The 144,179-nt window shown below is 40.6% G+C and overlaps 1 protein-coding gene across 1 annotated transcript; it reads left to right on the top strand.

The window, feature by feature from the left end:
* Positions 1-39,214: 39,214 nt before the first annotated feature.
* Positions 39,215-91,147, top strand: LOC124544960 (probable E3 ubiquitin-protein ligase ATL44). The gene is made up of 3 exons (XM_047123710.1): positions 39,215-39,499; positions 40,604-40,769; positions 90,693-91,147. Exons 1-3 carry the CDS (start codon positions 39,372-39,374, stop codon positions 90,726-90,728), a joined length of 330 nt encoding a protein of 109 aa, XP_046979666.1. The 5' UTR covers positions 39,215-39,371; the 3' UTR covers positions 90,729-91,147.
* Positions 91,148-144,179: the final 53,032 nt, after the last annotated feature.

Genomic DNA, 144,179 nt, shown 5'->3' on the forward strand with positions numbered 1-144,179 from the left:
CCAAGAAGTTTCTCCAGAGAAACGCGACCTAGCAGCTGAATTAGCGGAAAGTTCTGCTGCCCAAGGCAACTGATTCAAAACCCTTCTACTTGTAATTGATAAAAAACAGGACTGCAATTTTTAGTTGACAGGGGGCTGATGTTTCTGTAATTCCATCTAACTCAAAGGTTAGTGTAAAATCACCACATATATTGTATGCTGATAATGGTACCAGAATTCCTACATTCAGAATTGAGCATCATAACATCGATCTAGGACTGCAATGTCAGCTTCAGTGGCCATGTATTGTTGCAAAAATCAGTAAAGCTATAATGGGAGCAGATCGTTTGAATAAAGTGGAATTATTAGTAGATGTCCATAATAAGAGATTAACCAAGCTCAGTTCTGATGGCAAAGTTATGTCAGTCTTAGAGAAAAATGTTGTAAGTACCATGAGTCAAAAACACAAAATTTTCAGACCTATTGCTGTAGTATCAAGATATAGCTAAACCTAATTTGGCACTGGCCAAAATTTAACCTGATGTCAAATGCTATGTTACCACAGAAGCCACACCTGTTTTCTACGACAAGACACTTAGACCCACAGCACAAGGGAGTGGCCAAACAAGAATCAGAATTCACATTAGACAATGACATTATTATGCCACCTAAATCACTATGAGCTAGTCATCTTCAAATTTCTGTGTGGAAATTACAGATAGTGAAATGAAAGAACAGTTCCTCACCATTATCCTGTAACTCTAATAGAAGATTTCTGCTGTATTCTGCAAGACAAAAACGTATTTTCTAAAACTGACCTGTGTAAGACCTATTATCAAATACCCATTGCTGAAAAAGGTGAGAATAAGCCAGGTATAATCACCCCATTTGGACTGTATGAATTTAATGTAATGGGTTTTGACCTGCAGAATACACTTTCAATATTCCAGCGAGTCATTAATAAGGTTCTGTTTGGATTGGATTTTGTGTTTCCTTATCCTGACGACATTTTAAATGCCTCGTCCAGTAATGAAGAACACTGAGCACACCACAAACTAATCCTAGAGTGATTGTGTAATTACAGACTTGGAATCAACTTCTCAAACTCAACATTGGGAGTAAATGAAACAGAATTCCTGGGTTACTGTGTAACAGCAGAAGGCCATGTCAGATACCGAGAAAGTGCAAGCAATTTTGGAGTACAAGTTACCTGACAGACTTCATGAGCCCTATAAGTTTCTTGGTATTTTCAACTACTATCATCAGTATCTTAAAGATGCAGCATAAACTCAAACTTTACTGCATGACTACCTTAATGGATCAAAAAGGAATGATAACATACAAATTCAGTGCATTGAGGAACTGAGGAAAAATCAGAGAAATGTAAACATGATATTGAAAAATGTTGCATTATTGGCTTTTCCGAACTCGGAGTTACACATATTGCTATGCACAGATGCATCAGATGTTGTTATTGGTTCTGTATTGCAACAACTAGAAAAGGAAAACTGGAAATTAGCTGCATTCTTTTGACAGAAACTGAGTCATTCGCAGAAGGTTTACAATATCTACCACCTAGAACTGTTCGGAATATACCTTTCGATTAAAAATGTTTAAATATTTACTGTAAGGGAGGGACTTCATAATTTTCATCGACTATAAGCCATTCACCAAATGAAACTATATGATTCCAGAGACATTTTCAAGTCTCAAATATCTATGATGTATATAGGCAGACTGAAATGACGAATGAAAGTTTGTTCCAAAGCCACAATTCGAACCCAGGTCTCCTTGGTTGGTTGGATTGGAGAAGGGGCCAAAATACAAGGTCATCTGTCCCTCTGACCTTGGAATAACTAAAACCAATAAAACCTCACACTATAAGAGGGAACTATAATTACCATAAAATTACAAACGATTGACAGAGAAGGAAGGAAGAAGATAGAAGAAGAGAGGAGGGAAAGAAAGTGATGAATAACAGGAGCATGAAGGAAGAACCACAGGTAGACAAGATAGACACTGAAGATAAAATAAAACCTATAAGGAAAGGAGTGAGAAGTCAGAGGGTGGGGGGTGAACCACCAAGCCCAGTTGAAGTCAGTCCAATTGGGGCGAAGGCGGGAGCAAGACAGCCTGCCATCCCCTCTGTCCACCGATAAGGTTGAAGGTCCCACCCTTAAATAAAGCGATAAAAACCCCCATCATGAAAAAACCTTAAAACGAGATCAGCCACAGAGGCATTGTCAGCTAACACCAGGGGTAGCAAATCAGGAAATCTAAGAGTTTATCACAGGGTGGTTAAGTTGGCACAGTCCAGTTAGAGGTGAACCACAGTCAACATTGATCCACAATGATAGCGGGTGGGGGGGGGGGGGGTCCTCACGACAGAGGAGATAACTGTGAGTCAGCCAAGTACGGCCGATGCGGAGCTGGCAAAGTACGACAGAGGCCTTACAGGAGGCCCATAGGGAGGACCTCCACATAGTTGTAGAATCCTTTATCGCCCTGAGCTTATTCAGCGAAGAAAGAGTGTGCCATTCTGCATTCCAAATTCCCAAAACCTGACGACATAATGCCGAGCGAAGGTCTATTTCCGGAATGCCTATAACAAGAGATGGCCTGTTAGTAGCCAGTTTAGCCAGTCGATTGGCAAGTTCATTGCCAGGGATCCCAACAGGGCGTGGGATCCAAATGAAAACCACTGAGCATCCACACTGAGGGAAGGACTGGCTGATAGCTTGCAAACTGATCAAGGAGTCACTACAGATAGTGAAGGACAGTCCTGAGCAGAAGCAGACATGTTCCAGTGTGCACAAGAGGGCACAAATTCTGCAGTAAAAACACTACAGTCATCTGGCAGGGAATGAAGTTCCATGCATCTTGCTTAGGTGTAAGCATAACAAGTGTGACCAGCAACCATGGAGCCATCAGTATAAATCACTTCTGAACCCTGGAATGTACCGAGGAGACATTAGAATTGGTGGTGAAGGGCCTCCAGAGGGACAGAATCCTTTGAATTGTTGGAGAGATTAAGATAGAGCTGTGGCCAAGAGACGAACCAAGAAGGCTAATCATGGGGCTACTCTGGAAGGCACCAGTCGCAGGTTGTACCCCACAATGGTGGATGGGGTCTAGTATCTGCAATGTCGAAGGTGACGCCGAACCATAGACAGAAGTCATGTAGTCTAAACGAGACTGGATCAGCACTTTGTACAATTTCGGTAGAACAGAGCGATCTGCATCCCAGGTGGTACTGCACAGACATCTAAGAACATTGAGATGTAACCACCATATCTTCTACAGCTGGCGAAGATGAGGGAGCCATGTCAACTGAACATCGAAGACCAGACCCAAGAAGCGATAGGATGTCCACCATCTCGAGGGATTGGCCATCGAGGAACAGGTAAAGATGGGGATGGACCGTAGGGTGACGGCAGAAATGGATGATACACGACTTGGCCACTGAAAACTGAAGACCATGGGAGAGAGCCCAAGATTGCGCCTGGTAGATTGTCCCCTGTAGACGGCGTTCTGAAGCGCCCATGACAGAGGAATCAATTTAGATAAAAAAATCGTCAGCATGCAAAGAGAGGGACCCCAGCTGCCGCCACCAGTCCATTAATGGCTACTAGAAAGAGAGGGACGCTCAGCACGGAACCCTGTGGAACCCCATTTTCTTACCGATGGGAAGTGCTGTAGGAGGAGCCAACTTGGACCCAGAAAAAGCGACAAGAACGAAACGGGCAGAGGGCCACGAAGGCCCCATTTGTGAAGTATGGTGAGGATGTGGTGGCGCCAGGTGCTGTAGTAGGCTTTATGCAGGTCAAAGAAGACTGCAATGAGGTATTGTTGGTGGGCAAAAGCCGACAGAATAGCAGACTCCAGGTGGGTCAAGTTATCCACCATAGAGTGGTCACAGCAAAAACCACCTTGAGTTGATGATGAAAGGTCGCGTGATTCAAGGATCCAAACCAGCTGCCGACTCATCAGGCATTCAAGGAACTTGCAGAGAGTGTTGGTAAGGCTAATTGGACGGTAGCTATCCAACTGAAGAGGTTCATTCCCAGGCTTCAACACCAGAATAACAATGCTTTCCTGCCACTGGGTAGGAAATACCCCCTCACTCCACAGACAGTTGAAAAGGGGCAGTATACAATAGTGGCCAGCCACCGATAACTGTTGGAGTGTTTGGTTATGTATCCGATCTGGTCCAGGAGCCGTGTCGGGACAAAGGACGAGGGCGCTGGCGAATTCCTACTCGCTAAATGGAGAATTATAAAGCTCCAAGCAGCAAGAAACGAAAGACAAAGGCAGCAGTTCCGAGCGCTCTTTCACGAGGAAGAATGTGGGAAGATACTGAGACGATGAAGAAGCTTGGGCAAAATGTTGAGCGAAATGCTCTGCAACAATGTCCGGATGGGTAAGGACAACACCACGCACAGAAATTCCTGCAGCGCCAGTGGGAGGACGATGGCCAAAAATTCACCTGAGTTTCGCCCAAATTTGTGAAGAGGGGGTGTGCAGTCCTATGGCAGCCACATATCGTTCCCAGCAAATCCATTTCTGAAATTTGATTAGGTAATGGGACTGGGCGCGGAATCGTTTAAATTCCAGGAAAGCAGTAGAAGGGTGCAGCTTGAAGCACGGCGGCGGTCTTTTATGGCCTCAGCAATTTCTGGGGACTCGAGGAAGAAGGGACGGCTGAAACAGCTGTGGAAAAAATGGTGGCAGTCAAAGTCTGTGTATACTCATAAATACTGCTGTGTGGTATACGGGATTTCAAATATAATATGTGAAATGATGTTGGTGAGGTGGCCCTCAACCATGTACCCTCAGACTGAGAGTTGAAATTTTAAAAGTTTTGGCGGGTTTCGTTGTCTAGGGGCTGGGATACGTAGTTGCTGCACTACAAGCCAAATACTGCTGAGACCTCAGTTTACAATATTAATACGAGGGCTATCCACAAAGTTCATTACATTTTGGAACTAAAAATAAATAAAGTATTGGAATTTTTTTATTATATACAGATGAAAGCCACACCTAAATACTACTTTTCTACATAGTGGCCATTTAAATTAAGGCACTTATCGTAGCGATGGAAGAGCTTGGAAATTCTTTCGTCGTAAAACTCGGCCGCCTGCGCCTTCAACCACGTGGTTACCTCTTCTTGAAGCTGTGCGTCGTCATCAAAATGCTGCATAGCCAACCACTTCTTCATTGCTGGGAATAAGTGGAAGTCACTCGGTGCCAGGTCGGGACTGTACGGCGGATGGGGAAACAACTCCCCTTAAAAGATTCGAGAACTTCACGAGTGGCATTTGCCGTGTGTGCCCGGGCGTTGTCATGAATCAGCAAGATTTTTGAGCCCGACTTTCCCCTGCGCTTCTTTTGTATTGCTCTTCTGAGGTTGTGCAGAGTTTGGCAATACCTTTGAGAGTTTATTGTAGTGCCTCTTTCCCGTAAATCCACAAAAATCACACCTTTTTTGTCCCAAAAGACAGTCGCCATGACCTTCCTTGCCGACATTGTCTGCATGCATTTCTTGGGTTTTGGGGGGGAATTTGTGTGCCCCCACTGCATTGACTGCAATTTTGTCTCGCTGTTCACATGCTTAACCCATGTTTCGTCACCATTAACGATGCGATCGAGTAATGACTCGCCATCTTTCTCGTAAGCGTACAAAACGTTAATGCTGCAGCCATTCGCTTATTTTTGTGAATCTCTGTCAAGATTTTTGGTATCCATCTTGCACAAAACTTGTGGTAACCAAGCTTTTCGGTAATGATTTCGTGCAACAAACTTCGCGAAATTTGTGGAAAACTCATAGAGAGTTCCGTTATTGTGAAATTACGGTTTTCACGGACTGCGGCGTCGACTTTTTCGACAAGTTCGGCAGTCACTATGCTGGGTCTTCCACTTCGCTCTTCGTCGTGAACGTTAGTTCGGCCATTTTTAAATTTTATGACCCATTGACGCACTCCACCTTCAGTGATTATGTTGTCCCCATACACTTCACAAAGCTGCCGATAGATTTCTATCGGTGTACAGTTTTTTGCAGAAACCTTATTACAGCACGCACTTCACACTTTGCGGCATTTTCAATTAACGCTGACATTTCAAACTGTCACAGTAACTCAACGGAGCACAGCACGAACCTCTCACCAGCACGGCAGGATGCCGACTGAGTGGCGGAATGCCATGACATCAAGATGGCCGCGCTAGCCCCGCCCCTAACGGACACAAACGAAAACGTAATGTACTTTGTGGATAGCCCTCGTATACACATGGATCGAATGGTCAAAGATTCCCATCACCTGGCAATTGCGAATGTAACGTAGAAATTTATAAATGAAAGATTGCAATTAAATAAAATCTGCAGGTACTATCTTAATGACTTTAAATGATGAGTACGATAGTAGAAGTACTTTTGACAATGTGGTATATTTCTGCAAAACACTTATTGATGTCGATGGTCCAGCAATTCAATAAAATATAAGTTGAATAACAGGGAAACAATAGATTCCTACTACACATAATTAGTTATGAACAACAACATAGCTCGTGAGATATTCACTTCTAAACGCACACTACATCTTCACTGTAGAAGCCACGGAAATCTCACTAGTACACAAATCAGCACCACGAAATATTTCTATCCGCCACAGCCACGCGCAAACCGCTCCACACTATCCAAGTCCCTCTTCCACGACTGTGTGTCCATCGCGTCCTGTCCCACACCCTCCATGTCTTTTGCCTTACTCCCTCTATGCTGTGCCATACCTCATACCACACTGCCCAGAACTTACCTCCATTCACTTTGGTAGTCGCCTCCTTTAGTAACGAGCGCTGTGATTGGCGATAGCGCTCCTGTCATGTCTCCAAGCCAACGCACACTCCCAAACATTTTGAAACACATGATAAATACTGGATTTATATTTAAATAACTTGAAATTAAATAAATATTCTTATGGCTGGACCATAATCACGCACTAACACACATTATTAGATGAATAAACAAATTAAATAAAAATATATCAAAGGAATAGAATAAAAGGTAGGCCAGTAGCCTAATGTCTGTGATTTCTAAAACACAGTAAATATTTAACCAATTTCTTCATGAATAGAATCAATAGATATATCGGATATAAACAAAGACATAGATGAATAAATATATTTATAAGCATGCTGCTACCGTTTTTTCGTGTCACTGTGAAGTACTTATGGCCTGATGCGATTAGTAGTAATCAGCCACTTTGACCTCCAATAACTCATGTACTATTCAAGTTACATGCCTGTAATTCATACCAATTCAGCTTTACACTAATAGCTTTCTAAAGACACCTAGACTGACGAAATATGATGAACCATTTAGATTTTGGAAATTCGTTGCTGGGTGTTATTTGTATAATTTAGTCACTTACTAAACTTTAAACTAATAATGCAAATAATGCAAATAATGGTAATGTACATATTCCTTTTTGAGGTAGAATCGTTCATCTGGCTACTATTAATTTCTATACGAACTGTGAAATGTCTGCCATGATGTTTTCACAAAGTCCGCCATCTTTAGAACTCCCGGCATGTCTCCTTCATCAACACAGCATCACCATGGAAAACCCAGCCACGCTGTCACTGGACCCCGCTAATGTCTGGCACCTTGTGGCTGCCGACGAGCCGCGGCCCACCGAGAGGCCCCAGCGCAGCCACACCAACTCTAAACTTAAGCACCCCAATCAGCTTTAGAGAAGGCCCACCTGGGAAGATGACAGAGTGAGATACACTGAAGGAAGGTCAAAACAATTGGGTAATGATCGCTGTCACATACGTCATCATAGACACCCCACTGAATGGAGGGAAGAAGGCTGGGACTGCAGATCGAGAGGTCAATGGCAGAGAAAGTGCCATGTGCCACACTAAATTGTGTGGGAATAATGGTGTTTAGTAGACAGAGGTCAAGCACTGCAGAACAACTTCAACTGTCCTGCCCAGGGCAGTAGTCGTGTAACTATCCTAAAGAGGGTTGTGGGCATTAAAGTCCCCTAGAAGCTGGAAGGGAGAAGGGAGTTGTTCAAGAAAGGTGGTTAGGGCAAGGGATGTTGGCGGCCTGTCAAGCGGGAGGTAGACATTACAAATTGTGATTGGAGTGGCCAGATGGACCCTGACAGCAATTGCTTCCAAAGTGGTATGGAGGGGAACCCATTTACTAACAATGTCCTTGCAGACCATGATGCAGGCACCACCAGAAGCCCACAAGGGGCCAAGTCGGTTATGACAGAAAGTGTGGAACCCACAAAGGGTGGGTGAGTAAGAATTGACAAAATGGGTCTCCTGGAGAGCAATGCAAGCAGTAGAGTAGGAGGAAAGAAGGGGCTGAAACTCCGGGAGGTGACACAAATATCAATTACAATTCCACTGGAGGATTCTCAAGCTGGAGTCCAAATGGGAAGCGAACAGACCGGAGCTGGTCACGCCACTGAGTCGCCATCTGACACCGATAAGGATGGGGTAATGTACATATACACTACTGGCCATTAAAATTGCTACACCAAGCAGAAATGCAGATGATAAACGGGTATTCATTGGACAAATATATTATACTAGAACTGACAAGTGATTACATTTTCACTCAATTTGGGTGCATAGATCCTGAGAAATCAGTACCCAGAACAACCACATCTGGCTGTAATAATGACGTTGATACGCCTGGGCATTGAGTCAAACAGAGATTGGACGGCGTGTACAGGTACAGCTGCCCGTGCAGCTTCAACACGATACTACAGTTCATCAAGAGTAGTGACTGGCATATTGTGACAAGCCAGTTGCTCGACCACCATTGACCATACGTTTTCAGTTGGTGAGAGATCTGTAGAATGTGCTGGCCAGGGCAGCAGTCGAATATTTTCTGTATCCAGAAAGGCCCGTACAGGACCTGCAAAATGCGGTCGTGCATTATCCTGCTGAAATGTAGGGTTTCACAGGGATCGAATGAAGGGTAGAGCCACGGGTCGTATCACATCTGAAATATAACGTCCACTGTTCAAAGTGCTGTCAATGCAAACAAGAGGTGACCGAGACGTGTAACCAATAGCACCCCATACTATCATGCCAAGTGACACGCCAGTATCTCGGTGACAAATACACGCTTCCAATGTGCGTTCACCGCGATGTCGCCAAACACGGATGCGACCATCATGATGCTGTAAACATAACCTGGATTCATCCAAAAAAATGGCGTTTTTCCATTCGTGCACCCAGATTCGTCATTGAGTACACCATTGCAGGCACTCCTGTCTATGATGCAGTGTCAAGGGTAACCGCAGCCATGGTCTCCGAGCTGATAGTCCATGCTGCTGCATACGTCGTCGAACTGTTCGTGCAGATGGTTGTTGTCTTGCAAACGCCCGCGTCTCTTGACTCAGGGATCGAGACGTGGCTGCACGATCTGTCACAGCCATGTGGATAAGATGCCTGTCATCTCGACTGCTAGTGATATGAGGCCGTTGGAATCCAGCACGGCGTTCTGTATTACCCTCCTGAACTCACCAGTTCCATATTCTGCTAACAGTCATTGGATCTTGACAAACGCGAGCAGCAGTGTCGCGATACGATAATCCGCAATCGCGATAGGCTACAATCCGACCTTTATCAAAGTCGGAAACGTGACGGTATGCATTGCTCCTCCTCACACGAGGCATCACAACAACGTTTAACCAGACAACGCCGGTCAACTGCTGTTTGTGTATGAGAAATCAGTTGGGAACTTTCCTCGTGTCAGTACGTTGTAGGTGTCGCCACAGGCGCCAAACTTGTGCGAATGCTCTGAAAAGCTAATCATTTACATATCACAGCATCTTCTTCCTGTCGGTTAAAATTCGCGTCTGTAGCACTTCGTCTTCGTGTTGTAGCAATTTTAATGGCCAGTAATGTATGTGGGGTCAGACTATGTTGGTTTAGTGGCTTGAGGAGGGGAAGGCGGCATCCCAGGGGGTACCGGAGGGTCCTTGCACTTGTTCTTGTGTTTCTGCTTCTTCTCTTGTGAAGGAAGAGAAGGGAAGACTGCAGCGAGGTCAAACACAGAATTACATCTGGCAATCGTGGTGCCCACCAGCCACAGATCACGTGGCCAATGTGGAGCTGAAGATCTTCTTTCAGGGGGGTGCTGGGAAGAGGAGTCCCAGGAGGGAGCTGCAGCACTGGCAGCTGCCAAAGAAGGGGAGCGTTTCTCTGGAGCGGGAGGGGGAGTAGAACCCGAGGGGAGGGGGGGTATGAGTACTGTTGGGGGGTAGGAAGGGAAGTGGGAGAGGGAGGGTAAGGAGGAAGGTGTGGGGTGGGGCTGGGAAGGGGAGGGGGTAGAAGGGGGAATGGATGTAAGTGAAGCAAAAGTAAAAGTTATAAGCATGGGATGGAGCCAGTCATACTTTCAACAAGCCTCGGTATAGGTAAGTTGATCTAAGGTGTTGTACTCTTGAATCTGTCACTCTTTTACATACATCAGGCATGCTGACAAGCGTGAAGGATGCTGCATATTACAATTTATGCACACTGGCAGGGGAGTACAGGCACTCCCCTCATAGAGGGGGCGCCCAGAGTCACCGCAGAGGGGATCATGGATACAGTGGGAAGACATGGGTCCAAACCGTAAGCATTTAAAGCATCTCATTGGTGATGGAATGTAAGATTTTTCATCACACTGATACACCATCACCTTGACCTTCTCTGAGAGGGTATCCCCCTAGAAGGCCAGGATAAAGGCGCCTGTATTGGTGCGATTGTTTTTAGGGCCTCGTTGCACACAGTGGATAAATCGAAATGCTCGCCGCTTGAGGTTTGCACGGAGCTCCTCGTCAGTTTGGAAATGAAGATCCCGGTGGAGAATGATGCCCTGTACCAACTTCAAAGATTTGTGGGGTGCGATGTAGACTGGGATGTCACCGAGATAGTCACAAGCATGCAGGACTTCAGACTGGGCAGCGGAAGATGTCTTTATGAGCAAAGGACTGGACCACATTTTACTCGAGGATTCCACTTCGACATACTTATCTTCAATCGTCTCCACGAAAAACAAAGGCTTGGTCATGGTAAAACTTTCGCCATCTATCCTGGTACAAACCAGGAACCGAGGGAAAGGTTTCCTCTTACCCGGCGAGCTTGACCCTCTTCCCAGTGTATGGCCGAGCGGTTCTAGGCGCTTCAGTTTGGAACTGCGTGACCGCTCCAGTCGCAGGTTCGAATCCTGCCTCGGGGAATGGATGTGTGTGATGTCCTTAGGTTAGTTAGGTTTAAGTTGTGCTAAGTTCTAGGGGACTGATAACCTCAGATGGTAAGTCCCATAGTGCTCAGAGCCATTTGAACCTCTTCCCAGTGGGTGGCAAGGGAGGGGAAGGCTGAAGGATCAGAAGAAGGAGTGTCATGACTTCTATCACTCTTCGAGATGGCCACAGAATGGCCAGGATGTTGACCTGTTGTCGCTGCATGTGCAAGGTGTCCACCCTAGTACCACCCACGATGGGCTCGCTCTGTGGGCTCCACCCAGCCACAGCAAGAGTGGTCCTGCACAGCGGCCATTGCTTGGAGATCTGATGCCCCAAAGTGATGAGCATCAACTCCTAGGCATACACGAGACGTTAACAGCTCAGGTACTAGCAGTGTGATCCTTGTGTTTTCATGGGGCTCAGCCAAGTGGGTACTTAACAGCCCCACCACACGGACTGTCTACTGTGCTGGTGACCTAGCAGGAAGGGGGCCAGGGTGCATGGGGAAAAGGGAGGGGAGGGGAAGAGTAGCCTCCAAAATGGAAACTAGAGTGGGAGTTCGTCTCCAAATGGCTCACACTGAACGGAAAACGTTGGAAATGGAAGTCAAACATCAAGGGGACCAAAAACGCTGAAAATGAGATGGAAACAGCAAACTAAACAATAGCACATACCAAAAACAAAGCTGGGAGGATAGCCAGGTCGATATAAAGAAGTCCACCAAGAGGGAAGGGGGGGAGGGCAGAGAGAAAGGAGCAAGGACAGGGAAGGAGATGAACAGGAACGGTAATGCAGTCTGGTAAAAGGAAGGATACTGCAATAGCTTGGGGCCCTGTGCGCGCCACACACGTGTCCACAAAAGGAACTGTGGGCCCCCTGGGGATCCCAGGTCTCCTGCTCATTAGGCAGATGCGCCAATCACTAAGTCACCTTGGTACAGCGGCTGTGCACAACTGCAGGAACTACCCTAGCATACCTCTCTCCTCAATCCAAATTTCCATTCGTGCTTCGGTTCACTTGGCATTCTTCCTGGACATGAAAAACTTGCAAAGGCTCTCCAACTATACTGGAACAGCATCTCACATATTCTATTAAGAAAAGCAGTGAGATAACTGCAATACATTTCAGAGTTTTCTTCTGATTTTCCTCATGTCAGCTTATAAAGTAACAATAATGGACTATGATGAAATCACCAAGAGCTAGCTGCATGATTAAAAATCATAGCAACCCTAAACAGGGAACAACTCCTTAAACTTCAAGTCATACCAACTTCCATTAGGAAAAACATTGTCCTGTGACATGTCAACTGCAAATATCAGACTTTATATTGCTCAAGCTTTTCGTTGTCAAATATTTCTCCATTTTCATTTTTTAGCTCGCCCTGGCATGAGGATTACAGTGAAACTGCTAATTAGTACAGTTATTTGAACAAACATAAAAAATAATGTGTGACATTGGTCTAAACCCTGTGTATTCGTCACACAAAATCGCAGTTCGAAAAATTTGTACAATCTGACAACCATTTCAGTGTTGTACACATTGACCTCATGAGATCTTTGCCTCCTTCTAATGGTATGCTGTGTTGCTTGACTTGTACTGACCATTTTATATCCTGGATGGAAGTCATACCACTCAAAGATATAACAGCTGAAAACGTAGCAAAGGCCTTCTACCAGCACTACACTGTGAGATTCAGCATTCTGTCATGGATTATCACTGACCAAGGCACACAGTTTAGATCGCTATTGTTTGATAATTTGGGAGCAGTATGTAGAGTGAAAATTCAACACAGCCTCAGTGAAATGGCAAGGCTGAATGACTACAGAGAACTTTGAAGTTTATAATCATGGTCTTATAACTGCCATTACGTAATATTTGCGGCAGTTCCCAAAAGATGCTTGTCGATATTTAGTCTAATTTTAAATCACCAAGAACACACGCCACTTTGGCTGCTTAAGACTTCTTTATTGACTTCTGCTTAGCAGCCACCTCAAAATCATCACATCTTTGCTACCACAGAATAAACAAAAAATATAAAATTTTAAAGATATTACATCATGTTATCAGCAATGAACTATAACTATTAACGGTCTTGGCAACTTCATAAAATATAAAAATTCCATTTAGATTCATCACTGTTGCCTTTACTCTACTCCCCCACCAGTAACATGGTTACGAATTAATACATGGTAATGAAGGAATTTTCTTTAAAAAAAAAGGCACATCCTTAACATAAAACAATAAAAAAACATATTGGAATGAAAAAAGATATGATGCAAAATAATTACAAAAACTTTTTACAATGTCTGGTATGATATTTGATTAATTCTCCATAGAGACAACTGCTCTAAGAATCGAAGTGGGAACCTTACAATCCGTCCTGACTTAGAAAGTCTGATATTTGGAGATGGTTCCTCTGTGGGATGTTGTGGTCCAGTGTCCTTGGAAAAGTTTGGAAGTTCCTTCTCTGATTCCCATTTTTCTTGCAGGAGAGAAGCTGGTTCAAGTCTGTCCACTGACACTTTTATGTGTTTGCACTTCCTTTTAATAGTGAAATATTTTTCATGTCTTGAAATGACAGGAAAGGGACCATCATATGTAGGTTCTAATGGTTTTCTAACCCTGTCACATCTCAGGAAGACATGGGAACAGGTTTGCAGATCTTTTAGAACAAATACTAATCTTGCTTTGCTTTGTGCAAGCCTACTAGGTTTCAGATGAAGCATTTGATTTAGCAAATTAGATGCAAATGAATCAAGGTCAATCTTTGTAGTGGGCTCTTCAACAAATTCACCAGGAAGTCTTATAGTTTTTCCATATACCATCTTTGCAATGGAATGGTTTGATGTTTCTCGCACTGCAGTGCGCAACACTAATAGAACAGTAGGCAGAGTTTCTGTCCAATTATAACTGTTATGGGCCTTGATTGCAGACTTCAGAGTTCTATGTAGTCGCTCATTTTACCATTGCATTGAGGATGACATTGCATTGTGTACTGAATGTTCATTCCACATACTATGCCCAAAGTATTAAAGAACTGCGATCTAAACTGTGTTCTTTGGTCAGTGATTACCTGTGATGGTACATCAAATCTTGCAATCCATTGCTGGTAGAAGGCTGTTGCCACTTTTTCAGCTGAAATATCTTGAAGTGGTATGACTTCCATCGAGGATGTGAAACGGTCAATACAGGTTAAACAATACGTCATGCCATTAGAAGGAGGAAAAGGTCCGATTAGGTCAATGTGTACAACACTGAAACGTTCATCAGATTCTTCAAACTTCTCTAGTGGTGATTTTGTGTGGCGAGTGACCTTGGTTTTCTGACAACTGACACAGGATTTAGTCCACTGTCGCATATCACTCTTGATGCTTGAGCAAATGGCTTTGCTAATCAACAGTTTCACTGTTGTCTTTATGCCAGGATGAGCTACACCATGAAAATGAAGAAATATTTGAGCTGCTCAGGGGAACAAAATGGTAAGCGCCAAAATCACAGTTTCGGGATACAGTGCATTTAAAGTTTCCGTTGATCTGCAAATCTGAATAATTTTTTTTGAACAGTACTTTTATTATTCTGTAGTGATTCTAACATCTATCTTCTACTATACAGACATAAATGAAACTCAGAAATGACCAAAACAAATGAAATATACAAAAATTATTACATTACCATACACCATTAACAACACATAGTGATAGAACATTACATATTAAACTTTACAGTAAGTCTTCAACACTTTACTGAAACTGCAAGATCATTCATCACTCTCATTACTAATGTCTTTTTCATCCAAAACTGTTGGCTTTAGTGACAGGATAAATCCATGGTGGACAGGAGGTATGTAATTTATGAGAGACAGGACGTCAGCAACTTTCTTCTTTTCAATAAGCCTTTGCCCATTGTATTTAAGTCGAAGCATAGGTACTGGTCCTTGTCTTCCACGTTTCCTGAAGCTTATTTCATGCCAAATGTCATGACAAAATATCTCGCTGATGAATAAAGATGATGGATATTCGGAGGTCACCTTCCACCTACATACTTTCCTTAGGTTGACATCTTGACTATCAACTGTCTTCTTTCTGAAGACAAACGCATCTTTAGAGTATTGTATTTGATAGAAATCCTCTCTTTTCATATTATATACAAGCAATGGATTCTTCTTAGCCGACTTCTTGATGCTCTCGCACCACTGTTTTGGACTGTACACATCTTGTACTTGTCGGCGAATGTAATTTCAATTGTCGCGAAATCTCTATCGGACGGCAAAATTTTGTGCCCGCTCACGGGGAAGTGGTGTTCAATAACACGAAATCTGCCAGTTGAAATTAGATATTTCCAAAACAGTACCATTTTCGAGTTCTTATTTTGGCCACAGCAGCACCTTTTCCGAGGCGACGTCTTTGTCTGTTCCTGAATGGTTTCTGCAGGAGCAATACACTGTTTGTTGTTTTGGGCAATATGATCTGATTCGCTATTAACCTGTATAACAAGGAAAACTACTTTTACCGTTACCATTATTATTATTACATGTAACAATATAAATGAAAAATGTGCTTTCACACACCACTTAGCCACAAAAATGTAGCCATTCTAAAATAACCTCAAAATTAACGTACTTCAGGAACATAATGGTATGTACATGCACTTACCATTATGTTCGTGAAACGTACGAAAGACAGTATATTTACAAAATAACATACCTCTGAGTCATCTGAATCGTTAGGAATGTATTCTGGATCCCTCTCGAAGATATTAGTATCATTGGAAGTATATTTCTCGTCTTCTGCCATGTTCACTGTTGCCATAATGTTTTTACTTAACGCCATTCTCTCTGTCGCTTACCATTATGTTTCCGCAACATACGGACAGTGGCGCTTACCATTAAGCTCGGCCCTGACGTCTGTTGAGTGAATTTGGAACTACTAGTAAGTTTGCTGCATTGTGCATCCCACAGGTGGTGTCATTAGACATCTACCGCAAAATACACAGCGATGGCGCTTACCATTGTGTTCCCCCGAGCAGCTCAGTTGATAACGACAAGGTTGAGGAATATAATGTCTGATATTTGCAGTGGATGTGTCACATCACAATGTTTTCCCTGATGGAAGTTGATATGACTTGAAGTTTAAGGAGTTGTTCCCTGTTCAGAGTTGCTGTAGTTCTTGATCTTGTTGCTGGTTTTTGGCAATTTCATCATAGTCCAGTATTACTACTTCATCAACTCTGGATAGGGCATCTGCAACAATATTGTCATGGCCACTGACATGACTAATATCGGTAGAAAATTGTGAAATGTAGTGCAACTGTCTCATCTGTCGAGGAGATGCCTTATCATTGTTTTGCTTGAAAGCAAATGTGAGTGGTTTATGATCAGTGAAAATTATGAAGTCTCTTCCTTCCAGTAAATGCTTAAACTTTTTTACAGAAAGGTAAATTCCCAATAATTCTCGGTCATAGGTACTGTAACCCTTCTGTGATTTACTCAGTTTCTGTGAAAAGAATGCAACAGGTCTCCAATTCCATTTTACAGTTGCTGGAGCACAAAAAAATGGTTCAAATGGCTCTGAGCGCTATGGGACTTAACTTCTGAGGTCATCAGTCCCCTAGAACTTGGAACTACTTAAACCTAACTAACCTAAGGACATCACACACATCCATGCCCGAGGAGGATTTGAACCTGCGACCGTAGCGGTCACACGGTTCAAGACTGTAGCGCCTAGAACCGCTCGGCATCACGGCCGGCTGCTGGAGTACAGAACCAACAGCAATATCTGACGCATCTGTACATAATGCTAGGGGTAACTCTGAGTTAGGAAGAACCAATAATGCAGCATTTGCTATATCTTGTTTAGATTTCTCAAACATTTTCTTTGCTTTTTCAGTCCAATGAATTTGTCTATTAGCCTTCTTTCTTGCTCCCTTAAGATAGTCATGCAAAACAGCTTGAGTCTGTGCCACATCTTTAAGGTAGCGACGGTAGTAGTTGACAATGGCAAGAAATCTGCAGAGCTCATGCAGTTTGTCAGGTAATTTATATTCTAAAATTGCTTGCACTTTCTCAGGTAGTGGATGGGATCCCTCTGATGTTATTCAGTAGCCCAGGAATTCAATTTCATTTACTACATAGGTTGATTTTGACAAGTTGATTCGAAGTCCATAATTAGATAATCGCTCCAGGACTAGTTTCAGGTGTGTTCGGTGTTCTTCAATACTGGCTGAGGCGATTAAAATGTCATCGAGGTAGGGAAACACAAAATCTAGCTCAAACATAACTTCATTAATGAATCGCTGGAATGTTGAAGGTGCATTCTGCAGGCCAAAGCTCATGGCATTAAATTCATACAGTCCAAATGGTGTGATTACAGCTGTTTTGTGCTTATCTTCTTCAACAATAGGTATTTGATAATAGGCCTTCAAGAGATCGATTTTAGAAAATATGTTTTTGCCTTGAAGAATACAATGGAAATCTTCTATTCTAGGCATAGGATAGCGGTCTGGAATTGTTCTTTCATTTAACCGTCTATAATCTCCACATGGACGTATTGAGCCATCCTTCTTAGGTACAATATGGAGAGGACTTGCCCATGCAGATTTAGATGGTCTAATGATGCCATCGTCTAACATGAATTTAAATTCTTGTTTTGCCATCGCCATGCGCTTTGGATCTAATTGTCTTGCCCTAAAAAACACAGGCGGGCCTTCAGTGGTAATATAGTGTTTGACATCATGTTTAATTTCGCTAGGTGCCAAATTAGGTTTAGCTATGTCTGGATACTGTAACAGTAGATCTGTAAATTTTGTATTTTGGCTCATGGTGCTCAGGACGTTTTCCTCTGAGATTGTCATAACTTTACCCTCAGCATTGAGCTTGATTACATCATCTATTAATCTTTTATTATGGACATCTACTAATAACTGAAATTTATTCAAAAATCGGCACCCAATATAGCTTTATTGATCTTCGCAACTATAAATAGCCATTGAAATTGACGTCGCAGTCCCAGATCAATAATACGAAGTTCGATTCCATATGTAGGAATTTCGGTACTATTTGCAGCACACAATTTATATGATGAATCACCATTAACATTTGCGTGAGCGGGAATTAAAAAAACATCCGCGCCACTGTCGACTAAAAATTGCAATCCCGTTTCTTTTTTTTTTTTTTGTCGGTTACAAATAAGCGGGTTTTGCGGCAATGGACTTGGGCAGCAGAACTTGCCGCTAATTCAGTTGCTGGGTCGCGTTTCCCTTTTCAGTCCAGCAACATGGAGGTGTGCATTTTTCAGGCTTGCAGTTCTGCCCAAAGCGAAAGTGGTAATAACAGTACTTGCCCTTGGGGTTGTATTTATTTCGAGACTTACTACGACTTCTTTTACACTGACGTTTACAGCTTCTGTTACGAGACCTACATCGATAACCAGTTGACAGCGCGGCCATTTGTTGCTATAGCCCCGAAATTCTTGTCATCAAGTCACTCATGGTTATCGAAACATCCTGTTGGCTACAACCACCACTTTTTGTGACGAACAATTCGTTACGGGGATTCATTTCGGTTATTCTATCAGCCAGTATAGCCACTTTGTCGAGTCCCTCGTCACTGACAATTATAATGTTCCTCATAGAATCCGGAAGTTTTTCTAGCCAAAGTGTCTTTAGGACTTTTTCTGACACATCTACACCTGCCAAAGCTTGCATTTTGCTTAGTAACTGACTAGGTTTTTGGTCTGCCAAATCAATTTCAATGACTAATCTCTTAATACGCTTATCTTCACTTTCTTTGAAAATATTCCTTAGCCAACGAATATTTATTCGCATCTGTGCCGCAAATAATGTCCCAAATATTCTCGATGTATTTTGGTTCTAATTGTGACACTAGGTGGTTAAATTTAGTTTCCTCTGTGACAATTTTGCAAATGCTCAACTGTGCTTCGACTTGATAGAAAAAAAATTCGGGTTTTTCGCTCCAAAAAGGCGGAATTTTGATGCTAATCTTGATTGCTTCCAGGCGATCTTCGGAAACGCTTCCGTTTGTCGTCATATCTTCTTATTACCACGTCGAGGTCACCAAATATAACTGCCGTAACGTAATATTTGCGGCAGTTCCCAAAAGATGTTGCTTGGCGATATTTAGTCTAATTTTAAATCACCAAGAGCACACGCCACTTTGCCTGCTTAAGACTTCTTTATTGACTTCTGCTTAGCAGCCATCTCAGAATCATCCCATCTTTGCTACCACAGAATAAACAAGATAATACATCATGTTATCAGTAATGAACTACAACTATTAACGGACTTTGCATCTTCATAAAATATAAAAATTCCATTTAGATTCATCACTGTTGCCTTTACAGCCTATAAATTTTCTAAGAGACAGAAACTCCACCTACCATTCTACTGGGGTTATATGCCACAATACAAAACATGAAACCACTCCATTGAACAGGCAGTATGTGGAAAGACTAGAAGACTTCCTGCTACGTTTTTGAAGAACGGACAACAAAGATTGACTCTGATTCATTTGCAAAAGCAAATTTTATGTCTGAAACCTAGTCGACCTACATATAACGCATCAAGATCAGTATTTGTCCCAACAGACTTGCAGACATATTCCCATGTCTTCCTGAGATGTGATAGTGTTAGAAAACCATTAGAATCTACATAGGACAGTTCTCTCCCTGTCATAGCAAGGCGTGAAAAGTATTTCACCATCGAGAGGAAATGCAAACACATAAAAGTGTCAGCAAACAGGCTTAAAGCAGCCTACCTCTTGCAGGGAAAAAAGGAATCAGGAAAGGATTTTTCAAATTTTTCCATGGACATTCAACCACAACGTTCCCCAGAGGAATCGCCTCCAAATATCAGAGTATCAAAGTCAGGAAGGGCTATAAGGTTTCTGCATCGTTTCTTGAAGTAAGTTGCCTCTGTGGAGGATTAATGAACTGTCACAATGGACACTGTAAAAAGTTTCTTTTAATTATGTTGTATCACACTCTCGTCATTCTATTGTGATTTATATTTGTTTTGTTTTAATATTGTGTTGATTTTTGGTAAGAAATGGTTTTCACCACACATATTAACTCATAACTTTGTTACTGGTGAGGGAATTATTTAGAGATCACAGTGGTTCTGAAAGAAATTTTGGGAAAGCTGTTAGTTGTAATAGCAAGAAAAACAATAGAGGTTTCATCATTATTCACATGCTGTTTCATGATATCCTGAACTGTCTTTGATTTTTATAAAAGGTCTGGATGGTCCATCCTGAAGAAAAGCAAGTGACATTGTGTAATTCAAATGGATATTGGAAACAAAGATTGAATAACTGGAAGCAGAAAATCTGACATGCAGCATTGGCAATGTTGGATACCACAATAATATGGAGGCTGTCAAAATGCTGGGATTCTTGATTGACAGCAAACTATCAATGAATGAGCACACAGTATATGTGTGCTCCATGTTTTCCCATGTAATACACCACCTGAGGAGACTAAAAGATGTATTAACTGACCCATACCTTATAACAGTGTGTTATGCACTACTTAATAGCCGCATAAATTATGGTCTACTGTTATTGGACACTCTGCAGGTCGCAAAGATGTACTAATGTTACAAAAGAAAGCAGTTATAATTATTGCATCAAGCAAAAGACTGTAGCACTGCAAACCCCTATTCACCCAGTATGTGATAATGGCAATCGTCAGTCAGTATTATGCTTCCCCAGCGTAAAAAAAAATTCAAGGGGTTCTCAGCATGAGACAAGGCATACTTAATCATGACACCCACAATAAGAGGAACACTGATATACTCAGCTGTTGGCTGTGAGGAACACATGTTAGTTTTCCAAAGGTTGTTTTAAAAATGTCAATTCTTGCCCTGAGATGTGTAATCCCTGGTATCAGGACTTTTCAAAAGGAAAACTGCACAGGTCCTGAAAGAATCTCTATTGGACAATTCTTCAGTAGTGGCCAAAGTGAATGGAAAAAATAATAGTATTTCATCTTTTATATTACTGTTATGGTCTTCAGTCCAGAGACTGGTTTGATACACCTCTCCATGCCACTTTATCCTGTGCAACTTTCTTCATCTCCAAGTACCTACTGTAACCTACAACCTTCTCAATCTGCTTAGTGTATTCATCTCAACTCCCAATTGCTTTTGGATTTGAATCATTATATTCTACTTGAAGGCTGAGGGTATTTCGTCTATCTCATACATCTTGCTCACCAGATGGTAGAGTTTTGTCAGGGCTGGCTCTCCCAAGGCTATCAGTAGTTGTAATGGAATGTTGTCTACTCTGGGGCCTTGTTTCGACTTAGGTCTTTCAGTGCTCTGTCAAACACTTCACACAGTATCATTCTCCCATTTCATCTTCATTTACGTCCTCTTTCATCTCCATAACATTGCCCTCAAGTACATCACTCTCGTATAGACCCTCTACATATTCCTTCCACCTTTCTGCCTTCCCTTCTTTCTTAGAACTGGTTGTCCATCTGCGCTCTCATTCATACAAGCGGCTCTCTTTTCTCCAAAGGTCTCTTTAATTTTCCTGTAGGCAGTATCTATCTTACCTCTAATGATATATGCCTCTACATCCTTACATTTGTCTTCTAGCCATCCCTGCTTAACCATTTTGCACTTCCTGTCAATCTCATCTTTGAGACGTTTGTATTCCTTTCTGCCTGCTTCATGTACTGCATTTTTATATTTTCTCCTTTCATCAATTAAATTCAATAACTCTTCTGTTATCCAAGGATTTCTACTAGCCCTCATCTTTTTACCTCCTTGATCCTCTGCTCCCTTCACTATTTCATCTCTCAAATATATCCATTCTTCTTCTACTGTATTTCTTTCCCCCATTCTTGTCAATCGTTCCCTAATGCTCTCTCTGAAACTCTCTACAACATCTGGTTCTTTCAGTTTATCCAGGTCCCATCTCCTTAAATTTCCTTTTTTTTTTTTTTTTTTTTTTTTTTTTTGCAGCTTCTTCAGTTTTAATCTACAATTCATAACCGATAGGCTGTGGTCAGAGTCCACTTCTGCCCCTGGAAATGTCTTACAATTTACAACCAGGTTCCTAAATCTCTGTCTTACCATAATATAATCTATCTGAACCTTCCAGTGTCTCCAGGCCTCTTCCACATATATAACCTTCTTTTATGATTCTTAAACCAAGTCTTTAAGTTAGGCTCCGTACAAAATTCTATCAGTTGGCTTCCTCTTTCATACCTTACCCCCATTCCATATTCACCTACTACTTTTCCTTCTCTTCGTTTTCCTACAGTCGAATTCCAGTCCCCCATGATTATTAAGTTTTCGTCTTCCTTCACTATCTGAATAATTTATTTTATCTCATCATACATTTCTTCAATCTCGTCGTCATCTGCGGAGCTAGTTGGCATATAAAATTGTACTACCATGGTAGGAATAGGATTTGTGTCTATCTTGGCTATAATCTTTTATATCCGTAATTCATATTTATGGATGCAATCTTAGTACAATCTGTCCATTTATGGTGATACAATCCTAGTAATAATGCAAATTTAGTAATACTGTCAGTAATAAGAAGTAAAAATAAGCCTTCAGTCACAAAAATTTTTATGTTTTATAAAATTACATGATGCATCTCAGAATTAGTAGGTCCATCCTCAGGTGCAAAACGTCTAATGCATAATTTATACACGTTCTTGAGTGTCGTGAAATACATTTTCCAAACAGACAAGGAAGAACATTTTTTTATCTTTTAATATCAGTATATGTTGGTTGATTCATTCTGATGTCACACATAAGGTCACTCAAGGTGCACATTTGTTTACACCAATTTCACTTCAGGGTCTTACCCCTTAGATAGCTTATCTTCACTGCGACTACTATGCTTTCCCAGGATCTTCCGCTGTCCACATTAGGGGACTGAGCCTGCTGCTACACAATCACAGAGAGAAAATAGAAAGGAAGAGAGAGTTACACATTTGGAAATAAATGTGTGCCTTGAGTGACATGGTGTGCGACAACAGAATGAATAAACCAACACATACCGATCACAAAAGGCCAAAAATGTTATTCCTTGTGCATTCATAAAATGCACTTCATGTCACTCAAGTGCAAATGTAAATTTTACATTAGACTATTTACATCTGAAGATGTACTCACAGGGTCCGAAATGCATCATGTATTTAATAAAACACGAAAAAATTTGTGACTGAAAGCGCTTTTACTCAAACTTCCTTAACATAGCAGGTTGGAATTTTTTTAATGCATCATATATCTGCAATGAAATGTAAGAGGTCTACAGAAAGCATGTCAATTTCACCAAATTATAACAAAACTGTAAGAAACTGTTATTACATAGCGATGTTAATAATTTGCTATGATGCAGGACTAATTTGAAAATGGTTTATGAAAACTTAAGGTCATGTGATTCTGAACTCAGTCAGTAAATTAATATGTGACAATTCACTCCCCTTTTTCAGGCATTTTCTAACCAATTTCCTCTTTCTAATTGTTAAAATCTGGTTGCCAACTGATAATAATCTTGGTGGTATGTGAGTTGCTTTATCATATTTAAGCTTTGACAAACTAGTATTGTCACTAAACATTGAACGTATGCAAGTCACTTTTAAGGGGCCTGCACACGTTCAATGCTGGTTGACATTATTAGTTTGTCAGACCTTCAAGATATTAAAGAGACCTCACACTATCAATAACACTGAAAACAGCTGTCAGTTGACAATGCGATTTTACAAGCTTAAGATATCGAAGACTCAAAAGAAAGTGTGTGCTGCAGTCATATTAGCAAGCAACAAAGAACAATGAAAATGACGAAATGGGTCCGAGATTGGTTGAAAAAAGGAGTGACTGGCCACATGCTGATTTACTGACTGAAATCGGAACCACCAATCCGAAAAATTTCCAGAAATTATTTTCCAATGAGATCTGCATTATTCAACAAGTTATTTGTGTTGACATGAGATAAAACACAGAAGCAAAATACGTTAATGACAGAGGCAGTCGCATTGGACAAGAGACAAGACTGCCTACAATATATCAGACCACAACACAGACACCAAGATGATGGGAGTCTTAGGCCAAATACAGACATCAGAAAAAGTTTTGCATCACTTCGGTTCCGAGAGTTCCAGAACCTGTACAGAAAATTGTAATACAGATCAACAAACATTATTTACGCCCTCTTTATTGCGCATGAAAACCTCACGTTGTATGTTGTACCACCATACTGCGAGACCTTCAGAGGTAGTGGTCCAGATTGCTGTACACACCGGTACCTCTAATTCCCAGTAGCACATCCTCTTGCATTGATGCATGCATTTATTCGTCATGGCATACTGTCCACAAGTTCATCAAGGCATTGTTGGTCCAGATTGCCCCACTCCTCAAGAGCGATTTGGTTTAGATCCCTCATAGTGGTTGGTGGGTGACATCGTCCATAAACAGCACTTTTAAACCTATCCCAGGAATATTCGATAGGGTGCATGTCTGGAAAACATGCTGGCCACTCTAGTCGAGCGATTTTGTTATCCTGAAGGAAGTCATTCACAAGACGTGTACGATGGGGGGCGCGAATTGTCATCCATGAAGAGGAATGCCTCGCCAATATGCTGCCGATATGGTTGCACTAGCGGTCGGATTATGGCATTCACGTATCGTTCAGCCGTTATGGCGCCTTCCATGACCACCAGCGACGTATGTCGGCCCTACATAATGCCACCCCAAAACAGCAGGGAACCTTCACCTTGCTGCACTCGCTGGACAATGTATCTAAGACGTTCAGCCTGACCGGGTTGCCTCCAAACACGTCTCCCACGATTGTCTGGTTGAAGGCATTTTCGAGACTCTCCAGTGTAGAGAACATGCTGCCAAACCTGAGCGGTCCATTGGCATGTTGGGCCCATCTGTACCGCACTGTATGGTGTTGTTTGCAAAGATGGACCTCGCCATGGACGTCTGAAGTGAAGTTGCGCATCATGCAGCCTATTGTGTACAGTTTGAGTCGTAACACGACGTCCTGTGGCTGCACGAAAAGCATTATTCAACATGGTGGTGTTGCTGTCAGGGTTCCTCTCAACCATAATCCATAGGCAGCGATCATCAAATGCAGTAGTAGCCCTTGGGCGGCTTGAGCAAAGCATGTCATCGACAGTTCCTGTCTCTCTGTATTCCCTCCATGTCCGAACGACATCACTTTGGTTCACACAGAGACGCCTGGACATTTCCCATCTTGAGAGCCCTTCCTGGCACAAAGTAACAATGCGGACGCGATCGAACCGCGGTATTGACCGTCTAGGCATGGTTGAACTACAGACAACAAGAGCCGTGTACCTTCTTCCTGGTGGAATGATTGGAACTGATGGCTGTTGGACTCCTCCATCTAATAAGCGCTGCTCATGTGTGGTTGTTCACATCTTTGGGTGGGTTTAGTGACATCTCTGAACAGTCACAGGGTCTGCGTCTGTGATATAATATCCATAGTCAATGTCTATCTTCAGGAGTTCTGGGAACTGGGGTGATGCAAAACTCTTTTTGATGTGTGTATTTCAGTGGTACCCTAATATGAATTATTTACAAACTTCATAAATGGAAAGTAGATTCTAAATTGCGTAATAAATGTCATATTGTTTTGTATTTTTCTATATTGAAACTGAAATAAAAAGTTGTGCTAAAGTCACAAATTATGTAATAAGCACTATGACAAAGTAAAATTTCGATATGCAACTCAAAATCAAATCCAAACAGACCACTACACAACATATGCAAATGACATATTTGGACACTAATAATAATTTGCAAAATAGAAGCTACATAGAAATATTAAGTGAAGGGTGCAGCTAAAGCTGAAACTTGTATTAAACAACATGCAGTTAATTCTAGTCACTGTCATTATGTAATATGCTAGAAGTGGTTTGATTTTGAGTACCTGTTGAATTTATTTGCTGCTCAGTTTCGCCACTTTGCATTTTGTTATTTTTGCTGCAATGTCACCTTGGGTTCCTCTTTATCGTTTTACTAGTGTTCGACCAATTTCCTTTAAAACACACTTTTGATTCAAGATTTTTGTATAATTATTAACAAAAATATTTGAAAGCACTTTAATACTTTTCTTGATTATTGTTTTTAATGGAATGCCACATTTGCACGCATCAATGAGGTTACTAATGCCATTTTCACACAATGCTGTTGCTAAGGCAAGTATTGCATCTCTTTGATTTTCAAGTTTGACAAATTCTGATTCATATGTGCTGCTAATCAGAACTTGAAAACGTTTATATATTAGGAAATCATTATAGAACAAGGATACTTTAATCCCCCATGATTCAGTTGGTTGCAATAGGAAAGGAGTTCTTTGGTTTCACACTGCAACAAAATTTCATCCTCTGTCTGTAACATTCCTTCACAATTTGAGCATTCTCCACATTTTCTCAGCTTTTCAAGCAGTTTTGCTAGTGCAGCTATCAGTACAAACCTCGACTTTCAAATCTACATCCTTCATGGGAATTTTTGCTAGTTCCTCTAGAGCAGGTTCTAATTTATCTAAATTTTCATACATTTGGTGTTAATTTACTTTTACTGCAAAATCATTTAAAGTAAATTCGCCATGTTTAATAGATCTGAGCTTTAATAGACTTGCTACTTTGAGTTTCCTCTCAGATTCCAAGATTTGCACAAGTGAAACATTGTATGTGCAGCCACTTAGCCTTCTATAAGCTCCAAATCTTGCTTCTAAGTCATCAGTGTGTAATTTTACTGTAAGAATGTAGGACCTGTTGTATGTGTTAAAAATATATCTGCATAACTGAACTGACGTTGCAAGTATGTGGGAGAAATCAGTATATGTTTCATTGGTTAGTTTTCCATGAGTAGACACTGCATGACAGTTGTCAAGATATGTTTTCAAATATTCAAGAAACAGAAGTTTGGAGTCAGTAGGTCCAGTGATTGGGCTAGCATTATCATCTGATGTGTATTTGCCTTTCATGGGATGCTGCACATTAGAAACTAAGCACCATTTAACGATCAATTTCAAAAACTGAATAGTGTCATCAGAAATCTCAATCCCCAGGCTTTTCAAAATTTCTAGTGCTGCCACAGTTTTAGAATCAAAAACACTGAGAGCAAGATATACTGCCTTTCTCACTAACTTTGGAGCAAGTTTGAACAGTTTATTTTTCTCAGAATGAAACAGGTTCTTCAAATCTGAAAATTTTGCTTCACTGACATTATATTCATATGCAGCATTCCCTTCTTTACTGTGTAGAAAGGCATTGAGGAAAGCAAATGTATCCTCAATATTTGGCATTATGAATGATTCATTTTTTCCATTCAACTAGTTATTTCTGATACACTTTTGCAAGTGCACACTGTCAAACAGAAGAAAGAGAAGTTTGGATGGAGCAATTGGATTTGTAATATAGGGCTGTAAAGTTCCACCACACATAAGCTGATACATTTTCCTATTACTGCTATGGTTATCTGTTACCAGGCATATTACATCATTTCCAAGCTCATACATGATCTTTAATATGTCAATTGTCATTTTCAGTAGTGTATCAGAATTAACATTTTTTACAGGAAAGAGAGCTATTACTTCTTTATAATCAGAATGTAAAGATGATGCCATGAAAACCTGCATTGTATCTGCTGTTGTAGTTTCTGAAGTATTCTCAGCAACACCAAGTATCTTTCCTGCCTTATAAGAGAATTTTGAGTTAACATAAACTTCATATAGCATCACTGAAATTACCAAGTCATTTTCTTGAAGAAATTTATTTTTTCCCTCAAAAAAGCTATCTGTGATGGACCAATACAAGGTTTTTTTGGACCCATTTTGCTTAGGAACTGCCTTAAATAGACAGGATGAGGTAATGTTAACACATTTATTTTTCTTAAGTGATGGTAGGCACCAGGAAATGAAAACCAAATGGTTGCTGCCCATGTCAAAAGCTCAGGAGAATATCTACTTTGCTTTGTTATTGTAAGTTGTAATTGCTCCAAAAAAATTCTATATTAGGGGCTATTTCTTCATCAAAATCACTACCAGCTTTTATTGCTTGTTTGAGAACATTGACTAAAATTATGATCTTGTCAATGGTACCAATAGAGCTATTGTGAAACCATTTAGGTGACTCCCCATATTGTCAAATTTCGTCCATTTGTCACATTTCAAGTTCTCTTGCTCCCTAGACTGTAATAACCTATCAAGGTTTCTGTAGGCATACACACATTTTTGTGAAACCCTTTTACTTCCAAGGAACTTGATATCTTGAAACACACAGAAACTAATGGCACATCACTGACTGAATCATCCTTTAATTTAATATTAGGTAAGTAGTAATCCTTTACTAAAAATGTAAATGGATAAACATTCCTTTTCTGCACTTTGCTTATAATATACTGGAAGTCAGGTAGGTTGTCATTTTCGCACCAATTACTGAAACTACATTCATCACGTTCCAGTAGCTGTTGAACACGATCTTCAGGATTCTTCCTTTCCTTAGGAACTGGTACTGTGTGATAAGAAGGTTGGAGTCTAGTGAAGCAGGGTTACAAACCGTCGGTTTTGACCAATGATGTCATACATTAGTCATAGATAGTAATGTCTTCACTTCGAGGCATAGATAATAAAACAGTTCTGTGTTCCAGATAAGGCCGGTATTACACTATCAAATTTCTTTGTCAACGATTTGATCAAAGATGTGATCAAATATTCTGTCAAATATATTTGACAAAGATCTTTGACGTAGCGCTAGAAGGGGTATTACACTGTCATCAAATTTTTCGTCAAAGTTCAAGATGGCTGACAACAACCTGTTATTAACCGCAGCAGTTGCACGTACCACAATTGCATTGTGTGCACATGCGGAAAAGAAGTGGAAGAAAAAAAGGAACCATACATATGAGGTTGACAGTCTTAAATTCCTGGGATTACAACTTGATAATAAATTCAGCTGGGAGGAGCACACCACAGAACTGCAGAGACGCTTTAACAAATCTGTATTTGCAATTCGAGTGTTAGCATACATAGGCAACATAAAATGAAAAAGCTTGCATACTTTGCCTACTTTCATTCCATAATGTCATAAGGGGTAATATTTTGGGGTAAGTCTTGAAGTCAAACAAAAGTTTTCAGAGTCCAAAAGCGTGAAACACGTATTATTTGTGGAGTAAATTCACGGACGTCCTGCAGAAACCTCTCAAAGAACGGTATACTAACTACTGACTCTCAGTATATTTACTCCTTAATGAAATTTGTCCTAAATAATATATCTCTTTTTTCAACAAACAACTCAGTTCATACATACAATACCAGGAACAAAAATGATCTGAACAAGGACTTAAAAGCACTTACTTTAGTTCAAAAATGGGTCCACTACTCAGGAACACTCATCTTCAATAATTTACCAGCAAACATAAAAAATTTAGTTACAAATAAAGATCAGTTGAAAAGGAGCCTGAAAGACTTACTAGTGGCCAACTCCTACTCCATTGGCGAAATTTTTAATAGAAACAAATGATGTATTGTATTTATTCATACTATTAGTATTGTTATTACAGCTTTAAAAAAATCGACATATTCCACATCCACGAAGATCTCCTCCGCACAGATCTATGGAACGAAAAACTAATCTAATCTGGGTGCAGCCGTGGGTTTTACGATAAAAGCATTCAACAAAACTTGTAACTAAATTTTTTATGTTTGCTGGCAAATTATTGAAGATGAGTGTTCCTGAGTAGTGGACCCCTTTTTGAACTAAAGTAAGTGCTTTTAAGTCCTTGTGCAGATCCTTTTTGTTCCTGGTATTGTATATATGAACTGAGTTGTTTGCTGGAAAAAGAGATATATTATTTAGGACAAATGTCATTAAGGAGTAAATATACTGAGAGCCAGTTGTTAGTATACCGTTCTTTGAGAGGTTTCTGCAGGACGTCCGTGAATTTACTCCACAAATAATACGTATTTCACGCTTTTGGACTCTGAAAACTTTTGTTTGACTTCAAGACTTACCCCAAAATATTATCCCATATGACATTATGGAATGAAAGTAGGCAAAGTATGCAAGCTTTTTCATTTTATGTTGCCTATGTATGCTAACATTCGAATTGCAAATACAGATTTGTTAAGGCGTTTCTGCAGTTCTGTGGTGTGCTCCTCCCAACTGAATTTATTATCAAGTTGTAATCCCAGGAATTTAAGACTGTCAACCTCGTATGTATGGTTCCTTTTTTTTCCCCCACTTCTTTTCCGCATGTGCACACAATGCAATTGTGGTACGTGCAACTGCTGCGGTTAATAACAAGTTGCCAGCCATCTTGAAATTTGACGAAAAATTTGATGACAGTGTAATACCCCTTCTAGCACTACGTCAAAGACCTTTGTCAAATATATTTGACAGAATATTTGATCACATCTTTTATCAAATCTTTGACAAAGAAATTTGATAGTGTAATACCGGCCTAAGCAGTATCATTGTACATTAAAATAATTGAATGTGATTCTAAAAGTGATCGCTTCATATTGCTGAAAATGTTCTTCATGTGATTTAACTAAATTAATTGGGTGTTTCTTATTCGTTCGGTACCTAATTTCTTTTGGAGTGATATTGAGGTAATTTGGACTATTAGTTTCTTATTGTAGAACAATTTTGGTGTCTTATTTTCGTTTGTAGGAATGGATTTGTCTGTTGCAATTGACCTTGATGATTTACGACAAGCTATGGGCGAAGACATGTTGACCACAACTAGTTGCTTGCAAATATATTTTCTTATTGCTGAATACGTTCGATGTCGTGAGTGCGGCGAACATATGCGCCTCACCAGTGTATCTCGTCGCCATACTTCACGACTTATTTGTATAGAGGTGCAGCAGAGATAGGTTGTGGCGATCCATTAGGAGGGGAATGTGGTTCGAGAAATCTAAGCTCACCCTGAGAGACATTATGAAAATCACTTGCTGTTGGTGTTTAAGGTATCCTATGTGACTCTGTGTGCATGAATGTCGTGTGACTATGGTAGTAGACTGGTACTCTTTTTGTAGGGAAGTTTGTGGGGAATACATGAAATATAGGGAGCCGTTTGGGGGGGCCGGGTGTTATGGTCGAAACTGACGAATCACATTTTGGCAGAAGTAAGTACAACAGGGGGGAACCTCCGGTGGGATTATGGGTTTGGGGGGCAGTTGTTTCAGGTCAGCATTGGGACAATGTAGTGTTCAAAGTAGTACTGAATAGAAGTAAGGAAGTTTAGGTTAGCTTAATTGACGATCACGTTGAAGAGGTTTCTATTGTTATTTCAGATGGATTTTCTTCATATAGTGATTTAGGGGATAGGGGTTATCAACATTTTGTTGTAAATCACAACACTGAGTTTAGACCAATATCCACAGAGGCTTGCACAAATAGTATAGAGGGTTATTGGTCAGCAGTGAACTCTCTTGTAGGGAAAGGGAAACGTCAGATTTCGACACTTCAAAGCCACTTAAACGAGTATTTGTGGAGACACAGTATTTTGCGGACATATTGCCCATTTAAATGTTTTATTAAACATGTTGGCAAACTGTACCATCTCAAATATCTCAGCTAATTTCACAATTTGGGAGGGGGGGGAGGAGAGCAAGGGGGGGGGTATGAATGTGTGTGTGTGTGTGTGTGTGTGTGTGTGTGTGTGTGAGAGAGAGAGAGAGAGAGAGAGAGAGAGAGAGAGAGAGAGAGAGAGTTTTCGTAATGTTGTGTTTGTTGTGAATGTAGGTACGTGATTTTCGTTAATGTCTTTCTAGGCAAACTTCGGTTGTTCCACGATATTTCCGTCTGGTAAGCTCACTTTTCCATTTGCTTCTTTTACTGTATTTCACTATTTTGACGTATTTCATTGTTTTATTACTCCAATATGTGTATTTTTGTGTAGTGAAGTACGTTATAGAAATTTCTCCGTTGTCGATCTTCTTTCTTTTCCCAGATCTAGTATCAGTACAATATTTTCGAATCTGTACTTGCTATATTAAAGGCGAAATCCCCCACACAACTAAAATTTGTATCCCATCCTTCACTTCACCTTTACACTGACGCTATATATGTCAATTGGAGAGCAAGAAACAAATGTTGCGCATAGCTATATAGCTCAAGTACAGAATGGGATACTATTGGCGTCTAAGGCGACAAAAAAATTTACCCCATAGTGAAGTACGGGATACAAATTGTATATGTGTCGTCCTATTGCCTCTTCATGTAGTTCAACTGAGGTACAGGTTACAAATGTAACGTGCGTCTATTTCCACCTTTTTGTTAGCAGTGTACATACACAGAGATCAACGGAAGTATGGTATAAAAATATTACGTACGTAGCCCCTTCTGTCATGAATAATACTGATATGTATGCAAGAACAGACTGTTAGTGATAGTGAGAGGCCGGCCGCTGTGACCGAGTGGTTCTAGGCGCTTCAGCGCGGAACCGTGCTGCTGCTACGGTCGCAGGTTCGAATCCTGCTTCAGGCATGGATGTGTGTGATGTCCTTAGGTAGGTTAGGTTTAAGTAGTTCTAAGTCTAGGGGACTGCTGACCTCAGATGTTAAGTCCCATAGTGCCTAGAGCCTTTTTTTTACAGTGGAGATGAAATAAACAACACATCTACAATTTGTATCCTGTGTTCCATTTAGGGCTTACTGAAGCAGAGGATACATCGTTCAAATAGACAACAGTACAGTAATGCTAGTGAAAATGAAGAAATCGATGAACGCTAAACTTGTATCCCGCACTGCACTTAAGCAATAGAGTTCGAATGAGCTTCGAGATACAGCTCATGTATATGTGACGTGATGTATTCTTTGCTACTAATATATTTCATTAATTATTTCGTTTTATTTTCCAGTAAAATAATAAGATACAAATACATGAGATCGTTAACATTAAAATACTACTGGCCTTTATAAATGTCAACTATAGTTTTCGTCTCTCGCATTCATTTTTTTCTGAACATTCTTCTCAGCTCTTACATCTGTGTAATAAATGCTCTCTGGCCAATTCTGATGTCATTGGTCAAAGCTGACGGGTTGTATCCCTGCTTCACTAGACCCGAAGGTTGATTAGAAAATATAGTTGAAGTTGCATCATTTGTTATTTTTGGTATTTTTCGTGGCACATGTATTGGTTCACTATTTTCCACAGGAAAAATGTCTTCCCTAACCACAAACCTAGGTTCAAAATACTTAATGCATACCACAGTTTTATCGTTCACTTCAAAATTATCTCTATGAATTAGTTTAATCTATACTACTGGCCATTAAAATTGCTACACAACGAAGATGACGTGCTACAAACACGAAATTTAACCAACAGGAAGAACATGTAGTGATACGCAAATGATTAGCTTTTCAGAGCATTCATACAAGGTTGGCGCTGGTGGCGACACCTACTACGTGCTGGAAAGTTTCCAACCGATTTCTCATACACAAACAGCAGTTGACCGGCGTTGCCTGGTGAAACGTTGTTGTGGTGCCTCGTGTAAGGAGGAGAAATGTGTACCATCACGTTTCCGACTTTGATAAAGGTCGGATTGTAGCCTTTCGCGATTGCGGTTTATCGTATCGCGACATTGCTGCTCGCGTTGGTCGAGATCCAATGAATGACTGTTAGCAGAATATGGAATCGGTCGGTTCAGGAGGGTAATACGGAACGCAGTGCTGGATCCCAACAGCCTTGTATCACTAGCAGTCGAGATGACAGACCTCTTATCTGCATTGCTGTAACGGATCGTGCAGCCACGTCTAGATCCCTTAGTCAACAGATGGGGACGTTTGCAAGACAACAACCATCTGCACGAACAGTTCGACGACGTTTGGAGCAGCATGGACTGTCAGCTCGGAGACCATGGCTGCAGTTACCCTTGACGCTGCATCACAGACAGGATTGCCTGCGATGGTGTACTCAACGACGAACCTGGGTGCATGAATGGCAAAACATCATTTTTTTTCAGATGAATCCAGGTTCTGTTTACAGCATCATGATGGTCGCATCCGTGTTTGGCGACATCGCGGTGAACGCACATTGGAAGCGTGTATTCGTCATCGCCATACTGGCGTATCACGCGGCGTGATGGTATGGGGTGCCATTGGTTACACGTCTCGGTCACCTCTTGTTCACATTGACGGCACTTTGAACAGTGGACGTTACATTTCAGATTTGTTACGACCCATGGCTCTACCCTTCATTCGATCCCTGCGAAACCCTACATTTCAGCAGGATATTGCAGGTCCTGTACGGGCCTTTCTGGACACAGAAAATATACAACTGCTGCCCTGACCAGCACTGTCTCCACATCTCTCACCAACTGAAAACGTCTGGTCAATGGTGGCCAAGCAACTGGTTCGTTACAATACGCCAGTCACTGCTCTTGATGAACTGTGGTATCGTGTTGAAGCTGCATGGTAGCTGTACCTGTACACACCTTCCAAGCTCTGTTTGATTCAATGCCCAGGCGTATCAAGGTCGTTATTATGGCCAGAGGTGGTTGTTCTGGGTACTGACTTCTCAGGATCTATGCACCCAAATTGCGTGAAAATGTAATCGCATGTCAGTTCTAGTATAATATATGTCCAATGAATACCCGTTTATCATCTGCATTTCTTCTTGGTCTAGCAATTTTAATGGGCAGTGGTGTACTTTTCCTCAATGCTGTTTCTTTTGGAAACTTAAATGTTGAATTATCGTATGTTATGCCGTAATTGGATTTACATCCTGGTACACAACAGCTACGACCCATCGCAAGACCAGTTTACACTTTAATTTATTCCGATCTTATCAGAGAATCTAGAAAATAAATACTAGCATAGCACTTGTGGCGACATTCACAGCATATAGCATAAATAATTGGTAGTAATAAATGCTTTCGCTAATAATCTTTCGAACGTCACGTATACAATGTTACACACACACACACACACACACACACACACACACACACACACACGCACGTTACGGAAACACATGCACGGCTTGTTTGTTTCCCCCACGATTGCCGCCATATTGTCAACTATCGATATTTGCCGTAAGGCTCGATTTATTGTAGGTGGTCTTAACAAGAGAGCAGGAGTAAAGCTCGGTTTACACTAGCAAGTTATTGCAGCAATTTATTTGCGCGGAGGAACTTGCCGCGCGATCTGCGAGTGTAAACATATCGCCAAGTCGACTTGCGATCGTAGCAATTTATTGCGGAAGTGACTTGCTGCACGTTTTCCGCTTCCAGTGTGAACACGACGCAAGAGGTATCTGCAAGTAACTTGCAGCTTTTAGGATTTATTTCTATTTCCTGCAAGTAGGAAGTGCAAGTAATAGTAAGTATGTCATCTGCATAACACTTATATTTAACATTTCACTTAAAGTGATGGCTTAATTTTATGCAACCATCTTGCGTATTAAGCTCGGTTTACACTAGCAAGTTATTGCAGCAATTTACTTGCGCGGAGGAACTTGCCGCGCGATCTGCGAGTGTAAACATATCGCCAAGTCGACTTGCGATCGTAGCAATTTATTGCGGAAGTGACTTGCTGCACGTTTTCCGCTTCCAGTGTGAACACGACGCAAGAGGTATCTGCAAGTAACTTGCAGCTTTTAGGATTTATATCTATTTCCTGCAAGTAGGAAGTGCAAGTAATAGTAAGTATGTCATCTGCATAACACTTATATTTAACATTTCACTTAAAGTGATGGTTTAATTTTATGCAACCATCTTGCGTATTATATGCAAACAAATTTCAGAAATGGAGGAGAAACGGGAATGGATGTAGCAGGATACAGAACATTTTATTGAAGCCGTGGAGAGCTACCCCGAAATATGGAACGTGCATAACCAGAACTTTAAGGATAGAGTGAAGAAGATGAGCGCATTAAACGGAATCTCGTCGATATTCGACACATCTGTGAAAGAAGTACAGGGAAAGTAGCATAATTTCAAGACACAACCCCTTTGCCACCTGCATCCACTCGCTTGAGGTTTTAGGAGTCTGGAGAAAGAAGATGTGTAATTATTTCATGTTCTATTTAATTATCTTGTCACTTTTTATTTTATGAGCATTAGAAAAAAAAACATTTTTATAAGCATATCATTCTGTAAAATGCAGTTTATTTCAATAAAAATTTAATTTCATTGTTATGTTTTCACATACCTTCAAATAATTTTCTCTTATCAAGACGTCAGAAATGGCTCTACATACGTCAGGTACGATCAGAGACATCGTGCTGACGGGAATATGAAACAGATACATTAGGGACTTGTATGAGTCTCCTACAACGAAAAGATTTCAAAATTTAAACTTTTTTTGTTTGTATGTTTCACATAAATAAATGCAATGCCTATTTTATTCGTAGCTCTCCCCTGTAGCTATAAATCATAGAGTGACTAGCAAACGGTCCTTTGCTGAAATAACAGTACGGGCGTTTGTGTCTCGTTTTGATATGACGGGCGCTATTAACATAAACAAATACTCCAGATCATTTGAGGACATTCTGCAAAAATTTTCAAAAGTATCCATGCTCTCGATACCCAGTTCTTGCAAAAGGTTATTATAGGCACCATTTTGCGATCTTCTCATTATCCACTCTCTAACCCAAATACTTCTCTTTCTTTTTCACGTTTTTCGTTAAAATTTACAAGAGCTGCAGCATATCTCACCCGCCTACTTGTGATGTTATACTTCGGTTGATACTCGTAGTGGTACTGAAAGCATATGTAAACAGTATCAACAAGTTGTTGACGCAAGTTTCTTGCCACAGAACTTGCGGAAGAATCTTGCTTAATTCTTGCGCTGCTGTGTAAACACAGCTGCAAGCGGCTCGCAATAACTTGCAGCAAAAACTTCTGCAAGCGACTTGCTAGTGTAAACCCAGCTTTATATGCAAACAAATTTCAGAAATGGAGGAGAAACGGGAATGGATGTAGCAGGATACAGAACATTTTATTGAAGCCGTGGAGAGCTACCCCGAAATATGGAACGTGCATAACCAGAACTTTAAGGATAGAGTGAAGAAGATGAGCGCATTAAACGGAATCTCGTCGATATTCGACACATCTGTGAAAGAAGTACAGGGAAAGTAGCATAATTTCAAGACACAACCCCTTTGCCACCTGCATCCACTCGCTTGAGGTTTTAGGAGTCTGGAGAAAGAAGATGTGTAATTATTTCATGTTCTATTTAATTATCTTGTCACTTTCTATTTTATGAGCATTAGAAAGAAAAACATTTTTATAAGCATATCATTCTGTAAAATGCAGTTTATTTCAATAAAAATTTAATTTCATTGTTATGTTTTCACATACCTTCAAATAATTTTCTCTTATCAAGACGTCAGAAATGGCTCTACATACGTCAGGTACGATCAGAGACATCGTGCTGACGGGAATATGAAACAGATACATTAGGGACTTGTATGAGTCTCCTACAACGAAAAGATTTCAAAATTTAAACTTTTTTTGTTTGTATGTTTCACATAAATAAATGCAATGCCTATTTTATTCGTAGCTCTCCCCTGTAGCTATAAATCATAGAGTGACTAGCAAACGGTCCTTTGCTGAAATAACAGTACGGGCGTTTGTGTCTCGTTTTGATATAACAGGCGCTATTAACATAAACAAATACTCCAGATCATTTGAGGACATTCTGCAAAAATTTTCAAAAGTATCCATGCTCTCGATACCCAGTTCTTGCAAAAGGTTATTATAGGCACCATTTTGCGATCTTCTCATTATCCACTCTCTAACCCAAATACTTCTCTTTCTTTTTCACGTTTTTCGTTAAAATTTACAAGAGCTGCAGCATATCTCACCCGCCTACTTGTGATGTTATACTTCGGTTGATACTCGTAGTGGTACTGAAAGCATATGTAAACAGTATCAACAAGTTGTTGACGCAAGTTTCTTGCCACAGAACTTGCGGAAGAATCTTGCTTAATTCTTGCGCTGCTGTGTAAACACAGCTGCAAGCGGCTCGCAATAACTTGCAGCAAAAACTTCTGCAAGCGACTTGCTAGTGTAAACCCAGCTTAAGTGGGAGTAACTTCCAGATGTCTGGCGACAGATTGGACATACTAATGCTCGCAGTTTAGTTCTGTAATATCAGGAAGCACAATTAGTAAAATGTTATAGAAACTTGTGAAGCAATTATATCTACTTGGGAAGGAGCTTTTCAGGCAATTAGCGTACATTTTTTAACGTTTTACGTTAATTTTGTGAAACTGACATGCATTTCGCAAACCTCTTCCTAATCATTGCAGGAATACGACGTATTTTTCGAATTTCGAACATTTTTCAAAACTACTACGCAACAAAATATATTCTGTACGTTCCAGTTAATGAAATAAACAATGAGGTAGAGAATCCTCCGTTAACCATCATATATTAGCATATGCAATGATTATCCTTGCATAAGCCTATTACAATTCTTGTCTGATACGGCTCCTTAAAAGTGGAATCTGTGGTATGAAATACACAAAGGCAAATTTTAAAAAATGAACAGCTCGCACTAACGTTCCTGAAGAGCTGTCAACATCTGACTGTAAAATATTGTCAAATCATCCATATTTCACCTCACACATTCAGTGTGTACTGACAACACAGAATATTTTGTGGTTCATCAATATAGCTCATCCGTATTTCTAGTATTGACAATGCGTCAATACCCACCATCAGACGGTCAATATATTTACAGTTTGATAGTATTGTGGAACGTTTGAGCACCCCTTTAGGTCCTATAAAAAATAACCTCCTTGAATCTGTCATTGGAAATGCGTCGTGGAAGGTTTTGACGTTTCGTCCCCTTCCGTTGCGTCAAGTGTGAATAGACCTTAATTATTTTATTTATTTTCTCACATCGTTGTTTGACAAAGGCTTTGATACTAGGCTCAGTTTCATTTTCGTGGTTTGAGCAAATTCTTGAATTTTCTATTTGACAATTTACAGTTCTGTGGCTGTCAAAAAAAAAAAGTTCCGTACAGTTGAGTAGAGATATCTCCAGCGCACTTTGTTTGAATACATTCAGTGAAGAGTTTGTTTTGGAATGCTTTGAAAATTCGACAATCCCCGAGTTATGTGAAGCAATGTGACACGAATGGGAAAAGGAGTGTTAGGACAATACAAAGCGTTAACATGCAGGGAATAGCGTTTGCTGTAATTGTGGCAATTGGCCTAGCAGCAGTTGCGTATTTTGCATCAGTACAGCGTCCTTTGACTCACGGTCCAGCTGACTCCAGTGATTATGAACCAAGAAATTCGTGGTTAGTAATTCCTTTTTCGTTGTCATGAATTACAACTGTGTGTTTTGGAGTGAACAACTGTCATTCGTGTGCTTAGTTTCATTGTAATTGTACTACCATGTTAGATTGCGGTATGAATCATGCGAAATGTATTGTTTGCCTGGTTTCAACCATAGAAATAAATTTTGTAAAACGTTAGAATCTGTGTTGTATGTATAACAGTTGCTTTGCCAGATTTCAGACAGGACAGTTTCCCTTACTTAGTCTTAGTTTTTGTTTCTTCTGTTAAATGAAACGAGTGATATTCTTATCTCCTTCATTATTACGTCCATAAGTTTGGGTTTTTTGAAACTATTGGAAATTTCGTGCTAGGATGGTAAGTAATCTAAGAGGTTGAGTAGTTTGCGAATGATTATTTTTGACTTGACGCAAATTTAGTTCCTGATTTATTTGCTTTACAGTTGACGGCTTACTGAGTAATTTGATTCGTAGAAATCGTTAGCTGCGAAGTTTCTGAATTAAAATTGCCAAATGTCAATGTATGGCTGCCTCAAATTTACGCTTTGGTTACGGGAATTTAAGTAAGCTCTAAGTTTTCTATTAGTTTGGCCTCTGACAATCCATTCACTGTTGACTTTTTTATGTAATATGATTTTACCTACTCAGTCAATACATTAAAACTTATTAGTCAATACATTAAAACTTATCAGTCAATACATTAAAACTTATCAGTCAATACATTAAAACTTAATCGGAAGCATCCACCTTTAATATATATTTGACTTACAGCCACTACAAGTGTCGTACCGAATTGAAGTTTATTCTCACACGCTGCCTGTTCAGTAATGATGAAATAAACATACTGCCTTAAGTACTGTTGTCCCAGTGACTAAATGAAAGTAGTTCCTTTTTTTCTGTACAACTCACCCTGCGCTCTCTCTCTCTCTCTCTCTCTCTCTCTCTCTCTCTCTCTCTCTCTCTCTGTGTGTGTGTGTGTGTGTGTGTGTGTGTGTGTGTGTGTGTGTAAGGGGGGGGAGGGGTAATGTGCTATATTTTACTTGGCTTACGCTGCTCATTCTAGCAGTTGAACAAATATTTCATTATGTTCTTTCAATATTCATGTAGGACACCCCAGAGGGAATCAACTGGCTGTACACAGCAGCGCAAGAAAAAGAAGAAAAATACAGACTGTCCAATATGTTTCGAGAAAATTGTACCAGGCCCCAAAGTAAAGGAACTACAATGTGATCATTGGCTCCATAATGAATGTGCAATGAGATGGTTCATGGAGGTGAGATCATAAATGAAGAGTATTCAGCCAGTTTCAATCAGTATTTGCTTAAATTTGACAGCAAATAGATCAGTTTTAGGAATCATTACCATCCAACCGTATCTAATGTAAATGAAATTTTAAACGAATGTTGAGATCAAGATAAAGAAAAAAAAATTAAATCAACATTTTAGGTAGATTTTAGTATAGGGCTGCAAAATGCCATAAGAGTTACATGACGATTTTGGCCAAACTTCAAGGTGGCTTGAAATTGAAAGTAGTAGTACTGTTAATGTGAAATATTTGGGTTGGTCACACAACTTTTTGTATTTGTTAACAGTTTGAGGCCATATCTTTCACTGTTTTAGTGCTATGTGAGACCAGATTTGGCAACAACTTTGTGACTGCTTTAATTTTTGAACAAACAAGGTATAAATAGTGCCCTTTAATTGTTCTCTATGAGAAGTTACTTGTTAGCAATTCTACCAAAATATAGCAGTTGTTTCCGAGTATTCTAGAAACAGTGTGTCTGAGAATGACTGCTTGGATAAGTAGTACTTTTTTCAGTAAATTTGTATAAATCTAGTATAGACAAGTGGTAGCTTGAGCTCCTTTTTGAATCACAACCAAGTAATTAGCCATTTTTGAGGCAGTGAATGCACTTGTTAGTGTATGAGTATATTATGTCACTGTGTTGGGAAACGTATGTGTGGGTCATAGCAGTTTATTGCCACCTTTATAGTAAAGTCTTCAATAAAAATGAAACTGTTTTGTTCCTCAAGACAGCTTCAAAGCATTGTTGTAAAAGGGTGGCTAATTAAGATTAGTTTAGGATAGGTGATCTAAATGCTGGTGCTTATATACCAAATAGCTCAGTTTGTTGTTTGACTAAAGAGAATGCTATCAGGACTTTTTTGATAATTTTAAGAAAGACTGTAGTCTGAGTGAATTCCAACATGATCAAACGAGACTTCTGCAGGTACACTCCAGTTATGCCTAAGAGCAGTTTTTGTAATCTGCTTTGATCGCTAATCCTTTTGCAAAAACAGATCATGCATTTGAAAGGGGCTTGATAGCTGAAAGCTCACAGAAAGTGTGCCCAGTATGCCAGAATGAGATTCACAAGAAACTTTCTGTACTGTTGCCTTTCTGAAAGGTCTCAGATGCTGATGGTGATGAAAAAATTGAAATTGCAGTAATGGTCATTTCAGGTTTCTCATCCTCCAAAATGTCAATTTGAAAATATTTAGCCTTATGAAATTTAAAGTGCAAGATTTTGCAAGTAGAAAATAAATTTTATAGTCAGATCACAATATCTGATGTGCTTAAGACAGATACATTATACTGCAAATTAGTGATTAATAACAATGCTGATACTGTGTTGATTATCATTATCTGCTGAGGGAGTTGAAACAAAAAAAAAATGGGAGTAAATTCAAATGCTCAGAATTGTAAGTGTTAACACCCTCCAAAACATTAGCTCATACTGTGACTGGATTCTGAATTTACAGTTTCAAACAGAATTGATTTTTACATTAGGGCATGTGTCAAATTGAGGAATGTGTTTTTCAGAGCTTTTCATTGCTTTAATTGTAGAGTTGTTGTGAGCTAAGATGTGCTCTGACTTATCAAACTGCTGTGACTCCAGCCACTTTTTCATCTTTGGAAGCAGGTGATAATCACTAGATGAGAAAACAAGGCTGTATGGAGGATGACAAAACAGATCCCATTCATATATATATATATATATATATATATATATATATATATATATATATATATATATATATAAAAAACAAAGATGAGGTGACTTACCGAACAAAAGCGCTGGCAGGTCGATAGATACACAAACAAACACAAACATACACACAAAATTCAAGCTTTCGCAACAAACTGTTGCCTCATCAGGAAAGAGGCAACAGTTTGTTGCGAAAGCTTGAATTTTGTGTGTATGTTTGTGTTTGTTTGTGTATCTATCGACCTGCCAGCGCTTTTGTTCGGTAAGTCACCTCATCTTTGTTTTTTATATATAATTTTTCCCACGTGGAATGTTTCCTTCCATTATATATATTGTTCGGTAAGTCACCTCATCTTTGTTTTTTATATATAATTTTTCCCACGTGGAATGTTTCCTTCCATTATATATATATATATATATATATATATATATATATATGGGGGGGGGGGGTCCTCTAGAACTTAGTAGCCCCTGTCTTTTGTTCTGGGTGACTCTTCAGGGTATGTCTTAAAGTAAATCTCAGAGTTTATTGTAGTGTCTCTCTCTCTCTCTCTCTCTCTCTCTCTCTCTCTCTCTCTCTCTCTCTCTCTCTCTCTCTCTCCATAAATCAACTAGTAGTAGGCCATGTTAGCTCTCTACCCCAGACAACTGTTGTCAACAGTTCCCATCCATAAAATGTTTGACTTGTGTGGCAAATAGTGTGGCCCCACTCACCCATTATGGCCTCTTATTTGTGATAACCCAGCTTATCAGTCACAGGTTTGCACAACACTGTACATGATACCTAGGGGAAAGTGACTGATAATTCTGTGATGGTGAACTGACGATTTTGTCTGATTCTGTGACTAACCTTGGCAATAGATGGTGGTTGTCTGATCTTGTGATTAACCCTGGTAGCAGATGATAGTCCACTTCTTTTTTCGTCGTGGACATTTGCCTGACCTTCACTAAAGAAACAGTACCATTTTCTTACACCTCTATCACTTAATATTTCTCCCCATACACTGCACAGGGTTCACTGTGCATGTTTGTTACACACAGAAAACAGGTTACAACAGGTAATTAACAGGCAGTGTGATTTTTGATAAGTATACATTCTAATTTACAGTTAGAGCACAAACAAGAGTTCAATAACATTTCTGCACCACTGCCAAACTCGTGCTGAGCTGTGACACACAGCTGAAATCCCTCCTCTACCCCTGCTGTGCACACAAGGCTGTTTTGGAAATTATCTTAATGAACAGCAATATTTTTTAGATTTCTTAAACATTAATGCAGTTGTTTAACTTACAGTTCCCAAAAGTTTGATGCTAGTATTTGCAAGCTCATTTTTTGACCTTATCCAGAGGATCTCCCTAAACAACAGCATTTTCTAGTACAGACACCTGATTTTTGTAATGAAGATGATCATTCACATCTTCTGATGTTCGTAATTGCAATACAAAGTGTGCACAATGATTGTGGCATTTTATAAATTATGGTACATTTATTGTAGACTGAAAATTCCAATAAATTGTAAAAAGATTGGTTTGTATTGCTAGCCATATTTAATTTATCTCATTCCCTCATGCAATGATTAAATACATGCTGTTGGTTTCCTCTTTACACTCATTAAATTCTTATAAAGAGGGAGTGAGAAATTGTACTATCATATAGGAATTTTAAGCTCAGTTCCCGTGCTTGCAGGAAAATAATAATGAATTAAGAATGGCCCCCTTTTTGCAAGCACACAAATGATTGTTTTATCACCCAAACGTGGGTCACCACAGTTGTGACACCTTTAGTGGGCTGTTTTCTCTTTTTATTTCACGGTATGTGTGTGTTGTGGCTGACAACCAGAATCAACCACAGGTCTAAATTAGTACACAATTTCATCAATGTAGTATTTGGCTAGTCCTGAGCTGTGACAAGTTTGTTGTTATATACATATGTGTTTTTATGAAACATGTCCAAGTTATAGGAACATGGCAAGACGCCGTATTTACAAACAAGCAGGAGAAAACTTACAGCTCAGCTACACAGAAACACGTACGCTATGGAAAAAAAAAAAAAACTTGTCACAGCTCAAGGTTAGCCAAAAACAACACAATGATGACGTGATGTGCTAATTTATACCTGCACAGCAAAAATCAAACAATGGAAACTCGAAGTAGGAATATCAACAGTGTAGGAAAAGATAGTGCTACTTACCATAAAGAAGAAACATAAAGTTGCAGACAGTAAGAATTAAGACACTCACGTATAGCTTCCGGCCACAGACTTTGTAAGTAAAGAAACAAACACACACACACACACACACACACACAGCACAAGCACACCTCACCCACACGACTGCCAACTCTAGCGTCTTGGCCTGAGACACTGGAGTTAGAGGTCGTATATGCGTGAAGTGTGCTTGCCTTCTTCTTCTTCTTCTTCTTGTGTGTGTGTGTGTGTGTGTGTGTGTGTGTGTGCACTGATGTAGGCTGTGGCTGAAAGCTGTATGAGAGTGTTTTTTAATGGTGTCTGTTTGCAACTTTACACGTCTTCTTTACGGCAACTTGACGTGCTCTTTACGGTATGTAGCAACCTATCCTTTCTTATATTGTTGTCAATTTAGACCAGTGACTGATTTTGGCTCACAGCTATAAGATATAGGCAATGTAAGATAAGAGGAAAATAACATACAAACTCACCATCACCAGGCTGTTATTTGTTGAGGAAAATATTGAAGTTCGGCGAAGTGGAATCTCTCAGTAAGATGTGGTTGTGTTCCCTGTTGATCAAAAAGATTTCTGCTGTCCAGTCTACAGCTCTTTTTGCTTGTGATCATCTTGGCGACATTCCAGTGTCCATTACACATCACCAGTTGTTGAATATGGTACAGAGCGTCATTTTTCATAGGGACCTCATCCTTCAAACTAAGTCTGGGCCAATCTGGAATGCCAGAGTGTTTATTTTGTTTAGTGTGTGCAGAAAGGTCATAAGGACAATCGCACTGATACTGACGCCTTTATTCTGGCTTTTGACGGAGATACCTTCCCAGAGGTGGTCAGGCTTGTGTGTTATTGATGTGGCGTGAAGCCATACGTCCCGCCACCGATGATACTTGCATTTCAGCCATGTGTCTTCCCGATGTGTGGTGACTGTGGACACCCACTCCACGAGGGGAGCCTCTGTGTTCTGCCACAGGTGTTAATTATCACGATTGTCGCTCTCCGTGCTCACCAGATTGCCTAGCGTATAAGAAAGGAAAGGGTATACAAGAGTATAAGTCCCTGAATTGTTTGTCTTACACTGAGGCACATCAGAAATTTGACAAACTTCATCCTTTATCAATGACTTATACTTTTGTCTCTGTTACATCCTTTCCCCTTCCTCCCTCTTTCTAAACCCAGTCCTGTCCCCTCTCCCCCCCCTCTCCCCTGTGGTTCCCACATGCTCCCCTCCGGGTGCCACTCCCTCTCCCTGACTGAAGAAGTGCCCCCCTCCTTGAGCATCTGCCAGTGATGGGGCTTACTCCCGCGACCCCTTACCCAGGTGTCTCTCAGGCCAGAGGACTGCTACCACAACTTGGCCATGGGACAAACATTTGTGTGCCCCATTTCTTGCGGATCATGACCTGTGCCTTATTGATGGTTCCCCTATTCATTTTAGTGCCATATATGGCACTTTCTCCGCCATTGATCTTTCGCTCTTCCCCTCCTCCTCTTCCTTCCTTTCACTGGCCACTTTCCATTGAGTCTCTCGTTCCCTTCCTGCCTCCCAATGGCCATGTTGCCCTACTGTGCTTTTCATCATGCTGATTGGCCACTATATACCTCCCAGGTCTTGTTTTCACCTTCTTTGTCAGGTTGTATTGATGAAGTCGCCCATGGTCTGTCCAGTAAGATAATTCACACTGCTGCCAATGCCATTCCCCACTTGACACGACCAGTTCACCACTGGGCAGTTCCGTGGTGGAGCACAGCTGTTGCCACCTCTATCCATGATTGTTGTCATGCCTTGCAACGTCTTAAGCGGCATCTGTCCTCCATTTGTCTTCTTACATTTAAACATCTTTGTGCCAAAGCCCATTACCTAGTCAGACTGTATGTGGATGATTTCTTTATTTAGGCTAGTTCCCACTCTGTGACCTTTGCAGAACGATAGCAGTAGGGTGCCATGTGGCATGTTTCCAACTGGACACACTCACATGGTTCGTAATTCTTTCCCCTTAAGTCGAGGGTGGTGCATTTCTGTCGCCGTACTATGGTCCCTCCTGATCTGGAGTTGCAGGGCTCCGCTCACAGTGATCCGTATTGTGCTGGACTGCCCCTGCCTTTTGGTCCTTCACACTAGATATGCCCACCCACCTGCCTTGTCTCAGGTGTTAGCAGATGAATCTCACATGTTTACGTACATCTGTCCTTGGTTTTTGTCGCAAAAGTGGTTGGTGCTCTCAGGTTAAGTCCATGAATTTTCCTCTGGAATTTGAGTCCCTCAGTTAGCGTATGTGTCGATCGTTGAGGCCTTGACCTAGCCTCCACACCGGCCAGTTTTTCCCTGCCTTTTCCCCACATTTATGTGACCTGTTGTGCTGTTTTGTTTCTCCATTTTTTGTATCTTCCTTCTCCTGGTGTTGCCCCTGTTGTATTCGGATAGTGGTATGGCACAGGTGGCGGTGCTCCACTGTGCCTATTGTTTCTGGAGCACCCCTGCTCTCCCCGTTTCCACCCATTCCCCTTCTGTTTTTTCTACTTCCTGCTGCCCTGACGCCCCTTTTCCCCTCTTTGCTTTGCACATAATCCCTTGACCTTGACTGAACCATGCTTGTGTTGTTCTTCCATTGATTTCTACCATCCCATATTATGAGGCCAATGACCTCACTATCTCGTGTCACCCCCCCCCCCCCCCCCCCTGCCTCAAATCAACCAACCAACCAATTCCTCTTCTGCTTGATAAAGCTATGGAACACTGCTGTCTCTGTAGTCTTAAAGTTATGTTACTATTTTTTAATTTTGTTAGAATGTGAATGGTGAGCATATAGTCCCTGCACCATTGCAGTACTTCTTCCTTTCAAGTGTTACAATTTGACTCCTATACTGTAACTTTTCTCTGACCTAATCTGTAGGATGGCTTCCTTATCGACAACCTGGCTTTTTCGTAACACAGTGATTACGATTACGTACTTCTCTCTCTACAGATTTTATTTTCCACACTTATTTCAGTTAAAACATACTTTTAAGTTTGACCTCCATACTTTCTAATTTCACAGTATGTGAGGAAGGTCGCTTACAAGGGAAAAGGGGAGACACCAAATGATGAGTCAGTGGTATGGAAAAATGTTCTCAAAATTACCCTGGGTATCATGATAGATGATTCATAAAGATGATGATGGAATATTCTCATAATGGTGGCTACAAGGCTTCCACAGTTTCACTAGCGAACATACTACTGGGCCATTCCATGCCAAGTGATCTAATTTCAATAGTAGTTCCCACATGACCATCATGGAGTTTGCTGAAGTTTGCATGAACATTTGCACATGTTCCCAATAAACATTGATAAAGTTCCATGATCACATTATACTTCTGGAGATACAGTAATTTATTTGACCCTATAGCACAGCTTATCACTGAAACTGTGAGTTTTCGGCAAATATGAGACACATTATCTCCAGCAAAGTTTCCCGAAAGAAACAGAACTCGGCCATCTTGCACAACATTTTGTGCTCTCTTTAGCAAAATAATAATTAAAAAAATTCATAAGCAATTTCAATATGGATGATTAAAGCAAAGTCGGCCGAAAAATTTTATGCTCAGAAAAAATGTGAAGTTAAGCTTTTTATATGCCCAGAAGAAGTGGCGGGATAAACCTGAAGGTTAGCATGTAATAATTTACCAATACAAAGTCTTAGAATATAAAATTTCACAAAATAATTAAATCAAAACCCTTAGCTGCTGACAGGCGTTGTTGATATATATCAATGGGGCAGCTGAGAATGTGTGCCCCAACCGGGACTCGAACCTGGGATCTCCTGCTTACATGGCATACGCTCTATCCATCTGAGCCACCAAGGGCACAGAGGATAGTGTGACTGCAGGGACTTGCCCCTTGCATGACTTCCCATGAAACCCAGATTCCCAACTGTCCACAACCTACATTCATAGTGTTCCTAATAGATATTTGCCCATTCACTCATTACTCATGCCTGACTAAGCTGACAAGTCCCGTAAGAGTTCGGGCAAAGGGTGGCGTGCACATTCGCACAGGAGGAGGTCAGTGGCCAGGTAGCCTTTAACTATATGAAGATGGTATCATGTGGGACTGACGGGAAGCGTGCAAGGGATAAGACCCTGCAGTCGCACTATCCTCTGTGCCCTCGGTGGCTCATATGGATAGAACGTCTGCCATGTAAGGAGGAGATCCCTCAGTTCGAGTCCCGATTGGGGCACACATTTTCAGCTGTCCCCATTGATATATAGCAACAACACCTGTCGTCAGCTAAGGGTTTAGATTTAATTATTACTTCATTATAAATAAGCTGCATGGTCATCAACTGTATGCCGCTGAGTAAGGCGGGTGACCTTGAGCGGGACTTAGCCACTGGACGAGGCAGCCGGGCAACACGGGCCCTAGTATTACTAGGCCCGTGTTGCTGGAAAATCAAGATTGCGCAACACTGATAAGGCGCGCTGGCGCTGTACGCGCGTGTGGGGGCAGGAAGTTCTGACGTCATGTGGTACGATAACTGTGTCTAGAGGCAGCAGCACGTTCATTCGACTCGAGGCAGCTGCACGCTACGCATCGCTATGCCGTACCGCCGTAGAAGATACATGAGGAGGAGCAGACTCCCAGTGTACAGTGTTCTTTTGGGAACAGATACCATCTTCATATTCATAAAATTTCGTTCTCCTATTGCTTCCCAGTAGGGAAAAGTTGCTGATTTTTCTAAAAACTTCAAAAATGTCTATTTTTGGCCCAGTTTTGCAAAAGTCTTTCACAAACTCTTTTAAACCATTTTCATTAGAGAGACCATGTTTTGAATCACCTAAAAGCTAGCTGTAGTTTTGCAGTGCGAGCATGTAAGACTGTAAAAAACAAAAACAAAAAATTAAAAAAAATGTAGGTGCATTGAAAATAGGCCCATATTCTGCTGGTACGCAAATTAAATCTATCATCTTTTATGATGATCTACAATTGTTTAGTATTGTCTGAGTCCGAAAGACTGCAAAGAAGTAGCTTTTTTCCTCCCTCTACAGCATTCAGCTCTGCAAAATTCTTTTTATAAAAAATGATACAGAACAAGGAACCTGATAAAAAGAATTTAAGTTCTTTTTTTTGTGGATCTAACAGTTTGAGGCAATCACATTTGAATTGTTTAATTTTTTTAGCCTGTCTTATCAAAATTCCTTTCTAAGCAATCCCATCAGTGACATCATGCAACTGACATATGTTTTCCTCATGATATTTTACAGTAAATTAATGAAACCTGTAAAAAGAAATTCAAATAGCTTGAAGTAAAGATAAGCTTAGGATCCTAAAAGAGGCCTCTTCCAGCTTACAGAAAGGTATCGTCAGAGTTGGGATCCTGTGTAAAGAAACCATCATCAGGTTTGGGAACTTGTGATAGAGGAACCCACCAATGGCTGCTGTTGCACAGCTATTGGGTGTGGCCCCTATAGAGGTTTTCTCATTTTCAAAGGAACCAGCAGTGGTTAAACCACCATGGACTGTAGCAACACTTTCATACATTTTTTCATCAGTAAACTAATGTTTCACATAAACCCCAGACTATGCTGACACAAAATATGCTGTATCTAAAACCAGAATTAAACTAGCACATGAATAAAAAGGCATACTAATAATTTTCTACAGTGTAAATTCATTCCAAAAAAGAAAATGTCAGGCAGACTGCTATGAACTTCACCAAAGTATACACAATATGACTGTGATATAAAATGTAAAGGGTATTTATATTGTGTGCGCTGCACATGTTGTGCAACAGTTTTATTACTGTGATCTGCACACCTTGGTAATGCACAGTTAAATTGTGAAGTTCATGACAAGTGTGATATTGTAATTGTATCAGAAAAACAGACTGAAATGTCACAATGAGTCATGACAAGAAACTTTTTGAATTTTTTAGAGTTATTTGGACTTTCTCACTTCCTAGTCATCAAGACTTGATACTGCCATCCCCAGAGTGTGCTAAACAATTTTATAACGTAATAAAAGATGTCAGATTTGAATAACAGTGGAAAATGGACCAGTTTTCAATGCACATCCTCATGGTTGCTGCTTTCCAGGGTCTTATGTGCTCGCATTGCAAACCCTCTCTAGTTTTTAGGCGGTTTAGAACATAGTCATTCTAGTGAAAATGATGTAAGGGTTTGCAGAAGACGCCTTTTTGTAAAAGTGGGCAAAAAATGGTCATTTTTAGTATTTTTGGAAAAATCGTCAACTTTGCCTTTAATTTGTGAAGTATAGCAAAGCAACAGGAGAATGAAATTTTATATTTTAAGATCTCGTACGGGTAAGTTGTTATGTGCAAAGTCTCACACTTATCCTGCAATTACTTCCGCAGATGTAAAAAATGAACTTCACATTTTTTCCGAGTGTAAATGTTTTCAGCTAACTTTGCTTCAAATTATCCGTATGGAAACTGCTCAGGAACTCTTCTTGTTATTTCACTTAAGAGGGGACAAAAAAATCATAAAAGTTACTAAGTTTTATTTCTTTAAAGAAAATATTGCCAGAGATGATACACCTCAAATTTGTTGAAAATTCATATGTGCACTGTTGGTAACTGCACTATGGTCAAACAAGTGACTGTATCTCTGAAAGTATTGAATTAGTGATTATGAAACTTTGCCATTGTTTACTGGGAACATGTGTGAAAGTTCATACAAAATTTCATCAAAATCCGTTAAGGTTATGTGGGATCTGCTAGACCACTTGGCATGGAATGACTCCGCATCAGTGCAGAAAGGTATGACTTAGAACCCACTTTCCCTGCCACAATATGGGAGGAAATCAGATTGAAAACAAAATTTGAGAAATGTTCCTTTAGTGTCAAATTTGTACCCAAATGGATAGCAAGTCCATTTTGACCACAAAACTGTTCTTCTTTGGTGAATATATTGAGGAAAAATTCAAGGAAATGAAACTGATTAGCAAAATGCAGAGTGGCTCCATCTGGATTAAAACTGTGATCTCTACTCATTTACAGGCATTTATCTCCTTTGAGACGTTCAGTGATATTCCCATCACCATAACCCCTCAGAAGTGTCCCAACATGCTCAAGGGTGTAATTTTCTATCACAACCGCACATTGCAAACAAATGGAGAACTGCATGCAAACTTGGAACAATGAGGTGTCTCTTTCACTGTATTCGGAAGGGGCTATAAGATAAGAGGAGAAAATAACTTATTTTACCTTTCAAAAATATCTGATTTCCTGACAACGTGAACATAATGGTTACTATTGTGATGTACGAGGTGCTATCGAAAATTTTCAGTACTGGTGCTGCCATCTGTTGAAAACCTTACCTTTGGACTAATGGTCACCATCACCCTTGAAGTAGTTCCCATCCGCACGTCCCAGAGCTTCTGCCACTGGTCAAATGTTTTCTGGAAGTCCTGTTCTTTGAGGGTGTTTATCACCGCCAGCGATGCTTCTTGAATCCTCTCTAGTGTGTCAAACCAACGGCCTTTCAACTTGAGTTTCAGTTTTGGGAATGTCGCAAGGTGCCACATCTAGCGAGTACGGTGGGTGGGGCACAACCGCCATGTTGTTTTTTGCCAAAAAGGTCCTGATGAGCAAGAACGTGTGACAGGGCGCGTTGTCACGATGCAGCAGCCAGTTTCCTTGATGTCTAAGTTCGGGCCATCATCGCCACACGTTTTCATGGAGCCGTCGCAAAATGTCATAGTAGTATATGCAGAATTCATTGTTTGGTTGGGTGGGACAAATTCTTTGTGCACAGTTCCCTTGGTATCAAAGAAAACGATGATCATGTTCTTCACCTGTCTCGATTTTTTGGGTCTTAGAGAGCCCAGGCTCTTCCACTGCGACAATTGTTGCTTTGTCTCTGGGTCATAACCGTAAATCCAGCTCTCGTCACCAGTGATAAGCCGTGACAAGAAGGTTGGGTCATCAGCTGCAGTCTGACGAATGTCCGCTGTTCTGTTTGCGGATCCATCTTAAAATCACTACACACCAAACTCGGAGTATTATGGAAATCACTGTGGACATGCAACATGGCCTCCCAGCTGAATGCCACTCCACACACTGACTCATCAGATATGCAGCTCTTGCTACCTAGCGGTGCAAAGATCTAGTGCTCCTACTTTCCAGATGACAACACCAGTCCTGAGAATTTTGGATTCCACCTTGTAAAGCTGTACATTCCATCACTTGTGTAGTGTTGTAAATGTTTGTTTCTGGCCTCTCGATCCTGGTGACTAAGCCCCTGTTTATACCAAGTGTGGCCTTGGTAGCTGTTCGAATACATCTGTTCCCTCTCGACATCCTTATTAGGGACTTCAGCTACCCACGCCCAACCAGTAGTGTGTCCTGAACCAGCATGCACCCAGAAGACAGTTACCTTTTTCTGGCCTGGCAGACAACACTGCGTAGCAGCTCGATATCAGCCAGATTGATGGAAAAACAGTCTATAAGCTGCACAACAGTTCATTTGTCCTCCATTCAAGATACTACATATTCCTCAACCAGAGATAAAATTCCTTAAGTAGAATAAAGATAAAAGTAGAAATAAGACGAGGTGAAATGAAAAGTGAAAGTAGATCAGAGTGATTTCATCTCAAATCATATAGGCCATATCAACTTGCGCTAATGAATTTCTCAGAAAAAAATATATTGGTCCTCTGTATCATAAGTGTTAAGGAATAAAGTATTTTCATTTTACCTGAATTTTTATAAATGGCACGGCCCTGTGTAAATAACTCTTTAAAACAATAGAGAATAAAAAATATAACTAATAAACCAAAAGTACTGGAGATCTGATTGATGTTTTGCATTAAAGGTCCCTCCTACTGTGTTGAAATATAGTTGTTGTTTTTTGCACTTTCACATTGAGATTTCTGAGGTTGATGGTATCATATACTGCTGTCAAATCTGTAAACACCACCCCTGTAGCTAGTCTTTTCTCAAACCCATCTTCTACATACTGGGTTAGGCTGAGAGCTTGACTAGTACAGGATTTGCCAGGCCGAAATCCTGCTTGCTCCTTTTTTAGGATGCCCTCAATCAGCTCTTTGAATCTGTTTAATATCAGTCTTACAAACAGTTTGTAAGTTGTACACAACAGAGATCGGCCGATAACTCTTAGGATCTTCTGGGTCCTTACCAGGCTTAAGAATTGCAATTATTTTTGCCTGCCTCCAGATTTTAGGGATTCATCCAGTTGTCCAACAGCAGTTCATAAACTCCAACCAGAGCAAACACCAAGATGTATCAGCTGTTCATTTTTAATATCATCTATGCCTGCGGCATTCCCAATCTTTGAACTTCGGATTGCTTCATTCAGTTCTGTTAATGTAAATGTGTGATAGAGTGTTTCATTATTTTGTTCTGGGGACGCATTTAGTTTTCTCGTATGCCCTTTCTTCAGTCTGTGTTCCGCTTTACCGTTTTTTTAGCAACTGGGAGGCTATTTGGTTTGCTGCAACGCCAACAGAGCCTGGTGTACCTGCAGATATACCATTGAGCTTTTTGAGCAGTCTCCATGCTTTCTGACCACTGTGGGTCATTTTAATGCTTTCTACAGTGTGTTGCTACTTCTTTCTTCTATTTCTTTGCCCACTTCCATTGTTTCTGGGGAGATTGGGTTGGCGTCATAGAGATCACAATACGTTTCATATTTCTCTTTTGTCTCTTCGCTGTAGTCTGGAATGTACGATTTTCTACATCCTTTCAGTATACTCTACCATGCACAGTATTTTAAAGCTTTAACAAACTCACTGTAGTTTTCTGGTAGGGGTTGAAGAAATTAGTTTGTTGTCCACTTCTTTTGAGAAAGCTTCCCAGTTAGCTTTTTGAAAATTAAATTTGTTTCAAATGGGGAAACTCTGTTGGTTGAATCACTGGGTTGATTTTGCAGAGTATTGGCTGGTGCTGGGACTTTGGGATGGGATTCAATACGAGCTTTTGACTTACGTTTGCAAGAGTATTGCTAGTGAAACATAGATCTGGATTAGCCTCTTTTCCATCTGCCGCTGTTGAATGATGGAGGATGTTTTGGATCGTGGATCAAATGGGGCTTGTTGTTTTCAGCACACTGTCCACTAGTTTCCCATCTTTGTTAGTTTGTCTATATCCCCAGATCACATTGTGACTGTTGAAGTCTCCAATTATTACATCTGGTATATCCTTGTTTTTCCCCAGCGGTGTACTGAACTGATACAGTAGGCCTATGTTGGGCGGCTTATCTACAGATGTTTGTTACCCTGATTTGGAGACACTATTTCTACACTATTCTGATCATTAGTGCTACCTTCTGTGATTTTGAGTTCATTCTTGACAAAAATTGCACTTCCGTATTGGTTATGGGGAATCTCTTTGATTCGCTGCATGCCAGGTATTCTTGGCCTTGTGGAGTCTGGCCCTCTGTGCGTTTCCTGGAGGCACAGAACATCGCACCTATAATCCTTGCACATGTTTGAAATAAGATCTTGTTTTGCATGTGACAGCCCTTCTGTGTTGAATGAGATGATTGTCAGTGTTGGCTCTGAAAGAAGCCTTTTGTGATCTCTCATTTTCCGCACTCTCATGAGGTTTGTAGTCACTACGTAGCAAGATTAGCTAGTAAAGTGCCGTTGCCCAGGGGACTCCCAAGTGGATATTTCTCACTCCTCTTGAAGGCTCTTTCTTTGTCCCCTATATAGTTGACACTCGCACACTTATGGGCTTCCTTTAACTTATAAATTTAGGATGAAAATACGAAATTTAAGTTAATTTTTCCACTTAATTTTTTTATCCCCCCCCCCCCCCCCCCCCCCCCCCACACACACACACACACACACACACACACACACACACACACACACACCTAATTTGGAAAGTCACAGAACACTATCTTTTCTGTTGTATTACGAGATACTACAGATGTAATTACAAACATTATCTTCTCTACTTCAGCTATCTATATTATGTAAATATTTGTTACTAAAAATGTAAAAAATTGCATCTTTTTCAAGTTTTATGAATTATTTACTTGAAACCCCCTCCCCCCCCCCCTCCCCCTGAAAACTTTTGGAAATTACACAAAATATTGTTTGGTTAATATGTTGTAGTCAGTGCAAACACAGTGGGCAGTATTCTTCTGTGTAAAGTGTTAAAAATTTTTCAACATTCTGCTCATTTTGCATCACAGAATTTCTAGTGTAAAATATGCATGTTGGCAATAGTTTCCAGCGCTCTTCTGTTTATAACAAACAAGTGAGAACTTTCACGTAAACCATTTTGCAATGAGTTTTGTGTTTGGTTTGAACTTTTTGTTAGATACAGTGTCAGTGGGGAAATACAGTAGTGAAAGAGTGAGGTATGTGGACTATGAAAAATAGCACAAGAAGGTGGTGGTTAAGAAAACTGAAAGACACTTCACAGCCGTTGGAAATTTGTCAGAGGTATTGCAGAAATATCTTAGTCCTCAAGTAATGTTACTAGCATGACATCCATTTTGCAGGTATTGCTACACTCACTACAAGAAGAAATTTAGCGACAGTCCACCTGAACAATCAGTCACCTAAAGAAGATAGGCAGATGTTTATATTCCTGACTGTGAAGTTGATGTGTTGAGTGTTAGAATATCTGTTGTAGCCGTTCTACATTTCCCCCCCCCCCCCCCCCCCCCTTTAATGTCCAAGAAAGGTGAGAAGCACAAGAAGAAAACAGCATGTAAAAAGAAAAGTGGAAGAAATTGAATCAAGCTTTACACAAGCAACATCTACAAAACTGTGAAGTGTATAATGTAGATAAATGTGACTTGGTTTCAAAACCTGAATACTGCTATCTCAGCAGCCACCTATACTGAGAAGGTACAGTTACTGACACTTATACCAGATAGGTATTCTAAGCAGCAGATAGCATACACATTTCCTCACATTATTTGATTTCAAAAGTTCATAAAATAATGAGAAAGGTATTTGGGCACACCCAGATTCTTATTGTGGGCATCCGTTGCAAGATGATACGATTACTGTTGCTTTGGAATATTTCCTAAGTGTGACAAAGATTGCAGCAGGCAATGTCCTAACCAGGCTGAATTTATCTCTGTTAATGAAAATTGTTAAAAAGGTAAAAAGATATGACAAGATCAATAATAGAAGCGTATCTCCTAATGAACAAGGGGAACCCGAATTATTGGTCTCATAAAATTCTACTCCCAAAATGGATAAAATGTCAGCCAGTGAAGGAAGTATGCACATGTATCTACTGCACTAATTTGAATCTTGTTTGTTTCGCATAAGCAGCGTCGTAGGAAGGCAGTACACAGAGGTGGACCTAATGTTTTTGTGTATGTGTCAAGAGGCACAAGATAAATGTTGGCTGCAGGAGTGTACAATGTGTCCTGGTGCTGAAGTGATGACTGTTGAAGCATTACATCTTCAGTATACTGACAATGACATAACCTATGCGTTGTGGGAGGGAGGAGAGTTGATGAAGACAGTAGAGCCAGAGAAGTTTGTTACAGAGGTTAGGCATTGAGTCATTAAAGGAATAGCCGACCATTGTATCCGGAGGATTCAGAGACAGGACATAGCAGAAGTAAAATCAGCCACATCCCAGAATACTGACACATTAGTTCTTCATTTCGACTTTGCTAAGGACTGGTCTGTTGCTTTGCAGAACAAAATTCAAAGTTATCAATGGCACACATCACAGGTATCAATATTCACATGTGTTGCTCAGTTCCTTGGAACATCACATTTTGCTATTGTCACTGATCTCATTCATGACAGTGCACATGCATGCTATGCTGTCAACATGATAATTGATAACATAGCATGTAAAAACAATGCATTTCCTAAACATGTGTATGTTACTGATGGCGCAGCATCTCATTTTAAAAACCTTTCAGCTTTATGAGCTTTGTCAAGACTGTAGTACAGGATTTAAGACAAAATAATGGATTTTTTCAGTAACATATCACGGAAAAAGTGCTTGTGATGGGGTAGGAGGTATCTGTAAACATCTTGCAACAATATTTAATCTCCAACCTGAAGCTGTAGATGCTATAAGAGATGCTACTGGATTTGTACACGCCATATCACCATTACTAACAAACATGAAACTCTGAATTCTAAGTGAAAGTACATTAGGGAATTCCATTTAAAAATCAGAGAAGAGTGGTCTGCTGTGAAGCCTATGGTAGGAATTCAATCAAGTAACCACTGAGTTGCACTCCAGAGTGGCACATACATTGCAAGAACAGTTCTCCATGAAATGTGACCTGTTACTTTGTGTGAAACGCAGAGACCACGGTATGCAGGTGCTGCACATGTCAGCCCTGTACTTAGCCATATTTGTAATTTTTCCTTGAAGAATGGTTAGTTTCCTGAATGATTAAAGCACTCAGTAGCACATACACTTTATAAAAAGGGAGAAATGGATAATGTAGAAAATTTCAGACCTATTTCAATGCCATCAGTGTTTGTTAAAGTTATTGAAAAGACTATGTAAGGATAATTGATCATTTTATATCATATAATTTGCTATCAAATGTACAGTTCGGCTTTAGAAGTCATCTAACTACTGAAAATGCTATATTCTTTTTCCTCTGTGAGGTACTATATAGGTGAAACAAAAGGTTTCGAACGGTAGGCATATTTCTTGATTTAACTAAGTCGTTAGATTGTGATCACAAAATGTTGCTCCAGAAGTTGGACCATTACGGAATCTGGGGAGTAGCTCACAATTGGTTCACCTCTTACTTCTGCAACAAACAGCAAAAGGTCATTATTCACAGTCTTGAGAATAGCTGTGATGTAGGATCTGAGTGGGGTACGGTTGAGTGGTGGTGCCCCAGGATCAGTGTTGGGGCCACTCCTGTTCTTTATGTATATAAATGATATACCCTCCAGTATTTCTGTTTGCTGATGTAAGCTTGGTAGTAAAGGATGTTGTGTGCAACAGTGGCTTGGTTTCAAATAGTGCAGTTCATGACACAAGTTCATCGCTTGTGGAAAACAAACTAATGCTAAATCACAGTAAGACTCATTTTTTACAGTTTATAACACAATTCAATAAAACCTGAGGTTTTAATTTCACAGAATAGGCATATGATTAGTGAGACTGAACTCTTCATATTTCTAGGTGTCCAGATAGGTAGTGAACTGTCATGGAAAGCCTATGTTCAGGATCTTGTTTAAAGACTTAATGTTGCCATTTTAACTATTCGAATGGTATCTGAAGTAAGTTATCGTTAGACATGAAAATTAGTCTACTTCGCTTATTTTCATTCGCTTATGTCATATGGTATTATATTTTGGGGTAAGTCTCCCCATTCTAAAAGGATATTTTTGGCTCAGAAATGGGTGGATCGGGCAATAAGTGGTGTAAGTTCACAAACCTCTTATCGACCTCTGTTCGTGAGTCTAGGTATTTTGACATTGGCCTCTCAATATATATATATATTCCTCTCTGTCATTTCTTGTTAACAATATTGGCTTATTCCCAAGAATAAGCAGCTTTCACCCAGTTAATACTCAGCTGAAATCAAACCTGCATTTGGATCGAGCTTCCTGAACTCTTGTGCAGAAAGGTGTGCAATATACTGCTGCATCCATTTTCAGTAAGTTACCACTAGAATTAAAAAATCTTTGCAGTAACCCACGTGCTTTCAAATCGAAACTGAAGAGTTTCCTCATGGGTCACTCCTCCTATTCTGTCAGAGTTCCTTGAAAAATTAAGCTGATTCTTGTTGTATTGTTGATTGCATTTACTTAAACTTATGGCTTGCCTTTTTTGGGTTCATAAACATTTTATTTTTATCTGTTATTACTTTTATGTTGTAATTTCATGCACTGACATGTTCCATGACCTTGGAGATTTGCTCCTCAATTTGGTCCTACAGAACTTGATATGTAAATAAATAAATAAATAAATAACATTAGAAGACTTTGTGGTGAGTCAATTCATTTGTTGTGAGTATGACAATCAGTGGTGGGTGGGACAGGTAATAAGTATCTCTCATGAGCTGCAAGATATAACTATCTCCTTTATGACACTTCATGCTCCTGCTAGCTTTTTCAAATGGCCATCATCAAAAGATCAGTGTGGAATTCCCATTTCCCAAGTACTGTTTCAATAGTGCAGTGTTTATTCTAGGCAATTTTAATTCAGGGAAAGTCATGAAGATGTAAAATCATGACTAAAGATATATATGGATATAAATATTCTGTATCTCATTTTTGTTGTAAAGCAAAAATCAAGCAATGGAAAATCCAGGATGGAATGTAACACATTAGGCAGTGTGGTTTCAGTTGCCTGAGAGTGCAGTCATGTGAGAGAGTTTCATTTGTGTGTGTGTGTGTGTGTGTGTGTGTGTGTGTGTGTGTGTGTTTGTGTTTGTGTTTGACAAAGGCCTTACTGTCCAAAAGCTTCATTTGTGACAGTCTTTTTGTTGCACCTATCTGTGACTCGGCATCTCTGCTTTTGTTATAAAGCTTCTGAACAAAATTATGAATTGTTTTCCCCACTCACTTATAATGTGTTGTAGAGTAAGTATTTTGATTCAGAAATTCCAGTTTTGCATGACATTTGCTTAGTCAGTGTCCGTAATTTTTTTAGAGTAAAGCTGGGTCCACCAAAAAAAATTTCTCACACTTTGCACAGACAAGCATTGCCTACTCTGATTGTATGTTCCCTAAGTACAGTGACCAACTAACATACACTCCTGGAAATGGAAAAAAGAACACATTGACACCGGTGTGTCAGACCCACCATACTTGCTCCGGACACTGCGAGAGGGCTGTACAAGCAATGATCACACGCACGGCACAGCGGACACACCAGGAACCGCGGTGTTGGCCGTCGAATGGCGCTAGCTGCGTAGCATTTGTGCACCGCCGCCGTCAGTGTCAGCCAGTTTGCCGTGGCATACGGAGCTCCATCGCAGTCTTTAACACTGGTAGCATGCCGCGACAGCGTGGACGTGAACCGTATGTGCAGTTGAAGGACTTTGAGCGAGGGCATATAGTGGGCATGCGGGAGGCCGGGTGGACGTACCGCCGAATTGCTAAACACGTGGGGCGTGAGGTCTCCACAGTACATCGATGTTGTCGCCAGTGGTCGGCGGAAGGTGCACGTGCCCGTCGACCTGGGACCGGACCGCAGCGACGCACGGATGCACGCCAAGACCGTAGGATCCTACGCAGTGCCGTAGGGGACTGCACCGCCACTTCCCAGCAAATTAGGGACACTGTTGCTCCCGGGGTTAGGCGAGGACCATTCGCAACCGTCTCCATGAAGCTGGGCTACGGTCCCGCACACCGTTAGGCCGTCTTTCGCTCACGCCCCAACATCGTGCAGCCCGCCTCCAGTGGTGTCGCGACAGGCGTGAATGGAGGGACGAATGGAGACGTGTCGTCTTCAGCGATGAGAGTCGCTTCTGCCTTGGTGCCAATGATGGTCGTATGCGTGTTTGGCGCCGTGCAGGTGAGCGCCACAATCAGGACTGCATACGACCGAGGCACACAGGGCCAACACCCGGCATCATGGTGTGGGGAGCGATCTCCTACACTGGCCGTACACCACTGGTGATTGTCGAGGGGACACTGAATAGTGCACGGTACATCCAAACCGTCATCGAACCCATCGTTCTACCATTCCTAGACCGGCAAGGGAACTTGCTGTTCCAACAGGACAATGCACGTGCGCTTGTATCCCGTGCCACCCAACGTGCTCTAGAAGGTGTAAGTCAACTACCCTGGCCAGCAAGATCTCCGGATCTGTCCCCCATTGAGCATGTTTGAGACTGGATGAAGCGTCGTCTCATGCGGTCTGCACGTCCAGCACGAACGCTGGTCCAACTGAGGCGCCAGGTGGAAATGGCATGGCAAGCCGTTCCACAGGACTACATCCAGCATCTCTACGATCGTCTCCATGGGAGAATAGCAGCCTGCATTGCTGCGAAAGGTGGATATACACTGTACTAGTGCCGACATTGTGCATGCTCTGTTGCCTGTGTCTATGTGCCTGTGGTTCTGTCAGTGTGATCATGTGATGTATCTGACCCCAGGAATGTGTCAATCAAGTTTCCCCTTCCTGGGACAATGAATTCACGGTGTTCTTATTTCAATTTCCAGGAGTGTAGTATGAAATTTTTAGAACAATTTGGATGGGGGTATTTGCAAATTAATTTCTAAATAACCCAAAAATTTCAGATTTTCTCTTTTTTTTCTTTACATATAAATATTTTGACTGTTTAGGAATTTCATGCATTAATGTCATAGCTGACAGTTAGCAGTCCTTCCACTTCATCATTTCTCAAGACAGTTAACATCCTACGACTATTCATCTTTTCAAAACATAATTTTGAAATTCGCAAAAAGTTATAAATTTTTGTAGTTTATTTTTTAAAAAAAGAAGCCAGGTGTGTGTGTGTGTGTGTGTGTGTGAATTCTGCCTCATAATATTGGGAACAAAGTATTTATTCAAAATAAATTCAGATCTTTATCACTTTTGGTTTGTTTATTACAATTTTTCAATTTTCCCTTTTGTTATGACATTTTCACAAATTCTCTCACTTAGAGAGGTCTGTAACATTTTAACAAATAGTCATAAATCAAAATAGTGTAGTTTTGGAGAGGTATCATGTGGAACTTCAACATATATTTTGTAACACATTCACTCTTGACCTGTACGATTTGAGATGAAATTGCCCATCAGGCAACTTCAGCTGTACATGATCCCTAACTGAAAGGGAACTAAGGCATCTAGAGATATAAATTATTATAGCAGGTCAAGTAACTTTATTGAATGCTGCAATACACTTCTGTGACACAGACCCATGACACTATTTTTCAGCATAGTCGCAAAGTCTCTGTAAACAATGGGCAGAATGTTCTACCAGTCATTTAATTACTCAGATATGGAAATCCTCTCATTCATCATGGAGCCATTCAAGAACCTTTGTGTGAAAGTCCTCATGTTGACAAATCTATCTCCCTCCTCCTCCTCCTCCTCCTCCTCCTCTTCCTCTTCTTCCTCCTCCCACCACCCTACAAAATGTTGTTTCAGCTTGCTAGACTTCCTGATAAGTGTCACCCACATGTGTGATGTCTTGTCAAGTTGTTTACGCCATTTCCCTAAGACTGGACATGACATCGCATTTATTCCATATACTGTGAAAATTTCACAGGGAATCCTTGTGGAATGTAGATGTTTTGCCCACATGAATTGTGCTGTTGCATACTTCAGCTTTGGAGTTTGTTTCTAGTTGGCACATGATTCCACACAGCTGTTATCTGTACTGTGACAGTACTCTGTTTGCAGGAGCCTGGAACATGTACTCTCTCCAGCAATGTACCATCCTTGTTGTTCAGTGACCTTAGTGAGAGACAATGTGTAACTTCCTTTCTGAAGTCCCTACATAGTTAACCTGGCCTGTTAGCTAGCTCCATCTTTCCTCTGGTGATTTCAGTACCCATTGTGGGGTGGTGGTACACCATCCAGCTGAAGCAGTGTATTAGAAAAAGTAATCATAGATTTGTGTTTCTGTATCACATTGAACATACTCAACCATGTCTCTTAGACTTGTACTTCAATCCAGTGGAAGGTACATGACGATTTCTGTTACAGTGGTAGATTCCCAGTACCCGTGTCCCTCCCAAACAGTTATGACTGACCACAGTGGACGGTAAAGGAAATTGATTGTATTGTTTTCAATGTTGCTCTGTCACCTGATGCTATTCCTCGGGGGATTATTAACAGTGAACTCTGAGATACAACTACTGCATCAGTAATAGCAGCACAATTTATTATTCCCATTTCTGTGAGAATACTGCATCAGAAACATGATACACGGGAAATCGCTGAAGCAATCAAAGATCACAGGTAGCTGCTCAAAGAATATAATTGGCACTCTCCAACCATTAGTGTTGCTGAACAGCGGCTGCAGGGTGCAGTAAGGAAAGTGCACCCGTGGATTTCAGTTTTCCATTGCCGAAACATTGGTTATGCACTTCTGTCGACGTAGACCTGTTCATCTACATCCAAAACTATACATTCTTAGTGAACTGTCCAAAGTAGTACTTCCCTCTTTTGGGGACTTTGATTTGATGCCCCTTTGATGTGGTTGCCACATATTCAACAGCTTAAAAAGTTCAGTTTGAAGCTCATTACTCACCACGGCCTCAGTCACGCCTCCGAGGATGTGGAATTTAGATCCCACTCTCACCACTTTCGTATTGAAGATGGTGCTGAGCAGACCTTTAAACTTTTTAATAAATATTTGAAGTTGCTTGCACCTAATGAGTGAAACTAGAAATAAATTATGTATATATGCACTATGGTGGTTTATCTGTATATTAATTAAAACAGTTATTGTGTCCCTTGCAGGCAATGTGTACATTTGCTAAAAGTAAATTTTCTTCGATCATCATGATCATCACAGTAGTCTTCCAGGGGGCTCACAACTCTTTTGTTGTCACGTGCATGACAAGCACATGATCATGAGCAAGTTTTCATTTCCTACTATCCTCATGCTGGCAGTCCCTTCCCTTCGCCGGCTATACAATATACTCGTGCTACCACCAGAAATTTTCCAGTGAAATGACTGCCACCAAGCAGCAGAAATTGTTTAGTGTTGTATATTGTAATGCAGGAAATGCATTTTCCAGCAACTTTCACTCAGGTCTTGCATAAGTATAGAGCATATTTTAATAAATGAACTGGCTCTGAAAGTACATCAGGAGTGGAAATGTTTGTATTTCATAGGAAGGTGTAGCTGTACTATTACAAACGTGACAAAGCTTACTATTTGTAACATTTACCTACTACCATATAGGGCTGTAACAGACAAAGACCTTCTCTGATCACTGACTGCCTCAACCTATACTTTTTTGCTGATTTCAGTACACATAGACTCTTGTTGGGTGGAACGAAAATAGGTTGAGGCATTTTAGTTGAAGAACTCCGACCATGACATGTATTTTTAATAACAATTCTCCCACACATTTTAGTGCAGCATATGGAACGCACTTGGGTAAAGGCCTTTTCGTCTGGTGTACTGGACCCCCTTACCTCCATCCAGTAGGGAGTTTGATAATTTGTTCAACAGTGAACATGTGCCACTCATCTTGTCTGTACCACTCTGCCACCCAACTTGATGCCAAACTATATGGACCATTAAGAAAGCTGATTGAAAATCTCCACCGTAACTTCTGATACTGTACCTGCTAAAGATACTGGTACCACTGTACAGGGTACAACTATCAGTTTTGCTCACAGCAAAAAAGACATCACGATTTCCTAAGGATTTACATGTCGAAAACCAGTTCCATGGAGAAATCACAAAATTGCTTTTAGAATACTGACTGCCAAGACTCACTAATTGTCAGAAAGAATATGTGGAAAAATAGTTAGTTACCAAGCGGACCTAAGTTTCCTGTTCCTAGGTACTGGCAAAGGTAAGTAGATCACTGGATGCCAGATGACTGTCCTCTAGCCCAGCATTTCCAGAACTGGGTTTGATGGAACATTGGTGTTCCTTGGGAAGCAAATAAGCACTCCACAAAAAAGTACTGGTATTAATCAAAATTGCATTTTCCCTAATGTTTTGATGCTTCTAATTATTTCTTTAAAATTTTATTATAATCTCTGTGTTAGTTATAATTAAAATTGACATAATCACTAAATAAAACAAGTCTCTCTCTCTCTCTCTCTCTCTCTCTCTCTCTCTCTCTCTCTCTCTCTCTTTTTACTAACCTTCAAAATAAGCAAGGTGTTCCATCAAAGTACCAGGATTCACAAAGTGTTCTGTCAGAGGAAGAGTTTGGGAATCCCTGCTGTAGCCTTCCATCTGCTTCAGAGGCTGATGAGAATGATCACCCTGACCATTACCAAACACCAACGAGAAACATACTGTTTCTCCACCTAATCAACTTGAAATTGTGCTGCATCTTGGCCCCAGGTTCTAATAAAGCCTTAATCAAATGTTGTAACGTTTAGCAGTGAAAGGCATACACCAAATTTTATCACTTTTTAACTGCACCTCGCAACCATTGTCTAGGGGTAGTGTCTTGGACTAGGAAACAAATGTCTTGACATCTGGGTTTGAACCCTGTCACTGCTTAAATTTAGAATGAAAATCAGCAGCAATGGCAGCTGAGGGCTTAAAGTACAGTGAGTCCACCTCATTCTGTCAATGGTCTTGTCGAAGAAAGCAGAGTTGTCGACAGTATTTCAGGGTAAAATCTTGCCCTTGGAGTGGCAAACTGCTCCTAAGAGGCAGAAGCATCGAAACCACTGCATTAAATACATGCAATGTGTATCCAAAGGGCTTGTGGCCTGAAATTGAAGAAGTGTCTTGATCATCTCCCCATTGGCAAAAGATTCCATGATAGTCCCCCATTTGGATCCCTGTAAGAAGACTGTCTAAGGGAGGAACCACGAGAGAAAAATTGAATAACCAACAAAAAGGTAACATTGCGAGAGTGTGAGCATGGAATGTTAAAAGTTTCAGTGAGTTAGGGAAGCTGGAAAAATGAAAGGGAAATGGAAAGGTTCAAAATGGATATTGTGGGCGGGATCAGTGAGGTGAGGTGAAATGGAAATATTTCCAGTCGGGCACATATAAGGTAATATTAACAACACCATAAAATTTTATAACAGGAGTAGGATCTGTTACGGATAGGAAGGTAGGGTAGAGAGTGGGTTACTGTGAACATTTCAGTGATAGTGTTGTCATCAAAATCAACAGCAAACCACTGCCAACCACAGTAGTTCAGGTATGTATGCTGATGTCACAAGCAGTTGATCGAGATAAAGTATTGAGGATATTGAACAGGTAACTCAATATGTAAAGGGATACGACCATCTAATAACAATGAAGAATACAGTAGTATGGGAGGGAACAGAAGACATAGTTAAGAGAATATTGGCATGGTAGTATGAATGAGAAGGAAGAAAGATTGAGCTCTGCAATAATTTCAGTTGGTAATAGCAAATACACTATTCAAAAATCACAAAAGGAGAGTATACTAGGAAAATACATGGAGACATGGGAAGGTTCCAGCAGAGTTACATAATCATTGGACAGACATTCCAAAATCGGATCTTGAATTCTAAGGCGCACCCAGAAGAAGATGGACTCGGGTCACAATTTAGTAATGAAGAGTAAATATAAGTTTAAGAGAATCATCTGGAAGAATCAGTGAGGAAAGAAATGGAGTACTGTAGAGTAACGAAATGCCTTGGAAGTTTTCTAAGGCTGTATGTACAGTAATAATGATTACATCGGACTTTTCAGTTGAAGAGGAATGAATAACGATGAAAAGGGCAATTACAGAAGTTGGACAGACGAACATTAAGTCAGATAGGGTGAAATTGTCTGAAAATTTTAAAAAAAATAAAAATTATGGTTAAGACCTATTCATTAGTGGTGGAAATTCTCTTATTTTAGTTACTATATTTAATGTTGAGAAGTTCTTAACCTATCTCAATAATAATCATTTTCTGGAGTACTGATTTTTTAAACTTTTAGTAAGCGAAAGCTTTTATTCAAGTGAATGGTATAAAACACCTTGTCTTGGTCTTCCGTATATTGTGCATAGTCCCTTCACAGTGACAACTAAAGCAGTGACAAAAGTCAATCTATTATATTTACCTATTTGTAGATACATAAATAAAACATTGCAAATTCTTGGTAGAATGTACACAAGTTTGACCACCTTTCCTTGAGTGGTTCTTTTATGAACAAACATTCGTGAATGCTGCAAAAATGTGAGCTAATGAACACAGCAACATTGTGACAGTGGATACAGAAATAATTTTCTATAATAGTCTACTAGTGGAGTGAGAAGTTATTGTTGGCATTGTCTATACATTAACTTACGAATTTGTCATATTAGGCAATAGTTTTCTTTGTTGCATCATACAATTGAGATCATAAGACTAGTCAGTGTGAAAATGCCTGAAAGTGCATACGAATGTAAATCTGGTTAATTGAAGAAATAGCTTGGAGGTTTTAGAACTTCGTCTCTCAGAACTTTGAAATGGAGAATAAGCATTAACAGGACTAGCAAAATGTGTAAAATTTCCAAAGAAATCTTGATAAACAGAAATCATGCTCGTCATGGTAAAAACACAAGGTGATCAGCCAGGTTTCAGTGGTGAAGAAGGTTTGTTTCCTCGGAATTTCAGAAATCAAATTTGTGTTAAAATATTTTCTCCATAAACTTTGTTTGTGTGTTACTCTTCAGTTAGTATTAAAAAAAATTCTCATGTAGCTTGCTATTTACTTTGTGTTACTGCTGCTCACTTGAACATATGACAATGCAATAATTAATGAATATGCATAGGGTTGCAATAATGAAGCAACACTTGACTAGTGCAACACAATTTTTGATTTGTGCACTTAACGATAGGTAGTATAGTAATAAATCTTCATATCTGTGTTGGGAAAGGACCATACCAGAGCTAATAAAAAGTAGTGAAGCTGGCTAAAGACAGAGATAAGTACAGCCAAAATTTTTGCAAGTGACTAAGTGGTACATAAAAAGGGTAGACTACATTCAGTTGGTGGCAGCCTGTCTTCTGCTGTTAGAATTAATTTATCTTGTAGCGGAATTGGCATAGATAGTTGCTGTGAGTTAGTGTAGGTACAGGTTTATGCTTGACAACTGGAATAAGGTAATTGGTTTCTTTTACCAATCTCTTAAGACGATATAGCTGTGAAACAGTTCAAAGAAGCCTTGAGTCGCATTTCCATATAAGTACCCCAGTCATACAATTATACTTTGTATAAAAACAAAGATGAGGTGACTTACCGAATGAAAGCGCTGGCAGGTCGATAGACACACAAACAAACACAAACATACACACAAAATTCAAGCTTTCGCAACAAACTGTTGCCTCATCAGGAAAGAGGGAAGGAGAGGGAAAGACGAAAGGAAGTGGGTTTTAAGGGAGAGGGTAAGGAGTCATTTCAATCCCGGGAGCGGAAAGACTTACCTTAGGGGGGAAAAAAGGACAGGTATACACTCGCGCGCGCGCGCGCGCACACACACACACACACACACACATGCAGACACTTCAATCTACCCTCAATATGTTGGCAAAAATACATGTTCAAAGCTGGAGGTAGGTGCAAAACATCATCCAAAATTGTAGTAAAGGCTTTCTCCAAAAATTTTTTTTGAACATTTAGTCCAGAAGTCCACTTGAAGTGTAAATGGCTGAAAAAACATACTTGACCTCTCAGCAACAAATAATGCTGAACAAATAGGGAGTATTATGATGCATATGGGGATTACTGACATACAAGATCTTCATTGTGAGACTGAGTACCATAACATCCAAACCCACCAAAAATAATCACAAAATACATTATTTAAAAAAAGCAGTAAAAATTGTTTGACATCTTCCTAAAAGACCATCTTCATTCCTTACAAACCAACCATGTAAGTGTAGACCATATGTGACTTAAATTCAAAGCAATAGTATTGACAGTGATTGAGAGATTTATACCAAATAATTAATAAGAGATGGAACTGATACTTCATGGTACACAAAACAGGTCAGAATACTGTTGCAGAGTCTACAAAATAAAAGCATGCCAAATTTAAAAGAACACAATATCCACAGGATTGGCAAAGTTTCTTAGAAGCTCGGAATCTCGTGATGGTAATGTTACAGATCACGGTGCAACAAAAGCAGAGTTATTAAAAATGGCTTTCTGGAATTCCCACGGCAAGAAAGAGTTAATACCTTCTTGGTGTGATAGTGATGACAATGCTACTGATGACAGTGCCACCCCAGATCACATAAAAAACCGATTGAACAAGCACTTTCTCTGGCAGGCAATCCTTGTCAGGAACAGCCACCAGGCAGCGACATCACCAAACTCATACTTTTGTCATCAACCACTAGATGGCACTTCATTTGGTGAAAACTGTAGCAACGTTGCCCAATTGCAGACAGCCCCAAGTCATTTCCACTGGCTGGCAGCTGTGAGGGACAGCTGTTTCTGAGGTATCGTTGCTAGGGCACAAATTCAACTTGCCAGATGTCTGAGTTTTGAAAGGAACAGATGGACAAGACCTGAACTAAAAATGTTCAGATTTCTATCAAAGATGAAGAAAGATTACAGATGTGGATTTTGAATCCAAATGAATGAATACAGCGGATAAACAAAATAATGTGAACACCTGTACTTACTGGGGAAATTGTTTGTTAATATGGGGTTGGACCCCCATTTGATCGTAATACAGCTGTGATTCTTCTTCGAATACTCCAGTGGAGTGTTATGCCATTCTTCAATCAGAACCTCTTCTAACTCCTGTAGTGATGAGGGAGGCAGAAACCTGCTCCAGAGTCTGCTATCCAATACTGTTCACAAGGGTTCATTAATGTTAAAGTCTGGGGACTTTGCTGACCAGAGAAGAAGCTACAGTTCAGTTGCATGCTCCTACCACAATTGTACTGTCCTGACTGTGTGAAAAGGGTGCACTTGATCACCTAAAATGTTTACATAATCTTTGGCTGTAACACAGCCTAGGAGAGTAATGATGGGGCCAGCAGAATACCATGATATGGCTACCCACACCATGCTTAACTGTTGGAATCCAGCAACCAGGATTGTAGGCTTCTTTTGGCATTTGTGTTAGCGTACAATGATCTGTCATTTAGTTTTGATTTGTGCCCACTATTATGTTCACACGATGTTGTCTTGCCATGTTTTGTGTAGGCTGTCATGACTGATGACAGTTGCTCTTGAAACATTCAAAAAGTTGGCTGTTTTTGGTTACTGATGCTCCAGCTAATTGGGCCCCCACAATCTGCCCTCTTTGGACCTTGTTAGGTCTTTCATTGCACGTTTACCTCTGCCTCTGAATGCAAATACGAAGTGTACACTACTCTTAAACAACCTGCACTGATGCCTAGTCTGTACTAAACACGCACAGTCCAGCGTGACGTGTACCTTACCTCTGTTGTTGACTATCAAACACAACATCCCATTACTACCACTGTTCACATTATTTGGCCTAACCTCTGTATGTTAGTTATTGATAAGAACTAATAAAGAACCCTGAGCACTCGTTACTGCCCAAATTTTATCGAACTTGTATGATGATATAATGCAGCAACTGCTCTTCCTGCACAGAAGCCATATGGGACTTTCAAATGAAATCATTACTGCCATTTGACATTTATTTATGTATTTATTTCGCTATCGTGATTTCGGCTGTAGAGTTACATTCAAATTGAAACCTATAAAATTTGGATAACAAAGTGCAAAGCATAATTTAATAACAGTTGATATACAACACAATTTAAGAAGCAGTACTTATTTTTGTCCTTGCACTTGAAAATAGCTCCACATCTGCAATCGTGATAGTGAAATAAATGAACAATAGAAACTTAGTCTAATTGTGGCAGTGATTTCATGTAAAAAGTATGTTATGACTGGTTCCCAGCCAAGGGAAAATTGTCATATGATATCATTTCCATGTTCTAAAGCCTGGTGCATACTACAGGGAATGGAAGTGACATAGTGTGAAGCCTCATTTACACTGCACCGAATGGAAGCTAACAAAAGTGAATGAGCATTTGGATAGTTCGCCAGCATTCACTGCCATTCGTTTGTACCTGTAAACAAGCGGTTGCACAGGAGAGGACAAGCACAGCTTACCAGCTCTGCAAACACTTTTGTCTCTCTTTTTTAATAACCTTCAAATAGGTTTCATACAATAACAGTGCTAGATATAGCTATAATGTAAATCTTTGATATTGAGATAAAATTATTTTGCATGCTGCTTTTGACAAAGGAAGCAAAAAAGGAGTAGGAAAACAAGTATTTTTGCAGTCATGAATTGCATTGAAGTAGCACACTTAAACCTGAATGTCAGTTCCAGCCTTCTTTAACATTATTCCAGAACTTTGCACCCGTGTCAGTTCTCATTTCTCTGGTTTCTCATTATACTTATGAGGAAATTTAAAACCAAAGCATTAATTGCCAGTGATCACTGACAAAGCTGATCACACACAAAACAGAGGAAGATGCTAGCACTAAAGTGGAGGATATGCGAATTTGCTTCAATGCTTTGCTGAAGTACTGACAAGTAGCTGAAGGTGAGAAAACACCAGTGAATGCGTAATGAACATGACCAAATGTTTTATCATGCTTGACCATCGTTTACACCTCACTGATGGAAACGAGGCTCAAGTCAGCAATTTGTTAGTGCTCTCTACCATTCTTTTCTTTTACTTGATGTCAGTTTCTCAAGCATTTACATGATAGTGAATGGAAGAGAACATGACAGAACGAGAATTTCATCGCACAAATACTTGCGAACATTGAGATTATACATTCGTTAGTAAGTTGTTTCTTGGTGTGAAAAAGCTAAGCACTAAAGGGAAAACAACATTATTGACAGGATTTGTTTAACTTATGAAGCAAATAATGTCACATAAGAGAAGAGATTAGAAATTAAGTATTCCTGAACATTTTCAAAAACATCAGAGGCTCTGTGGATAGTGAGTGAACCATGAACCAAACATGACTGAAGGTCGTTTGCTCGCAACTGCCTATCGTTTGCACATAAAGGAATGTAGTTTGTGCTGATATTCATTTACTTGGTGTTAACCAGGCTTAAGACACCCTTGGAGCCAAGATAACTTTCTCAGAATTTAAGGACTGAAATTTAATGTACAACAGTCTCTTGAATGCACTCTAAATTATGTAATAATCTGGAAATCAAAGTATTTAAATTCGTGCAAGAAAGCTTGAAAATAAAGAGCTCTGTTTGCAAATACTTGATGAAAAAAATTTTTTTTATGAAGATAACGCTGCTTGAGCTACCAATATTATTAATGAAATGTAAACACGTAGTTTGCATTTTTCTGAGAGACAGTTACGATGGTGGTTTGGTAAGTGTGGTAAATTCCCATGAAAGAATGGAACATTTTTGTTGCATCTTCATGGTTGGCAAGCTTCATTATTCTAAGGATTGTATAAAGCATTTAAACAATGCAGAGTGGTGGCTGTTATGAATTTGTCAGTTTGTTGACTGCGATTCAAAGTGGAGAGAACAGAGTTATGTGCTGTTATTAAACATTTTCATTTGAAGGGCTGAACTTTTGCACAAATCAGAACAATAGGATGTTGTTCACAGGGACTCCGCACCATCATTGAAGACCATTTACTTTGGGAGTAATGAATTTAAACGTTGTTAGACAAGCACTGAAGATTAAGCATGCTCTGGTCACCCAATTGAAGCCATCACAAAAGAAACAATTGGTAAATCCAGGATATGTAAATGAAAGACTGCCGAATAAAAATTCGTGAGATACTGAGGCTAGGCCTCTCAACTGAGTGCATAACATCCTGCTCAGAGAATTGGCTGTGTGGGAGATGGGTGCTGCAGTTGCCCAAAGTTGACCAAAAGCACATTTGGCACAAAATTTCAATATAGTGTGCAGCAATGTAGTCAACAAGACTTTTGCACCAATTTGTGACTGTTACTGAAACATGGAGCCATCATTACAATCCAGAATCAAAATGACAGTAAAAACAATGGACAGAGGCTGGTGAAAGTTCAACAAAGAAGGCAAAGACTTTTTGTGAGCTGGTAAGGTGATGGCTACTGTTTTTTGAGATTCCTAAAGAAAAAAAGCTCAAAGATTACTTGGAAAAAGGCAGAACAATAACTGGACACTATTATGCTTCATTGTAGGATTGTCTGAAACTTGCATTGGCTAAAGAAGACCAAGCTTAGCATGCAAAATACTGCTCTTTCACCAGGATAATTCACTGATGAAAGTGCATGAACTGGGCTTAGAATTGATTCCTCGTTCATCCTATTCACCAGGCTTAGCCCCAAGTGACTTCTTCCTGTTCCCTATCTTGAAACTTTTTCTTGCTGGGAAGAAATTTTTATCAAATGAGAATTGTACATCACCTTGCTAAATGCAAATTATATTACAGTTTGGCAGGTAGGTTAGAAAATTTAAAGGGCGAAATGGATAGGTTAAAGTTAGATATAGTGGGAATTAGTGAAGTTTAGTGGCAGGAGGAACAAGACTTCTGGTCAGGTGAATACAGGTTTATGAATACAAAATCAAATAATGTTAATGCAGGAGTAGGTTTAGTAATGAATAAAAAAATAGGAATGAGAATAAGCTATTACTAAAAGATTATTACTGATTATTGTAGCCAAGATAGACACGAAGCCCACGCCTACCACAGTAGTACAACTTTATATGCCAACTAGCTCCACAGATGAAGTAGTTGAAGAAATGTATGATGTGATAAAAGAAGTTAGTCAGATAGTTAAGGAAGACGAAAATTTAATGGTCATGGGCAACTGGAATTAGATTGTAGGAAAAGGAAGAGAAGGAAAAGTAGTAGGTGAATATGGACTGGGGGTAAGATATGAAAGAGGAAGCCATCTGGTAGAATTTTGCACAGAGCCTAACTTACTTGGTTTAAGAATCATAAAAGAAGGTTGTATATGTGGAAGAGGCCTGGAGACATTGGAAGGTTCACATAGATTATGTTATGGTAAGACAGAGATTTAGGAACCGGGTTGTAAATTGTAAGACATTTCCAGAGGCAGATGTGGACTTTGACCACAATTTATTGGTTAGGAATTGCAGATTAAAACTGAAGAAACTGCAAAAAGGTACAAATTTAAGGAGATGGGACCTGGATAAACTGAAAGAACCAGAAGTTGTAGAGTGTTTCACTGAGAGCATTAGGGAACAGTTGACAAGAACAGGAGAAAGAAATATAGAAGGAGAAGAGTAGGTAGCTTTGAGAGATGAAATAGTGAAGGCTGCAAAGGATCAAGGAGATAAAAAGATGACTAGTAGAAACCCTTGGGTAACAGAAGATACTGAAGTTAATTGATGAAAGGAGAAAACATGAAAATGCAGTAAATGAAGCAGGTGAAAAGGAATACAAATGTCTCAAAAATGAGATCAACAGAAGATGCAAAATGGCTAAGTAGGGACGGCTAGAGGACAAATGTAAGGATGTAGAAGCATATATCACTAGGGGTAAGATAGATACTGGCTACAGCAAAGTTAGAGAGACCTTTGGAGAAAAGAGAACCACCTGTATGAGTATCAAAAGCTCAGATGGGAAACCTGTCCTAAGAAAAGAAGAGAAAGGTGGAAGGAGTGCATAGAAGGTCTCTACCAGGTGATGCACTTGAGGGCAATATAATAGAAATGAAAGAGGATAAAGACGAAATGGGAGATATGATACTGTGTGAAGAATTTGACAGAGCACTGACAGCCTAAATTCAAACAAGGCCCCGGAAATAGACAACATTCCATTGATAGCCTTGGGAGAGCCAGCCATGACAAAACTTTTTCATCTGGCGAGCAAGATGTATGAGACAGGTGATATACCTTCAGACTTCAAGAATAATATAATAATTCCAATCACAAAGAAAGCAGGTGTTGACAGGTGTGAAAATTACCGAACTATCAGTTTAACAAGTCATGGTTGCAAAATACTAACACAAATTCTTTACAAACAAATGGAAAAATTGGTAGAAGCCGACCTTGGGGAAGATCAGTTTGAATTTTATAAAAATTTTGGAACACCCGAGGCAATACTGAATACTGACTCTACGACTTACTTTAGAAGACAGGTTAAGGAAAGGCAAACCTAAGTTTCCAGCATTTGTAGACTTGAAAAAAGCTTTTGACAATGTTGACTGGAATACTCTCTTTCAAATTCTGAAGGTGGCAGGGGTAAAATACAGGGAGCAAAAGGCTATTTACAGTAACCAGATGGCCATTACGAGTCGAGGGGCATGAAAGGGAAGCAGTGGTTGAGAAGAAAGTGAGACGGGTTTGTAGCCTATCTCCGATGTTATTCAATCTGTATATTGAGCAAGCAGTAAAGGAAACAAAAGAAAAATTTGGAGTAGGAATTAAAATCCATTTCGAAGAAATAAAAACTTCAAGGTTAGCCAATGACATTGTAATTGCAGGGTTGCCACAAGTTCTGGAAATCAAGGAATATCAGTGAATTTCAAACATTTCAGGGAAATTTGGAAAAAAAAAAAACACAGGAAAAAGCTCGTTTTTGTCTCAGTAGATGAAATGGTTTGTTTACTGAGATGTCCCATGCATTGTTACTGGCTGGGCGCAGCTGAGTATGTGCGCTACTTCCCTACACCCTCATTCTTACTGCTTCTCCCCATCCTACCACTCTCCTCAGCTTGCAGTCAGTGCTGCCACCACTTCTTGCCATTAGCCTAGCAGCTGCCGACGAGAGGCAAGTAGGCAGGAGGAGTGGTTTGTTTGGATCTGATTCTCAGATTGTTGACACAGTGGCTAGAGTTGGCGGTCTTGCATGCGTGAGTTGTGTCTGAGTGACACTGTGATTGTGTGTGTGCTCTTGTTTTCTGACAAAGGCTATGGCTGAAAATTTAGTTCCGAGAGTGTGATTCTTTTCTATGTGCCTGTCTGCGGCTCGGTGATCATCTTTATGGTGAGTTGATACCTGTCCACATTTGTACTGATTCTCAGAGTATTTGTGCAAGTTATCTGTTGCATGGATTGATCAGCATGGTCTCATTTCAACAATGTGGTGTCTGTGACACGTGAATAGCCTATTGGCCACACAAGTGGACTTCCACAATGGGCCGAAACCACAGGCCATTTCTGTGGGTGTGTGTAACGGATCGGGCCTGCCAATCTGAAGCCCATCATTTCCCACTAATGTGCAAGCCCAGCCCATCGGATCTAGTTTCATCGATCTGCCTGCAGTCTGGGTCTGTTTGTGTGTGGCACAATGCAGCGGATTTTTGTGGTTTGTCAAAGGACTCGGGACTGCGGTGCTCCTGCCACAGACGATGGATTTCAGGAATTGCAACTGTTTCTTTTCTTTGTTTGCCTTCTCCTATCCTTCCTCTACTTCGGTGTTTGAGGCTCCTCTTTTTTTCTTCATCCTCCCTCAACGCCCCTAAAGGCCAGTCCGATCGTCCGACATGTAACAGGTGATTAGGGTAACGCGTAATTCCCAGCCTCGAGTTGACAGATGGGGTTCGCATGCACTCCCTGGTAAAGACCAGGCCCAGGGAGGGGCCATTGCGTGAGCTGCTACCTTCCTAAATTGACGATTTGGTCCCTCTGTCAGGTGCTCATGAGGAGTGAACAATCACCTAAGGCTGGTGCGCCCCCATTTGGAAGGGGCGCGCAATTGGAGTTGCTGACAATTGTGGAGATTTTCTCACAATGAGCCAATCATCTTCACAGTCAATGTCTAAAATATATAAACTGAATGAGGCTAACAATTCAAGGACCTTCCCAGCTCCACAATTCCTCGTGGTTTCACATGCTAAAGACGGTCAGTCCTTCGCAACGGTAAATCCATTTATTGTTGAGAGAGGTGTTGATGTAGTTGCCAGCCCTGTGAAATCCTGCTCTCGTTTATGAAATGGCACTTTGGTTGACTACTAGTGGTTCTCAAGCACAAGAAGTGCTTGCCGCTTCACTTCTCCATGGCTGTCCTGTTCGTGTTGAGACCCATAGATCTCTGAATTCTTCCCTTGGTATTATTTACACTAGGTGACTCAACAGTTTGACTGAGGCCGAAATCCAAATATACCTCTCAGATCAGGGTGTCATTGCCATCTGTCGAGTGATGAAAAAGGAATATGCCTACTTAGTGCCCACACGCACTTTTTTTTTCATCTTTGATAGAGAGGTGCTTCTGTCCAAGGTCAAAGCAGGTTATGAGCTTCTCAAAGTCTGACTGTACATTCTGAAGCAAATGCACTGCTGCCAATGTCATCGTTTCAACCACACTCAGGTGTGTTGTTGACACCCAGCCAAATGTGTTAACCTGTGGTAGGTATGCGCATGAGAGCAATTGCGTGCTACCTCATCCCTGCTGTATCAACTGCAATGGCAACCATGACACCTCCTCTCGAGATTGGCCTAAGTATCTCAATGAGCGGGCTGTCTGAGAGATCCGAGTAAAGGAAAAAGTTCCTTCCCAGGTCGCTTGCAAGTTCTTGGCTAGTCGCAAACCTTGCTTTCTACCATCTGGCACTTAAAGTACTGTTCTTGTTACATCTTGCTCCATGAAGGTCATGGCCACGCAGACATGCGACCTCAAATTCACCTCTGAGATTGTGAAATCGCCCAGTGTTATGGTAGCATCACAGTGCCCTCATCCAGCTTGCAACAAGCCATCAGACTCTCGCCTCGTGGGGCAAAGTCACTAACTACACAAGTGGCAGGCCAGAAAGGACAGAAGGAATACTCCCGTGAAGACTTCCTATGTCCCTCCAGCCAACCAAAACCTGTGTCTTCCTCTGCTAATCGGAAAGGCTCGAAGAAGTCCAACAAAGGCAAACAGTCTTCTCCTTCACCGACACGAAGATCCTCTTTGGTGCCGCCACGTGATACCTTTGCCTGGTCAGCCCTGTGTCGCCGGTGCGCACCACCAATCGTTTTTCTGTGTTGGACTTCACATGCTGACAGCAGAAGAAAGCAGACACTTCTGTTGACCTCATAGAGCAGTATCTTCCTGCCTCTGTGTCCTGTCGCAGCATGTCTTTGCAGACTGGCATCCTGCAGCTGCTGAGATTACACCTCTTCATTTTTTCCTCATCAGGACTCTGCTCCAATGGAACATTCGTGGCCTTCAATCCAACAAAGAGGATTTAAGGCTGCATTGAGAATCGCAGCATCGACTTGTATTCTGCCTTCAGAAATCAACATAGCGTTCTCATGGCCGCTTTGAGCTTTCACATTTCTCCCTGGTCCGTTTTGACCTTCCACCTGAGGTCGGCATTCCATCTCGTGGGGGAGTCATGCTGCTCATACAGGATGACATTCATAGTCAACCCGTCTCCCTGACTACCTGTCTTCAAGCTGTTGCAGTTTGCCTTTTCTTTCCTCACTTGGCCTTTTCCCTTTGTACTGTTTACATCCCTCTGCCATTCAATGTCACCAGGGCCAACTTCCTCCAGCTTATTGGACAGCTACCTCACCCATTTCTGCTGCTCAGTGACTTTAATACTCACCATCCCATTTGGGGTTGTCCCAGAACCTGTCCGAAAGGTGCCCTCTTGGCTGACTTTCTTAATCAACTTAATGTTTCCTGCCTTAACATAGGAGCACCCACGTTCCTTTCAGACTCCTCACACTCCTATTCCCATTTGGACCTATCCTTCTGCACTGCACATCTTCTCCATCATCTAGAGTGGTCCGTTCTTCCTGATACCTACTTGAGTGACCGTTTCCCATGTGCTGTCCATTTGCTGATTCCTACCCTACCTCTGTGCACACAAATCACAGCTTACTAAGGCCAATTGCAGGCTTTACTCCTCCCTAATGACCTTTGACAAACACTATTTCCCCAGTTGTGATGACCAGGTGGAATGCTGTACAAATATTATCCTTACCACCGCAGAACGTTCCATTCCTTGCGCTTCATCTTTACCACACCATGTCCCAGCCCTTTGGTGGACTGATGAGTGCCTGAATGCAATTCACGTGCAGAGGTTTGCTGTCTGTGTTTTTAACTGTCATCCTACCATGGCAAACTGCATTCATTATAAATAGGCGCATGCACGGTGCTGTCATGTTATTCAGGATAACAAAAAAGCTAGCTGGATTTCGTTCACTTGCCCTTTTAACAGTTCCATCCCCTCTTCCTCTTTGACAGCTCTCTGGAACCAAGATCCATTGCCCAGTGTCCAGCCTGACAGTAGCAGGTGGCCACATTTCCCAGACGCTGGTGTGAAGCCACTGCCATATCCATACCTAAGTCCGATAAGGACAAACACTTTCCTTGTGGCCACTGCACCAGCTCTCACTAGCTGTGTTTGCAAAGTGATGGAATATGTGATTCATGCCTGGCTAGTATGGTGGCTTGAGTCTCATAATTTATTAAGCACTACACAGTGTGGATTTTCAGTGCACCGCCTTGCAGTTGATCATCTCATCACTTTGTCCACTCAGGTCATGAATGGTTTTCTGCAGAAATCCCAGATTTTGGTTGTGTTTTTCGATTAGGAGAAAGTGTACGACACCTGCCGAGGGACTCGAGGGACTGGTACCCTCTGTACTCTCTACACGTGGGGCTTTTGGGGGCCACCTGCCCCATTTCCTGGAGGAATTTTTAAAAGACAGAGTTTTCAAAGTACGTGTGGGTTCTGCCTTCTCGGACACCTTTATCCAGGAAAACGGCGTGCCTCAGGCCTCCATCCTGAGCGTCATCCTCTGTATCGTCATTAACCCTATAATGGCTTGTTTCCCACCGGGCATCTCCGGCTCCTATTTTGTTGACGATTTTGCCATCTATTGCAGTTCTTCACAGACACGCCCCAGGGGTCTCGCGGTTCTTTCGTGAGAACGTGCGTGGCAAGCACGGGCCCCGAGCTATTGCAGCCTTCCTTCTTTCTAGAGCTGCATTTCCTTGCCCTTCCTCTCCTTGGTCCCTCCCCTTCGCCCTCTCCTCTTCCTCTCTTGGTGTCCTTGCTTATGTTGGCCCCACTATCCTCCTGGTTATGCGGGTTTTGCAATTTGGTTTTGTTGCCTAATCACCTCATCCTTTTGGCATTCCCTGGTCCCCCTCTGGGGTTTGACCTCCATTACTAAATTTCTGTTCCGTAGTGTGAGCCATTTGGGGAAGAGCACCTTACCTAGTGTCTCTGACGTGTACCCTCCTAGTTCATTCCACCTTTTCTTTCACATCGTTGTCTGATGCTAGGGTGCATAGCCAGCACGGTAGTCAGCCTGTGTGGTGGGGTCGCTATGTACCCTTTTGGTTGAGCCCCCTGAAAACACAGGGATTACACTTCTGATTTGTGAGCTGTGACCACCTCGTGTAAGCCTAGGAGTGGTTGCTTGTCGCCCTGGAGCATTGGAACTAACGGCAATGGCTGCCATGCCAGACGGCCCTTGCTGTGCCTGGGAGGATCCCATGAGGAGAGCCCCTTATTGGAGTGGGTGGTATTGGGGCAGACGCTATGCAAATGAAATGCATATGGGTCCAGAACTCGGGCCGTTCTTCTGTGACTGTCCCTCCGTGTGGAACTGATTCTTTTAGTGCTGCTTCTACTGCTCCTTCGGGCTCCCCTTCCATGGCTACCCCCTGGGAGGAGGGTCAGGCCCGTCGGCTACGAGCGAAACCTTTCCCCCGCTATCTGGTTTGCACCAGGACTGATGGGGATACTTTCACCAATACCAAACCTTCATTTTTTGTGGAACACGTTGAAGACAAGTTTGGCGAAGTGGACACTCTGAGCAAGATGCAGTCGGGTTCATTGTTGATCAAAGCAGCTTCAGCTGCCCAGTTTGCAGCGCTTCGTGCCTGTTACCATCATGGCACAGTTCCTGTGTTCATTACCCCCCCACCAGTCTCTAAATATGGTTCAAGGTGTGATTTTTCACAGAACCTCATCCTTCAAACTGATGAGGAACTTCGGGACAATCTCGGACAGCGGGGTGTTCACTTTGTTCAGCGTGTTCAGAAGGGTCCGAAGGACAATCGCATTGATACTGGTGTCTTTATCCTGGCCTTTGAAGCGGATACCCTCCCTGAGTAAGTAAAGATTATGGTTTATCGATTTGACGTGAAGCCGTACATCCCACCTCCTATGAGGTGTTTTAAGTGCTTGCGTTTTGGACATGTCTTTCCGCTGTTCGCAGGCCCCTCTCTGTGGTGATTGTGGACATCCACTCCATGAGGGGAGTTGCTATGTTCCCCCTCCTGTGTGTGTTAATTGTCATGGCAATAATTCTCCATGTTCACCAGATTGCCCAGTATATAAAGAAAAGAAGATACAGGAGTATAAGTCCCTTGATCGTTTAACCTACACTGAGGCTTGTAAGAAGTATGCACGTCTTCACCCTGTGTCCATGACGTCTGGTTATGCTTTAGTTACATCTTCACCCCTTCCTCCCCCCCTTCCCTGCTCCGACACCTTCTCCTCCAGGTGCTGCTCCCCCTCCCCAGCCAGAGAAGTGTCCCACTTCTTCGGCGTCTGCCAGTCAAGGGTGCCCCTCCTGGGTTACCCCTTCCAGGCCAAAGGTCTGCTGCCATGTGATGACTGTGAGAATCACGGTCTGTGGGCCCTCAGGCCGCCCGATCTCTTTCTGTTCCCGATCTTGCTGCAGCTGGCTCCTTTATGCCACACAGCCCTCCTGAATCTCAAACAGAAAAGAAGAAGAAACATAAGTCCCAGGACAAGGAGCCTCTGGTGTCACCAGAGGTCCCATCCCCGGCTTTGCAACCTGATTCTGACCTGTTGTTCATGGATGTCACCCTCTCCTTGTCGGTGACGGGTGGTGACCCGGCGGCATAACTGGCTTTAGCCTGTTCAACCCCCATTTGAATCATCATTCTGTGGTTATCCAATGGAATTGTAATGGATATTACTATCACCTTTTGGAGTTGAAATCCCGTATTTCGTCTTACTCTGCAGCTTGTGTGGTTCTACAGGAATCTCGTTTTACTGATGATCACTCACTGACCCTCTGTGGGTTCTGTGTTTTCTGTCGAAATTGGGTCGACCCCCTGCGGGACTCTGGTGGCATTTGTATGTTGGTTCGTACAGACGTTGCTAGCACATGGATTCCTCTTCAAACTACATTGGCAGTGGTTGCTGTTAGGGTCCACCTGGACTCTGAGGTCACGGTTTGCAATCTTTATCTCCCTCCTGACAGGACTCTTACACCTGCTGCCTTAACTGCCCTTCTTCAGCAACTTCCCCCTTCTGGGGGATTTTAATGCTCATCATCCCTTGTCGGGAAGTGCATTTCTATCTAGACGATGTCTTCTCATAGACCAGTTTCTTGCCGACCACGACTTGTGCCTTCTTAAAGATGGCTCCTCTACTCACTTCAGTGCCAGTCATAGTACCTTTTCTGCCATTGATCTTTGTCTTTCTCCTCCCTCCCTCCTCCCTTCATTACACTGGTCACCACATGACGACCTTTGTGATAGTGACCATTTCCCGTTGATTCTCTGCTCCCTTCCCACTCCCCAATGGACAAGTTACCTCGTTGGTCTTTCCAACGCGCCGAGTGGCCTCTATACACTGCACAGGTAGTGTTTTCTCTCTCTTTGTCAGTTTGTATTGATGATATCTATGTGACGTGTCTGATGTGATTGTTCGCGCTGCTAGCTTTGCTGTACCGCACTCATCTGGACCATTTTGCTGCCCGCAAGTCTGTGGTGGAGCACGGCCATTGCCATTGCCATCTGTGATCACCGTCGAGCTCTGCAACACCTTAAGAGGCACCCATCCATTGCCAATCTTATTACCTTTAAACACCTTCGTGCTAAAGCCTGTTACTTAATCAAACAGAGCAAACAGATGTGTTGGGAGCACTTTGTTTCTCGCCCTGGTTCTACTGTCCCTACGTCACAGGTATGGGCTACACTTCGCTCTCTCCAAGGTTGCCATCGGCAGTCCACCCTCCCAGGCCTTCACCTCCTGGATGGCCTTTGTACGGACCCACTGATTCTCACGGAACATCTTGCGAACCATTTTGCAATGGGATCAGCATCAGCCTCCTATCTGGCTGCTTTCCTTCACCAGAAACAGCGGGGCGAAGCTTCTGCCTTATGTTTTACCCCTTGTGAGTCAGAATCTTACAACAAACCTTTTACTGAATGGGAATTTCTTTCCGCACTTTCTTCTCATGATACAGCCCCTGGCCCAGACTCCATTCATAACCAACTGCTTCAACATCTCAGTGCTCAACAACGGCAACATCTTCTGTGGGTGTTTAACCATATTTGGCTCCAGGTTGACTTCCCTTCTCAGTGGAGGGATAGCATCGTGGTTCCTGTGCTTAAGCCTGATCGGAACCCCCTGTTTGTTGAAATCTATCGGCCAATTAGTCTGACAAATGTTGTTTGCAAGTTACTTGAATGGATGGTAGCCCATTGGCTCAATTGGGTCCTCAAATCTCGGGATCTATTGTCCCCTTACCAGTGTGGCTTCCGAGAGGGCCGGTCTCCGATCAGTCATTTACTTCGCTTGGAATCCACAGTTCGGCAGATTTTTTCCCAGAGCCACCATTTGGTTGCACTATTTTTTGACCTTTGCAAGGCCTATGACATGGCTTGGTGCCATCACATCATACTTACACTTCATCAGTGGGGTCTTCGGGGCCCACTCCCAATTTTTATCTGCCAGTTCTTGTTCCATCGGTCGTTCAGGGTTCAGGTTGGTACTGGTTTTAGTTGTCCATGGACCCGGGAGACTGGCATCCCACAGGGTTCTGTATTGAGTGTACTTCTTTTCCTCATTGCTATTGATGGACTTGTGGCCTCCGTTGTTCCTTCGGTGGCCCCTGCTCTGTATGTAGATGATTTCTGCATTTGGGTTAGTTCGTCTTCGATGGCCTCTGCAGAGCGGCAGCTCCAGGGAGCTATTCGGCGTGCCTCTGCATGGACCCTTTCACATGGGTTTCAATTCTCTCCTTTAAAATCGTGGGTGGTCCACTTCCGTCGCCATACTATGATCCGGAGCTCCATCTCGATGCACGACGATTACTTGTGGTCCCACAGTTTTGTTTCCTGGGTCTTTTCGACAACGAGCTCACTTGGCTGCCTCATATCAGACTTCTGAAGGTAGGATGTTTCTGTAAACACAATGTCCTTCACTTCCTTGCCCACACCTCTTGGGGTACAGACCGCTCCATCCTTCTTCGCCTTTATCGTGCTTTACTGCTGTCTTGCTTGGACTTGGTTGTCAAGTTTATGGTTCGGCTGCTCCTTCCACACTGCACCTGCTGGATCCAGTCCACCATCGTGGTATCCGTTTGGCCACCGGTGCCTTCCCTACTAGCCCTGTTGATAGTCTCGTGGTTGAAGCTGGGATCCCACCCCCCCACCCCCCTTTTTGTTCAGCAGTCCCAGCTTCTGGTTCTTATGCAATCGCTGTCCATTCCTCTCCCACTCATCCTTCCTATTCTATCCTGTTCCCAGAACATGGACGTCGCCCACCTGATTCCCGCCCTCAGGCGGGTTTACCAGTTGGGCTCCGCCTTGCGTCTCTTCGCTGTGATTTTCGGCTTCCTTCTTAGTCCTGTCTTCCATGCCCCCCCCCCCCCCCCTCCCCCGCTTAGTTCTTGGGCCCAGAATTCGGATGGATCTACGCCGAGGTCCAAAAGATTCCATCCCCCCGATGGTGTTCCGTTGCTTTTTCCGCCGAATTTTATCGAAGTTTCGGGATGCTGTTGTTTTTTACACCGATGGCTGTAAATCTGCTGATCGTGGGGGATATGCCTTCATGTCCTCTGTTGGCATGGAAAATCATCTCCTGCCACCTACATGTGGGGTGTTTACTGCAGAATTGATGGCAATTTCCCAGGCCCCTTACCTTTATTAAACAGTCCCAACACAACCGCGTTTTGTTATGTATGGACTCAATGAGTGGCCTTCTGGCTATTGACCGCTGTTTTTCCAACCATCCATTGGTCTCGGCCATCCATGACCATCTCGCTGATCTTCACCGTGCTGCTTGTTTCATTGACTTTCTTTGAGTCCCTGGGCATGTGGGTATCTCAGGTAATGAGCTTGCTGATCGTTTGGCTGGGGGAGCAGTCACTTACCCCGTTCTCTGTAGCCCCTCCTGCAGCGGATTTGAGGCTTCGCATCAAATCCCACTTCGCACAATCATGGGCCAACTCTTGGGAGGCTACCTCCCTGTCTAATAAACTTCGTGTGATTAAGGTGACACCAGGCCCGTGGCGTTCTTCCGTCTGCCTCTCCTGAAAAGACTCGACCACACTGTGTCGTTTCCGCATCGACCATACGAGGCTGACGCTTGGTTTTCTTTTGTGTAATGAGCTGCCCCCACTTTGTGGTTGTGGAGCCTTCCAGTCAGTAGCCCACATTTTGGTGGAATGCCCCCTCCTTTTGGCTCTAAGTACAGATTTCCCCGCACTTTACCTGTAATGTTGGCTAACGATTCCCAGATAGTCGAACTGGTTCTCAAGTTTCCTCTGGGAAATTGGTTTTTATTCTCAGTTTTACGGTGTTTAATCTCACTCTGGTGTTGGGGCGGGGCGGTGAGGGTTGGGGTATCTCCCACTGTAAGCTGTGTTTGGAGATTCCCGACTCCCCTCCCTGGCCAAGATCCTCTTTTCTTCCCCTTTTACTTTGTTTTCACTTATCTCTTTTTAGAATTGGTTAGTCTCCTTTTCCCATACGCACTTCTACATTGTAGCGGTTGAACACGTTCAAATAGCAGGTGGTCTTGCCTCTACTGCTTCAGAGGTGGGATATTTCCTGCCTCTAGCATGGCCTTGGGGTCATTCTCTTGCTGACTTCCCTCATTTTTGTTTTTACCATTGACGACACGACTGCACTTTTACATTTTTTAGCCTTTTCCCTTTTATCGTTCTGACTCTTTTGAGGTGTCAAACTGGCACCTTGACTACTAGCCCGGTAGAGAGTCTGAACTACTGCTGTCCTACCGTCATGCCTTTCTCTTTAGCAGGTATGCATGCCGTTTGTCTGCCATGCATGGCCACCCATCCTATGCCTTTTCTTCGATGACTCCTTTGATCGCCAGTACAGGGTGCATTCTTCTTCTCTGTTACCTCCTGGAGTTCGGTTTTATCTCTTATTCCAGCAGATTAACTTCATGTCCCTTGCAACTTTCCTGGTGGGTGTGAACCTTTCACCATCTTGGCTTCATGCAACGGCCTGTGTTCCCTTTGGCCTTCATTCGCTTCCTAGGGACACTACACCAGCCTTGTTCCATTGCCTTCAGTTTCATGACTTTCACACAGAATTTCACGACAGTACCTTTGTGTACGTACATTGATGGTTCTCGGACTGACCATGTTGTTGGGTGTGCCTTTGTCGTTGGCGCCAGCATTTTTCAATATTGGCTTCCGGCACAGTGCTCAGTATTTACAGCAGAGTTCTTTGCCCTGTATCAGGCCACGGAGCACATCCAGTGATAGAGGCTTTTCAATTGTCACCTGCTCACTCTCTCTGTGCCCTTCAAAGCCTCTGTGTGCTGTACACCATCCATCCCTTAGTGCAACAGGTCCAGGAAAGCTTTCACTTTCTCACACTTGATGGAGCCACTGTGATGTTTATGTGGGTTCCAGGTCATGTCAGTCTGACAGGAAACGAGGCTGCTGCTAAGGCTGCAGTCCTTGTACTTCAGCCCGCTAGTTCTTACATTCACTCTGATGATCTCAGTGTCGCCATTATGTCAGGAAGCGGTATCACTTTGGCATCACCACTGGTCCTCCCTTCAGGAGAATAAACTCCGCATTATTAAGCCTCTCCCAGCAGCTTGGATGACCTCCTCTCAGCTCTCCCGCTGCGAGATCATTTTAACTAGGTTGCATATTGAGCACTGTGCCGTAAGTAGAGCTCATGCACATAGTTTCCAAATTTAATTTTTTGCCTGCATTGAAAACCTTTCTCAAAGATCCTCATGACAGAAACGTTCTCTTTTCTAGGATTGACATGGTTCCCCTACATTCAACAATTAAAATGAAATTACCATTAAAGCTCGAGAACTACTCCTGCCTCAGCAACAGTTCCTGGTGCACGGACTGTGTCAACCTTATGCACCTGTCCAAAGCCTTATCATGAGTACACTATGGGAATCGTGCATAGTATATGGTAGTCCCACTAGTGTTAAAACTGTAGCTCACAACTCTTGTATTTTGGATTAGTCATGTAGATAGCCTCTTTTAAAGTATCCTCCTTCCCCCCTTCAAAACAGACATCAACAACTCTTCCCATGCAATCAAAGTTTGCAGTTTCCCTGAGCATCCAATCTATTAAGTCCTTTTTCCAAAGGGGCGTGGGGAGGGGGGGGGGGATTTGACTCCACTCAGTGGAGTCCTGGATACAGAGTCGCAACAGCAGTCCACGTTGAGTCTCTTGCAAACTTCATCATGCCCTACTGAAGGCTTTTGTTAGGACACATCCATGAACACCTCCCCTCCCCTCCTCTTGATTTGTGCTCTGCTCACAGATCCGCCTGGAGTAGCTTTTAAGCTAAAAGAAAATAGTTGCCCACTTAACTTCCAGTGTTTGTTCCCTTTGTTCTCGAATTTCCCAGTGTGCACATTGTGGATATTGGTCACTTGATGGTGGAAGCCTGAACTGAACTGGTTATGCTTATCCATGTAATGAGAATGTGGAACATTCCTCTCTACTGAGTAGGTGCAGTATCCTCATGGCAAAACCAATGGCTGTAATCTGAGTCTCAGCAGTGGGACTTCTCTAATATGTTGTGCTCTTTGTCTGGCAATGCCTTTGATGTTGATGTAGAGGGCTGGTATGACATAAAAATTCGGTGGTAGCAGAGTCAGCTGCATCTTGCTAGAGGAAAATCCATTTCACAGTGGATGCTAATGATATTAGTACAGATTGCTGCATGGGCCCATGGTGATACAGTGAACTGTATGTAATCCTCCGTGACCAGTCTACATCCAGCAATTGTGTGGCATGGGCAGTTAGCAAAAGCCATCTTAGATATCAAACAAAATCAACAACCCAGACAAGAGGGTAACCAATAAGCCACTGGACTGACTGTGTACTTAGCATCTGTGTTGTGTTTCAGAATAGACTAATGTAAGGCTTGTCCCTCTAAGTGCAACTGTTTCAGCATGACTCGCTCAAAGCTCACTCCATACATCCAGCTTTCTATTGGTCTTGAGATGGAATGAAACAAAAATGAGGTGCAAACATTGGTGGCAGAAGTCACAGAATTGCAGTGAGAACTGGGCCATTGTTGGTGACCATTGATCATAATGTTCAAAAAGTTTCGTTGGCTGGCTCTTCTTACCTGTTCCAGGTATATTTATGAAATAAGGCAACTTACACACCCTAATTAATAGCAGTCCAGCAAAGTTATTTATTCATTTCATTTCAGTATTTAATTGGTATGGATCAGGGTGTGAATTGTTTGTGCTGATGTTTCCTGTTCATACTGTATGCAAGCATGGACTTGCGTATCCTCAGCTCTGACCATATGCTTCCTTTAAGTCCTCCACTTGAGATATTCCCCAATTACTTCACGTTCTTGCAAATGGGAGGTGAAGAAATGTTGAGGAAGCACTAATATTAACATTGCATAACAGGTAACAATGTCTTATAATTTAGATTCCATTATTAGAAAGAATTAGGAGGCTTTATTTTCTGAACACGTACTGTTATAAGAAACTGATTGTTGTGGTGTATCAACCTTTAGCATTCTACCTTCAGAAGGTTCATGTTCTGTAAAGCCTGTTGTGGTGACTACAGGTTGTTAACTGATACAGAATAGTTTTTTATTTAAAATAAATGTGTGTCTAAAGCTGGAAAAGAGGTTTGCTGTCTTGGAATCAAAATATTGCATGACTAAATGGTAAAACTGGATGCTACTTTTCTTTAACATTGAGCAGTATGTTGTACATCCATATTTCTCAAAATTATCAATTTACCTGAACAATTGGTTCCTATACATTTTTGTGGTTGACAGATGTCTGTTTTCTCAGCATGTAAATGTAATACAATCCTCTCAGGATACCAACCACATCAATCTGCAGGGCTTTCACAATGTTTAGTACAACCATTTTGCATTGTAATCTGCTTCTAATTCAGTTTATAGATTTTTAAATTCTCTTATGGTTGTATGAAACACTTTCATTGATGACATGATATGTGGCTTGCAAAATTACTGGCCATCAGATTCCTCAGAACCCATCCCCTTTTTCTAAAGTTCAGTGATCAGTTGCTAGGAGCTGTAAATGAATACCATCAAAATAGTTTTTAAGTTTATGTCCATTTAAATTTCACTTTCTGTCTCAGTGACCAACTTTTAAATAGTGAACTAACACTTGCAATTATGTACATTTGCAGGCAAAGAGGGTTCCATACAAAGCAATGGGGAGGGGGGGGGGGGACATCTTAAAGGCATTAGCAATATTCATTTATTGAGACTGGTGTAAATGCCAGACAAACTAAATATTGTACAGGTTAAAACATCTATCATAATTCTTGCGCGTGGAGAGAAAAAAAAATTGCTCATTGTGTTGTAAGAAGAGCAGAGAAATGTTTCTTCCTTCCAAAGACATATTGGAAATGTCTGGATAAGAATCCAAACTTGAGTTTGCAGATAAATATTGGGGTATTCATTAAGTTTTAAGCATCATCTTAAAAAAAAATTCTGTAATTTTTTCATTTGTTTGCAGATACATGTCTGCTGGCCTGGTACACGTTGAAACCCACAGTAACATAGTATGCCAGCAGAGGAGTCCAAGTAAAACAGCACAGCTCATTATCCACTTTGTCAATGTGATGCATCATATTGTTTCAGCTCCATTAATGACATACTAAGATACTTTTGCACAAATTTTGATGTGTACCTGAACTTGTAGGCATGTACATACAAATTAAATACATACCAAATCATTTTTTTTCCATTGAGGTGATAATTAAAACTTTAACTAGGCCTTTTAATAGTTGAAAAGATGATGATGCTGAACTATTTTCTGACTGACAAAAGGTTAAGAAATGTGACCCAGACAGTAACACCAAATTGATTTTATATTGATACTGGAGTGAGAGTTTCACCAAATCCCTTTCTGTGAAAATGACAATTTCCTTTGAAGTTTAAAATTACAGTCAAAATCCTCCTTAGGGCTCTGTACATAAATTTCTTTAGTAAGCTATACATTGCCATTTCACATGTTTAATCTCAGTTTTTGTGACTGTTACTCACTTCTGCAAAACAAGATGGTCTGAGACTTGATAGTAGAAATTGCATCTTATGGCACAAGTTAGAAGTTTCAGATTCAGTTATGTTAAGTACAGTTTGTGATTTCAGAATTGCAAAAAAGAGGTATGCAATGTTTAACCGCTGTTTGTTCTCTGTTTGGATAAGTACTTCTTACTGTTTCAGCTTTACCGACCCTTACTATTTTTATGTTCTGTTCAAATGCAGTGACAGTTTAACAGTTCATGGGTCACATTTTTGTCTGCAGGTTTCTTTTTCCACCTTGAAATTAATACTATATTATCATTTCTTTTTTTTCCTTCTTCCAGAAACGGGTCTGTCCTTTATGCATGAAGCCTGCGTGAGAAACAAAGTGCCTTGACATCTGGAGTGATAAAATTCATGTTTTATATCATGAATTTAAATTGATGTGATACTTGTGTTAAATTGATAATGTGATACTTGTTTACAACATTTATATTGGGCTGCTCATCAGTGTTCCTTAATTTCTTCTTTTTTTTTTTTCCTCACAAATGTGGCATACAAACTTTTAAAAACATTAATTCTACCAACATGTGTGTGTAAAAATGCTATAAACTGTTAGGAAGTAAGTCACTATTTAGAGATAGATTCTGTAATACAGCTGTAACTGTATAGAAAGTAACAAAGTTTTAGTTACTATTTGTATGTGTCATATGGAACTGGTAATTTTATTCTGAGATATTTGAATTGTATTTCAAAATAATTGTAATATTAGTTTTATTAAAGGCTTCCTCTCTGGTTATTAAGATGACATATTGCTACCAGATAAGAAAAAATAAGATTCTTTGTTTGCATTAGTACAAAAAGATAACTTTTAGTGAATCTAAAACCCTCATAATTTGTCTAAAATTGAAACTAAGGGCTTCAAATGCATATTTTGCAACAATGCATAGCATCCATTACTCAAACAGTTTGAAACTAGATAATGAGTATTTATATATCATCTGTAAATCTTCTTTTAATACCATTACTTCCCAGCAGTAGACCACGATGCCTTTGCAACAACACAACATTGTTTCTGTTAACTAACGATGGGGTCATGCCTTAGGGATTCCTTAGTTAAAGCAGAAATTGTCTGCATCCAGCACAAAAGTTTTGTAAAAGGCCAGATCTGGAGATATGAGTGTTTCTCGTAACTTAATCCGTAGCGTTTGCATGTGTGAACAGGCCTTCATACTTGATACTTGCATTAAAAGGGAGGATGGCTAACCATAACCAGCGCTCTCTCTCTCTCTCTCTCTCTCTCTCTCTCTCTCTCTCTCTCTCTCTCTCTAAAACCTATATCATTGTTCTGAAATGTCACTTGAACTGTGCCTTTGTCTGAATTTAAGATATTAAAAGTGTAATGTTGCAAGACTGGAGGACACACCAATTGCATTCATAGTAAGTGTCCAGCACTATCTGACCTCACATTGTTATGAATAAATGACTGAACACCTTGGATTGATGTATCCTCAGAGGAGTTGTAAATTTTGGCCCTGTCTTTCTTTGATGTAACTGTTTTTCTTCCATTGTTTGGGACCTTTGGTGGCCGGATGGTGTTTTTTTCACACATTGTACTCTGTAAATACCTTGTGGGATGTGGAATGAGTTAAGTTATTAATCAAAAGAAGCAGTCACCTTTGCAAGCAACTTCTGTAAAGTATGCTAACAAGAAGTTGACGGCTTTAAAAACACACACACACACACACACACACACAGAGAGAGAGAGAGAGAGAGAGAGAGAGAGAGAGAGAGAGAGAGAGAGAGAGAGAGAGAGAACATCAGTGTTAAATAGAAATTGTATTCAAGAGTCCAAACATTTTGAAAAATTATTAGAATTGCTAATAAGGTACTCTTACTTTCTTCTTAAATATTGGTGGATTCAAATTTCCTATCTCACGTTTCTCAGTAACCTTTTATGGTTTATGAACTCCCAGTTGGTCCTACAATTTGCCATTTAATCTTTAATGTTGAAAATGTGTAGGACCATGGTTAGTAAAGTGATGTGTTCAAACCTTTGGACTATAGACAGCTTTAGAGGAGGAAAGCAGTTACTTATTAAAAAAGAGCTACTTCTTCTATTTGCAGCTGCGTACTAATTGTTTATGGACCTTTACAGATTCAAAACACCCATCTGTATACTACAGAATTTAAAAACATATTAAATATGAAAATTAATCTTAACTAGGTTTACAATCCAGAGTTCAAGTGTTTGGTAAATGTTTTGTTTCTGATTAGTGGAGGTTTAATGATACATGCCTGATCTTTACTGGCAAAGTGGTAGACTTGTGCACCATAATAAGATTCCACTCTGAATTCTGGATAGGAAGAGATGGTTTATGTGAACATTTTTTTTCTTATGTACTGATCAGCCAGAACTTTGACCACCTACCTAATAGCCAGTGTGTTCACCGTTGGCATTGATAACAGCGACGACGCATTGTGGCAAGGGAGCAATGAGGTCTTTGTACTTCACTGGATGGCACCACATCTGCACACGAAAGTTACCTAATTCCCATAAATGCCGGGGAGGGGATCCAGTGAGCTCTGATGCCATGTTCAATCACATCCTAGGTGTGTTTGATCAGTTTCAGATCTGGCGAGTTGCGGGCTGGCACATCAGTTGGAACTCGTAACTGTGTTCCTCGAACCATTCCATCTCACTTCTGGCCTTGTGAAAAATGCCACATGACCATCATGAAGGGGTGTACTTTGTCTGCAACCAGTGTATGATGCTCCTTGGCCATCATCATGCATTTCGCTAGCTCCACTGGACTCATGTATGCCTCACAGTGTAGGTGTCAAGGAGCGTTTCCCCTGGAAGACATCGAGTTCGCACCCTACCATTGGCATGATGAAGAAGATATTGTGATTCATCAGACCATGCAGCACTCTGCCACTGTGCCAACGGTCACACGCCCATTTGTCATAGTTGCCGCTGTCGTGGTATTAACATTGGCACATGCATGGGTCGTCAGCTGCGAAGACCTATCGTTAGGAGTGTTCAGTGTACTGTGTGTTCACACACATTTTTACTCTGACCAGCATTAAAGTCTGATGTTAGTTCCACCCAGGTTCCTGTCTCTCCTGTTTTACCAGTCTGCCTGACCTACATCTGGCATCTACTACTGAGGGGTGGCCGCCCAACCTCATGTCATCTGTACGTAGTTTCACCTTGTTTTCGTTATCTGTTAAAGGCTTTGCATAAAAATCGACATGCCATACCTTGTTCATAGGAAAGTAAAGGTGAATCACAAAAGGTGCTAGAAGTGACTTGTAAACACAGTTGAACACAACACTGCGGGTTCTCAAAAATTGCTGCTAGAACCTCTGGAGTTACTGCCTAGATTTAAAGTATCATGATCGCTCATAAATCTTCCAAGTTGTGTGGTTTATTCGTGTAGACCTTGCCTTTTAGGCCACCCCAGATTATGAAGTCATGTAGTCTTAAATTAGGTGACCTTGGGGGCCACAGTCTTTTTGGAATCACTCTGCGGGGGAAAAAATGATTAGACCTCAGCCATTGTCACTCGAGACATGTAGTGTATTGTGCCATCTTGTTGGTATCAGCAGAGGGCAAGTTTTTCATCGTCCAACTAGTTCACAAATTCCCGAAACATTTTGATCCAAACTTCACTTGTCACAGTAGACTCGAAAAAAATTGAGCCGGCGATGTGACATTACACAGAACACGCCAATCTTTTGTAAATGTAGGGATTTCTCGACAAATGCATGTGGATTTTCGTTACACAACAAACATGTATTCTGAGAGTTTACATAGCCAAAGGTGTGGAACCCCACCTCGTCACTGAACCATTTGTACCACAATATTCCTGGCTTGAGCAATAAACTGCAGAAATAAACAGCAAAATGACGTCCCACATTCCTGAGATAAAACGTTGACCAGAATTGCAGGAGAGGTCAGCAATTGTTTCACATCAGTCACTTTTTTTCCCAATAAGAGCAGCAATCCCCCACTCTGAAGATTCGACACTGTTCCACCACTCTTGCTCACTAACTTTTGTATGCAGCACTTAGATGGTATTTGCTAGTCACCAAAGGGTTCGATAAAAATTCACTGACATGCCTTGATGGAACCATTAATCCAATATTGTCTCACAAGAAACTCCTTCAAGAGAATAGCAATACACTGTCACTAAACACTGAGCTCCAGCCCCCGTGATGCACAGAAACACCCTGTTGCATCAAATGATGTTGCAGTGTTGCCACGTCAAAAGTTACACGGTGCAATTTCGGAGGAATTACTATGTTTGTGGGGACCTCTTTTGAATGGGACACTGTACTTTCCATTAATTGATGTGCTGTTACCAGGTCAGTTTATTACCTTTTCATAAGCCAAGGAATTACACAATTTGCTGTGTACCCATTGATCTTGACAAGTTTTGTTAAAATTTGGTTAAGCCTGATCCACATTGATACCATTTGTATGCTTAGGGGAAAAACCTTTTGAATGTTATGTACAAAATGTAAATAACACCAAAGAGCAATTCAAAAAGTTGATTAAAGTTCTGTGAGGAGAAAGGTCTTCCATTGGCAGTGTAACAGTCAGATGCAGGTTGAATGGAATTCATAGTATCTTGAAAAGAGGTTATAAGGTGAACATCAGCAAATTAAAACAGTGGTAATGTTGTGCAGACAAATAAAATCAGAGGATGTTAGGGAATCAGGTTAGGAAATGAGGCACTAAATGCAGTAAATGAGACCCTACGTGAACAGCGAAATTAAAGATATAAAATGCGGACTGCCAATGGCAAGGAAAGCTTTTCAGAAAACAACAAATATCTTATCAATTTAAACATCTTTAACAAAAACATGGCTATCACCCAATGCTCTTCTAGGATTGTTTGTTTGGGTAATCGTGTGGTGATAGACACATGCCGAGAAGGGCATTCAAAATGACAGCTCTGAGATACACTAAGTGATCAAAAGTATCCAGACATCCCCAGAAACATATGTTTTTCATATTAGGTGCATTGTGCTGCCAGTTACTCCATATCAGCGACCTCAGTAGTCATTAGACATTGGGAGAGAGCGGAATGGGGTGCTCTGTGGAACTCTCGGACTTCAAACATGGTCAGGTGATTGGGTGTCACTAGTGTCATATGTCTGTACGTGAGATTTCCACACTCCTGAACATCCCTAGGCCCACTGTTTCAGATGTGATAGTGAAGTGTAAACGTGAAGGGACACATACTGCACGAAAGCGTACAGGCCGACCTCGTCTGTTGACTGATAGAGATCGCCAGTAGTTGAAGAGGGTCGTAATGTGTAATAGGCAGATATCTATCCAGACCATCACACAGTAATTCCAAACTGCATTAGGATCCACTGCAAGTACTACGACAGTTAGGTAGGAGGTGAGAAAACTTGGATTTCATGGGCAAGTGGCTGCTCATAAACCACACATCATGCCAGTTTATGCCAAACACCACCTTGCTTGATGTAAGTAGTGTAAAGATTAGACGATTTAACAGTGGAAAAACATTGTGTGTAGCGACAAATCACAATACATAATGTGGCGATCCGATGGCAGGGTGTGGGTATGGCAAATGCCAGGTGAACAACATCTTCCAGAGTGTGAAATGCCAACAGTAAAATTCAGATGCGGTAGTATTACGGTGTGGTCGTGTTTTTCATGGAGGGGGCTTGCACCCTTTGTTGTTTTGCATGGCAGTATCACATCACAGGCCTCCTTCTTGCTTCTCACTGTTGAAGAGCAATTCGGGAATGGTGACTGCATCTTTCAACATGATCAAGCACTTGTTCATAATGTGGTGGAATGGTTACATGACAATAACACCCCTGTAATGGACTGGCATGCAAAGAGTCCTGACCTGAATCCTATAGGACACCTTTGGCATGTTTTGGAAAACTGACTTCATGCCAGGCCTCACCAACCAACATCGACACACCTCCTCAGTGCAGCACTCCATGAATAATGGGCTGCCATTTCCCAAGAAACCCTTCTAGAACCTGATTGAACGTATGCCCGTGAGAGTGAAAACTGTCATCTAGGCTAAGGGTGGGCCAACAATATTGAATTGCAGCATTACTGATAGAGGGTGCCACAAACTTGAAAGTCATTTTCAGCCAGGTGTCCAGATACTTTTGATCACATAGTGTACGTGTATCCTGCAAAGGAAACAGTTTACCTGGGGGGAAAGGAGATACATGTGGTCAACTGCAGGAGGAGAAACAGAGTGTCAGTAAGTGAGAGTCAGTTGGTGTTGAAAGTTAGTACATGGTGACATGGAAAAATACCAGCTGTCGCAAAGTACTCTGAAGATCTGCTAAACTGAGACGTTCAACATTAAATTACAACTCAGAACTACCAAATTGCAGAAGACATAAGGAACATTATAAATATATTTAAGAACAGTAAATCTCCTTGGGATGGTGGGATCATTGTAGAACTCCTGAAGTATGTTAAAAGAGAAAGTTATCATTGAACTGACAGATTCTTAAAAATGATGCGCCATGAAGGAATTATCCAAATGGGACAGAAATTGGTGGATGTTATGTACAACTACAGAAAAAAAAATTACAACTTTATAAAAATTGGATGATTTATTCAAGAGAAAGAGAGACATGATACAGCAGTACCTGTGTTGTTCAGAAGTATGATGCAATGTTCCTTCCGACATGCATGCGTGTAATAAGCTGTAAATCTGGATTCGAGTCCTGCTCTGGCATAAATATTCATTGTTGTCATTCCATTATATGGCTGATGGCTGCCAACATTCACAACTGCAAATGTATTTCATGAAAGAGAGAGAATTTCACAAATTGAGCAAGTCAATAATGCAGTTGTCCACTTCTGGCCCTTATGCAAGCAGTTACTCAGCTGGTAGAGTTGCTGGATTTCCCCCTGAGGTATGTCATTTTAAATTCTGTCCACCTGACATGTTAGATCTTCAAACTTCCATGCTGCTTGGAGAACTCTGCCCATAATGGCCTTGCTTGGCCAGCAAGCTCATCAGATCTCTCCCCAACTGGGATACAACCAAGCAGCTCAGAATTTCAATGATCTAATGCGCCAGTTGAACATAATTTGGCATTACATTCCTCAGGAGGACATCTGACAACTCTATCAATTAATGCCAAGCCAAGTAACTGGTTGCGTGATGGTCAGGGGTGAACCAGCACGTTATTGACTTGCTTAATTTGTGAAGGTCATTCTCTTGCATAAATCATCCAATTTTTCTTCAGTTGCAATCATTTTTTTGTCTGCACATGTACATTGAGGTGACAAGTCATGAGATAACAATATGTAAATACAGATGGCAGTAGTATTGCAGACACAAAGTATAAAATGGCAGGAATTGACAGACTCTGGACTCGGAATGATAGTTGGAGCTAGATGCAAGGGATATTCCATTTCGGAAATTGTTAGGGAATTCAATATTTCGAGATCCATATGTCAAGAGTGCTGAGAATACCAAATTCTAGGCATTACCTCACACCACAGACTATGCACTGGACGACAGCCTTCATTTAATAATTAAGACCAGTGGCATTTGCGTAGAGTTGTCAGTGCTAAAAGACAAGCAACATTGTGTGAAATAACCATGGAAACCAATGAGGGACGTGTGATGGATGTATCCATTGGGACAGTGTGGCAAAATCTGGCATTAATGGCCTATGGTAGCCAGCGACGACTGACAAGAGTGCCCTGCTGATAGCACATCATCTGAAGTACCTCTCATGAGCATGTGACGGTATCAGTTGGACCCTAGACAACTGGAAAACCATGCCTGGTCAGATAAGTCCCAATTTCATTTGGTAAGAGCTGATGGTAGATTTCGAATGTGGCACCGACCCCATGAAGCCGTAGGCCCAAATTGTCAACGAGGCACTATGCAAGCAGGTGATGGATGTGTTTACATGGAACTGACTAGGTCCTCAGGCCTGATTATTGACTGAAAATGATTATGTTGTGCTACTTGGAGACCATTTGCAGCCATTCGTGATTCCAAAAAATGATGGAATTTTTGTGAATGACAAAGCACCATGTCAGCTGGCCACAATTGTTCACGTTGGTTTCCGGTCAAATTGAGTGAATAATCTGGCCACAAGATCGCCCGAAATGAAGGTCATTGAATATTTATGGGATATAATTGAGAGGTTAGTTTGTGCACAAACTCCTACACTGGCAACACTTTCGCAGTTATGGATGGCTGTAGAGGAAACATGACTCAACATTTCTGCAGGGGACTTCCAACGACTTGAGTCCATGCCACATCAAGTTGCTGCACTAAGTCAGGCGAAAGTAGGTCCAACACAATATTAGGAGGTATCCTATGACTTTTATCACCTCAATGTACATCTCATCTACTGATTTTCGTCCCAATCCGATAATTCCTTCATGGTGCACTTTTTCATATTAGCATAAAATGAGCAGAAATTGTTGAGTGCCAAGGAGGACTCGGAAAGGGCAGATCATATGAGGAACAAATTTTAAATCTGAAATGTAATCACATATCAAAAATTTCACATCACCTTTGTAGACTTGACGAAAGTCTCAGATTCAGTGGACACCAAAAATTTTCAAATTTTGGAGGAAACAGACCTTCAGCAACACAACATCTAAGGTAGGCTTTCATAGTGCTTGAAGATCAAAACTGGAGTCCATGGAGGCACTCTCCCCTTTGTTCTTCAACTGTGTCCCTGATAAGGTGGTCAGAGAAAGACAGCGAGGATCATTAGGAGTGAGTGAGTGGAGTAGGACAGATGCAAGAAAAAAGGAATATGGTAGAACATCCGGCTTTCAATTACAAAATTGTCACATTTTTGGAATCGTTAGAGCTGTGTAATCAAACAAGAGACAAGCAGCTAATGCAGAGTCACAGGTATCTGCCAAGAAGATACATTATATGACACAAAAAGATAGCTTGCATTATCCATTTCATAATGACTGACACCTAAATTTGAGGTTACATTGTAGTTACATCTTAAGACAAACATCGATGTTTTGTCCCTTGCTGGAATCTTAGAAGTGTCTACTTTTATTTGGTGTATGAATATTGTAGTTGAAGAGAGGTGACATACGTGATAATATTTAATATTTTTTGTAGAGTCTCAGCTTCAAAGAGTCACCGAAATGAAACCTATTTATGTTAACAATAGCCTCTGCACAGTATGTACATATAACCATTTTGTACTACAAGAGGATTTTCACTACTTTCAGATTGGTTGGTTCGGAGAGAAAGGGCCCAAACTGCAGGGTCTTTCCACATTCAAACAGGTAACGGAGAAAACCATCTCCCAAAAGAGTCTGGGAAGTAAAAAAGGCGCAAAACTAACTGGGAAACATACTGAAAGAGAAAATGAAAGAGGCAAGACAAAAGGGGAGAAAATGCACTGAAAGGAAAAAAGTGGTAGAAGGTATTAAAAGAATATAGTAGATAAAGTGGGGTGGCTGATCACAAGAAGAAACAAGGATGAGCCAGCCATTGTGAAAGGTGGAAGCCTGGGGGAGAAGGTCAAACGCCTACCATTAGATTGTGTGATAAAAACCTCTCTCACAAATAATATGTAAAACTATATCAGCCATTGAGGCATTGTCTCCAAACACTATTGGCAGTGTGACGGGCAGCTAAAATTGGGCAGTCCAACAATATGTGGATGACAGTCAAGTGGGAACCATAGCAACACCTCGCGACAGCGGAGATGACCACGAGTTAATCAAGTATGGCCAATGCGGAGACAGCAAAGGGCAACGGAGTCCCCGCAAGAGGCTTGCATGGATTGTCTCCAGAGTGTGCACCATTCAGTATCCCATATCCCGAAAACTTTACAGTGCAAGACCGATCGGAGATCATACTCTGGTGGACCGATCTCAAGAGTTGGTTTACCTGGTAGCCTGTTTGGTCAGTCTGACAGCAAGTTAATTGCTTGGGATCCTGACATGTCCTGGGGTCCAAATGAAGGACACTAAATCTCAAGGAGACTCCTGGATGGTCATTACCAAAGGATGGTGAAGGAAGCACTGGTTGAGAGCTTGCAGGCTGCTTACAGAGTCACTACAGATGGCGAAGGACTCACCTGCGCAGGAGTGGATATGCTAAAGAGTGTGAGAGCTAGCTACCAATTCTGCAGTGAAAACACTGCAGTCATCCAGCAAGGAGAGCTGTTCATTATGTCCAACATAAGCGTAAGCCAAACCAGTATGACCATTGAGCCATCAGTGTGGACTATTTCTGAGCCCTGGATCTCATCAAGAATAGAGAAAAATCGCTGGCAGAGGGCCTCAGGTGGAACTGAGCCTTTTGGGCCTTGCAGTAGATCCAGACAAAGCTGTGGCCGAGGCATGGACTATGGAGGTATACAGGAGTGGACCCTCAGGAAAGTTGGTAGAAGTTAAGTCTCGATTTCAGTAAGCACAACTGGACACAGACTGCAATTGGAATCCCCGATCTGGGCCGTCATTGTGGTAGATGGATCACCATTTAGGGAAAAGGAGACGGTCAATTGGATGGTGAGGCGAACTATGAACGTGGGCGGTATAATTCACATGCAGTTTTGTCACCTGATCTGCAGGGAAGGAACCCCAGCTTCCACAAGGCGGCTTTCACTGGGATCATTCGGAAAGCTCCCATCGCAAGTCAAACTCCACAGTGGTGTATAGGTTCCATCAGCTGCAACGCTGAGGGCGTTGCTGAACCATACACCAGGCTCCCTTAGTCAAGACGGGACTGCACAAGGGCTTTGTACAGCTGTAGCAGTGTAGGGTAATCAGCACCCCTGTTGGTGTGACTCAGGCATCGAATAATATTAAGATGCCGCCAGCGCTTGTCCTTAAGCTGACGAAGATGGGGAAGCCAAATTCAGTGGGCATTGAAGACCAGTCCCAAAAACTGGTAAGTCTCCACCACATTAAGTAGTTGTTCATCAAGGTAAAGTTGTGGATGTGGATGGACAGTACGATGATGGCAGAAGTGCATGACGGCAAGTTTTGATGGCTGAAAACTGGAAGTCGTGAGCGAGGGTCTATGACTGCGCCTTTCATATGGCTCCATGCAGTCGGAATACAGCCACACCAATAGAAGAGGAGCCGAAGGAACTGCAAAAATCATCAGCATATAAGAAGGGGATACAGATGACCCCACTGCAGCTGCAAGACTATTAATGGCAATTAAAAGGGGGGAAGGGTGGGGGCGCTGAGTATAGAGCCCTGTGGGACCCCATTCTCTTGGATGTGGGGCAAACTGTGTGAAGCACTGACTCGAACTCTGAAAGTATGGAGTGACAAAAAATTCCATATAAAAGTCAGGAGCGGGACTCGAGACCCCACTCATGCATGTAATGAAGATATGTCACCAAGTGGTATTGTAGGCTTTCGTCAGGTCAAAAAAGATGGCACTAACACTCTTGACGCCAGGAAAAGGTTGTTTGGATGGCAGACTACAGGTAGACAAAGTTGTCAGTAGTGGAGTGACCTCAGTGAAAACTGCCAGCTTACCATTTGTTTGACCAGCTTGCACAGAACTTTGGTGAGACTGATAGGACGACAGCTATTCACATCTAGTGGGTTTTTATCAGGTTTTAGCACTGGAACGACGTGAAGGAAATTTGCCAACACTCCAGATGCTATTGAAGATGGCAAGGAGGTGGCGCTGGTAATTTGCTGACAGATGTTTAATTATTTGGGAATGGATGCAGTCTGGTGCAGGGGATGTGTCAGGACAATCAGCGTAATGTTGGAGGGCCCGCCTACTGTTTCTGATGACTGCAGTGATTTCTGGCAAACACCAAGGCTTTGCGTAGGCAACCTGAGGAACAAGGGACTGCCAATACAGCTGCGGCAACAATGGTGGTAGTGATGGTGTGGATCACCTCATCAATGCTGCCATGCAACGGAGATTCCCGACCACAGAAGTTGTCGTGAGCTCTCCAGTGGATAGACAGGAGAAGGGTAGGATTCTAAACAAAGAAATCAATGGCCAAGTATGTGACATGTGCCACACTGAAATGAGTGGGGGCATCTGTATTTAGGAGGTGAAGGTCGAGTTGATTTAGTAGATCCTCGATATTTTTACGATGGCCAGTAATCTTGGTTCCACCCCACAAAGGGTATTGGGCATTAAAATCACCCAGAAGTAGAAAAGATGGGGAGAGTTGGGAAATTAGTGCAGCCAATACATAGTGCAGCAGTTCACCATATGGAGGAAGGTAGATGTTACAGATATTAATTTCCTGCGTTCTCCTCACGATGAAAGCCACACCTTCTAAAGGTGATTTTGGGGGTGGGAGGGGGGGGGGGGGGGGGTGTTCACTACAGACCAAGGTAATGATACAGATACAGACTCCACCTGACATTCTGTTACAGTCAGTATGGTTTTTGTAGTACCCCCGATAGCCACGATGGGCAGGGGTCCACATTGCGGAAAACCAGGTTTCCTGAAGGGCAACACAAAAAGCAACTGTAATGCTTAAAATTTGTTATAACTCAGCCAGATGGGAGAAAAAAAATGCAGCAGTTCCAATGGAGAATGACACTGTTGGTTGTCTGGGAAGGCATGAAGGGACCAAGGAGGCAGTTTACACATCAGGGTCACCTGCCACCACCGGTTTAATGCAGTTATCCACAGCCATTGTGTCTGAAATGTCGGCAAGATCTAGGTCCTCGGAGGACAATAGACTGTCCACCTTGTCCTCAGACAGAACCAGAGTCTCATATTTCTTAACTGATTTCTTCTTCATCGGTTTGCCCTTGCTGCTCTTTAGGGGTTGCTGGGAGGGCTTCCCTGAAGTAGCATCATGGACAGAGTAAAAGCATGAAGCCCTTTGACCAGTAGCATGTGGCTCCTTCAGCCACTGGCTGCGTCCTCTTTGACACTTGTAGAAACCTTGGAAGAGAGAGTCCTGAGAGACCACTTCCGTGCAAGAGGAGCTGGAGGAGGCTGTTGCTTCTCTGGTTAGGGTGTGGGGACTAATGTCCCGAGTGTTTGGGAAGGCATTGCCCCCAAAGTAGAAGTTTTGGGAGTAATGGAAGAAGTGCCCCCAACCACTAAGGTTGGAGGGGGGCAAGGGATGGAATGGAACTGGATGGCCATGAGGGGCACGACGTCATGGCAGCAGCACAAGATGAGAGTAATTGAATGGGGTGCAACCTTTCATATTTCAGTGTAGCTGCTCTGTAAGTTATCTGTCTAGGATCTTGTATTCCATAATTTTCCTCTCCTTTGGGAGTACTGTGCTCTCCACAGTTGACATAGGTGGGAGGAGGGGCACATGGAGTATTCGGATGCAGTGGACGTCCGCAGTCTCGACATGTGGTGCTAGAGTGGTACTGGGAAGACGTGCTCAAATTTCCAGCACTTACAGCACCGCATTGGGTGAGAGATATATGGTTTGACATCACATCAGTAGACCATCACATTGACCTTTTCAGGTAACAAAACACACTCAAAGGCCAGGATGAAGGCACTGGTAGCAACCCCGTTGTCTTTAGGTCCCCTATAGACATGCCACCCTACATTCTAAATTGGCACGTAGCTCATCATCAGACTGCAACAGGAGGTCATGATGAAAAATAATCCCCCTGGACTATGTTGAGGCTTTTATGGGGGTTGACTGAAACAAGAATATTACCCAGATTGTCACATGTGAGTAACACTCATGACTGAGCTGGAGATGCTGCCTGAATCAGGATTGACCCATTGTGCACTTTGGATGGTGCAGCCACTTCATCAAACTTATCCTCCTGGTGTTCTACAAAAAAGAGTGGCTTGGCAGCCAGAAAGGAGTCTCCATCAGTTCTGCTGCACACTAATTAATGAGACGAATATGGCTGCCTTCTTTGTGTAGCCCTATGTTCCTCCCATTTGGTCCCCAGCAAAATAGGACTTAGTCTACTTCATTGCGGGGCATCCACCCTGATCCCACTCACTCCGATCAGGGGCTCTCCCCATGGGTGCCATCTAGCCACAGCAAAGGACACCTGGCATGATGGCTGTTGCCAGAAGTCCCAATGCTCCAAGAAGACAGGCATCCATTCCTTGGCATACGTGGGGAGGTTGCAGCTCAGGCATCGGCAGTGCGATCGCTGTGCTGTTACGGGGCTATGACCAAGAGGGTACAAAATGGCCTCACATGACAGACTGGCTACCGTGCTGGATACTGCATGCATGGAAATCTTCTATTGTCATGGGGGCAAAACAGGACAGCGGACAATCGATGGAGATTATGCATCCTGCAAGGTGCTCTTGCCCAGATAGCTGGAATATGGGTGGAGCAGCAGTGTCATGACAATAATAGATGCACAATATCATAATGCATGAGGGATATATGGTGCATCACATAAGCCGTCCTCTTCCAAATAGCCCGCACTGTGGAAAAATTCGGACAATGTGGAGATCAAACTGTCAAAGGGGACCATAATGTATAAGGCCAAAAAGTGGGCGACTCCGTTTAGTCACCTCGTACGACAGGCAGGAATACCTCGGGCGTATTCTAACCCCCATACCTGCAAGGGGGTACTGCTTCCCAGTTGTTTTTGTAGACTGCCGCAATTTGCCTAATGATGATACATAGAACAAAGAACAAAAGTGTAAATTGATAGCTGTGTTGTTGCATTTCACAGGTTATGTTTATAGTACTTATGCATAAAGCACCATCATCATGTGTTTAATTTATTTGATTGTTCGTCACATGCTTGCATATAAAATGTTGCCAGACTTCTGAACAGTACTTCTATTTTGTTGTTCATTGTTGCAGTGTTCACATACATCTACATCTACATGGTTACTCTGCAATTAACACTTAAGTGCCTGGCAGAGGGTTCATCAAACCATTTTCATACTACTTCTCTACCATTCCACTCTCGAATGGCACGTGGGAAAAAGGAACACCTAAATCTTTCCGTTCAAGCTCTGATTTCTGTTATTTAATTATGATGATCATTTCTCGCTACGTAGGTGGGTGTCAACAAAATATTTACACGAAACTTCCTGGCAGATTAAAACTGTGTGCCCGACCGAGACTCGAACTCGGGACCTTTGCCTTTCGCGGGCAAGTGCTCTACCAACTGAGCTACCGAAGCACGACTCACGCCCGGTACTCACAGCTTTACTTCTGCCAGTACCTCGTCTCCTACCTTCCAAACTTTACAGAAGCTCTCCTGCGAACCTTGCGTATCAGCGCACACTCCGCTGCAGAGTGAAAATCTCATTCTGGAAAATATTTACACATTTGGAAGAGAAGGTTGGTGATTGAAATTTCGTAAATAGATCTCGCCGCAAAGAAAACCACCTTTGTTTCAGTAACTGCCACCCCAACTTGCGTATCATATCAGTGACACTCTCGCCCCTATTGTGCAATAACACGAAATGAGCTGCCCTTCTTTGCACTTTTTCGATGTCCTCCGTGAACCCTACCTGGTAAGGATCCCATACTGCACAGCAGTATTCCAGCAGAGGACAGACACGTGTAATGTAGGCTGTCTCTTTAGTAGGTTTGTCACATCTTCTAAGATAGGACTGCATTTTATATGTGTGAAACTTTGCGTCATTTACAGAATTATGAAAATTCCATGGTGATCAGACCATGTGCATAATTTGGGGCCCAGAAAAGAACAGGGTGTGGGCAATTGTGCATGTGAACGTGTAGTGAATCGAATTTTCAGAGAATAAAGAGAAATTTCATGTTGTATATCACGAAAAACGAGTACTGGCAGATGACAGAAGTTTGCATTGGGTGAGTTTACAAAGAGTCATTGGAAGGAAAATCCAAGATGTCAGCATGTAAAAGGAATTTCCAACAGTAGTAGACTAGTAGCCGTACTGGAAAAGTTAAACAGCACTTATGAGATCTGGTATGGTGCAAATTATTCCAGAAAATGTAGATAGTAGGAACTAAAATGCCTTGCACCAGGAAACACATACAACTATCACAGAGGAAGTGTTGAAGAGTGTAATGACTGGAAAGAAGAATTCAAACTTTGTCTGGGCGTGGAAAAAGGCTTACAATGTGACACATTCGGAACAAATAGAGGTTCGTGCAGAACACAGGCTTATGTTTTATTGGGCAAAAAGATACAGATTAACACTCAGATTAATGCCAGAATCTAGTCCAGGAGTGATCTTGAAAAATTACCAACAGATCTGCAATTGCAATTGTTATACATCAGGCTCCATACCATACGATAATAAATCCAGTATCACAAAATCAATTTGTGAAATGGACAAAGGAGTCTATTATTGAATGGAAGGAAAGTAATAACGTAGAGCTTCCATCAGTAACGTCAATAGAGGAATTTACAAAAACAGGGCTACTGGAACACGCGCGACTGCACTTCAGGTTACAAGAATGCCTTTTGGATTATATATTGCAATCAGTTGATGATAAAATTGAACTTCTGTGGTTGCCTGTGTAGCACTGCAAATTCAGTGTCACTGAGCTTATTTAATCCATGGCCAAGAAGAGGGCAGCAAAGGAGAACAAGAATTACAAGATAAATGATATTTTACTTTATCTGTGTGTTTGCCACAAACAAGATAGTAAAGGATAACAAGAATTTAAGGTAAATAATACTTTACAGTTGTGTCACTCTGCTCTAGACAGCATCCCCAAGTATCTGGAGGAATTTGGTGATGTGCACAAACTTGAAAACTGTTACACGAGCTCTCAGTTGGCATTAAAAGCAATTAAGGTAGGTTTTATTTCATTCATCATTCTTTCCTGCAAATTTTATTCAAGTTAATAGAATTTTTTCCTTTACTGTTAAAATTTACAATACATTCATGTTAGGTTACTGGATTGTTCAGTAATACATACAAACCAAACATTTTATTTCACTAACTACCAATCTAAGGTAGGGACAACATAAGATTAAGTCTCTTTGATTTTTAATAATCTGTGAGTTATGTTGTTACACTGTTAATATTGTAGACTTCTTGCTGAACAACTGGTGTCACAGCAGGTTCATTATTCTGCATGGTTCCATTACAACAGAGGTTGGTAATGGTTCACTGTCAGGAAGGCTGTTGGTTTCAGAATCAGAGTTGATCAGCTACATCATAATCACTTACTGGCATTACAGTAGTTTCAGAAATTGCACTCTTATCACTAGAAATGGATGAGAAGAGTTGGTCCATATTTCCTACGAGTGTTACCATTAAGATCTTGTACCGTGTACAAATGTCCACTCGTCATTTATGCATCAGAGTTAATACCGTTTCTCATGCATGCATGCATAGTATTATCTCAGATCTTCCTTTGCCTGGATATTAAATGATTTGGTTAGTCTTAATTGAGTGCTTAGGTACCTCCCAAAAGTAATCAAGGGTGGGCCTCTGAATGTGTGTTCTGCATTCCAGTACACAAGTAACTGTGTATACAATTTATCAAGGTTTGATGTTTCATCGAACATACTGGCTTTCAGTGCATGCTTAAAACTTTGGACAACATAAGATTAAACCATATGAAGTAGGATGGTAAGGTGCAATGGTTAAATGCCTAGGTTCACTTTTTACATGATGCAAAGTCTTTATTAATTGTGACCCATTGTGTGACACAACCACTTTAAGCTGGCCAAACTGAGCAAACAAAAGAGATTAATGCATCAACTAGAGCAGACAGGTTGGTAGAGGGCATCTTGAGCACTTCTGGCCACTTGCTGTGGGCATCCACTACGACTAGATACAAGGTCTTCAAAAACTACGCAAAACCAATATGAAGCCTCTCCCATGGCATACTAGCACATTCCCATGGGTGGTAAGGGGCCTTGGCTGGATCCCTATTGACACTAGAACATCCACTGCAAACAACTGTGATTTGTTCTATTTCTTTATTCAATCCAGACCATCATAAACAGCTGGGATTCCCAGCGGGCTGAGTTTCTTTCAAAATCCAATGTTTTAGGCTACTTGGGATTACAACTCTCTCCCTCTGACAACACAGTTATGATCAACAGAGTATTCACTGCAATGCCTTGAATAGTCTGTAACAACGTCTGGCACCTTATCTGACCATTGGTTATTTTTGACACAATTCAACACAACAGATAGTATTTTATCTTTGGCTACCTCTTTGGAAATTTCTTTGGCTGTAAGAAGGGCACTATCAAGCATGAGGAAATCAGGTTCAATCTGCCCAGGTAATGGCAATCTTGATAAACAGTCAGCATTACAGTTTTCATTGGTTTTATGATATTTAATGTCATAATCATATAGAGATATAGATTCAGCCCATCTTTGCTATCTCCAGTCACAAATACAAGATAGCGAAGCTTTGGGACAAACTATAGATAAGTGGTTTATGGTCTGTTATCAGTGTAAAGTGACATTCTCTTAAATCATACTGTTTTACACTCCATACAATGTATCTAGCTTCTTTATCCAAGATACAATAATTTTCTTCTGCTTTGCTTCAGGGGTAACTAGCAAACATTAGAGGTCTTTGAGGTCCATCAGGAAATACATGCAACCATGCCTGACTCAACAGCATCACAAGCTAGATCTAGTGGCAATGATGGGTCATGACAACACAAAACTGTGCGACAGCAACATTCATTTAGCTTCTTCAGATGCTTTGGCACATGAATGCAGAGGACTTAGAATTCTTTGCCGGTTTGGTAAAAAATTTCCATAATAGTTCTCCATACCACAAAATGACGAGATCTGAGTGCGAGTTGTTGGCTTTGGGATTTTCTACATGCTTCTACTTTTACATCAGTAGTATTAAATCCAATCTTAACAATAATTTGACCACAATATTTCATCTCATTTTGAAAAAAACTTACTTTTCTCAACATTCACTGTTAGTCCTGCATTCTTATACCATTCCTTTAACACAGCTAAATGGAACCAATGCTCTGCCAGGGAGAAGCCTGTGATGACAGTAACATCAAGACAGCAATATGTTTTCTTAAGACCAGGGTGAATATTACCCATTTTTTCTTGCCATATAGCTAGGGCAGAAGCAATTCCAAAAGCAAGTCTAGTTAAACTTATACAATTCCCAAGGAGTAAGAATGATTTGCAGGTCTTGGGATGGAAACAGGCAATATTTAAGTAAATTTTGGTGAATTTCTCACCTCCTCCTACCTCCTAGTTCAGCAAAAATCTCATCTAAATTTGGTAAGGGTATTGAGGAATGACAAGGTTTGGGTTTACAGTTACCTCAAAATCCCCACAAATTCTTACTTTAAGTGTTTGGCCTTTAGCCTGCTGAATGATAGCCAAAGCCAATGGTGGTACACCTATTGTGCCCTAACACATCATCTGCCAAATTGACAAAGAGTTTTTTCATCAACTATGATCTGTATTTTATTTTCTACAAGAAGTAGGAGAATTGACTTGGCATGAAGGGCACAGTTTGAGCCATTTCTATTAGCACTTGGGTACCATTGGCATCTTTTAAGGTCCCTGGCCTTTTTGTGAAAACCTCAGGATATGTCTTCACAAGTTTTTCTGTACAATCTATTACTGGGTGGAAAACTAATTGTTTAACTTGATGTATTTTGACAATATTGCCCCAGTTCAGTAGAAGTGGGTTATGGCTTCCCAACTTCTGGAGGCAATGAAAAGCTTTCTTCATCAACTTCGACAGCAACATTAACTAAATATACAGAGCCCTTCATGCATGTGTTATAATACTGAATAATTTTTTTTATTATCTCTTTGGGCAACTTGTCTTTGGGAAATATTTGCACCACTTCCGACATGTCATACAAGCGGCATGTGTACCTGTGTCCAATTCAAAAGGAATTTTATTTCCAGTCACAACTAGCTCTACAACCCATGCATCATTATTAACTATTTGTTCAATGACACAACTTTTATACATTGGAACACACAACAACACTGTAACAGTCCTCACACTTACTGACATTTTCTTCATTTAGATCACCTTTTTTGGCACCCAGTTTTCTAAGCATATTTTTGATACTACTTCCTCATCTTCTGCCCCACAAGCCTGATTATATACAGGACCAACCATTGCATCATCTCCATAGTCACTGCAATATCTTGACATTTATTGAATGTCAGTTTGCATTCTCCAGTCCCCCCCGCCTGTCCCCCCCCCCCCCCTATTTGTTTCACTTCTTAAACCACACACTAATCTGTCTCGTAGTGGTCCTTGCAGATTATCTTTAAACTCACATTATTGTGCCACAGATTTCAACTGTTATGTAATGTGGAATGGATTCTTCCGGATGTTGGTTTCTCGTGTGAAACTTATGGCACTCCCAAGTCACTGAAGGTGCGGGCTCTGTATGGTCTTTCACTATTTCATCAAAAGTCATGTTCTATGGCTTTTAAGGATATTCTAGGTCCATGATAAGAGCTGCATACTCGAATGTGAGACTCAATAGGTAGTTCATTTGCAAGTTGTCGGAAGTCTTGTGCACAATGAACTTATTTTTCATAATAGAAATACACACACCGCATTGCACTTGTTTTGAGAACTTGGGCACTGCAATGCCATTGGGATTACCCACAACACTTTTGATCTTCTTGTGCTTATTTGTCTTCATGTTCACTGTTGTTGTCCAACATGCAACAGCTGGCAGTTAATTCAAATAATTTTCCCCACACACACTATTTGAGTGAAAATTTATAAACAAAGGTGCGTACATAGTGTTGTTCTTTAATTTCTCATTGCCAGTTGTTACGTTTTGTGCTGGATTGTTCAGTAATACGACGACATAAAAACCAAACATTGTTCCACTTCTACATGTTTGTATACACACAAAAAATTAAGACATGGATGAAATCATAACAAAGGATGGCAACTTACAGTAATGTACCATTGCGAACTTAAGTAACAGATATAACAGTTCATTTTTTTTACTATTATTTATCGTATGGCTTTACCAGTGCAAGTGCAGTATTGACATCGTAAATTTACATAACATAACATATAAATACAAATATACATATACACACATACATAATAATATAAACAGAACAAACACCAGTCATTATTAAATCTGAGCATTTGTTGAAAGCTGCTTTAGTATAAAGCATTCACATGCAATTTCCCATTTTATTTCCCCCTACTCGCAACAACAGGACATAGTCTGTCACTAGGCACTTATCGCAAATCACAACAGTGACAGCATGCTGGTATGACAACTATGCTCCATCACAACCTCACATGTATTCCAGTTAAAAAACGCAATTGTTTTACAAACTTATGACTGACAAAAACAAAGGAGTATTCATTAGTAATGACATAGGATGTAACCAAAAAAAGTTATGGTTTACACCCATATTTTCTACACCGCAATAGGTACAAGCTGAATGGAAGCATCTTGCATTTGAAACGGCAAGAAAATTATTAATCATAACATAACAAAAATCCACCTGCAAACAGAAATATGTTGTACCTTTAAGCTGTGCACAGGAAATTTTTCTCCTAATTGTTGTCTGGTTTACATGACCCCTCAAAATAGTCACTCACAAGCTTTCTCTTAAATATTGCTGTGTATGTTGCCCCCTTTTCACTTACAATGTGATATTCATACACCAAATAACAGTAGACATTTCCATGATTCCCATTCAGACAGCTTTAAATTTCCAGGACAGAATTAGACCAGTATCAAAGTCATCAAGGACAGAAGGGCGAAGAGGGATGCAAAGTATGACACTGAAAGAATGTTGGATAAAGGAGGAAGATATTTGTCTGGACCTTATACCAAACTGAAGTGTGAATGATGAACTTTTGAAATGATAAACAGTACAGATCAGAAATGGGTATTAGCATTAGGAAAGCAGTGTTCCAGAAGAATGCTGAAAATTAGCTGGCTACATTGAGAAATTAATGGAAAGGTACTGAATCAAATTGGGGCGAAAGAACTTAATAGTAAAACCTGACTATAAAATGGGATAGGCTGATAAGGTATGCTCTATGGAATCAAGATATAGATAACCTGGTAATTTAAGAGGCTGTATGTAGGGATGATATTATTATTATTATTATTTTTTTTTTTTTTTTAAATGGCTGTCCAAAAGCTAGTTCAATAGTTATAAGCTGGGAATAGTAGACAGCACTGTTAAGTTACAAGATTTTAATACTGTGATTGAAACACCATCCTAGTGAAGAAAGTTACTGCTTGCCAATGACCTATCATTTTTGATGGCCCATGTTTCGTAGCAGACTTTCCTGCTATTGGGAAGAAATCAAATTTTGTGAGCAGTGATCTGAATACAGTACCACTTATCCCAGTTATTGCCATCAGGGAGTTTAATATCCAAACAGGCCTCGGAAGGCCCAACAGTATTAGCCAACTGCCGTGTCATCCTCAGGCAACAGGCATTACTGGATGTGGATATAGAAGGGCATATGGTCAGCACACCACTCTAGAGCACTGTATCTGTGTCAGTAGTGCTCATCTACATCATTCACTACGAACGCGCATGCAGCTGGCATTCCACTCACTCAGTATCAAACGGCGCTCTCTTGCAGTGTCATGGCAACACCCGCATGCACACAACTTGGACACAATGTAGCGGCACTAATGGGCTCGGCAAGAATTCAAATGCATTTGGAATTTCTTTTTAGCAATTGATTTTTCATGTTTTCTATGGTGAAAGTGTGTGCTGTATACCTGAGTTTCACCAAGTGTTACCACAGTATAACAAAGATTAAAGTGATGATTGAATAATGAATGTTACTGAAGGTCATCATTTCAGTTGTGAAACTGTACATTTTCGTCAAATAAATCTGATGAATTACGGTTCACTTTCCATCAGCTGCTAAAATCGCACTAACATTTAGATGTATTATGAACAGAACAGATTAAAGAGATTTATGTTGAGAGTGTGATTACAGACCATAATTGTCAACTTCATTTATAATTAACAAAAAAATTAAACTACATCATAAGCTTTCACAAGTATATCGAACAAATGAACTAGTGTAGAACTTCCTATATTTGATAATATGAACAGAAAGGAAGCATAAGATGTAGTGGTGAGAAGAGGTGTGTATTATTCAAATAGATTTCAATCTGGATAATTATTCAAATAAGTGGATCATTCAAACAGATTTATTTGCCAATAAGTTAGCTGTATAATAAACATATAATGCCACTGTATTTTCTTTGTTTACTTCTTTTTACAGAATTAAGATTTGTTCCTTTGGCCCAATGCAGATTTTCTTTTATAAAGAACTTATTCATGGTTTGTCCAGAAATGTAGCTCAGTTGCTTGTTCCAGCCTACAAAACTTAGCCTTAGGGTTCAATCCTCAATTGGTCCTATGATTCTCTCTGATCTTGTCACTTCTTTCACCTGTAACAATGACAATAGTGCCAAGTCAAGTTGCACTGTATTTCAGAGTGTGTGTTGAAACGTAAATCCCCCTATAACTGGCTGTATAAGTCTGTTCAGAGATGGGAAGAAATCAAGGGCACACCACCATGCCCAGTAAATTATTGCTGTGCTGAAACCGTCCTTCAAGTTGAACACAGTTTTGCTTCATTTACAGGATTGCAAATGAAAAGTAAAAAATGCTTGTAGGCAGATGACCTCAGCAGTTTGGGCTATAACACACTAGGCAGCCACAATGTTCAGCCGCCAATTTAGGCAGCTAGCTGATGGTCAGTCGTGACCAATCAGCTGAGCGAGATGGACATGGAATACGATATGCTTTTTTATCATAACAAACACATTTTATTATAACTATAAAAATTATTTTTCCATCATTTTACTTGCTGTATGCGCTGCATATTATAAGTTCACTTACCTAGATATCGGAGCATATGGAAAATATACTGACTCATCTGTTTTTATGCAATTAATTTTGCATGAAAATCTCATTAGTAGAAATTTATGAACATCGGAGAAAAGCCCCATATCATACAAGGGAGTGCTGATGTCATGCGTCATTGCTGGAGATGCATTTGGTATATCTGAAAATTTAATGAATCCTTATGGAAGGAGGAGCTGACAAAGAAAAAGATGGCTATAAATTTGAAGACATATTGTAAGTCACTCCACAACTGGTAATTCCCCAACTCCGACAAGTTATCAAAACTCATGAAATATGTTTCAGGATGCAAGGTAGGTCTGGCTGTCTTTGCACGTGCACGTATTCTGAAGACAGGCACATACATTCTCCACCAGACAGCCTGCTCACAACTGGCAGCGCGGAGCCAGCTGGCTGTCACAGTGGCCCAGTACAAGGGTTACAATGCACGAAATTTTTTTATTGGGTGCCGCAGATGGGCTGCCTAGTGCCTTACAGCACCACTTTACTAGTGACTCGAACCCCTTCATCTGTCTGTGCACTTGCCAAAACTTTCCCTTCCTACTGCTAACATGGTGCAGTAACTTTACATAAGCAGCCAACGTTAAGAATGCAGCTGATAAAAACTTTCATCTTCAAATGCCTTTCTTTGATTGCTGACACTATAGGACAGATGTGTCTCCTTCATATAATTGCACAAATTGTGTTTGCAGTGCTACAGAATGAGTGAACGAAGAAAGAACTCGGTGGTTTCTAATGATTCACATCACCGGACTTTTAATCCAAAGACTCCTAAATTGCTTATGGAATGCTTGAGCTTACCATTAGAATATGGAAAAATTTTTTGATTCCACTTTTGTCTATGCAATTACGTACAGCTTTGAGGTTTAAAAATTTTGGGAGAGAGATAGTTCAAATATATAAATGAGTTCGTAATATTGCAGCACACGTGCGACTTGTGTATTGTGAAAGTGTCGTCTTTCTATACCAACTACAATTATTGTAGCAAAGTTCTACACATGATTTAAAATCAAGTAGTTCCCATCCATTACTGTCCATGACCAATGGTGACTTACAACAAACTTCAGACATATAATTGCAAAAGAAATGTTAGTTAAATTGGATCTTAAGTTTTGAATGACATTATGACGTAAAAAGATGACTTTATTTGGAATGTGAGGTGCGAAGTGAAGTTAAAGTGGAATTACAATGAATTATTTGCCAAAAACTAAAGCAGAAGTGATGACTTCTCAATTTTTGCTGAAGAATATTATGAGCTGAAAGTCGCACATTGAAGTCTTAACTAATGACAAATTCAGGGGTGCATTACATGTGTAGAATGCATTTTATTTAGTGTAAACAATGGTAAATCTCTGTAAATCAAAGTTTGTTACGAGAAGTTTCAGAAAACATTGTTATGAAAACTAATTTAAGAGAAATGAAGAGGATATTCATTTAATAAATGACAAAGAATTGAAGCTATAAATACAATTGGATTTCAGATTTATCTATTATTCTTAACATTTTTATTACAGATGGCGAATAAGTGTTTTTATTTGTACAAATGAATAATGTTTCATATAAATATCACCCAAGTCTTGTGCTCACATGGCTGTCATTAGCAACAGTGATCTTCAGCAACTTCCACCAGTGTTTGCAAAGCGTATTAGCGCTCTGTCACACACCATAGGCAAGTGCAGGCCACATGGATAGGCCATGCAGTTGCACAGCTCTACTGCTCTCCTAGCCATTGTCAATTTTCATGACCAGAACCACTACTTCTTAACAAAGTAGCTCCTCAATTGGCCTCACAAGGGCTGAATGCACCCTGCTTGCCAACAGCACCCAGCAGACCCGAGTCCAACAGTACTTAACATCTGTGATCTGACAGGAACTTGTGTCATCACTGGAACAAGGTCATTGGCTTCATGTCTGATAATGTTCCAAATTCCTTTACTTCATTTTATATTTTTAATGATTTTTGGTCTTGATTTTATACAGGAAATAAAGTTCTGTCTTTCTGGCACAAAACTTAAATTCTGTGCTCATTTAACAAGGAAATGGTCTATTCAAATATGTCAAAATGTACTCTGAAATTTCTTATACACAAAGAATACAGAGGTAAAAAAAAGGAATGAACAAAATTTTAACTGTCAAGGTGCGAAGGTGCATGCAATATGCACAAAGACGTGTTTATAACCAATTGCCTACTTATAAATCCGTCAGTCAGAAGATGCAGTTGCAAAGAGTGTAATGCCACTTAATACAAAAACTTGGGTACACACATGCATTATTATTATTTTTCTTTTTTTTTTTTAATTTGCTTGGTGTTACACTGCAAACTACTTCTACTGATCAGGAGTTTAATTTGTTGAAATTAAATATTTGTTATACACACAAAATTTTATAACAATTCTTGTACCCCAATGCTTATGATAATTTTTGAGTAATGTGTATTTCACTAACAATATAACAGATCCTTGTTTATTTCCTGTAGTGATCACAAGCAAACTTTCCGTCGAATGGTGAAAACATTGATTTTCCTTACACTGACATACCTGATAAAAGAACAATGATTGCAGTCAAGCACTTCACAGCAATCACTATAGTTGAGTCAGCATAAGTTGATCCTTGACAGTTGCAGTGGGCTGTGTTTGGCAGCCTAGCAGGCCTACCTCTACCAATAATGCAATGTGATTTTGTAAATGTCTCCTTGGCAACATCTCAGTGTAGTCACAGCCCTGTAGAGGGCTACTGTTCATGCCTGCAGTTGAAAGCTGGCAACAGTGCTGCAAGCTGTCAGGGATTTTCTTACACCGTCTTGACTATAGTTTTATTTGGGCAGTATTTGGATGGTGTAAGAAATAACCCCAGCTGTTCTGCTTATTGTGCTGGGTACAAGGCATACTTGACCCTAATCATATTATGTTGTAATGCAAGTTCTGCTGATAAACCTGAAATGGCAAAGATCTATCGGAAGTTATATTGTGCAGTGGTTTCCCCAAAAAAATGTTCTCCATCGTCAGGAAAGAGAAAAGTTTTATTGTGAGGGTGAATCATGTTAGTAGGTCAATATGTAATGTGTCATGTCATATCAAGTCTTTCCACTGTCCTGAAAGACAGGGGTCTTGTTATGTCCAGGGCAAAGAGTACAACTAAAGCAATGAATTATTTTCTGGAGTTTTTAAGAAGACATTTTGAATATTAATCTTCCCCATTTTTTCCAGATTTCTGAAATGAAACAGTAATTTTTTTTAAATGTTTGGTCCTAATTGGTCATGAGGTTCCTGGGAGCAGATAAAAGGCTGTGGAAACAGTAATCTACTCATACATGTCACTGGCATTATTGTATACGAATATGTACAGCATTTATCGAATCCACAATGATTCAGGTCTTTTTTACACTCCAAAATTGTAGTGCTGTTTGAATGCAGGTCTTTCACGAAACCTGACTTATCTGCTTTATACACAGCCGATGCTGGTGTAACAGCATCTTAAGTCTTCATGTCAGATATGAATTCCTCTATAATATTGCCTGTTAATGACATCTCCTTTACATGTTTTCTTTCAATAAATTTCGTATTTTTGTGACTTCATAATTGTACCATTCCTTGAATGTCCTTAAAAAGGTGCATGAAAATCAGCAGAATTCATCCTGCTTGCAGTTCAGGGGGCCCAGTCTTATAGATCTCCATTGGTAATGGTGCATTCTCTCTCTAGCAAATCTAAATCTTTCAATCAGTTTTCCTTTCACACTTTTGCAAATTTCATTTAGGTGGGTATTTCATACTTTGCACAAGCCTGATTTCCATTTACACAATTCAAATCCAGATTTTAAGAAACAAAACTTGTTTTTCACACTAACTTCAAGCGTTTCTCCCTCATTTGTTAAGACTAAAGTTCACAGCCTTTTCTTTGTCACTGAAATCTGTCACTGGAAGGTTTTCTTTGGGGAGGAAGGTATTCTTGTTCTGGATTCTTACTGGCACAATGATCATCATTCATACAATAATTCAGGGAATCATGAGTTATTTACAATTTCTACTTATGTTTCCACAGTAAGTCTTCGTGAGAATTAGATGATTTCGATTGCATACAATGCTCTTTATATTTCACCTTTGGAACATTAATTGGATTCCACATTGCTGTGAAACTCTGGAACCTACACCATAATAGATGCTATTAGCAAGCATATACACTACCGGGAAAAGTCAATACAGGGTTTCCAATTTACTCACGATTTACTCCTGCAACAGTGCACATTGAGTATATGAAATGATTACATTTAAAGCTCAATAGCACAAGCAGTTCTTAGGTACCATTCTAACGCTTTAGATGACAAGAAGCTATGTGGAGCTGGTTTGCAAACTTCCCACCTCTCTCCCACAGGTTGACTTACTTGGTATGCACAGCCGATCTTCTTCTCTGGATAGCTGGCCATGTCGATCTCCAACAATTTCTTCTCTGAAGAATAATGCTGGTTAAGGGAATTTATCAGACTCTCTCTCTAATCTTGAAACAACTTGGTACTGGAAGAATACTTTTAGTTTAGTCATTGTATATTTCAACTACCACAAAAAACAAATTCAACAATTCTCATATAAATATTCGAACTCGTGCGAGTCAACCAAGTCGTCAAACATTAGACTCTCTCACACTTCTATTTAAAATATAGTGGGTTCGAGATGGAGGAAGGCCAACAAGTGGTTCTAGAATTTATACGGAAATTCTCGAAGCACTATACACCATCATTGCGTACATTTATACCACATATAACAACAATTCATATTTCAACAGTATACCTTGTTCTTTTAATAACTGTGAATACCCTTTTTCTTATTATTTAGCTATTCCTTACTTTTTTCATTTTACTTTAATTATAAAACGTAAATATTTCAATCAATGTTGGAGTTAGCTCTTTCAGTATCTAAAAAATCGTGAGGACCATTTTTTTCCCCCCCTGCTCTTTGTCCAATCGTAAATTCCAGGTTTCATGACACTTGAGTACTTTATTCTAATTCCTTGTGCTATTTTTTCCTTAGTATGTACTAGTATCATTATTTATAGTAGTTTGTAGTCTGGAGGAACTCCGGGCAAATGAAAGAGTTCTTTTCGACCCTTGTAAACTCACATAAAACATAATAAAGCTGGTGGTATATAGAATTCAAACTAACCAGAATAATTCCTATTAAATGAGTGGCTTCTGCCACGATACTATCTTTTTCCCCTAGGATCAGTACCTATACCTTACATATGGGTTGACCCTAAGAGTGCACTTCCTCCTTCCATTCTGGTAGGTACGCCCCTTTATAAAAACATCCCTATTCATCAGGCCACAGGTCGTCCTATCTCTATGTAGGTACACCTGGCCTATATCCTTAGCAAATGCCAGGTACATCCCCCTTATCCTTTATGAGTAGGGGGGTGTAAAGCTAGTTCGCGTCCGTAGTGTAACACTACACGTGCACCCTGGGTAATGCTAAATGAACTGGCACATACTGGCAGTCAGATAATCTGAGGATCTCGTGACTATAAGAAACTTTCAGTAATAGTTATGTCACCAGACAGACCAAATGGCCCTTCTCAGGTCCATCTGACCAGGAAACTCGGACCATGGTTCGAATTTGTCACATAAACATAGAAGGCATAAGCTATGCTAAGTGCCAATTTCTATCAAAACTATTAAAAAATGACAACATTGACTTGGTTGCTATACAGGAAACTCATTGTGATACAGTGCAACAACTAAATAAAAGGGGCAAAATACCAGGCTATGAACTGTTGGGAGCGACCTATCATAGGTCTTATGGAGTGGTCACATATGTCAAACAAGATATTGAAAACGCTTTCCTAATTTCTACATCCACCAACGAAGACATTCATAACATTGTCACAAAAATCGGAAGCATTACCGTCTCCAATATTTATAAGCCACCTGCTACACCTTGGCCAGCCCACGTTCTTCAAACTCATCCACATCCTGCTGCATATGTTGGGGATTTCAATTGTCATCATGAACAGTGGAAGTATAAAGACAATGATGCAAATGGAGAAGCACAAGCAAAATGGGCAGAAGACGAATACTTATACCATGTATTTGATGCTAAGGATCGATTTACGTTTAGATCAGCTGCCTGGAGACAGGAATACAACCCTGACCTGTGTTTCGTCTCGTCCAACAACAGAGACCAACCTCTCATGGCCTCGCATAGAGTTCTGTCCGACTTTCCGCACAGTCAACACCGTCCAATCATAACAGAGGTAGGAACTCAAATTCCTCTAATTACCTCTATACCTCGCCCACGATGGAATTTTAAAAAAGCCAATTGGACTGGGTTCTCCACAGATCTGGACAAATGTTTGGGATGGATACCACCTACTAGCAAAAATTACCAAAGATTTGTTGGTGCCATGATATGCACGGCCAAGAAGCACATACCAAGAGGGTACCGCAAAGAATACATCCCTGGATGGTCCCAAACCAGCGAAGAACTATACCAGAGCTTCCTTGAATCCGGAGATCAGGAAATACCGGATGAACTGCTTCACAGCTTGGATGCTGCCAGAAGACAAAAGTGGACGGAAACTGTAGAAAGCCTCAATTTCCAAACATCTAGCAGGCAACCATGGTCTCTGCTGAGAAAACTAGGTAGCAGCCCACTAGCACAACGATAAAAAGCAGCTGTAAGACCAAATGCCATAGCTGCACATCTAGTTAACACACCCAGGACACCAAAGGATAAAACTCATACAATCCAAGTGAAGCGAGAACTCAAAATCTTAAAACATGAAGCCACAGAAACTGAACACTCTCGCCCTTTCTCTAGCGAAGACATAGAAAAAGCTCTGAAAGATGTCAAACCAACAAAGGCACCAGGTTTCGACAACATTCACCCTGAATTCATAATAAACTGTGGCAAGTATACAAAAGTATGGCTGGCTCAATTTTTCACAAACATAGTGCAAACTGGCAATATCCCACAAGAACTCAAACGATCTAAGGTAATAGCCATTCTAAAGCCTGGGAAGCCAGCGGACAACCCAAAAAGCTACAGACCAATTGCCCTGCTGTCTGTAATTTACAAATTACTAGAGAGGCTTATATATAACAGAATTAGCCCAGAATTGTTCAGGGCGATCCCTGTTGAACAGGCAAGCTTTCGGCCAGGGAGAAGTTGTACTGACCAGGTATTGTCATTCACTACTTACATTGAGGCGGGATTCCAGAGAAAATTGAAAACATCAGTCGCCTTTATTGACCTCTCAGCAGCTTACGACACTGTGTGGAGAGAAGGCATCATGTACAAAATTCTTCGAGTAATTCTTTGCAAATCTATAGCACGCTTAATAGACAGCATGCTCAATGATAGGTTGTTCCAAATAAGTATGGACACTGACTACAGCTCCATCAAAAAACTAAAGAATGGCTTACCACAAGGATCAGTGCTTGCACCACTGCTGTATAGCCTCTATATTGCAGACCTGCCGGAAACACAATCAAGAAAGTTCCGGTATGCTGACGATTGGGCCCTCGCTACAAGATGCAGCACAATTGAAGCATCTGAGGATATCCTAACGAAAGACCTGAAGATAATGGGTGAATATTTCCGTAAGTGGAGACTTCAACCAAATGCTTCCAAAACAGAGGTTAGTTGCTTCCATCTCAACAACAAACTCGCTGGAAAGGAACTCAACATTTGATTTGAAAACACCATTCTCAGGCATAATAAAACTCCGAAGTACTTGGGCATGACACTGGACAGAACACTATCTTTTAAAGAGCACCTAACAAAGACTGCTGAAAAATTAAAGACAAGAAACAACATTATTCAAAAGCTCTGTGGTACTACCTGGGGAGCAGCGGCCTCCACTCTCCGCACCTCTGCTTTAGCAGTTGTATTCTTGGCTGCCGAATACTGTGCTCTGATTTGGCTAAACAGCCCACATGTAAAAAAGGTGGATGTCCAGTTGCATAACACTCCAAGGATGATTTCTGGAGTAATTAAACCCACTCCAACGCAATGGCTCCCAATATTAAGCCACATCCCGCCACCACACCTGTGACGTACTGACGCCCTCGTACGTGAATACAAAAACATCATGGGAAATCGAAGCCTGCCAATCCACCAAGACATTGAGGCTGCAAACACTAATAGGCTTCGATCTAGGAACCCGCCAATAAGAACAGCAAGGGACTGTGTACAAGAAGGTTTCAGTATCACAAACGCATGGTCTGAAAAATGGAATGCATGGCAAAATCATAACATGCCTTGCATCACACAAAAGCCACCTGGTTTTGACCTACCACGCAAAACGTGGTCCACTCTAAATAGGATTAGAACTCGTCATGGCAGATATGCTTACTCCCTGTATAAATGGGGTAAAATACCATCCCCTCAGTGTGACTGCGGAGAAAGTCGGACCATCAGCCACATTGTTGAGGAGTGTTCCAGAAGAGCCTATAATGGGAGCCCCGACGACTTCCTGCTCGCAACTCCAGAGTCGATATATTATATTAATAGACTTGACGTTTGTTTGTAATCTGTAAACTTTGTTATATTAGTAATGTTGGTTTGCAATTATTAACGTTTGTTATATTAGTGATTTGTCTGTTTGTTTCTTGTGTGTCTGTATTGCCATACGATAAATAAATAATAAATTTATGAGTAGGCCTCATGGTTCATTGCCCTCATATACATCTTTATGTACACTATAATTAAATACTTCCTGGTAAAAATAAAATCTATTTTACACTTCACTCTCACTTCTTAGTACCTCCTCTAATACCCTAGAGTCCTCTTCCACTTTTCAACTTCTATAATCTTAGTAGATACTGTGTCTACACATATTATTCAACTCATGGTAGATACTATGTCTACCTGTATTAATCAACTCTTAGTAGATACTATGTCTGCAAATATGATCAAGTCCCACTTCTCTATGACTCATCACTTCATCAGTGCGTTTGCTACCCTGACTTTTCTTAAATGATTATCACGATTAACTCCAACCTTGCTTATCACTGTTTAATAATTATTCCACAAGCTCTTCTGCACCTATCTCTCTCAGCACATGAGTTGACTGCTACAATTCTTTCTTTACATGTATACACCTCTATATACATGAATGTATATACAAGATAAGACAAAGAAAAAGGAACAATGTAAAATTGTCACTTCAAAAACAATGTGTGCATCTTTTCAGATGTAGACATATGTTTTCCCCTTACAACCCTTGGCAGTTCTTACATCCTTTTAATCTGTAACTTAACTGTTTGTATATTCGTATTACTTTGTGTGTCTGCAGAAGTGTTTTCGTGTAGTCTGATTCTTTGGCCTTCTTCTCTGAAGATAAGTTGTAGGTTATTGGAAAGCACAGAAACTAGGAAGGACTTCTGTGATAGAAGTAGATGAATATGGAAAGAGGGAAAAATAGATATGTCCTCAAACAAGAAGTAAGAAAGGAAAAAAGGTAGATGTGGTTGCTAAGATCAAAGAAGAAAAAGAAGTCAGCCCCAAAGACAGGAAACCCTTCCCACCCCCCTTCCTCAGGATCCCTACCACACTGGTACTTGAGTGAGAAGCCTGAGGAGGCATGGTGTTAAATCGTCTCCTACAGAATGGACATTCACACCTTCACCCTTGAGGTTCCCGAAGAAAATCTTAGCAACCCTATGGAGGTGAAGAATCAGGCACACTTGTTTGCAAGGGTCGTTTGAAAAGTGTGATGTGTGTTTTGTGTTAGTCAGGATTTATCTGTTAGTGTAAATCGTGTTTTTACCTACACTACCCACCCCATTTTGACATCAATACAAACTCTCCCATCTACATCGCATCTCATAAAAAGTGTAAAATATTCTGTACCAAGTATAAAATTAAATATTCCATTATCACAATCATTTAATTAGTCACAATATTATGTTTTCCACAAATATAATATTCCATTCAGTTTACTAAGAAAAATATGCTTCAATGACTAACTCTATTATCTTACATTCGATGTGAGAATGGTATTCTCACGAATTCACAAATTATTTTGAAAGTTATGTGTCACGTATGGTTCTCCCTACTTACTTAGAACTGTGTGACAAAAAAAGGATTACCAGACAGCTTTCAAGAAAACCATTTTTGGAATCATTGTAATTATGATTCATATTAACAGAATATACTAATTTAAATAAATAATAATTTCACGCAGACTTCTGCCCACAGATTTGCACAGAAAACTGGTGAAGAGATTACTTACAAGGACTAATTCAGGCAAAAATAAAACCTAACTATACGTGGAGACCGCGTCGGCAGCTGTCAACATTATAATCGAAACCAAGGGAGAGAATGGCTGGCTAGGCAGATTTAATCTCTCTTATTTCAGGGATAATATGCATACCAATTGCCACTTCATGTCGCTGCCTAGCAAAGTCAGGATAAGTTGGGGCGAGCCGAGATGAGTCATAATGACATGTAGGGGCATCCCTGGAATAACCGAGGAAGATGCAATCAAGATTCCTAACGGGCACAACTCTCTAACAACCGAGGACGACGTAGTCACATACCAGGAGCAATTTTGGGTGACGTAATCACAATTTCTCGCTGGTATGTTTCTCTAATAACCTCTAAGTGGGGGTTGGGAGAATGGTATAAGAAGTTGGGGGAATTCGGTGCAGGAAAATTTTATTACAGAAGAAACACCGAAAACAACTCGGGATCCGACGGTCGTCACTCCACCTGTTAACACAGAATGTTAACGTCCCTGGGAGATATATAACTTTAGATCCTTTACATTGTACTTTCTTTTTTCTGACCCAGTTGTAGGATCCACTAAAAATAATGTCTTGGGATGGATTACCGTTTGAAACCGGTATGGTCCTTCATACTTTTGGAAAAACTTTAGTGTCTCTTTCTTCAGGGCAGAACTCTGAAGATGCTGTCTGCAGGGCTGGGTCACTGACCTTGTACTGTGGTTCTACAGCTTTCTCAATATGCTTACTCACTCTTCGTTGTCCCTTTTCAACTAAATTTCTAGAAACTATTTCCCGATTCAGTTCGTAGTTGACAGTAAGTTGTCCAGGCCCAGAAAAACATTTAATGAGAGGTTCTCCTACAAAGGGTTTGTCTATTACTGCCAAAGATGTTTAAATCCAGTTGATAAAGGCAGTAATTCATTTAAAATAAGTTCAAAGTCTTTAATTTTTGTTGCCCATAAAGTATGTTTTTCATGGCAGTAGGTGCGGCATAATTTTTCAATTTCTTTCATAACTCTTTCACATAGATTCGAGGATCAGTTATAGTTGGATATTAATACTTGACAAGTATCTTCCCAAGCCAGAAATTCTTTAAATTCATTACTGACGAATTGTGGTCCATTATCTGTGAGAAATCGTTTTGGTTTTCCCACCTCCAGAAAGTACTGTTGCAAACAGTGTATAACCGTCTGTGTATTTGCTCTTTTGATAGGATATAACTTAATATATTTTGATCAGCACTCTATTATGACCAAAATGTATGACAATCCTCACTTTCCTTTAGGAAATGGTCCAAACAAATCTGCTGCTGTAAGATCAAGTAACGATTTAGGAATAATTGGATACATTTTGTATTTAACATGAGTGTTACTCTCTTTCACATTGTGACAGATTTCACAGGTCCTTCCCAGGTAGCTGAGATTATGAGGATATCAGCTACATATAATATTAAATCCTTCAATAAATCTCTTCCTAATGCCTCATCAGAGCACATATAAATACAGATACTGAGATATTTAGTCCGAACGGTAGCACATTGAAATGATATGATTTATCATCAAACAGAAATGCTGTATACTTCTTTGATTCAGGATGTAGCCTAAATTTCCAGTATCCCTCCGTCAGGTCCATCGTGCTGAAAAACCTTGCTTTTTCAAATTTGGATAATAATTCTTCGATATTAATTGGTCTGTCTCGTTCTGTCTCTATATGCTTCTTCAATGTACTAGCACTAATCACACACCTGTAACCTTTTTTTACCACTACTAAAGGGTTATTCATGATGCTAGAACTACATTCTATTATATTGTTGTCAATCTTTTGTCAATTTCCTCCTTAACTGCTTCTTTCAAACTTACTGGTATTGGATATAGCTTACAGAAAAATGGAGTGTCATCTATGATTTTAAACTTACATATGCAATCGCTGATATTACCGGGACAATCGGAAAATACTACTTCATATTCCATTAGAATTTTATATAAATCTAGTTTTTGTTCACTGGTTAATATTAGAGATTCATTTACTTTGTTTTGTATGTCAGCTCGCTGTGATACATGATTTACATTATCACTCTCTGGTGATAATCGTGCTGTAGCTGTTAATCATAAACATTGACATTCAGTTGTCTTGCAATGTAATTATTGGTTATAAACGGTATCCAACATTTACTGTCACCTTTACCAAAGCAAAGGAGATTTTCCTCGAATGCTGAAAGGCATAATCAGTCTTAAATGATGATGAAGATGATGATTCAATATGATGTTAAATTCTAATAACCAATCTACGCCAAATAAAACATTCCTACTAATATTTTGACAAACTCTGATTTTTCCAATGTGCCTGTTTACTTGGGTTTCATGTTTCACAACCTTACTTTGTGTTCAGGTTACATCAACTACGTAAACTCCAATACTGGTAACAGCGGTAAGTAATGCGTAGTCTGTAATGGGCTAAAGAACACACTAGAAATGAGTGACACCTCACTCCCTGAGTCTATAAATATGTTAACTCCAGAAGTCTCCGCAGTTCCTGCTATTATTGGTTGTGGATTGCTTGTAGTCAAGCGTGGTTTTTCCAGTAACAACCATTCTTTCATAGGAATTTTGTGCATGACATTAACATATTTAATATGAACCAGGCCTCCTAGTGTATCTCTACGAACTGGGACCCAGCCCTGGATCCATTGACTCTATTAAGATACACTTACAACAGGTTTGGTTTAATAAACAACAGAAAATATGAACATGTCTTGCTTCTAGCAAGTCCAACACATGAATTACTTAAAAATCTAATCTCATTTCTTCATTTGTTCTTAACAATCACTAAACCAGCAAAGAATAGCACAGGCTCTTCTCTACCCTTACAATGAAACTCTATGGATCGTACAGCAGGTACTTGTCGGCCGCCATTTGGCTGCTGCGTCTACATTTTGCTCATGACTGTTTTTAGATCTGCACACACAAACATGCAATGCACAGTAGATTGGATTCATCTCTCTCACACTTCTATTTAAAATATTGTGGATTCAAGACAGAGGAAGGCCAAGTGGTTCTAGAATTTACGCGGAAATTCTCAAAGCACTACACCGTGTATCTGACCCCCACCGAAACACCCATATTAGTACATGGTATAGTCTCCATGGGAGGCCATGCAGGCGCTGACTCTGGCATCCTGTTGAACATACGAATGGTGAATACTGTCCTGGGAGATGTTATGCCATGCCTGATTGAGAGCTGTTAGTTGACGAATCACTTCTTGTTCCATTATGTCCCATACATCTTCGATTGGGGACAAGTCCGGAGATTGTGCTGGCCAGAGAAGTTGCTGCACATCTTTCAGAGAACGTTGTTTCGCAGGTAATGTATGGGTGACCATTATCCTGTTGGAACACAACAACATCTTCCTGTTGCAAGAATGGCAAAAGAACAGGTCTAATATCAGTTGGCATGTACCGAGCACTGGTTAACATCCCCTCCAGAAACACCACAGGTGAACAAGAGTTGTCATACCCCAGACCATAAGGCCTGGAGTGCGGTCAGTGTGTCTTCAACGAATGCACTCTACAAGACAGCGCTCACCAGGTCTACGACATGTGTGCAAGCAACTATCACTTGCATGCAGGTAGAATCTGCTTTCATCACTGAAAGACGTTGGTGCACCTTTCCATCTTTCAAGTGATCCTCTCATTGCACCGGTTGAGCTACGCACACTGATATTGTGGCGCGAGTGGAAGATGGGCTAGAGATGACAATGCTTATTGTCCCACTGCTAATAACTGGTTTACAAGAGACTGTGTTTACACACTTGGGCTCACAAGACTTCTTATCTGTGCAGTGTTGGCTACACAATCTGCCACTGCCACAACGATTCTGACTGGCATCCCTGCTGTGTGGACATCCAGAACCTTGTGTACAGGTGTGAGAATGTTCACGTGACTACTTGACTATGATGTCAGCATCATTGCACAGGTGATACAGCCATCCAACTTGTGTGTCAATTCTCTGAAAAGGCCATAATTTTCTTCACACATTTGCACCACACTGAGCCTTCTGGCTGTGAACATTCCCTATTAAAGGGTAAATACAAATGGCGCTCTGGTAGCTATCAGGGTTGCTATAAGTTTCCCCAAGAGCAATTCTTTAATATTTCCCTGATTTCCAGAGAAGTTTTAGCATTTTTCCCTGAAATATTTTGAGATCTCAAAGTTAAGTTAAGATGTAAGTTGACAATCTGTCTTCGCAGCTAAGGTACAAGAAACAATAATGCAAATGAGGAAAAACCAAAAAAAACTTGCAAGCAAATGGCGTTTCCTGGAGTGAACAAAATTCTTAAGTACTACCATCAACATCTTTTGTAATGAACTGTTTTTAGATGGAGAAAGCAAGCCAAATGGTATACATGTTTCATTAAGACCATTGATGTTATTTTATTTCAATAAAACAAAACACATTTCGTGACAAAAATATGCATTTCCTAGGAGTCGCAAGACAGATTTAAAATACCTCCACTGATTTTAGAAATAACCTCAGAAAAAAGTAGGCCTCTTGAAAGAAGTGTCTAAGATGGGGACAAATTGTACAAATCAGCACTGTAGGTGACTGCCAATAAAATGTTTGTTTTACTATGTTTGTTATTATCAGTTATCACCCACAGTGTTATATCTATTGTTTCACAGGTATTGTGTAATTTTTCTTTTGAGATATATATGAGTACATAGAGTACAAACCAGCAGCAACTGACAATTTTCTTCTTCTTATCGTCCATACTTTTCAACATATGAACTACTTTTTAAGTGTCAAAATGTACTAGAACAAATAAACGTGTATAAAATGCTACACTGCACAATCTACTTGTGGTGAAACAGTCACAACTCCTGAAATCCATCGCCCATGGCCTCTGGCCTGCTGATGAGCACCACAGTCTTGAGTCCATAAATCCTCTGCATTGCACCACCCACAAACAGACTCGGCATGCTGTCAGATCGGTGAGACTAGATCCAACGGGCAGGACCTGCACATTAGTGGGAACCGAATGGCTTCAGATTGGCAGGCCTGACCCATTACAGACACCAACAGAAACGGCCTGTGGTTTTGGCCCATTGTGAAAGTCCACTTGCATGGCCAGCTATTCTTGAGCTACAGACAGCATGTTGATGAAATGAGTCCACAATTATCAATCCATGCAACAGATAACTTCTTCAAATACTCTGAAAATCAATAATAATGAAGATAGGTAGCAATTTACTGTAAAGATGATTGCTGAGCCACAAACAGGCACACAGGAAAGACAATCACACTCTAACAACTAAATTTTCATCCACAGTTTTTGTCGGAAAACAAGAGCACACACACATTCACACATGACTGCTGTCTCCGGCCGCTACACCCACAATCTCAGAGAATCAGATCCAGACAAACCATTCATGGCTCCCTGCCTCTCGTTGGCAACTGATAGGCTAGTGGCAAGAAGTGGTGGCTGCACTGACTGCAAGCTGAGGGGAGTGGTAGGAAGGGGAGAAACAATAGTAATGAGAGAGTAGGGAAGCGGTGAAAGTACTCAGTTAAACCCAGCCTGTAACGATGAGTGACATCACAGTAAACAAATCATTTCATTAGGTTTTTTCAGATTATTTTTTTTTTTTCAAATTTCCTTGCTATTTCTGTGATTTCCTTGACATATTTGAAATTCCCTGATTTCCTGAACCTGTGGCAACCCTGGCTATGCCACTATGCTGTTTGATGACATTGAAACCATTCTCAGTACATCTACTATCCCCCTGGTTGCATATGCCGTCATGGAATCAAAATCAACATCGTATTTCCAAATGTACTATTTTTTTTTCCTTCAAGCAGTTATGATGAAAACACAATGAATAATAATCCAGTTTTGTCCCCACTGTTCACACTGACACCACAAAAGCAACTGATAATTATTATGGATATTTTATGAATTGCAAATTCGAGTGACATTACTGTGGACAACTGTCACAGGGATTATCAATGGATACTGAAATTCCCTTAATAAATTACAATCTGGTTTTGCTGCATTATCTGTTTATCAATGCACCAACAATCAAGGTTATGCATATGCCGTGTTGTTCGTGTGCAGTCTGCTATTGCTCCAGTAGGGGTGTATACTCCTCCAGCTGCCTGAGAAAGCACGAACCTGGGAGTTTTCAAATTTTACTTTAGTGCATCTTGGCAGCTAAAATTTTAATGCTATATTTCTTTTTGTATATTCTTCTTGTATAGTTAAAAAAAAATTACAGGGCACATTTCAACATGTCAGACTGGACCATTGCCTTGTAAGAATGCCAATGCCTTTTTCACAGTAGCTGCTTTACTTATAATATATTCCCCTCCAATCAATACCAAATGGGGAAGTACTTTATACCCATCTTGTACAAATATTGTTAAGAGCATAGAATTGTTTTATAAGTTTGTAATGGATAGGTAGAATGCCTGTACTCTTGACATTTTGAATAATTGAGTAATTGTGCTCAGTGACATAAGATTTGTTAGAATGAATTAGTTACGTATTTAATACTGTTCCGTGTTTGGTTTGTGCATTCTTTCATGTTTGAGGTGCTCCACGAATGTTGCACAGCGACGTGAGATAACTACCTGATAATCTTACAACATCCCAAGTATGTGTCTCTGAGCCTGCATCACAGTGTGCCGCACCATGGAGTTTCTCCTGTGGAAAATTCCGTATCATTGGACTTCCCAAAAGTGAAGAGCTTCTCTGAGAAACCAGAGGTATTGTTAATCAGACTTTGAATAGTAAGCACATAATCAGACAGTTGTAAAAGGCTAGGTTAAAATTGGCAACCCAATTAATGATTTCATTGTTTGTGAGAAATGTGTTCCTCTGTACTTTTTCAAAACTAATTGGTTAGCACAAAGGAAAATTAACTTCACAGCAAGGTTCCAATTGACAAATTTCAATGCCACAGTCAAGAAAGTCTATGGGAACCCTCGCAAGTGGCGACCTCGAATTTCAAGCCTACAAGCAGTATGAAAGTAGTAGTTTGATGCGAGATGGCATAATATAGTTATTACCAAATTATTGCAAGAAACAAGATACTCAAGACTATCATATAGCAGCAGCTTTGTAAGCATTGGCTGCATTATATAATATCAGTGAACTGAATTAAAATATATGGATATTCTTCAATGATGAATCTGATAGCTGCAAGCAGTTACAATAAAGTAGTCCTGTTACTGCAAATTACTATTAGCAACTGTCAAATTTAAGTTGAAAGGGACAGAAGGATTATTCTCAAGTGGCTAAATCGATGTTTTAATTAAAATATAAAACAAAAATCTTTACCAACTCTATTCACAAGATTTTGCTAGATGAACCAAGAGCTTTTACACTTGATATTGGATTGTTACAAGAATGTATTGCGAATTATTAAAGGAAGAAGGTTAACATGATGATTGTTATCAGTGTTCATGAAATTTTATCATCATTTGCACTATTTGTGCACGAAGTAAAATCAATTGTGTCAGCCTACAAAGTATTATACAGTGACAATGAGTGAATTGGGCTTGCTACCAAGTACACTGGTTGGCAGCATCCATCATCACAAGAGCTCAGTGGATTAGAGCTTCACAACTTCGAGCAGACCTGCATACAGAGTATGCATCTGTGCCTACCAGCATCCGCAGCAGTCTAATAATAATTATATCCAATGGATGATAACCATTTGATTTTTCTTTAGTGGCACTTCCTGTACAAATTTATACTCTTATTTCATGCTTCGTAATTGGCAGGGCACAGTTATCAAGCAAGGCATGACATTTTCATATTAGCACTAGACATTCTTCATTTACAATAATTACTAATTAGTCATTTATTATGAATTTATCCACAGCAAATATGGCTTTCATTAACCCCTTAACCTACAATTTAAGTTCCACTGGGCTGGGCTCAAAATTTAAACATCAACACCTGGCCTTTGAGCCATTCTACGGTTCACCAAATCAGTCCTGTGTTGTAACAACTGCACATGACTTTTAGAATGTTAGTATATGTGTAAGATCCAACATGTTTAATTTTGTGAAATATTTTATAAGGAAGTACAGCTTCATGTAATAAATGTGTAAGAAATACTGCAAAATATAAATTATCAATCAATACAATGTAATATAAATCAATACCACTTATCTACAATTCCTGAATACATTCATTATTCATGTAATTAGTACTTTTGCAAAAAGCAATAACACGGTCAGTAATCTTCAATGGTGTGATATCTCGCTCAAAAATACAGGTACATGTACTGGAACTTAGCAGCTTCTGCACTCCCACATCGTACCCCTATTTTTTTTTTTCCATTCAAATTTTGCAGTCTTGATTTTGATGCTGTTGGGTCAATACGCTTATGAAAATGGGCCCAACGTTTCACATGCAGTCGCTCTGGTAAATCTCTGTACAATTCTTTTCCTTGTCCTTTACAATCAGGTTTTGGTATATGCTTCAGCAATGATTTATGCACAAAATGTACGAATTAAAAAGACCAATCTTGAACAGAAAAAGAAATTTTTTCAATATCCTTTCCTGTATTTTCTCATGATTAGAAAGAATGCTATTATCTTAGCTTGCCGAACAATTCCAATCATTCCCCTGTTGTACTCAATAACACAACTTAGTTTCAAAGTACAACTGGACCTTGTGTAGTCATGTCACTGGTGTCTATCGTCATTATATGAATGTCTTGCTTCTCTTGCCAGTTTACCCTGAGTATTCAATTGGAGCTCCTCATTCTGCATCCCTTCCCCCTTCAATTGTCCTTTACAGAAATCTTTCGGTGTATTTGAGTGTACTGTGCCAATGACATTTGTTTTACAATTGTACAATAGTGTCATAAATGAGTACCAATTATCTAAGTATAAAGTGTGTACTCTGTTTAACACCAACTGCGATAGTTCTGACAACACTTCTGGAAGCACTATCATCACAATTTATCTTATTATGGCCAATATATATTTTAAAGTGGGGGATATTAGAGAAGCCTCCACGGAGGGTGTGTCCTGACAACTAAGCCTTACACATCCGGGCATCCCCTGGGTGTCTAGGTATACCTAGACGGCTGATTCTCTCACACCAGAAGCAAACAAACATGCGAGTAAATAAACGGTCCTTATCAGAGCCAACTTTAACTATCATATCTATAAATATTCAAGGCATATCATCAGCCAAAGAACATCTGTTATCCAACCTATGCCGTGACAAAAAATGCGACGTCCTGTGTATACAAGAGACGCATAGAGATGAGCGACAGAGACGACCAAAAATACTGGGCATGAAACTAGCTGCAGAAACACCGCACTCTCAGTATGGAAGTGATATATTTGTAAGACCAGGGCTTCAGATAATCAGTGCTCACTGCACCGTAGAAAATAACATCGAAGTCATCTCAGTGGAGCTGAGTAACTGTGTGGTTACCTCTGTGTATAAGCCCCCTTCGGCTGCATTTTCCTTCACACCACCCAGGAACTTCAATAACAGCAAGACGTCTGTAGTAATCGGTGACTTTAACAGCCATAGTCATTTGTGGGGATACTCTGAAGATGACGAAAATGGGGAGGCCGTCCTCTCCTGGGCTGAATCCTGCCAGTTGTCTCTCATACATGACAGCAAGCTACCCCCTTCCTTCAACAGTGGCAGGTGGCAACGTGGATTTAACCCTGACCTCCTCTTTGTGAGTGAAGACATCACACAGCTTTGCTCAAAATCAGTGTGCTCGCCCATACCAAAGACGCAACACAGGCCACTACTGTGTCAAGTTCTTCCAGCAATAAGGCCACAGGAGGTGAATTTCAAACGGAGATACAATTTCAAGAAAGCTGATTGGAAAAAATTTGCTAAGATGCTGGACAAGGAGATTAAGTCTGTGCGACCTATTCCTGAAGAGTATGACAGCTTTGTTCAAACTGTCAAACACTGCTCCCGGGCATCAATTCCAAGAGGGTGTAGGACAATGTATCTGCAGGATGTGACACCTGAAACAGCTGCTCTGCTGGACGGATACTATCGACTTTATGAAGAAAACCCTTATAGTGAGGAGACTTATCTGGCTGCGCAAAATACTCTCTCCTCAATCTCTGAGGTGAAGAGAGAACAGTGGATTAAACTGATGACAGAATGTGAGATGAGTAGAAGTAGTCAAAAGGCCTGAAGATTGTTACGACACCTTAACAATGATCCCTCCCAACCCAATGCGCGTACAAATATGAAGGCAGACCAGATCGCACACCAGCTTTTGAAAAATGGTAAACCTGACCATACCAGTAAAATCGGGAGACGAACCCTGGAAAGGGAGCCCGAACAAGAGGGAAACACTCTGTCTCGACCATTCAGTTTGAATGAGCTCGACTGAGCTCTAAATAAGTGCAAAGTCAGAAAAGCAGCAGGGGTAGATGACATAAGAAGTGAACAGATCAAGAACTTTGGTCCAGGCGCAAAGTGCTGGCTACTCAAGCTAATGAATAATTGTGTCAAGAGCGGCAAGATACCAAAATCTTGGCGGAAAGCAAACATTATAGCTATACATAAACCAGGGAAAGACCAGGATGACCCCAAAAGCTATAGGCCAATCTCCCTCCTATGCCACCTGTATAAGGTATTGGAAAGGTTGATCCTCCAAAGAATTACAGATATGATAGAACCATTACTGATCCCTCATCAGGCAGGATTCAGACAAGGGAAGAGGTGCACAGCACAGGTGTTGAATTTGACACAGCATATAGAGGACGGCTTCCAAAGGCAGCAGATAACAGGAGCAGTGTTTATAGATGTTTCAGCCGCCTACGACACTGTCAACCACAGACTCTTGTTGCTGAAGCTATAAAACCTCACCAAGGACTACAAACTAAACTGTCTAATTAGAAATCTTCTGCAGAACCGAAGATATTTTGTGGAATATCAAGGACAAGGAAGCAGATGGAGGCAGCAGAAAAATGGGTTGCCACAGGGCAGTGTACTGGCACCCACCCTCTTCAATATATACACTAATGACCAGCTGTTACCAGAAGGAACACAAAGCTTCATATATGCAGATGACCGAGCAATCACAGCACAAGATCACAGCTTTGAGAGGGTGGAGCGGAAGCTAACTGATGCTCTGAAAGAATTAACTGCCTATTACGGGGACAATCAATTGAAACCAAATCCTTCTAAGGCCCAGACCTGTGCTTTCCACCTCCGAAACAGACAAGCTAGTAGAACCTTGCAGATAGATTGGGAAGGAACCTCTTTAGAACACTGCAAGACTCCAAAATACCTCGGAGTCACTCTGGACCGTGCTCTTACATATAAGGAACACTGCTTAAAAACAAAGCAAAAAGTGGCTGCCAGGAACAATGTGGTTAGGAAGCTGACTGGAACAACATGGGGAGCACAGCCAGACACAGTGCGCACATCCGCATTAGCCCTCTGCTACTCTGCAGCTGAGTACGCTTGCCCAGTATAGTGCAGATCTACACATACAAAGAAAGTTGATGTTGCTCTGAATGAGACATGTCATATTACTACGGGTTGTCTAAGAGCCACACCTGTGGAAAAACTGTACTGCTTATCCGACATAGCCCCCCCCGGACATCCGAAGAGATACAGCAGCACGGAGTGAAATGAAGAAGGCATTAACATCCGAAGCCCACCCACTACATGGCCAACAACCGGCACAGCAAAGACTTGTGTCTAGAAAGAGCTTCCTTCACAGTACAGAACCACTCACTGACACTCCACATCAACACCGGGAGAAGAGATGGCAGGTCAGATTCCAGCATCTGGAGGAGTGGCTGATTCCGCAAGAAGTTCTTCCCCCAGGCCACACAGAGAAATGGTCCACATGGAAATCACCCAACCGCCTGTGTTCTTCTGTCACAAGATTCAAGAGTAATCTGGAGAGGTGGGGCTTCCAGGTAGACTCTCTCCAGTGTGACTGCGGAGCTGCTGTGCAGACATCAACACATCTACTACAATGCACATTACCCCCAACTGTGTGCACCATGGAGGACCTCGTAAACGCTACCCAAAGTGCACTGGACGTTGCAAATTTTTGGGCATCCACTGTATAGGTTAAAATTACCTTATGTTTGACAACACAATCTGTGTCTAATCATTTATTTCATTCTTGACTAGTTTAATTTATAAACCATAATGTATGTATGTAGTACTGTATCTAATATTGTTTTTTTTTAGTTTGCTTCTGACACGATAAATAATAAATATAATAAAGTTATAGCAATAACCTGAATCTTACTCTTGTGATTTGCAAAACTTAACACTGAATCGTGCTCTTTTTGATGGACTGAAATGTTTGTAAGATGTGTGTCCCTTAAATTTCATGAGCGATTCATCCTGTTTCATTTCTGATTCAAATACTTAGTCACAGATCTTATTTTGCTAAATTTGTCTGTACTTGCAACCAGATCATTATTTGCTAAGTACAAATATCTTGTAATTTGCAGGTATCTGTTTAGCAGCATTGATTTTCTACATATGGGAGTTTCTGTAACAGACACCTTCCATCAGTTCAGTCTGATTTCTTTTTTCACCTGTGCCTTTATTATAGACAATGCCAAATATCTTTTAATTTCATTACAATCCATTCAAAACCAATTGTCATTGATTCATCATATTCTGTTTGGATTGGTTCACATTTGTTCTGCGTACAGGTTAGTGTCAGTTACAATATTTTCCCAGAACATTCTACCAACTATAATATTAAATATATCTAGTTCTCTATTATTTACTGCTACATGGCATCTGGTTATCTCTTATTCCAGAAGTCATTGTCTAGTTCTAGATTTTTGGACTATTTTGTATTTTTTTTCCAAATCCAGGGCTCCGATAGTTGATCTTCATCAGTGGCATCATCACAACATTTACATTTTGAAAACATTTTGTGGGGAAACATCCGTAATATTGAAGAACAATTTTGACATGCAAATGTAATGAAGAATAACATATCACTGAGTGTGATACAAAAAGTTAATAGGAATTCATCACGAGTCTGGCCTGTGCTGTGTGTGGTGGGGCGCATCAGAAGTCACTACCATAGTACCATGGGCCAGGCCCGTGATGTTTACATTTGCCCGACTGACGTAGCATGGGCCAGGCTCATTGTAATCACATTTGACCTTAACACCAGATCACGAGTCTCTCACATTGCTTTAGGTTACAGGATTAATGACCAAGCTAATGTTGAATGTTTTTTACAAACTTTGCTGAAGTGATTTGAGCAGATAAATAACAAATATGTTTTAGAACAATAAAATGATAAATTTTTGCGAACTGATACCTGATGTGCACAGGCAGATATGAGATTCGACCAGACACATAATTTTTGCTAAATCAGAAGAGACAATATCAGACATCAAATCAGAAATAAATAATAGAACTGGAGAGGTCTGAAAAAGTTTGGATGCTGTTTTCAAACATGTAGAAGAAATAGATTTGAGATCAGAAACTGTGGAAAACAGATTAGAAACCAAGTTACATGATGTCCACTGATTATGTCAAAACAAAAAGAGTTAATAAACTGTAGAGACATTTTAGAGAAAGTGTTACTGGAGAAAAAGCAAGCTTACATAACATTACACACGGAGACACAGATGCAATTTCTCTGATGATTCAGTAATATGCACAGTGCACATGGAAATAATGAATGTGGTATATTCAGTACAGACTGTACTCCCATAGAAGAAAAGAAAGAATGTGACAAAGTCAAATAAAGGTAAGCTTAACGTTTATGTAAGTGATTATTTAACACCAATGCTGAGTAAAGTTCTAAGTAATAAGTTTCCAAAGTTTATGCACCATTAAGTGGCATACATCCCGTATTGCTATTAGAAGCATTTCTGAGTAGATTACCAACAAGTTGGGCAGATAACAATGAAATCCGGTTTGTAGTAAGTCATCTTACAGGAACTACTGCATAATGGGGCATGTTAAAATTGGACAAATTTAACACTTAGTAGGACTCTGAATTAGAATTTAAACCTAAATACTGGAGTGGAGGAGCACAAAAGAAATTGAGACTGAAATTATTACAGTTTAAACCATATAACAACACTAATTGGAAAGAATACTGAGACTTTGTAGAACATCAGTTAAGTAAAGCAAAATATCTGGACAATCAGACTCATGAGGAATGTTTGTTGGAAGTTATTTTAAGTCGACTACTATGGAGGGTGCTTGGTAAGTTGATAGTGAAAGACTGGGTTAAAGTAAATAATTTTTAGACTATCTAGAATAAACAGATGATATAGAAAGTCATTCCAATGACAGCACAATGAGTAATGGCACAACGAATAAGGTCATGAATAATGGCATTAATTCTGAAACAAAAAATGCAATAGGTAACGCTAATTACCACTACCTAAACAAGTCAAAACGAAAATGGAGAAATAATCATAATCCCAATAATAAAATCAGTCCTATAGAACTGTGAATAGCCAAACTATTAGTGAAAAGGTAGTGGAAAACTTGTAAACTGCCAGAGTGAGGCTCGGTCCCCTGCACTGAGTGATAACAATCTGCAAAATTTGAGTTCCTTCTTATTAAGACATGATAATGGTGTTGCTATGGGAAAAAGAACAATTTATCAAGAAATACATCCAGCCTAAGCTACAAGGATCCATGCCATTGTCTATCACTTGCAAATCAGAACAGCAGATGATTCATGCATTTGCCAGTTTATTGGTGAGTGGAAAAAAAAGTAATGGCATTACAGGAACTGTAGGTAAACCAGTCCAGTCACAATCACTAGTAACATTTAAGCTAAATGAATATATATTTTACTATCCCATGTACATGGTGGTAGGACTGAATGTAGCCATGATATTAAATACTGATTGGCTGACTGACCATAAAGTTGCCTTAGACTTTCACAATAGCGTAGTAACATTTCCATATGTTACAGGAGAAAATACTGTGAAATTGTATTTTGATGAAGTTGCCACATTTAATTCTAATATACACTTACTGCTAAAGCTCAGCTACCAGAAGGTTTCAGTAACACGGAATAGAATTGTATTGAAGAAGCAACTATGGGGACATCAAGACTAATGTAAGTAAATCTACAGGATTAACATCACAGGAAAAGAAAGGCTTGTTACATTTACTAAGCAAGCATGTACCAGTAAGTATATTTTCACTAAGACTGGGAGCTGTTAAAGATATTACCTCATACATCATATACAATACCAGTGGCAGCAAAAAGCCTAGTAACTCAGGAGATTAACAGAATGTTAACATGGGATGTTTTGAACCATTTGGTGTTTGTTACCATAGCCCTTTAGTTGTAGTTAACAAATCAGATGGATCAGTAAGAAAGATGCTTGACACTGGGACAGTGGGTGGAATAACTGAACCCAAATGAGTCAGACCCCCTGTCATTAAGGAATTACTAACTAGATTTATAGGCATGAAATACATAAGTATTGTTGACTTAATGGAATGTTATTGGCAAATACAGTAAATAAGCTTAGCACAATGTTGGGATTTTACTGAGTAAAACCCAAATACAGCTCATATAAAATGGAAAGTATACAAGAGCCTATTACTTCACAATACAAGCAAAACAAAGACATGGGGGTTATGCATTCCAAATTAACATATTACATTACTAATTTGGTATTTACATCTAGGTTACATATAGTTTGTACCAAAGAAACGTGTCATACATATGAGGAAGAACTATAATTTTAGAAATTTATCACAACATGTTAAGAAAATACTACAATCCTGCAAAATTTGCCACAAGGGAAAAATACAGACTATGAAGGTGAACAACTTACTGTATCCCATTTTTCTTGTGGCTTTACAGGATTTGGTGGCTATGGACTTCCTTGGTACCCAGCCTAGAGGGAGGAGAGGTTTGGTGTACATCTTCATCGTCTTTGAATTTTAGTCTGAAGTAGTGACATCGTATCCTTTGAAATGACCAACTACACTTGCTATAATTTCCAAACTAAGAAACAATTACTTTAAGAATGTAGGTAATTCTATGACTTTATCACCAGAAAATGGCACTCAGCTTACTGCTAAGCAGTTCCAGGAATTTACAGCTTAGAAAAGTGTGGATCACATATTGATTTCAAAATAGCACCCACAAGCCAACCCGGTCAAAAGAATTATCCAAGAACCATGGTTACACAGAATATATTGTGCTAATAAACATTCTAACTGGGTAGATTTGGTAAAAGACTTTGAGCAGGTGGTGAATGAATTGCCACATTCTGTAATGCAGATTTCACTGAAAGAAGTAACGGAGGAGCAAATTGAAGGTGAATCCACATTTAAACAGATCAAATGGCCAGCAGAGGGTGAGGATGATGTGCCCCTGCCAGGAGCAAATATTAGAGAAGCATTAATTACAGAAGGAGAGAGAAAAGGAAGATGGAAAAAGGGCTTCCAGTATCTTATAAGGTTAGCAACGTTGTCTTAGTTATGACCTTTTGTAACTATTAGAATGCCTAATCCAAAAATGGCAGTATTAGGTGACCCAGCATGGGAAGGAAGAAAGGCAATGGCCTTTTGTCAGAAGTCAACCCTAATAATATATTAAAATTTAAAGTAAAGGAATATCCAGAAGAAACATTCAAACTAGTCCAAGGAACAAGAGGGGTATGGGTATTAGTTGGCCTAATTTATGCTGAAAATATATACATATAAATGTAAATAGAGGACTTTAGAAGTTTGGTTGATGGGAAAAGGAATCAGCAGCTTTCAAAGTGGGGGATGACAGATAAAGTGTTACAGAGTTGGATTTTGAGTCGGAGAGACCTGTGAGGTAAGGAGTGACCCATGATAAAGTGAGTTAAAAGGTGTAGTAATGGTGCATTAGTGAAGTTGTATGGTAGCATGCTACTAGCATTACTTGACTTAGGTGGGAAGCTAAGTGAGAATGTTCTGCGAATTAGTTTAAGAAATATCACTTCAAAAATAGTTATGGGAGTAACAACTCAGTATAGCCCGTAGAATTAGTTCATCGATGCAAGGTTCGCAGGAGAGCTTCTGTAAAGTTTGGAAGGTAGGAGACGAGGTACTGGCAGAAGTAAAGCTGTAAGTACCGGGTGTGAGTCGTGCTTCGGTAGCTCAGATGGTAGAGCACTTGCCCGTGAAAGGCAAAGGTCCCGAGTTCGAGTGTCGGTCGGGCACACAGTTTTAATCTGCCAGGAAGTTTCATATCAGCGCACACTCCGCTGCAGAGTGAAAATCTCATTCTGGAAACATCCCCCAGGCTGTGGCTAACCCATGTCTCCGCAATATCCTTTCTTTCAAGAGTGCTAGTTCTGCAAGGTTCGCAGGAGAGCTTCTGTAAAGTTTGGAAGGTAGGAGACGAGGTACTGGCAGAAGTAAAGCTGTGAGTACCGGGCGTGAGTCGTGCTTCGGTAGCTCAGATGGTAGAGCACTTGCCCGCGAAAGGCAAAGGTCCCGAGTTCGAGTCTCGGTCGGGCACACAGTTTTAATCTGCCAGGAAGTTTCACATCAGTGCACACTCCGCTGCAGAGTAAAAAATCTCATTCTGGAATTTGATTAATAGCCGCTTGTGAGGAACAGTATCAAAAGCCTTCAGGAAATTTAGGAATATGGAATCAATCTCAGAGTCCTTGTCGACAGCACTCATTACTTCATGGGAATAAAGAGCTAGTTGCGTTGCACAAGAACGATATTTTCTGAATCCGTGTTGGTTATGTATCAATAAGTAATTTTCTTCAAGGTGATTCATAATGTTCGAGTACAGTATATGCTCCAAAATCCTACTGCAAATTGAGGTCAGTGATATGGGTCTGTAATTCAATGGGTTACTCCTATTTCCTTTCTTGAATATTGGTGTGACGTGTGCTACTTTCCAGTCTTTAGGAATGGACCTTTCGTCAAGTGAGCGGTTGTATATGATTGCTAAAAAGGTGCTATCGTGTCTGCATACTCTGAAAGGAACCTGACTGGTATACCATGAGGACCAGAAGACTTATCTTTCTTAAGTGATTTGAGTTGTTTTGCAACACCTAAGATATATACTTTTATGTCACTCATGCTAACAGCTGTTCTGGTTTCAAATTCTGGAATGTTTACTTTGTCTTCTTTCATGAAGGAATTACAGAAAACTGTATTTAGTAACTCTGCTTTAATGGCACCATCATCGGTAACATTTCTATCACTATTGCGCAGTGACGGTGTTGACTGTTTTTTGCCATTGGTGTACTTTACATACGAGAGAATCTCTTTGGGTTTTCTACCATATTTTGAGGCAATGTTTCATTGTGGAAACTATTAAAAGCATATCGGCATTGATGTCCGCACTAAATTTCAAGCTTTTGTTGTAGCAAGTACTATAAGAAAATTGTGTTATGAACACTGACATGAGTACTCAAGTACAGGGCTGGCAGATGAAGGGTACAGAATTGTTTTATAATTCTGAAATGGATACATAGAATGCCTACCCTTTATGTTTTAAGTAACTGAGACATCATGCTCAGTGACACATAGGATTTGTTTGAATGAATTAGTTACATATTTAATACTATTCTGCTTTCGATGTACAAGTTTTTTGCATGTTCCAGGTGCTCCAGGAAAGTTGTGCAGACACAAGACTGCCACCCAGTTTGCTTACATCATCACAAGCATACATCTCAGAGTCTGCAGCACCATGTGTAGCTCCATGAAGTTCCTCCTGTGGAAGTTCCATGACAATGGGGTTCCCAAGACTAAAGAGTTTCTCTGAGATGATGTGAGACACCTAGTAGGAGCCACAGTTGTTGTTAATCAGACTTCAGATAGCAAGCACATAATTGGACAGTTGTAGAACACCATGCTAAATTTTTCTACCTGATTTATAAGATGTTTTTGAGAAATGTATTCCTCCATACTTATTCCAATAATAATTTATTAGTACAAGGGAAAATTAACTTCACAGAAAGGTTCTAACTGATGAATCTCAATCTCACAGTCAAGAAAGTCAACAGGAACCCTCGCAAACATCATCTAGTCATATACTTTCTATTTTAAAATTGTGGATAATTCTACCCGATCTTACAAATGTTTTAAAATTTTTCTGTTAAACTTAAATTTTAGGATCAAGTCTGCCAGTAGCGGATGCAACTTTCCACAGCAAAAGTCTTATTCAATAAACAATAGCATTAAAAGGTATTTTCAGGTTCTAGACCCTACTTGCACATTATACAGCAATATTACTGAAGTGATTACTGCTATTAATGTATACTTGGCTTGCTCCACATTTCAGGTGTTTTTTCCCTCCATTATGAGATTTATGGAACACAGTAAGGGAATCAATTAAGTGTACATCAGAAAACAATAAAACAATATTATGTCCAACCGCCATTGAATTTCTGATTTCTTTTTCCACTGTACAATTCTACTGGAAAACTTAAGGGGACCCAGTCGTCATGGCCTGTAATTTTACTAATATTATGAAATTTAATAACTCAAAAACTATGATAGATACTGGAATAAAACTTTAACCAAATAATTGTAATTGTGACCTCTATGTGGAAAAATTTAAAAGCTGTGGAATACATAGTGGACCGAATACTGATTATTACCTTAGTTACTAAATTAGATGTAATTTTTATGTTAGGTCCACTGTAATTCCACACTATTCAAAATAAAACATAATAACAAATTTTATTCTTTTAATTATTAACTTGCCAAAACAGTACGACAGGGATGTTTACCAATCTGTTGTTTTATGTATTTAAAAAAAAGGTTTTTCAGAAGTCAATTTGTTCTCTCAATAATTTAAAAAAATATGACATGCTCAAATTTAAAATATTTAAAACATTGTTGGATACTAT

Source organism: Schistocerca americana, chromosome 1, assembly GCF_021461395.2.
Source record: "Schistocerca americana isolate TAMUIC-IGC-003095 chromosome 1, iqSchAmer2.1, whole genome shotgun sequence".
Taxonomy (NCBI): Eukaryota; Metazoa; Arthropoda; class Insecta; order Orthoptera; family Acrididae; genus Schistocerca; species Schistocerca americana.

What these genes read in the sequence shown, in the direction of transcription:
- LOC124544960 (XM_047123710.1), top strand. Translation starts at nt 39,372, where the DNA reads ATGCAGGGAATAGCGTTTGCTGTAATTGTGGCAATTGGCCTAGCAGCA. An exon ending in TATGAACCAAGAAATTCGTG is followed by an intron (nt 39,500 to 40,603) that starts GTTAGTAATTCC and finishes ATATTCATGTAG; the next exon opens with GACACCCCAGAGGGAATCAA. An exon ending in CAATGAGATGGTTCATGGAG is followed by an intron (nt 40,770 to 90,692) that starts GTGAGATCATAA and finishes TCCTTCTTCCAG; the next exon opens with AAACGGGTCTGTCCTTTATG.